At 37.8% G+C, this 144,179-nt stretch overlaps 2 protein-coding genes across 3 annotated transcripts in view; both read right to left on the reverse strand.

Moving 5' to 3' along the window:
- Positions 1-30,342, reverse strand: part of LOC120514340 — a 36,594-nt gene extending 6,252 nt beyond the window's left edge. Inside the window, exons 1-4 of the mRNA XM_039734661.1 lie at positions 30,172-30,342; positions 29,151-29,257; positions 15,661-15,824; positions 8,702-10,973 (exon numbers count right to left, since the gene is read on the reverse strand). Coding sequence (XP_039590595.1) covers positions 8,702-10,973; positions 15,661-15,681 — 2,293 coding nt within the window. The 5' untranslated portion in view covers positions 15,682-15,824; positions 29,151-29,257; positions 30,172-30,342. The remainder of the gene's footprint in view (positions 1-8,701; positions 10,974-15,660; positions 15,825-29,150; positions 29,258-30,171) is intronic.
- Positions 30,343-59,053: 28,711 nt separating this feature from the next.
- On the reverse strand, positions 59,054-119,169 carry LOC120514809 (palmdelphin-like). 2 transcript variants are annotated; one of them, XM_039735375.1, is made up of 10 exons: positions 118,827-119,169; positions 118,300-118,365; positions 88,410-88,461; positions 82,274-82,354; positions 81,952-82,082; positions 81,290-81,404; positions 80,457-80,481; positions 79,150-79,278; positions 77,723-78,826; positions 59,054-59,913 (listed from the first exon to the last, which is right to left on the reverse strand). In XM_039735375.1, exons 3-10 carry the CDS (start codon positions 88,452-88,454, stop codon positions 59,879-59,881), a joined length of 1,665 nt encoding a protein of 554 aa, XP_039591309.1. In that variant the 5' UTR covers positions 88,455-88,461; positions 118,300-118,365; positions 118,827-119,169; the 3' UTR covers positions 59,054-59,878. The 2 variants fall into 2 exon arrangements, with proteins under 2 accessions (XP_039591309.1, XP_039591310.1); XM_039735376.1 differs by lacking the exon at positions 118,300-118,365.
- Positions 119,170-144,179: the final 25,010 nt, after the last annotated feature.

The raw sequence follows: 144,179 nt of genomic DNA on the forward strand, positions 1-144,179 counted from the left end.
GCTGACTTCCTTAATTTTGTGAGCCCACTGTTTCCAATAAAAGGTCAGTCAATCAGCTCTTGTTTTATAAAGTACCCTTCATAGAGCACTCAACAGCAAGACGCCTTATACAGAAAACATAAGCACAATTCAGAGTAAAAGCGTAACGAGAGGGAATGACACCCAGCAGCACTGGACGCAGGTCAAGCATCACCCCGGCATGAGACGTCCAGGGGCTTCATTAATAAAACTTTGAGCGACTTCCATGTGAAAATGCGCAAACGCCAAAATAAGGAAAATAATTGTATTTCTAAAACCTGTCGCATGCACGTCTCCGAGTATTCACCTTTTCTAAACCACCGTATTCTTAACTTTCAGTTGATGAACGCGCCTCAAACAATTTCCAGCCTAGAACCATATATGAACCATGTTAATCAAACTCATGGATATGCAATCACGATAATCCCCCTGTGGAAACTGCCTTATCGCATGCTGTAGTGCGAGACAGAAGTTCTCATCTGTAAAATGTAAAAGAAGTTTTATTTATTGTCAGAAACATGTGCAAATACATTAAATGACAACATATTATTGCTGCTGTAAATGCCATGAGCTCCAGCCACACTATGCCTGCCATAAAAGAAAAAGGTCAGATGTCTGTAGACCAGTGCTTCCCGATTGGGGGTGGGTGCGAGCAACTGTTGCTGGGGGTGCCAGAATCCGTCAAGGAAGAAAAATGAAAAACATTATTTGTACAAAATCTTAATTTATCTATCCACTCCTAAATAATTAAATGGGCAGACTATTTCGTATCAGTGCAATACGCTGCTTGTTAAAACGGATGACTTCCGCTCTTACGTGCACTTAGTGCTGCGTGGGTATTATGAACTATCGTATCTGTTCAAGTTCTATTTAAATTTTAAATATAAGTAAGTTTTATTTAGTCGACAGAAATATCTTTGGTAGGAATGTAAGTTGAATTTTCTGGTCATCATTGTTTTTCTTCACCATAGAAATTTAAAGACTAAATTCAACTTACATTCCTACCAAAGATATTTCTGTCGACAAAATAGAACCTACTTATATCCAAATAGAACTTGAAAAGATATATTTTTTTCTGACCGCACATTTTAGATCGACTTGACGCGCACTACATCGAGCCCGCGTGCTGTTGTGCTGTCGCCTGCCTGCCTCAATAAGTCACCGTCGCTTCGCTCTTACTTTTTTTTCATTTAATCATGGCTAGTCGCGAAAAAATTAGAAAATGGAATTAGGATTACACTGAGTATGGCTTTACCAAAACAATTATTGATGGCAAATAAAGTATCCATTATTCATAAAGCTTCAATTGGTGATCTGTTTTTCTGCGTTAACCTCATATTTTTCATACTTCTTCTCAAACCAAGGGGGTGTGAAACCGGCCTCGTCCATCACAGGGGGTGCGAGGGTAAAATGAATCGGGAAGCGCTGCTGTAGACGTAGCGGATCGATATAGTCACCGGCAGTGTTCATGTAACGGGAGGAGGAAAACATCTCTATGGTATGTGATTTTGCTCTGAGAAAAACATCTGTAATTGGAAATGCCATTTTATACCTCATTATGCAGGACAGTCATGACAATTGCCAGTCTTATTTTGGCATCAGGTGACTTGTATGTTAATAAAATGTCACTGCTGACAGTATTGCTTCTTTCTCACTCTGTGCCCTTATTGCAATATAAATGTATTAAAGCTCTGATTACGTTAACCGGACAGTGGTGCAAATTGCTATCATATGTGATGTAATGACATGTTATAATGTATGTGCTCACACGGCATAGGAAAACTGGATGTACAGTAGTGCCTCCTCTGGCCCATAATGGCTTATAGCACAGTGTGTAAGACGAAATGAAGCTCTCCTGGGATATTCCCTACCTGTCGGCCAGTTGTCTGAGAAGTGACGATTGGTAGTCTAAAGTGACAAAAAAAGTTCTACAGTAGAAAATACACAGTATTGGTGCTATTAAAAGGTAACTAAAATATTCCTATCATATGCATCACTTTTGAGGTGTCATACGTTTGTCATGAGAATGCACTTTATAATAATATCTCAGAGATATGACTTATTATGCGTGCGAGAGTTCATTTAGCTGGTTTTGCTTAATTTCCCTACTTGATCAAGGGTGTTGTTAGAAATAAGCACATTAGAATATCAGCTCAGGTTGGACTGTTTGGAGACAAAGCCAGACAGGGGAGATTGCGTTGGTTTGGTTTGGACATGTGCAGAGGTGAGATGCTGAGTATATTAGAAGGATGTTAAGGATGGAGCCGCCAGGCAAGACGAAGGCCCAAGAGGAGGTTTATGGATGTGGTCAGAAAACACATGCAGGTGGTGGGCATAGAGGACAAGAGGATATGGAAAAAGATGATCAGCTGTGACGACCCTTAACGGGAGCAGCCGAGTGAAGACGAAGATGATCAAGGGCATCGTCATTTTGCAGTTTCTCCCGAAATGTTGTGTACACATGGGTCACATTTGCCGTCAATATACGCACGTTCCACCATCACATTTCCCGATATTTGCTTATGAAATTGCGTACGCATATTTTGAGCCTCTTTTTGCGCTTGCGCAAGCTTTGTAAATGAGACCCCAAGCATGTAGCTACTTTTCTGTAGCACATCTGCAATTTAGCAGCACCTTATGTAAGACACACCAGCAACATGACATATCTAAATAAAATAAAATATGATGCAAATGGAGGTTTTCGTAGCTGGATCTGACATCAGGGTGATTTGGGAGCTGTTGTGGAAAACACTTCACAGTAAAAAAAGAAGAGCCTAGTGCAGTTCTTCCCAGACTCGGTCCTGGGGACCCACTGTGGCTGCAGGATGGATAGATGGATAGATAGATAGTTATAACTGATAGATAGATAGATAGAAAGGCACTATAACTGATAGATAGATAATCTCTGCAACTTCTTTTCCAACTTGGGCAATCCTTTCGAAATGTTCTCCCTGCAGGATAACTTCTGAATCCCAATCATCATTAAACCTCATATATTCTGTTTTCTTCCTATTTATTGTCAACTATCTATCTTCCAAAGCCCTTCTCCTTTCTTCCAACTTCCTCTCCACATCCTCTTTTCTGGTACTACACACAAAACACAGTGTCATCATCAACCAGCATGAATCAGTGGGATTGGTCTTTTATTCCATGACTCAACACATCCATAACCAAATCAAAGAGATAAGGACTCCAACACTGCTTTGAACCTGAGTCCTCACTCCCACATGCATATCCTGGTATTCAATGTAACAGACTAAAGAACAATAAAGCAAGGTGTAGTTAACGTGAAGTTTTTTTCCTACTTCTATCCCTGTACCTGATTTATTATTTACATATGTCATTTCTGTAATGTGCGAGTATATGCGTGTGCTGAGTGAGAGTGAGTTTAGTGTGGGGTATTGAGCTTCATCACTCTGGAGGTTGTGGGGGGTCTTAATCCAGACTTGGAGGTTGTCAAGTGAAAAGACTTCCTGTTGAAATACATTTAGAAAAGGGCTATAAACATTAAGGTGAAAAGTAAATGTGGCAGCAAATACCGTATATACTCGCGGATAAGTTCTCCCACGAATAAGTCAGGACTTGATTTCACTGCATATATTCTGGTATTTTATAATGTTGGTCATATAAGTTGAATGTGGAAAACTCACGCTGTTGGGATTATGATATGCTAATGCCCACCTAAGAGAGTAATCACGGAGCACACTGCCTTTTTCTCTATGTGGGTGCGGCAATACGCTGTATCAGCGCATACTTCTAACCTCTCTCTCTATTGTGCCTATATATGTGACCACATAGTAATACCCAATCTATTTTGAAGCAACGTTTGCACTAATTTGTTTTTTGTATCTCACACCTTCATACATCTTGTAAGAGCATCCCTTATTTACAATGGAGAGTTAGATCAGAAGAAAATATGAAGCTGGTTTTAAACGTCGTTGAAGTGGCAAAATAAATTGGTAATTGCACTGCTGCAACAAAATTCAATGTGTCTGAGAAACTGAAGCGAGATTGGAGGAGGAAAAAAGATATAAAAAAAAATTAAGTGTATTTTTGAACGGGCATATAAGTCGGGGTCTGATTTTATGATCGATTTTTCTGGTTTCAAGACCCGACTTATAATACGTGAGTATATACGGTAATGAAGAGTCACTGCTTAACAGTGAACACCAAGAATTTCAGCTAAACTGCAATGTAGAAGATGCCAAGATCTGGATGGACACACCACCTTTATAAAAGCCCCAAAACGTTCTCTGCCCACATTACAGTTCAGCTTATATTTTCACAGCCGGCATCTGAAATGATTTGTTTGGAAACTGTGGTTGGACTTCTGAGGGCCTAATTCTGAAGTGTCGTGGTGTACATTTCCTGTCTAACTCCTTATTATCAGGTAATTTTGTCTTGTTCAGATCTGAAAGAGTCATAAAACTGAAAAAAACCTTAACTTCCAGCCTTATAATAAACTTACAATAAAGTGATGCTCAACTTTTTACAACTAAATATTATACTCGGAAAAATTTGTCTGCATGGAGTTATCGCTGTCCAATGTTTCCAGGACTCTTATCCCAATCTGTATTGAATTTTAACTCCCCCACCAGACTGCCTGGATTATTTTTCTCTGGGAATGTTTTTCCTCTTACATGCCAAAGACTTGGATGTTGTTTTAGCTGGTGATGCTGAACTAGCCAAATGTGCAGCAGTATGCCCTGTCAAAGACTAGCACTCTGAGCACTGAGAGTTTCTGAGATGACTTCCAACCCCCCATCACTGGACTGGATTAAGTGGATTTGAAAATGGATGGATTACTGAATATCTGCCAACATGCTCCTTTTGTGGCACCTTCTCGCAGGTAAAATAACTCTGATTGTGAGGACAGGCACAGAACACAAAAAGGGCTCCTTTTTCTTAGATGATCAAGTACTTTTATGTTAAAATTCTTCATGTCGGAGAACACTTTTACAGCCTCAGTGTAAACCAATCTAAACCAAGTGAATTATCCTGCATTATGTCTGTTATGTGACTGAACTACAATAATATTCACATATGCTCTTCTTCGAAAGGTCTCAATTTAATGAAACAGCTGCTATGTTGCTGAGATATAAAAGTCCTGCAAATTAGTCTGACCTTGTACAGTGTTCTCTTTGGTAATGGCCGTGAGCTAAAATAGATATGGCCTTTGAAAAGAAGTGAGATAGAAGAGGAAGGAAAGCTCAAAGCCTCACTTCATTTACACTGCCTCTTTGTTTGCATTTCCTTTGTCTATTCTTTTTTTTATATAAGCACCGCATCTGTGTGGGTTTCCTCCGGGTGCTCCAGTTTCCTTCCATAGAGACATGCAGGTTGGGTGAAGTGGCGATGGTAAATTGGCCCAAGTGTGTGCTTGGTGTGTGTGTGTGTGCCCGGAGATGGACCCTGTCCAGATACCTTGCACCCTGTGCTTGCTGCGATAAGCGCCATAAGCGCCAGCAGACCCCCGTAACCTTGCTCAGGACAAAGCGGGTTAGAAGATGACTGACTTAAGCAGTTTTATCACATCCACAAAACTTCTATTGACTGAAATATGCAGGGAGTCATGAATTTTTTATATAAAATGATCCATGTGATACTTTATCTATGAATATAATCATACAAGCAATAGGAATCCTTTACAAATTATTTATGTTAATGCTATTCACAGGCAGCCATCAAATAATTTGAATGTCTTTTATGCCCAGTTGCACATGGGTGCTTGGGGAGCACTTAAACAGCATTACTGAGGTAATAATACAGGGCAGGGATGACAGTGAGCACTAAATACCTCTTCTCTCTTCCCCACAGAACACAGGACAAGTCCTGGGATGGGCCGTAATGTCACTTCTGGTATGCTTCTGGAGCATCCATCCCTTATATTCCCATTTGGCCAGGTCTAGAGTGACCAACGTCATCTTCCAAAGAGATACACGCTGAACTCCAAGGCCAAGGTCCATCAGTGTCTGATAGCACCCTCCATCCCTTCTTGAGTGACAGTGTGCTCAATTGAGGCCCCCCAAATTTACTAAAATGCATATTTACAAGCTTCTGAGAGAATGTCTTTTGGACAGATGAGACAAAACCGGCACTTTTTGGCAGGTCACTATGTCCATATATATAATACTCTTTAAAAAACACGCTTATATTAAGTTAAAAAGTGTACTAAAAAGTAAAAAATAAGTCTCTCATACATCACTCGTACATACATACATCAATTAACATTCAAAAACACTTCTTACAATCTTAGCAAAAGCGCCCACACTTTTATTTTAGGAGTGATATATGAGAGACATATATTTTACTTTTTAGTACACTTTTTAACTTAATATAAGCATAGTTTTTAAAAAGTATTTTTTATACATATATTATTTTCAACTTTTTAGTCTTGGGTTTGTTTTAGTATAAATTTTGTAATCAATATCTTAACACTTCAATATTTCTATCCATTTCTAGCGCCATCTATTGGTGAAATCTTATATTTCATATGAAAATGTAATTTCTTGATTAACATGGATTCATTGATCACTTAGTGAAACTGATTATTGATTCATGTATTGTCATCGGAAGTGAGTAAGTGTGCAAAATTTTAAGTCATTTGGACAATAGAAAGTGGGTTAAATATCAATTACAAGATTTGTATCAGACAACAAACAGGTGAAGTTAAAATACTGTAAGCGTAGTAATAATAATAATGCCTTACAGTAACTACTGTAAAACTTTGAGGAAACTCAGTTATGTTTTGGGGCTGCTTTGCTGTATCTGGCACATGGTGCCTTGAGCCTGTGCAGGGAACAATAAAATCTCTAAACTATCAAGACATTAAGGAGAGAAACGTACTGCCCAGTGCAAAAAGGTTCAGTCTCAGTCACAATTTATGAATTTTCCAAAAGGAAACAAACCCAAAACACCCAGCTAAAAGTACACAAAAATGGCCAAGAACAAAACCTTGAACTTTTCTGAAGGGGCCTTCTATGAGCCCTCATTTGAATCCTATTTAATATCTATGGAAAGAACTGAAACATGCAGTCTGAAGAAGGTCCCCTTCAAACCTGACGCAGCTGCAGCAGTTTGCTCAGGAAGAGTGGGCCAGACTACCTGTTGGCAGGTGCAAATGTCTCATTGAGAGCTCCAGGAATCCCTTATTTGCAGTGATTGCCTCTAAAGGTTGTGCAACAAAATATAAGATTAAGGGTCCCATCACTTTCGTCCATGCCATTTTTCATTTGTGTTATTACTTGAAATATTCTGTTGAATCAAAACTCCAAAAGCAAAGTCAGTGATGGGTGCCTATTATCTTTGTTAGATTCTAATTATTCGAGTAACAATTGTGGTTTCTTCTTTACCAACAAATTTGTCCATGTACTTTGTCAGCTGTCAAATAACTACATGCAGTAACTACTAAGTCTTAATTTTCTCCAAAAGGGACACATCAGAGCAATGAAAGCGTTCATCCGTCCAATTCACACCGACTCTGACCCAGTAGCTTCAGAAATTTAAGGCCATGATACATTACACCCTGCCCCTGATCTTTTTCTTGATCATACATTACATTAATAGTGGTAAGACCCTGACCTTTATGTTAATCAGATATAATTTAGCCTGTGATTAATGTTACACCAAAACTTTATATAAGAAGAACTCCAAGGGGGCACACCCCTTGCTCTTCAATGATATATATTGGCAAGATGCACACAAAACTCCCAGCCCTGCCCCAACTTTCCCCCGCTGTCTTGAAACAAGGAGAAAAGTTAAAAATCACAGAGTGAGCCAAGACCCTGATATCTGCAAATCCTAGAAACACCCTTCTCCATCTCCATTTTGTATTTAAACGCAAGCAGTAGTCTTCATAGATTTCAAACAATCTTTCGCAGTAATTTATCACCATTTCATCATTCACGTTTTAAGGTAAAGTGCATTGCTGCTGATTTTATTTTTCTTTTGAGTCTGTATTTTCTGTTTAGTAAGTGACCTAAGCTTCTTGATTACAATAATTCTATTCCTTCCATAGTGTGTTTATCTTACATTAACATTTATACATGTCTTAAATATCTATGAATCTATAAAGGAAGTTGAAAGTGTGAGGAAGTCAAACATACAACCATATTAGGTTTTGTATGAGCACAGATTATTAATAGTAATACAAAATATCATTTAGTTAAGTAAAGAATAAGAAAATTGTAGTAGTGTGTATTCTTTATTTCTTCACTGTTTATGGGAACTGAGTGTTAAAAAGAAGATTAATTTGGGTACTCACAACAGCTCCATTTCAACTGAAATATATCCACTCCATCAAAATTTCAGACCCACCCCCCTACATATTTTTCAATGGCACCAGCCCAGAGGGCAGGTTTTTTAATCCTAGTAAATGAATCACTGCCTATAATAAACAACAAGTACCCATAACTCAGGTGCCTGGCGCACTGAATGGCTGTACATTTTGTGCCACCATCATAAGCAAGCAGCACCTTTGTGTTAAAGATCCTCCATAAATAATCCCAGTCCTGTGACTGATCCACAATGAAATGCAATTTAGTGAATAGACAGTAATGCCAAAATCCTGAGTACTGAGTCTGCCATAATGTGGAAACCCAATGAAAAGGACTTATCTCATTTGAGGGTCAGAGCCTGTACCTGGAACATCAGGTTATTGAGCAGTAACCTTCAACGTGCTTACCTGTTTTGTCCAGAGACACGATATCCAGTGTGTTAGGAGACACTAAAATGGTGCTGTATGATGACCTGTCTTGAGCATAGAGACTAGCCCGTTGCCTCTGCAGTTCCTCCTCTCTTTGTTTGGCTATTTTAATCTCTTGGTCAACTAAAGATAGCGAACTTCTGGATTTGAGTTTGAAGAATGGATTACTCTGGAAGGTACTGCTGCAGCTTTCCTGGGATAAAGAGTTGATAGAAAACTCAGATGCGCTGCGTATAATCAAATTAGATGTTTCCAAGATGATAACATTAGCTGTCTCTGGGGGCCACTCCCTTTGTTTTTCACACTTTTGGGGAACCATTAGTTCCTTCATGCTGTTCCTTGGGGATTTCAGAAAGGTATCCTGTTCCAAAATAATAACATTATCAGCAGATATCTCGTGATAGAAAGGAGCTTTTGGAATGGTGTCAGTCTTTTCTGCTGACACTGTGCTAATCTCTTGCAAATTACAGTTTTGGTTTTGTCCTCTGGCAGATTCCTTTATCTCCCCAGTTTCCTGGACCTTTACTCGTTCACACTTGATCAGAGCTCGTGCTTTAAGTGTAAGCTCCTCTTCCGTATTGGGTAGCATCACTGGATGATGAGAGACCAGCTTATGGGTTCCTCTTACATTGCCACATCCCTGAGGAAAATTTGAATGTTTTGCTTTAAATTCTGCATAGTCACTCATTGGTGTGGATTTCAAGATGGTCCTTTCATGTCTCAAGATCTCTTCTTGCTCTAAGGCTTCACGCATTTCTTTATTAATGGGAGTTTCTCTGCAAGATGTTGGCGACACTGCCCCTCTGCTGAAGGTCAAACTGCTATATAATCTTCCAGTGCTATGAACACAGTTTAGCTGTAGATTTGTAAGGTCAGCTGGGGGTGAGTCGGATTCTTTATTTTGAGATCTGAAGCACAAACAATCTGTTGAATAAGGACTGAAGTGGATATGGTGCTGGTCATTTAAGCTTACATGCTCAATGGATGTCTCTATAGCCGCAGTTTTGCAGTCCCTTCTAAGTTCCTCCACTTGTGATTTGCAAGGCTGGTGTTTTGCTGCAAAGGCTTTTAGGTTTGGACCTTTCTGGGGTGCAATACCGGCACGATTGCTGCTCTGGGTTTTTGTGAGCTGCTCCATCAAGAGCCACTGTTTTCGTGCAAATTGAAAGTCAACATGTTTAGTGTCAACATTTGCATTTGTGGACTCTTCAATAACACAGTAATCTTTGGGGATCTTCTTGCAAGGGTTCCGCATCGTTTTTGATGGTGTAGGGTGGTGATCGTCCAACACTGCAGAAAATTTGTCTGTTGCATTGATTTGTTCCCCTACCAGAGAATCTTGATGGGACGTATGCACTTGTAGAACATGGAGGGCATTTTCATTTTTATCATTCAATGGACCATGGGGGTTGGGATGTGCTTCACCTATATCTCTCTGGTCATTTTTGGTATCACTTTCACTGATGCCTTCTTTATGTTGATGAGCTTTAATTATGTTCTTGTGAGAGTCAAACACATTTTCATTTTTCAATAGAAATGTACTGTTTGGTGTTACTCCCACTTGAAAAGCTAATCTTTCACTTTGCACAACTTCACACAAATTAGTCTTTGACGCATCCCTCCTGGATGTATTTGATGGTTGCTGCTTTTCAGTGTCACATCTCATTTTGGATTCTTCAGTCACAATGTGGATAGCAGTTATTACACAATCACTGTCTTCCACAGGTTGGCAGGTTTCAGTAACCTGAACAATTAATGGTGGAGCTGCTGATGCAGGATGAGTTTCATAAATGCTTTCAGCACTGGAGATGCTAGCTGACTCTGAAGAGGACACAGAGTCATTTTCCTGAACCTCATCTAAATCCAACTCTGCATAAAAAGCTGCTTCTTCCAGGGTCACTTCTGTCAATTCTTTAGTTGTACTCTCATGGCCTTCGGGTGTGTACACCACAGTGTGAGAAGCTTTGTTGAGGGCATCTTTGTTAATATCTGAGTTTTTCTTTTCTCCTTTGCGCAGCTCAGTGTGGTAATGATCTTGTTGGCTTTCCTCCAGTATGCAATTACCTTCTGGGCTTCCAGCATCTACAGGATCCGGGTGTTCATCCAGCTCTGTTGTCCCACTGAATGCTTGGTTGGTTTCCATGGCAACTGTGTCAGGGAAATATTTTTGTTCTTGTTCTTTTAGCAGGCTGGCACTGGCTGCTTGCTTTACTTCATTTCTAGAATTCTGATCTGTTCCAAAGACTCGGCTCTAAAGACAAATAAATTAGAAAATTACAAAAAAGTCAGGTAATATAGTACCTTACATTGTGTATGTTCAGTAATTTGCTTGCTCCACATATATCTCAGATCCATGTTTCAAAACCTTAAATCATAAATATTTACTTTTTAGTAACACTATGTAATGTGCAGGTTTTATTGTTCACTGACAAGCTGTAAAATTAACTATTTTAAAACATGCTGTTTATAGCAAACATGCTGGCATTATTAATGTGGATTACCACACTGTCTTCCAAAATATGGATCCCACTCACAAGGAAGCTTGAGCTCTGCTTGAGGCAACAACCATAATGTCTCCCATTTCACTAGTCTTGTGCACTTTAATTTAACCATCATTCGTGGCTTAGGTTCCTTTTTGAGGGTTTCTGTATACAGTAGTAGTTGAAGTAGTCATATTGTCATACCAAGTGCAGTGAAATTCTTATTTACATATCCAACCAATATGCAACACATTGCCACTCCCAAGCTCCATGATAAACAAGAATGATGTGGACCAATTTCTTTGTGCCTTTAGACCTTATTAAAAAAGTGCTGTATTCCTCCTGAAAAGCATTTAAATGAAAAGCAGCTGTACCATGTGCACCTTCACACCTTTGATATGTCATCGAGTAAATCAAAGTATGAAAAGAGATCAAATGTTGTGTTTATTCTACAAAGATATTCTAAAATGGCCAAGACACATTTGTTGATACCCCTAAAAAAGATCACAAAAAATGTGATTAGGGTGATTTTTTAGACTAGCTGTTTTCTTTAAATCCCACAAGTCTCCAATCATGAAATCAGCCATTCAGCCTATTTAAATGGAGAAAGGTAGCCACCCTGAAGTTCGGTGAACATGGACCAAAGATAGCAAAGGAGAGAGTTGTCTAAGGAGTTCAGAAAGAAAATTATTGACAAGCAATTTGAAGACAAAGCACTACAAGACCATCTCCAAGAAGCCTGATGTTTCTGTGACAATTGCAAATATTATTGGGAAGTTTAAGATCCATGGGACTGTAGTCAGTGTTCCTGGATGTGGTCCCAAGAGAAAAATCAACCCCAGAATAGTGAGTGAGAGCCAATCTTAGAAAGTTAAAGCTTTAAGTTAAATTCATATTAGTGTCTGCTTAGTTATAGTCATAGACCATGGTATAGCTTTTAACCCCCTGTAAGTTAATATGTGATAGAACTTTCTTGCTATACTTTAGCAAGAAAGTTCTATCTCATATTAACTTATAGGGGGTACAAGGCTATACCATTACCTATGACTAAGCAGGCACTAATATGAATTTAACTTAAAGCATTAATTTCTAAGATTGGCTCTTACAGTGAGAATGGTAGACAAAACGTTAAAAGACAACTTCCAAAGAGATACAAGGTGAACTCCAAGGTTGAGGTCCATCAGTGTCTGATCACACCATCCTTCACTTTTTGAGTGACAGTGGGCTCAATGGAAGAAGACCCAGGGGGACCCCACATACAAAAGTCAGACTAGAATTTGCTAAAATGAATACTGATAAGATACACAGTGCATCTGGGCCATTGTCCTTTGGACATAGGAGGCAAAACTGAAGCTTTTTGGCAAGTCACATCAGCTCTATTTCCACAAATGAAAAAAAGAAGCTTTTTAATAAAAAAAGAACACTATACTGTACCTACTGTGAAACTTGGAGGAGGCTCAGTAATGTTTTGGGGCTGCTTTGCTGCATCTGGCCTGTGGTGCCTTTAGTCTGTGCAGGTAACAATGAAATCTCAAAACTATCAATTAAGGAGAGAAACGTACTGCCCAGAGACAGAACGATCTGTCTCAGTCGCAAGTCATACATCTTCCAACAGGATACGGATGATCCAGAATGGCCTTCTATGAGACCTGAGAATGCCATCAACATCTATGGAAAGAACTGAAACATGCAGTCTGGAGAAGCTACCATTCAAACCTGATGCAGGAAAAGCAGTTTGCTCAGGAAGAGTGGACCAAACTATCTGTTGACAGGTGCAGAACTCTCATTGAGAGCTCTAGGAATCGTTTGTTTGCGGTGATTGCAAACTCTAAAGTTGTGCAGCAAAATATTAATTTAAATGTCCCATCACTCTTGAGCAAGTCATATTCAGTTGTGTTATTATTCGAAAAATTCTGCGAAATCAAAACTCTGATACAATCTGATTTTTGTTGAATATGGAATAAACAGTAATATGTGCCAAAAACTTTGTCAGTTTCAAGGTATTCTAGTGACAATTGTAGGTTCTTCTTTTTTCATGGAGGAGTACCAACAAGTTTGTCCATGTCTGTACAAGGGTGGGGGTCAAGAATTCCCAGAATTGTTAAATCTTTATTATTCAAATTAGTCAACACTCCCTTTAGATGCAATACAATTTTCCCTGTGATTCTTCCATTCCTAGAAACATTTCTTTAGCTCTCTTTTGTTACCAAGTCTAGTACTTCCGGAGACTTTCCCGTATTTCTAACATAGTAGCAAATCGTCTTCCTTCAGTCTCAGTTTTAATTTCGGGAACAAAAACATATCACAGGGAGCGTGATCTAGTCAATGCAGGTTGTGCAAAGCAGCAACCACAACATTTTTGGTCAAAAACTTTTTGACTGACAACGCGGTGTATGCAGGTTGGCTGCCATGGAACAGCATCGTGTGCAGGAGATCTGTCACAGTGCAAAAATGAAACTTTGCGTGTGGCACTGCTCTGGTCACTTTTTACCAGTACTTTTGGGCAGAACTGTGTAATGTCACGGACTACCAGTGCATGCAAAGGGGAACTTTCTATTAACAATTTCTAATAGAGAACAACGTGATCATTGTCGACTTAATGTTCGATATCACCTGACGTGCTTTTTTGCGGAAGTCACGCACACAACTGTAGAGTAAATGTGAGAAATGCACAACTCGATCAACTCGGCACAATTCAGCTTGGCCGACTGATTAACAAAATTGTAGACAAGCAAAACCTACCGGCATAGATGATAATATGTAGAAAAAAATCTGAAATCTTTAATGTATGGCTACTTAACAGATTTAGAAACCCGAGAATCAGCTTCCGTCATTGTACGCAGCGAGAGTCCTTTTAAAATAATTCATTATTGGTGTTTTGCAAATCTGTTATCTATTTATCGATGTTTGTGGAAATTGTTACGGATCTAAATAAATAAATAAAGGTTCTTTCTGGAACCTTCATATGGATGAGTCTTTTGGGAACCAAAAATGTTTCCTCTCTGTCATCACTGTGAAGGACCGCTCTGGCACCTTCATCTTTAAGAGTGGCACAGATATCTCATAGTGCTGGGGATATTGGTTCATAGATAGATTAAGAGAAATGAAATTATTTGTTACTTGATCTACAAAAAAAGTGAAAAAAATAAAAATTTTTTCATGAAAATAAAAAGCAAAGAAAAAAAAAACATTAAATTTGTATCACTTCCCCCCAAATAAAATTAAAAGGCAAACATGCAATTTCTGGCTCAGCAAGTTATGTTTATGTTTTATACGATTGACTAACGTGAAAGGTTACACAACTTAAACAATTCAGGTACCTTTATTTTCTCCAAATTATCCAACTTATAGCTCCAAGTTTGTGATGTGTTTACTTGGAATTTCCAACTCAGAAACTTGAAATATATACAGTATGATAGCGTGTGAATGCAGCATAAGGCTTCACAGAATTTCAAGAAAACTATGTTGATTCAGCAGAAATGAGTGTGCCATTTGATCAGTATCTACTTAGCAACTGGTTCTTGTGCCCGTTGCTGCCCATTGGTTTCAGCTCCCTGCAAATCTATTAGTGGAATGCATGGCTTCAATAAATGGATGGGCAGCGTTTGTCATATTACTCACTGTAAAATCGAGATTTATACCATGAGGTTTAGAAAAAAATGAGACAAGTGAACTTGCTGATTCCCAAAAAAATCCAACAGTTTAAGAGCGTGTCAATGAATCCATAAAAAAGTATGCCTACCACTTTTTCACTCCTCACAAATTTGTTTTCTAGGTTACTGAAAAATGGTGGCCTATGAAAATGTATGTTTCATTTTTCATGTTTACCACATTTATACCTAAATGTGTCAATTAAGTGCACAAAAACTCTATCAGGGTAGTATGTTGGTTAGTGTTGCTGCTTCACAGATGCAGTGTCCTGAGATTGAATCATCTGACTTGCCATTTTGAGTTGATCATGTCTGCATGTTCTTCCTGTGTCCCTCTTCTGTTGCCTCCACAAGCTCCAGTTTTCTTTCCACATCTAACAGACATGTAGGTTAAGTTAACTGGTGACTCTAAATTGGTCACAATGTGAGTGAGTTTGTGTGCCCTGTGAAAGACTGGCACCGTCTCCATTGTTGCTTCTTATGCAGCATCCAGTACTACTAGGACAGCCTGTGGCCTTGTAGCTCTGAATTGGTGGGATGGTTAGTGACAGTTCGTCCAGTGGCACAGTCTACTTAGTCCATTATTGCCTTTAGGGGTTGCTAAGGCTAATCCTGACAGCATCAGATTCAAGGTAAAGAGTGTCCATTTTGCAAACTCACTTTAATGGGAACTAATGGTGTCACACATGTGCGAGTAGGAGGAAGCTCAGTAGACCAAATGAAGGTAATTACCCGCCAGGTCAGGGGGTGGCAGGGTGCACTAATCCCATTTCTGTTATCTCTGCAGGCCAGATATGGGAACACCTACCAAACACACCATTAATGGCATCACTTCCAGTTCTGGGCACAGATGATGTTACTTCCAGCTCCGGGTCACGGGCGACGTCACTTCCAGTTTTGGCCTTTAAAGCCACCATCATCCAACATCCCGACAGTTCAGTTCATCAGGACTCAAACCATTTCACATGAGTGCTAAAAAAAACCCCATTGCAGCCAGGGACAATATATGGGTGGCTGCCCCAAACCTTTTTGTGCATGTCAAGGCTGTTCATTTCACAATGGTTATATGCAATATTCATTTCATCTGAATTTTTTTTGTGTCACACTCTTCACACGTTCTAAGGTAAAATGCAAGTATAAATTTTTGAAATTACTACATAAGAATTAGCACACATAAATGGTATAAATTTGTTAAAACACACAGAAAACAAAGTAACTACTGATAAGCATACACAGAAACCAACAAAATCTGTCCATTAATTAATTGCTGAACTATGGCCAGTTGATAACAGAAGAAAGGAAAACAATAACAGCAGTCAGCAGCATCCATGGAGACAATAAACCTCCGGGAGGTCCATGATTATTTGTATGAGAGAAAGTCAAAGACTAAGTCAGGCACAGTTCTAGAGACTTCGGCCAACTGGCCGCCCACTCCTACCTGGGCGTTCTATAGTACAGTCTGTCCTCAGCCAACCAATCTGATGAGAGGATCTCTCCATCCGTTGACTTCAAAGCCCCCAGTATATCTGATGACTTTTCTATGAACAGGAGAGCTCGAGTTTGACAGTAGAGCAGTGGCACCAAGTGCCATCATATATGCTAACTACAGTATACTATAGTTTTTCCACCACAAGGTTTTAGGTAACTTCGCATAGAAACAGGAATAAGATGTACATCAGGTAACTGATCTGTGCTTCTATTTGTTAAAATGAGCTTTTGTATTTAAATAGATTATTTTATTTATCATGGTGCATAGAGACATGTTTAATGGTGGCTGGACATGCAAGTAGGAATTTCACTGGACTCGTCATAGTCCTTTGGCCGCTGGCTGGTCTGACAGTCTGTTGCAGAACACTTTCACACCAGAACAATTTTGTGTTGTCTATTAACTTGTACAGCTCCAGGAGGGAACCCAGGGACCAGGATTGAACTCTGAAAATGTGAAACACCATCATCTACCACTTAGCCAACATCCCGGCTATGCAACACGTTTCCATAAAACAAGAACATGTTTTTTTATAAAGCCTTTGCACACACAGAGAAAAAAAAATGATGAACAGGAGCTTCTTTATTGAACCTTATCAGATGGTGAGATCTTTTGGTTTTGAAGCTAGCCTCCAAGTTTGGAAAAGTAAAGAGAACTCAGATTTTCAGTAAAAAGCTATAAGGTGTTTAACAAAAATGGAGGGTTAGGGTTAAATTCTGTTGCACGAAAAAAGCCCATAGATGACATGAACTGGAAAAAAAAAAAACGCAGCTTGAATACCAGTGAAGCACAAAATGTTTGAAACAAAGAGAGCAAAGCTGAGTCACCTCCAATTAAAATTAACAGAACGAGAATCAAATTCCGTTTCTCTGCTTCATTGTTGAGTAAGAAGACAGTAAGGGTGTTAATAAGCAAATGGCCAAATTCCTTGCTCTCTGAGCTCTGAATTGGCAGGCTGCTATTCTTTGTATGTCTTTTCAGAAATGTAACTGTACTTAGCCCTTTGTTAAACTATTTTTGGTCACATTTGTATCCTGATAAATGATGTGCCATGTCCCCCTGCATTCACGCACTTTTAACTAGAGAGTAAAAAATGTAAAATGCCTGAGTGGTAGACAAAAAAAAATGGCCGGGACATACATCTTTGAAGAAAAACTAGAAGAAGTGGCATATAAGTGAAATATTATCACAGTAAACATCATATAATGTAGTATGACCTACCAGCTACAAAACTGGACTGAAAATATGAGAGCTTCCAATACGGCCTCATTGCATTACCCTGAGGAAGTCACTGGCCAGCTTAACTGTAGGAATATGGAGAAGAAATATTTGGATAAGATAATCTTCTAATGTAAATGACTGTCACTGACTTTAAAAGAGTTTTACTTTAACTTTATCATCCAAGAGATGGAATTTCATTTGGCTTGCGTCAGTGACATTGAAAGTTGAAGAGAGAGAGAGAGATTTTAATGCAGATTTCTGCGGAGCAGTTGAATTGAGAGCATCTGAATGGCTCTGTGCCAAGATCATGCATGGTTATTTGTGTAATAATCTGGTTAAGGAGGTGTCAGATGATTTATACATGCCCTTCACCCATTGCATGGCTGCACTCGGGTCCTAATCTGGATTCTGAGTTGGTTTGTGGTGGGTGTGGCAATGCACTGTATCAGTGCGTGCTCCTAACTTCCTCCTTCTCCTTAATTTATGAAGAGATATGAATCTTTAATACACTCAATTTAATATAGCAATCAATCCTGTGACCCTATAATGAGCCGTGTCTTTTTAGTTTATCTGTCCGACACCAACACTGGGCTGAAGGCAGGAATCAGCTGTAGCTGGTGTGCCATACACACCTTCATGTTCACTAATGTTGGACCACGTTGGAACCATTAATCAACCTAAATGACGCATCTTAGGATGTGGGGAGGGTATGTGAATGCTAACACTCAAAGCAAAATCAGATTGAAGTATAAACTGTACACAGAGAGGAGCCGGTCTGGAGCCTAGGAATCCAGAGCAGTCAGGCACTAGCACTGTGTCCCCTAACCTTGAAATGATCAAGCAGAACTGGCTAAGAATGTGATGTCAAAATAAATATGTTTTCAAAAATACTAGCCCCCTAAGCAGTGGTTTAATCTCTACGAAAACCACTATACAGAACAGCTGATGAATGAACAAGGAATTATTAGAAAACTGGAACAAAGGAGTGATTTACTGACTAATAACAAGGTAGTGGTTTGCCTGAGGTCAGCACCCACAAAAAGTAGTTCTACTTGAACTTGTTATATAGCATTGAATGAGTGAATTTAATTTGGCTTTTTTTGACATTGGTCAACAGAAAAAGAGGCTGTACTGACAAATTGAAAACTACTACAAATATAAAACACAAAATAATCAATCACATAATCAAGTTTTCACTCTCATTAAATTGACACACCTAAATGTTCACTGAGGCAGCTGCCTGGTTTCCAAATGATTTTAGTGTAAATGCACCTTATTTGTAAGGTCCAACTTGTGGTGAGTCACCATGGTGACCCAGTGCCACTCAAAGCCCATTTGGAGCTCTAGGCAGGGGGAAGGAGATTGAGCCCCTCTGTGTTCATAGCATGTAGTCAGTTTTGGGCTTTGACAAAGTTATCCCCCTCAGTGTCTGGAGCATGTACCCCTTCAGTTACATAATTGTGGTTTATACAATATTACTAGACTTAGTTGACCAGGTTAGCTCCCCTTGGTATTTAGGTCGTGCACCCCTTCAGTTACATGTTTGGCACCCCTCCGTGTACATAATGAAGGTTTACAGAGTGTGTACCCCTCAACATTTTTAAACAGCACCCTGAATGTATTGACAGGATCAGGATGTAACCACCATTTCAATTGTTTTGATGAGGGTGGCCTGTGGCGTCCCTGGCAAGATGCCCATGTTGCCCATACCTTCACTGTGGTGGCCTAACCTACACAATGCAGACAAAAACAACTCTGCCAGCAACTCTGTGAAAAAATAATCGAAAAGTACAAGTTAGAAGATGGACAAAATAAAATATATCCAAGTCACTGAATATCTCCTAGAGTCCAGTTAAATCAATTATTAAGAGAAAGAGTATGGCACAAGTGGAAATCTGCCTACAGCAGGCCATCCACAAAAACTGAGTGATCATGCAAATGGAAGATTAGTGACAGAGGTGCCACCAAGAGACCTCCGATAACTCTGAAGAGGTTTCAAGCTACTGTTATTAAGATTGGAGAGACAAACTGTCACTCAGCTGCTTCACCAGGGCAGCTTTATGGGAGAGTGACAAAGAGAAATACGTTTAAAAACTGCAACTACTGTAGAGTCTCTAAACTCAGCTGGAAGAAGCATCTATGGTCTGAAGAGACTAAAATTGAGCTTTTTGACCATCAAACTAAATTCCAGGTTTGTCAAACCCTGCATATTATCACCCACAATGAAGTGTGAGGACATCATGCTGTGAGGATGCTCCTCTGCAACAGCCTTGTGAGGTCAGAGGTTAAAATGAATGTGGCAAAATACCAAGAAATCCTGGAGGAAACCGGTTTGCAGCCTGCAAAAAGACTGCACCTTGGGAAAACAGAACAACAACCCCAAGTCAAGCCATAACTACACAGGAATAGTTTAAAAACAACAGTGCTTATGTTGTGGAGTAGCAAATTGAGAGTACAGATCTCAACCCAATCTCTGTGTCTGGACTTGAAAAAGGCTGTTCACTCACAATCCCCATGGAACCTGACAGAGCTTGAGCGGTTTTAGAAGGAAGAATGACAAGAAAGAAAATTTACTAAAGAGACAACTGTCACAATGACAATACAGACAACACTGCATATGTAAAAAAAGAAGAAATAAAAAAGCCACTGACCACTTCTTTTGGACATGCTTTATCTTATTACTACCTGCGCAGCCATCCATCCAACCAGCTCTCTGTCCATCGGTTTTTGTGCCTCTTCACTTCATTATACTTGCTGGATTCTGTCTAAGTAGCAACGGGCACAAAACATGTACTATCATTGACATGAACACCCGACTATTGCATGACATACCCACAATTTACAGATACCAATTAACCTCATGCCGACAGGTTAAGAGGTGCAAACCACACATGACTGGAGAATTCAGGATTGGAACTTCAGAGCATGGAGCTGCGTGGTGGTAACATCAAACAATGTGCTGCCCTACTGTATTACAGTACATACATACTAAAAAGTAAAATGGTAATATTTAAAAAAGCCTGGAAAAAAAGTCACCCAATTATGACCTTAAATGAAGTGTCCCTCATGGACCTATTAGAACAATACACTTAAAATGTCCAACCTATGTCACAATAGAAAATAATAACAAACTAATCCTAAGAGAAGAAATCATTAACGCTAGAGCTGTGAATAGTTTAAGTGATACCCAAAATGACGAGTCTGATTTGCAGAAGGGACCATCTCCATCACCATCCTTGTTAAACGTACTGTCACATTTTACCCTTGCAGGCTGGTTCTGGGCTATGTCTACAGTCAACTCTGTTTATGTGACTTGACACTTAATGATCCAAATGTCACATGTTCCAAAAAATGCTTTTAATGCTCAAGGTCAGATTCAGCGTTCTGGCAAAGCTTTTTAATTAGTCTGCCAAATAAAGAACACTCACGTTTAGCACAATGTGCTCCTGCCATGATTTGACTTATACATGACTGTTGAAAATCAGTAATGACCTCCCTCACATTAGTTACAGCATTCATTCGAATAATAGTTAAGGTCTGTACAGTCATAAACTAAAGCAAGCTTTCCATACATCATCTTTCCAAGCATCTCAGAAATAAAGGCTTGAATGCCCACACAAGATGATAAAGCCACCCATCTAACCATTTCATTTTTTGCACCCACTCTTTCCATTACAGTATTCAAATGATGATCAATTTAGAAAATAGACCTTTCAATGATATTACCAGAAAATCAATAAAGCCATCTAACTAATGCCAGTTGTATTTCTAGATAGGACATGAAATATTTCACAGTGTTATTAGTACTTTACATTATTACTCATTTTATAATTCCTGTTCATTTTCTCCATACACTTAGACACACATAAATATTCAGTCTTCATCGCATAATATAGAACTCTTGCAATTATTCTTATATACACGTTTTGTATTTGACAAAATGTGCAATAAAATCCATCCATGTTTCAGGACCCTGAAGTCTATTATAGGAATGTAGGAATTAAGAGCATACAATGGCAGCATTGGACACAAGGCAGTAGTGAACCCTGGACAGCATAAGAGTCAAAGACAGAGGAGCATCACAGCTCAGGGCCAGTGTTGAGTCACTAACCTAATAAACATTTTGTCTGGAAATAAATGGAAAACTCAAACGATACAGGGAAAACATGCTAAATCCATACAGTCACTAGAAATCAAGCCCTCATTCCTTTGACTGTAAAACAGCAGCACTATACCATTGTGCTACCATGCCACACAATAAACTCTTTTAGCTCATTCATCTGTTTTATCTATTGCAGCAGTACAGAGGCCTCATGTATAAACGGTGCATACGCACAGAAATATTGCATAAGAACTTTTCCATGTTCAAATCGTGATGTATAAAACCTACACTTGGCGTAAAGCCACGCACTTCTCCACGGTACCTCATACCTTGTTGTACGCAAGTTCTCCGCTCGGTTTTGCAGACTGGCGGCACCCAGAGTCAAAGCAGTGCTACTGTTCCTGTGTGGTTATTCCTTATTTTCCTGATACGGCTTTATAAATACACTGAAACTAACCGCATATTGTTTATTAGTGTAATGCATCTGATTGTAATTAACTTGTAACAATATAATGGTCCAGGGAATAGCCATAGTATTCCAAATACCATAACTGCTTTAGCGTTGTTACTCTCACTGCACCTTCTTCTTCTTCTTCTATGAGCTCCTCCCGTTAGGAGTTGCCACAGCAGATCATCTTTTTCCATATTACTCTCACTGCACCACTCGGAGTATTTATATCACTGTATCTGAGTGTGAATCACAGCAGCAGCTGATCGGAAAGAGAATTATCGGTATACAGCTTCAAGGACATGCTACCTCAGCCACGGCAAAACGTTTCAAAGCCTTTCCTGTACGGACCTCGCTGTTCAGAAACAGTTTCATCCCAAGAACTTTAAACGCACTCATTCAAGTGTTCCTTGTAGAACTGTTTGTACTTATAAGTACAATCACCCACTGTAAACTTGCACTACAGTTATAATATTGCACAACCTGAGCCACTTTATAAAGCACGTATTTACATATGATGACAATATCATTTTTAAGATGAAATGCAGCAAAATATGTTTATTATATTATACAGATAAAACTTTAACTTCATTTAAATAATCTATATTCTTCACTGGGACTGTCGTGAAGGATAGAATAATTAAACATGTACTAAGAAGATATTTCAATGTTCCTTAAACGTTTTGAAGAATCGGCGCTCTAAGCTTACAGATGGCTTAACGTCTATTACAGAGCTGATTGTGTGGCGATCGGTTACTTGGAGAAAGAAAAACAAGGACTGCAGGGGCGGCTACGCCAATATATATTGAATATAAAACAGAAAGACAAAATAACAACAAAGCTAAAAGCAGCGACAAATTTCGGCAAAAGTTAAATGCTTGTGTCATGAGCACGAGGTGGCTATGCAGTGTCCGCAACGGATGTGCCCATCCACCGTGCATAAGCTACCTTATTGACATTGGCGGGTGAAGGAGCCACCGATTCTTTCTCTGCCCAGGGCCGCCACAAGCCTAGAGCCGCCCCTGAGTACTGCTGCAATAAATTATTTCATCGAAGGTAGCACACAATCACTGCGCCGTGAAGCCCATGTTTAATAACGTGCTTTAACTCCTATCATCATGAAAATTATATCACGTATACATCTCAGTATTTTAGTTATTCAGAGAGCTGTAATATCACGAATGTAATGGATTCTGTGTCCAGTTGGAGGAAGAGAGCCGGTTTAAGAAGCAAGTAGTGATTCACACACATAGAGCACATAGAAGATCACATACAAAACAAAGCATTTAACGTGCTACTTTAATTACGATGTGATTTGAGAAACTGGTTAATTAAATGATTTTAAGATGAAGTTTATGATGTTCTACTTTAATGACAAAATAAACTACATGATTAAAGTGGAAATGTCGAGATTGAAGTTGACATTTCGTGCTTTTTCCACACTGTGTGCCTTTTTTTTCTCTGTACCCTAATAAGCTTTCATATGACACTCAGACAGTGGGCTACAACTCGCCTTTTCACGGTGACTTTGATATGTGACTTCTTTTTTATTTCCGGCACTGTGCCATTTTGTAAACGTGAGCTTTCAAGTTTCTCCAACACGCTATGTCACTCGATCAACTTCCTTTTGTTGATTATACCACGGTTTAATTAAACAAATAGTATGTTTCTCCTTTGCCTCCACTTGGTATTCGCTGAAATTCTTATATTTTCCCCCGTGCTTTTCCCATTGACTTTTCACAGAAGGCTGAGCTTAAGGGCGATTTATATTGATTTGCATATTCAAAGAGGCGTAATTCTGGGAGGAGTTGGGGCATTACATAAAGCGCGTGCACGAGCGTTAGTTTTCACGCTGATCGGGATTTACAGTACAGTCCAAAAGTTTGGACACACCTCCTCATTCAATGCGTTTTCTTTATTTTCATGACTACCTGTTGAAGCTCATCGAGAGAATGCCAAGAGTGTGCAAAGCAGTAATCAGAGCAAAGGGTGGCTATTTTGAAGAAGCTAGAATATAAAACATGTTTTCAGTTATTTCACCTTTTTTTGTTAAGTACATAACTCCACGTGTTCATTCATAGTTTTGATGCCTTCAGTGAGAATCTACCAATGTAAATGGTCATGAAAATAAAGAAAACACATTGAATGAGGAGGTGTGTCCAAACTTTTGGCCTGTACTGTATGTAGCGGAAGAACGTGGAAGTTGGAGTACGCACAGATTCCTGCATCTGGATTTTTCTGTGCGTAAGCACATTTCGGCTTTTGTGCTTACTTATAGGTTACTATATAAATTCAGATTAATTTACTAAATCATGGTCAGATTGTCGAAATTCATTAGACTATTTCAGGGTTCACAGCAACAGCTCTTCTCAGTTGCCTAGAAGATTTTTCCAAGCCATCATTGTATGTTGTCAGTTCTAAAGACAGTAAAGTAAAACAGCAAACATTTTTGGACAATGGTGAGCTATTTCTCATTGTATGTACATCGGCCTCAAGTGGACTTTTTTTGCAAAACACTAGACACAGTGATCATTTGATAACACCAAAGTCACCTGAAAGTGTCAAGTCAAGGAAATCATCACTGCCTCAGCTGCTATGATCCTTTCCTACTAGTCTTGCAACTGATGACACACTTGTTGCAAATCTGTCTGTAAACCAATCAACATAAGCTATAACGCATTAAACGGGATAGGTGGTGTGGTTTGTTTGTTAATGTAAAATGGAACAAGACAGACAACCGTGCCCAATACGACAGAGAGAATGGGAAGGACAAAGGGGACGAGGAAGAGGAGTACCTGCTGGAAGAAGTGACCCTAGAATGCGACATTAGAACCGTTGTCTCTGATGTAATTAGAGAAACTATTGTAGACCATGTGATAAATCATGGTCTCTCGATGATTTGAGGGTGCAGCCAAATGTTCCATGCCACAGTTACCAGGGCACAGAGGTTCACACATTACTCGTTATTCAGCCATATCAGACAATGGTCCTGTAGTATACATCCCAACAGTTGGGTTAAATGTACAGATTTCTACCGGTTGCTGAAGGGAGTCAGGATGCTAGGGTCAATGGCCCACATTATGTAGTCATATATGACAATGTCCCATTCCATCACTCGTCTGCAATGATGGAGTGGTTTAGGGTTCATCCACACATGTCCATTAAATTCCTTCCTCCATATTCACCATTCCTCAATCCAAATAAAAATTTTTTGTCTGCCTGGAGATGGAAGGTTTATGACCATTATCCCTACAACAGAATGCCTCTGTTGGATGCTATAACTGAAGTTTGTATAACAATCGCAGCATCCGACTGCCAGAGCTGGATCAGACATGCTGGAAGGTGTTTCCCACATTGCATTGAAAAAATATTTTACATGACGTGGATGAAAACATGAGGCACAATATCCAGGATAGGATCAATCAGGTACAGTCAATGATTTTGATTCTGATTTTTAAGTAAAGGACAAACTTTTTTTCCAAATTACACCCTGACTCTATCATACAGTTAGAAATGTTTGCTTTCTTGCTCATTATCAGGTTTATGTTTGAGTTTTCCTGTACCTGTATAATGCCCAATACAATAATATTTCTGTTCAATGAATATTCGTCTTCTCTTTTTTGCATTTCACTTTGTTGGACCATCTTTGTGTATGCATGTGTTTACTCAGTGATATTTATGGTGGATTACAACAAATGTATGAGACAAGAGTTGTGCTATAAAACTTGCTATGGTTTTTGTTCTGCCTCAGTGAGATGTGGGGTTAGTGTTCTGCTTGTGAATATCCAGTGAATGCTTGGACATGGTACTGTTATAATGTTACATGCTACTGTTTCAGTGGATTAGGCAGTTTTGCAGCCATTATTTCTTATTTTGATTGAAGCAGTGAGTGTTGCAGTTAAAACAAAGTTTTGCAAAATGCTTTATTGTTTTGCAGGTTTTGTTGATTGTTAAAAGAATATGGTTACTATTTCCACTGCTATCGTAAAGCACCTACAAAAACAATAACTTGCTGGTCACTAAACAGCAGACATTTTACACTTTTTCCTTTTCAAACTGCTGTTGAAAGTCACTTTACTTTTGAGGTTACTTGTGATACCCTAGTCAATAAATGATGGCTCCTTTGTTTTATTGAAACATAATTGATCACTGGTGCCAAAGTTTCAATGTTTTACTGTCCAACCTGGAAAATAACAGCATCTTGGGAATTTCCATATCATATTACCATCTATGCACCATCTTAGGTCAGTAACCCCTTAAAGTCTGTTTTAAACTATTATTTCAATATGTTACATGTATTATGGCAGACATTTTGAGGTAAGGTTGTTATACTCACTAATTGTGTTGACTTGCTGTATGATGATCATATACAGTTAATAATTTTACTGTAATCTGTAAATGTGACGATAATCTCATCGATCTAAAATTTGTGGTGTGTCCTTTGCTTGGTTAGAGCTATAAATGCAAATAGGTTTTGAAAAAGAATAAAAGAGAGATGCATAGAAATGTTAATTTCATTGACTCGTTTCACTCTATTTATCCTAGTGGGGGGCATAGAAGCAACACACTGGCCTGGGATCATCAGGCCTCCCTATCCTCAGCAACTATTTCCAACCCCTTTCTGATAACTCCCAGATGGTTCTCAGTTACCTTAGAGAGATATATATAATTACTGAAAAAATGTCCTGGGTCTGCCCCTCTGTCTTCTCCTTGGGTGTATCTTAACTATGGGCCCAAACCACCTCAACTGGCTTCTGGACTAGTAGTGGCTCTACTCCTAAGTCCTTTTGCATCACCAAACATCTTAATTGAGTTTAAACCCAGTGACCCTCCACCGGAACCCAATTTCAACTGTTCCGAAATCATAATCTCCTTCTTTTAGTTATTGTCAACAGCTGATGACCGTGGATGAGAAGGAAAATGTAGCCTTGTAAATTGATAGCTTCATCTGTAGACTTCATGAATATCCTGATCAGGTACAGGGAGAATCACTCAAAAGAGGCTCAGAATATTTTGTAATAACTCTCGCTAGGATGAAGCAATTTGAACAAAACAACGTGCAATGTGCTCCTCGGCACATGGAGCTTCGAACAAGCCGGGATGCCCCTGCGTTGATGTGATGAGGTAGGCAGTGGACAGTCGTTGTGATGTTTAACCTCTGTTTGCAACTTCTGGGTGCATACCACCCGTACCCCTACTGAGTCACTCGACTTCTCAGCTAGGTGGTGGTGTATGGTATTGAGCAGCGTGTCTTCGTGGTACAAACCTATTGGGTCATCAATTCGTTTAAGCGATGTCAGAATTAAATGAATGATCGCGAGTTAACAGAATGTTACTTCCAGCAAGATGGAGCAACATGTCACACATCGGCAGAAATTGAGTACTTCTTCGGCAACAAGGTAAGCAACAAGGTAATTTCAAAGGGGCTTTGGCCACCACAGATGCCGGATCTGACACCACCAAACTTCTTCCTTTGGGGTATGCTCAAAGGAAAAGTCTATCGGAACAAGCCTCACACTGTGGAAGATTTGAAGGAAAACATCCAACGTGAAATTGCTGCTATTCCCCACCAAGACGCTTGCCGATGCGTTCAGGAACATGGAGCACTGCGTTAAAAGGTGTCTGGCAGAAAACGGAAACCACTTCCAGCATTGCATGTAATGCAATCGATTACACATACGCCAAGGTATATAGCGAATTTTTTGGTTCAGATTTCTTCATCCTAATGGGAGTTACAACAGAATATTCAGGGTTTCTTTCGAGTGAATCTCCCTGTACAATGTTTTTAAAACTGATGACCAACACATTATTCAAGCTTGCTATTACCTCTTCCTTCACTCTTGAACAAGAACACAAAGTACAGTACTTGAACTCCACCACTTGCTTCAGCTTGTCCAAAGACAACAAAGCTCATTTTGATCCCAGTTGCATTACAGTTCCAGCACACATCAGAGATTACGTTAGGATGAGGCCAAGAAGACAACATCACTTGCAAACTGCGGAGATGTAATGCTTAGATTCACAAACCTTGGCTGTACTTTGATATATCCTGTCCATGGAAATAATGAACAGGATTGGAGACAATATGTTCATTGGCATTACATAAATAAATACAACTCTTGTATCCAAATACAGGGGGCAAATGGCATGAATGGTAAATCTGTTAAAATTGTATTTCAGCACTGGCCTTCTGAACTGAACTCTGCCTTGCTTTACTATACTGCACTTTCTCTTGTTTCAAATGATTTTCCTAAGTGAAGTCTGCATCTGCCCCGTGTTTCTGTGTAGGTTTTCCAGTTCTCTCCCACATCCCACAGATGCTCATATCTGGTCGACTGCCAGTTCTTAACTGGCCTTGCATGAGAGTGTGCGGGTGGTTACAAGTGGGTGTTTCACACTATGGCAAGCCATTTTAACACATAATACCTTGTGTTTATTGCTATTTTAGACATCTGCAAATACATTTTCACTGTAGAGCTAACTGCAATTATATTAAACTAGTTAGAACTGTAATTGCAGACATATATAATTTAATTTGGATTAGTGAAAATTGAGCTTTTTGCCAATACCCTACAATGGAGCTGACAATTGCAGGTACAATATTTGTAATTCCATTTGAGAAAACTTGAATTACAGCTATTTATTACCATACTGCAGCCATTCAAAATTAGAATTAGAGATCTTTATACTGAATTAATAATGTCTAAAATGTAATTATAGATAACTAAAATTCAATATGAACTAGTCAAAATTAATACAAGATATCTGAAATTCTGATTGTAACTGATCAAAATGTAATTATAGAGAAGTCTAATCACACATATGACCAGTGAAAATGTAACAACACATTCAAGCAGAAAGCTTTGTATGTATATATCTAGAATTCTCATTTTGACTATTCAGTTACTGATGCCTCACTTTTGAATTATGGCTTAATAAAATGATATTCTAGATCTCTAAAATGTAATTTTGCCTCAACAGAATGGAATTTTGACTTGTCAAAGTGAGGCATCAGATGTGAAAATGGTTGGCCATACTCACACGGTGTCCGAGGGCTCACTGCATACTACATATCAGGCAATGCTTCGTTCTTCTTCCTATTTTTATTCCGATTATCCGTTTGATTCTCTGTTCTATTCTTGTTTGCTCTGTAAAGATCATGATAATGATGCTGTTTATTTTGCATGTAACCTCAAAATTAAATTGAAACCTACTTTTAAATAAGTAATTATACACACCTAGGATATATTTAAAGTTTAATATTTAAACTGCCAGTTCCGAGCGCCCCAAAAAGTGCCTTCAGATATGTTATCCATTTTTGTGGCTGTTGATTTTAATCAGCAGCACCAAAAGAGTGTATAGAATGTGCGTTCAATCGCCATGGAGACGAGGGACACATTTCCAAGGCAGCTAAACTGATTACACTGAGAACATTAACATTCCTTTTCTTTAGCGACTAATATTCATTCTGGAGTTTTTACTGGGTTTATCGGTGGTTCATCAATACATATTCTGATGCACGTGCAGTTTTAAAGAAAGAAAGAAAGAACAGTATTATAATTCGTCAACAAATTGGTACGAACTTGCAAAAATGATCCACAGAAACTTATTTTTGATGCAAATTAGGCTTACTGCTCCCATCACACTAAAAAGACCCTCACCATTGAAAACAGAGCTTCAAAACTTCTACGTAGCTAATTCTGCTTTTTGTACAAGCGTCAGTCGCGGTCTTCATGTAAAGAAAACTAGACAAAGTGAACCGAATCCTTTCCAAAACATCTGAAACCCTGATGGCACATCTGTAGCTGCCACCAAAGTCAAAGTGAGTTCCCACCTTACTTAACTGATGGACCGAGTGATTTTCACTCGGCGTTCCAAAACTTAATCTCACAGATACGACATAAATAAAAGACAGAGTGGGTCTTTAAAAAGGAACAAAGTCTTTCCTGACTGTTCAGACAAACATCAAGTGTACACTTTGATAAATGACACAAAACACTTGGAGTACAGTAAACACTTTTCAGAAAACAAAACGATGTCAAGTCACACAAGACATTTGTACCTGCGCGCACTGGATGTTTTGTATGATTCGCTCTTCTGCAGCCCTCTTTAGTGAGAGCTAGGACTGAATTCAGTGTTCCCAGCTGGATTCATCACGAAAACACCGCGGCTGAGCCTCTAATGATTTATCCGGTGCTCGGTCAAACGAGCTCAGTCACACAGCCGCCCCCCTAGCTGCCCCTTCACGCGCACGCGCAACTCTCTCAAAACACGAGCCCGCTTTGATGCGCACCCCCGTGGATATGAATTAGATAAGTGAAGCGGGTGAGAAGAGGGACGTGCACGTAATACCAGCCATCAACGTGTCCTGATACATTTTGCGAACTTGACTTTTAAAATCAGCCCTTAGAAAATTTAACTTGAAATATGGGAAATGATGAAAGCTTAAGGTGTCGCGATAACGCAGTGGTTGGAATGCAAGATGGGGGCGCATCTTTAAACCATATGTCTGTGTGGATTATCCATTTGCTTTTCCTCCCGCATCACAAATATCTGTGTTAGGTTATATGGGAACTCTAATGCGGATCTGCATGAAACAGTGTATGTGGTGAATGAGTGAGTATGCCCCGCAACTTACTGGCGTCCCGTCCAGGAAAGTTCGTGACTGTTCTGGTACAGGAGCCACTGCACTGGATTATGGGAGGCTAGCAGAAGCTTCCACATGCTGCTTTTCCATAAACCCCAAAGTACCATTTATTTTCCATTTGTTTTTTTACTTTAATTACTTCAGTGTCTATAAGTTCTTGGATTTTTTTCTTCCTCCTTTACCTGCCCAAGAATGCTGATCATCTTACCTACACACAGGAGTACCTATAGGGTTCTAGCCTTGACAGCACTTGGGCAAGCTCTGCCATATGTAAGAGTAGCAACTGTTTATCAGGCTGAGTTAAAATGACAACTAAAAACGAACACACACACCCACAGACACACAAGGACACACACACACACACACAAAACCACATTAACAGGTCAAGATATTTCATACATTGCTTGTATCAATATCTGTATTTGCATTCTCACCCACAAAGCAGACATAAAGTACATAACAGCTGTTCAATTTTTTTTTTCACTGGTTAATATTGCCAAGAACGTTTCTACCATCTTATTTTATGTTTGCCTCTATACTGCACTTTGTCATAGACCTAACTTTCTAGGTCACATTTTTTATTATTCTTTGGCTGACACCATTATCCAAGGCAACTTACAACATCTGAAAGATGCAAATGGTTACATTTTGTTCGGTCAGGCTCACACTGTGTCAGTAATAGGACTTGAACCCAAAAACTCAGCATTTGAGGGCCAAAACCTTAACCACTATGCCACACATGACTTGATGTGTTTCTGTTTAGTCTTGAAGAATTCCTGCTGCTCTTTCCAAAAAAAAAAACCAGAAGTGTTAAACAAGTTAAAACAATCCACACCACCAAAAGCAGAGAAACAGAGTCTTTAAAAAATGGTTAACAGAATAACGATGCTCTGAGTGCAGGCTTCCCTTCTACATGACCACAATGGCCAAAGCCAGTCAGTGACTGATTTGTAATTCTCTTCAGATTCACACAGGTACCATATCTATCTATCTATCTATCTATCTATCTATCTATCTATATAGGAAGCAACTGCAAGCTTCACAGGAACCTTTGTAAAAATTTCAAAGTAACCATGACAAGTTTATGGCAAGCCCTCATTCTTAGTCACCGGTGTTATTAAGATGTCATGCGGTGGTGAGGGAGGGGTAACTAAATGCTAAAAATCTTTATTGTTTCGTATTTTTCTTTGCATAGGCACTGACCACCTCTCACCTACACATAGCCACATACTTGTTCTCAATATCAGCATACTGATAATAGAAAATATACTGCAATGTACTAATTTCAAATTAGAAATCAGCTTAGTATGCATCTATGGTAAGCTGTTTAAACATGAATCCATCTTTTGCTATCAAAATTCAAATATGATATTCTACTTTATTGCATTTGGTGCAGACATACAGAATTTAATATTACCTTTTTTGGGGGAATTTAAGTCTCTCTAAATTTGATATGAATATTTTACATTTTAATATTGGCATCTTCAAATTTGATATCAGAATTTAAACTTGATGTTTCAAGTTCAGGTTTACTTTCATGATAAGATTCTTACTAGCATGTAGACCACAGACAGTGACAGTAACATAATAGTAAAAACACAGTGAATGCATCACCATACGTTAAATCGAAGTTCAGGCAAAAGACAGAAGAACACACCATGCAATGTCACTATTACAGGATTTCGAGTTCAGCCTTATGATCTGAGGATAAAAATGGCTTCGGAATCTAGTGGTCCTGTATTGTTTGTCAAAATTAAAGAATTTACAATTTCATATCAAGCAAACCTTTGAAGCTTGCAGGCTGTACATATTCTATCCTGATATCAAACTTGACATTGCGCATACTGTATCAAACTGAAAACATTTGAATTTTTTATGTTGAAAAATAAATATTAAACAGTGAGATGCATTTCTATACATATAACTTTGAAGTATCTGCTCATGCATGTTTGGTCACGAAGATATTGTTTGATCATAGCTGCAATGTGCATTCTTGGTTATAGAAAAAGCTAGTCTGAAACAAGAAGAATTCAACAATCTCCTTATGTTTCCTCACTCTAAGGAAATTAAGACATCTCATGTCTAATCCAAATTTCAGCATACAGTACACCTGGGACTGACCCACTGCACAGTATAATACAGAAAAAAGCATCGGAAAGCATTCTGTCCAGGAGCTATATATACTGTCAGTCAGTCATTGTTCAACCCACTATATCCTAACACAGGGTCACGGGGGTCTACTGGAGCCAATCGCAGCTAGAACAGGACACAAGGCAGGAACAAACCCTGGGCAGGGCGCCAGCCCACCGCAGGGCATATAAATACTATATATATATATATATATACAGTGCATCCGGAAAGTATTCACAGCACATCACTTTTCCACATTTTGTTATGTTACAGCCTTATTCCAAAATGGATTAAATTCATTTTTCCTCAGAATTCTACATACAACACCCATAATGACAACATGAAAAAGTTTACTTGAGGTTTTGCAAATTTATTAAAAATAAAAAAACTGAGAAATCACATGTACATAAGTATTCACAGCCTTTGCTCAATACTTTGTCGATGCACCTTTGGCAGCAATTACAGCCTCAAGTCTTTCTGAATATGATGCCACAAGCTTGGCACACCTATCCTTGGCCAGTTTACCCATTCCTCTTTGCAGCACCTCTCAAGCTCCATCAGGTTGGATGGGAAGCGTCAGTGCACAGCCATTTTAAGGTCTCTCAGAGATGTTCAATCAGATTCAAGTCTGGGCTCTGGCTGGGCCACTCAAGGACATTCACAGTGTTGTCCTGAAGCCACTCCTTTGATATCTTGGCTGTGTGCTTAGGGTCGTTGTCCTGCTGAAAGATAAACCGTCGCCCCAGTCTGAGGTCAAGAGCGCTCTGGAGCAGGTTTTCGTCCAGGATGTCTCTGTACATTGCTGCAGTCATCTTTCCCTTTATCCTGACTAGTCTCCCAGTTCCTGCTGCTGAAAAACATCCTCACAGCATGATGCTGCCACCACCATGCTTCACCGTAGGGATGGTATTGGCCTGGTGATGAGCAGTGCCTGGTTTCTCAAACGTGACGCCTGGCATTCACACCAAAGAGTTCAATCTTTGTCTCATCAGACCAGAGAATTTTGTTTCTCATGGTCTGAGAGTCCTTCAGGTGCCTTTTGGCAAACTCCAGGCGGGCTGCCATGTGCCTTTTACTAAGGAGTGGCTTCCGTCTGGCCACCCTACCATACAGGCCTGATTGGTGGATTGCTGCAGAGATGGTTGTCCTTCTGGAAGGTTCTCCTCTCTACACAGAGGACCTCTGGAGCTCTGACAGAGTGACCATTGGGTTCTTGGTCACCTCCTGACTAAGGCCTTTCTCCCCGATCGCTCAGTTTAGATGGCGGCCAGCTCTAGGAAGAGTCCTGGTGGTTTTGAACTTCCATTTACGGATGATGGAGGCCACTGTGCTCATTGGGACCTTCAAAGCAGCAGAATTTTTCTGTAACCTTCCCCAGATTTGTGCCTCGAGACAATCCTGTCTCGGAGGTCTACAGACAATTCCTTTGACTTCATGCTTGGTTTGTGCTCTGACATGAACTGTCAACTGTGGGACCTTATATAGACAGGTGTGTGCCTTTCCAAATCATGTCCAATCAACTGAATTTACCACAGGTGGACTCCAATTAAGCTGCAGAAACATCTCAAGGTTGATCAGGGATACAGGATGCACCTGAGCTTAATTTTGAGCTTCATGGCAAAGGCTATGAATACTTATGTACATGTGCTTTCTCAGTTTTTTATTTTTAATAAATTTGCAAAACTCTCAAATAAACTTTTTTCACGTTGTCATTATGGGGTGTTGTGTGTAGAATTCTGAGGAAAAAAATGAATTTACTCCATTTTGGAATAAGGCCGTAACATAACAAAATGTGGAAAACGTGATGCGCTGTGAATACTTTCCGGATGCACTGTAAATTGGCAAAGTGTGGGTAAAAGTGCTCTGTGGTGAAATGGTTCATTTTCCAGAGTTAGTTCCTGTCACACACCTGTACTGCTGCAATAGATAAAACAGATGAATGAGCTAAAAGAGTTTATTGTGTGGCATGGTAGCACAATGGTATAGTGCTGCTGGTTTACAACCAAAGGAATGAGGGCTTGATTTCTAGTGACTGTATGGATTTAGCATGTTTTCCCTGTATCCTTTGATTTTTCCATTTATATCCAGACAAAATGTTTGTGTGTGTGTGTGTGTAAGTAAATATAAATAGCAATCACTTACTTAAATAGCCAGCTGCTCTAAGTAAATAGTCAAGAGTTTTCTCCTTCACCTGCCACCCTTTAAATGAGAAAAAAACTGAGCTCCACGAACATACCTTTTGTCAATATTATTGGCTTCATAAAAATTATTTATGAGCACTTTGACATCTCTTCAGTTTTTATGTCTGGGGCCTCAAGATCAATCGGTAGAAGAAATCTCCTTATATGATATACCGTTTGATGCGTCTTGATGTCTTGTTATGCACGATATAAAACTTTTTGGAGTTCCTCCCAATATTATCTAGACCCAAATAATCTTCATTTGTAGGACATTTCTGAACCATATTTTGGGCAGGAAATTACACTCTTATAATAAAAATATACCAATTGATGTCTGCAGTAAAAATGATCAGAAGAATTTGAAGTTATGCCTGCCACATCCACTGACCTCAGGGTTCATCAACTAATGGGATACAAGGGGTCATTAAAGTTACTCCTTTTCACAAAACTTTGAAAAAATGGGGGTCAGTAATATAGGCACATGAAGTGTTTTTTATACAATTATTTTTGATACTTCTTTACTGGTGGTCCTAGCCTTCTCCGAGCCACTTCCAGAAGGTTAAAAATAACAAATTTCAAACCTAAGAATGTGGGGTATTGTTTTAGAATATTTCAAGGTTAGTGATTACAGATATGTTATTTTTGATCCTTTACTACAGATCTAGCTCACTATGGACCTCTATCAAAAGGGGAAAAATAATACATTTCAATTACAATTGAGAATATTTAGACTTTAAATGTTTAAAAAGAAGTACACATTTTAATACTGTATTTCAGATATTTGACTTAACTATTCTTGTATATTATATACTTATACCTCATGAAGTAAATTATTACATTTCTTATGAACAACCTGAATTACAGCAACTTCTGGGGTTCTTCAGGGGTGTGTTCTGCTCCTACTCTGTTCAATGCTTGTATGGACTGAGTGTTGGGCAAGGTCATGGGGTCCAGCGGCTGTGGGGCATCTGTTGGTGAAAAAAGATTCACAGATCTTGACTTTGCTGACGATGCTGTGATCTTCGTAGAGTCAATGGAGGCTCTGATCAGGGCACTCGAGAGACTGAGTGAGGAGTCTGAGTGTCTGGGCTTGCGAGTGTCCTGACTAAAAACCAAGATCCAGGCCTTTAATGACCTCTTGGGCACAATAATCAGCAGTGTGTCTGTCTGCGGAGAGAGTGGCAACCTTGTTGAGAGGTTTACTTACCTTGGCAGTGACATTCATGTCTCTAGTGACTCTTCCTATGAAGTCAGTAGACGGATTGGGAGAGCATGGGGGGTCATGAAGTCGCTGGAAAAGGGTGTGTGGCGCTCCCGATATGTATGCAAAAGGACGAAGGTCCAAGTCTTTAGAGTCCTGGTGCCTCCTGTCTTACTATATGGTTGTGAGACATGAACGCTATCCAGTGACCTGAGACGAAGACAGCACTCCTTTGGTACTGTGCCTGTCTGGAAAATCCAGGGTACCATTGGTTTTGACTTTGTGTCGATTGAGCAGTTGCTCATGGAGTCCTGAATGAGGCACATTACCTGCATTGTGAGGGAGCATCAATTACAACACTACAGCCATGTGACGCGTTTCCCCAAGGGTTATCCGGCTCATAAGATCCTCATTATTGGGGACCTGAGTGGCTGAACCAGGCCAAGGAGTCACCCACGTAACACCTGGCTGTGGCAGATAGAGGGTCATTTCCGGAGGGTAGGACTAGACCGCGTGTCTGCCTGGGGGTTTGCAAACTGGAATCCCGAGTTGTTTCGTTGTGCAGTGTGTGCGGCAACACACCGTACCAGTGCATGCTCCCCAACTTGACTTGACTTGACTATCTGGTGCTTATCTCTTCAGAGAGTCATCAAGTCAGCACAAAAAATTACCAACACCGTTACCTTCACTAGAGGACACATACAGAACTTGATGTTTATGAAGGGCCCATAAAATCATTAGGGACCCATCTCAACCAGGCCACCACCTCGCCACACTGCTGCCTTCTAGAAGGTGTTATAGTTCTATTAAGACACACATTTCCAGACTTCTGAAAAGATTCTAGTCGAGCCCTATTAGAAAACTACATTTGGTTATATAACTGCTCATCTATCATCAATGGGAGAAACATACAACATCTCAGAGATGTGTTAATCACTGTGACTACTCCACTCTTTACTAATTATATCTTCCACCTTCAATGTTTTATAGTTTTTATTATTTTATTGGTTTATATTAATGCATGTGTGTAGTTTAAAATGTAGAGCATATGTTAAATCTGTTGAACATTCTGTTTTTGTTAAATAAATTGTATGTAATATTTAGGGGAGACACTAAAATTTTGTTATGCGTCTGTGCAATGACAATAAAAGACATTCTATTCTAATCTATGTTTACTCTGAAGCAAAAGTCAATTTTCTTATACATTTTAATTTCGATCTCATGCTCCATTATTCCCTCACTTGTGAACAAGACCCCGAGATACTTGAACTCATCCACTTGGGGCAGGATCTCGCTACCAACCCTGAGAGGGCACTCCACCCTTTTCCGGCTGAGGAACATGGTCTCAGATTTGAAGGTGCTGATTCTCATCCCAGCCACTTCACACTCAGCTGCGAACCGATTCAGATTCAGTGATGCGGGCTCTGCATCGGTCTGTCGTGGTGAAAAAGGAGCTGAGCCATAAGGCAAAAAGGCAAAGCTCTCAATTTACCAGTCGATCTGTTCCTACCCTCACCTATGGTCATGAGCTATGGGTAGTGACCGAAAGAACAAGATCGCGAATACAAGCTGCTGAAATGAGTTTCCTCCGCAGGGTGTCTAGGCTTTCCCTTAAAGATAGGGTGAGAAGCTCAGTCATCCGGGAGGGGCTCAGAGTAGAGCATAGAGAGGAGTCAGATGAGGTGGATCAGGCATCTGATCAGGATGCCTCCTCGACGCCTCCCTGGTGAGGTGTTCCAGGCACGTCCAACCGGGAGAGGACCCCAGGGAAGACCCAGGACACACTGGAGGGACTATGTCTCCCGGCTGGGAACACCTTGGGATTCTCCCGGAAGAGCTAGAAGAAGTGGCTGGGGAGAGGGAAGTCTGGGCATCTCTGCTCAAGCTGCTGCCCCTGCGACCTGACCTCAGATAAGCGGAAGAGGATGGATGGATTTTACTTTTTTGTCTCCTATAATACAATTTTATTTCCTACCAGGGCCACCATTTGAAGTTTGTTGCTAAGATGTAATATCCCGTTATTGGGTTGTGGTTCCTAAAAGTCATGCATCATAACATCACTAATGTAATGCTTTAAAAGCCAGCTCAATATGTCATTTGCCATGACGATTGCCCTTTTGATTTCAAAATAATGGTGTTTTGTTTATAAGAATTTTATTTGGTTGATGATTTTCCTTAAGATGAAAAGATTGATTGACTTCCTGGTAACGATCCCTGCTCATCTCCAGATCTCTTTATGCACCCTAGTAGATTGCTACGACTATTTCTTCTTAAATATAGCCCATGTAAAGGCTATTACTGCACTGTATTCCTTATAAAAGTTCAATAGATAACACTAACATTCTTTTCCATAATGCATCACTGAAGATAAAAGTTAGAATATACTGAAAAATCAGTTCTCCTTATTTATAAAAGTGTATATGATTTAATCTGTTACATATCATCCATCACCTGTAAGACTGCTATCTGCATGTAGATAGTTATAAAAAATATAACAGCAATGTGTGGGAAAGGAGAAAAGCACAATAAAGATTTGAAACACACATTTGATCACTACCAAAAACAGCTACAGATAATTCATAATATTTTATCAGCATTGAATACATATTTTCTTAGTAATTTACATACATGCATTCACCATTTGCATTCAATAATATTCACAATTTTTTTTAAGCCTTCGTTAACTACAAAGATACACACCTACTGTGTCAGTTATTTAGAGTATATGCTGATGATGACAGGTAGGCTACATTATTAGATAAAATCTATTTTCTAAAAAATAGTTTGTTTTTCTTAAACAAATCATTTATTCATACTGGCTCAATAATTAAACGTGATGTAAAATAAACAACTATCCTTCAGAAACACAATACTGACATACAGAGCACTGCTTCTTCATTACTGTCTTTGTCTACACATAAAATAAGTCATTCATTGCAGCCACTTTTCTCCAAATTCAGAACCTGCTGCTCAGGGTAACCCTAAAATAAATAGTAATTACAGTGAAACATGTCTTATGTTATTTTTAAAATCAAATATGGCCACTCTCTGACTTCATGTCATAGTTTCTATTCACCACAGCCTTTAATCTAGTAGCTCAATTTATACATTACTTTTTTTAGATGTAAAATAAAATTAGAATGAAAGTTACAAATTACATTATTAACCAAAAAAATCTAAAATAAAATCATGAATTTTTTGAACCCCTTCATACCATTCTGGAGTTGTGGGGGTACTGAGCTTCTCCCAACATCAAGAGGCTCAAGCAGGAAATAACCCTGGCTAGGATGCCACTCCACAACATGGCACAGCCAGGCAGGATCTGGCCACCTCCACCTAAAGACTACATGAAACTGCCTGTTCCAATCCAGGGGTCCGAAGTTCCAGGGCCCTTCCTGACAGTAATAGGAGCCAACCTTTAATTGGGATGCCCGCCCATCCAAGAGAATCAAAATATTCACTCGTGAACTTTCCAAACCTTTCAGTTCTAATGCAGGATAAGGGTGGTCCAGAAGCCCATCCAACAGCACTGGTAGGAAGGAAGGGACCATTCCTGGATGGGATGGCAGGCTACTGTAGAAATGCAAGCAGTAATTTGCCAAAATGAACTTAATTGTCATGCAAAATTAAAGTTTAAAATTTGATAATGTTTCTAAATGTACCCAGCTATTATTTGAGCCCTCTTATTAAGTGTCTGGTGATGTGAAGCCGTTTTCCATGTTTCACTAAACAAACATCCTGGAAAATAAAAGTTTCTCAAGACCTTGAACTGGCTAAGTGGGTGCAGGAAGCAGATGGATGGATAGATATTATTATTTTTTTACATGTCATGATTTTGGTGCCTACTTGTTTCATGCATTTGAGGCATTGACTGAAGTGTCTATTCACTTTTTCTTTCAGCCCACTTATCCAGAGCAGGGTCCTAAGGACCTTGAGCCAACTTGTCACAACTCCTGGAAGCATTCAAGGTTACCTGATAGCTCTGCTTAACAAACCAAACAGCACAGATTTTCTTCTGACATATCAGTATTTTGGTGCTCTTTTATCAGCAGCCATGACTCAATTATTCTCATTCTAATGTCAAACTCAAAAGATCTGTTGCTTTCTCTAACAAACATGTGTATGATTATTAAGATTCATTGCAAATATTAAATTACGGAAAAAAAACCTTTTTGGATTCATCTATTAAAAATAATCAAGAAAGAATAAACAAATTCTATCACCCACCAGCATCCTCATATAAAACTGCCAAAATGAAATCATTGTTGTGCCACCTTCTGCTATTTGTGAAGCTGAAGCAGGCTTTAGTATAAATACAGCAGTGCTATTGCATCTATCGATTAACTGAGGATGCATCTGCTGAGCTTGAAAGGATGAGACAGGTATTGGCATGCTGGGCTCGCTCAGTGGGCTTCAGTGGCAAACAGACAGTAATCTCAGTTGTGCCCTGAAGCTCTCAACATGGCATTTTGTGTTTAAGCCCTGGTAGCATGGCTCGGAGGATGAAAACACTTTTTCAGTCCTCTGGGCAGGAGAGATTTCAGTAATTCCATTCAGAGCACTTTACATTTTCTCTCACGATGGCACTGTGCTCTTTTTGCTCTCAGCTGATACAAATCCAAGGTCAAAGACTGGCTGTCTCCCAATATGTTAGTCTAGCTCTTAAACGGCATGAAAGTGATAATTAGCAAAGAGCGAACAGCGAAACGCATAATTTACCCATTCTTAATGCAAGTGTAACATTTCATCTTGTGCACGTTAAATCAAAGTATCATGGGGTTTAAAGCGGCTGCCATTAACGCATTCACATTAGCTAGATCTCAGCCTCACAACATAAGACACAGATGTGAAAAATGGAAAATCCTCTTATTGCAGATATTAAAGTGATGGAATGCTAAAAACACAGCAGCATAGGCTGAATTCAGCAGTAAATAAAAGCAATATTCCGACTAAAACAAACAGGCTTGTTGTTAAAATGGTGATGGGAAACATTGCTGCAGTGCTATTTACACTTCTGGCAATAGGGGAATGGTGAGAATATTTTCTTGGCTTTTTATCTAACTGGTGAATGGCAGGTACAGTGGAAAGGGAAAGGAGCTATAAGCGGTTAGTATCTGCAGACTGCCTCTGTGGGATTCAACCATTAAATCACTGAATTGTAATTTTTTGCACCTGATTTGGGTAATATTTCATAACATACCAACATGGAAGTGCATCAAGGAAAACACTGACGTGATTAATACAGAGGAACTTGGACAGAATACAAGCATGGGCAGATGAAATTTAATGTAAGTACAGTATATATAAAGCATTTCATGTAGGAAGTAATCATCTTAGATTTGAATTCACAATCGGAGATCTGAACCTTGAAAGTACCCCTTATGAGAAGGATTTAGGAGTCGTAGTGGACGCGACACTTCCAGACAGAGTTCAGAAGGATCTAAGAAGGCTGTTAGGTTATACAGCACAATGTGTAGAGTAGGCCTACAAGTCAAAGGAGGTTCTGCTCAAGCTTTGCAATGCACTAGTTAGACCTCATCTGGAGTTCTGTGTGCAGTTTTGGTTTCCAGGATGTATAAAAGACCCAGTAGCACTAGAGAAAGTCAGAGACGAGCGACTAGGCTGATTCCAGGACTGCAGGGGATGCGTTATGAGGAGAAACTGAAGGAGTTCATCCATTTCATTTTAAGAAAACTGTCATTAAGAGGGGAAATAACTGGAAGTTTTTTTGTTTAAGTTATGAGAGTTATGAGAGTACAGTGGATCCTAGCTGTTGCTTTAAAATGAGTTCAACAACAACACGGGAGTACTGTTAAAACTGACTTTAGCAAGTTTCTCTTCACACTGAGAACTGTAGGCACATGGAATAAATTAAGAAACAGTGTGGTAGAGAGTTGAAAGTTAGGGACCTTCAAAACTCAACTTGATGTTATTTTAAAAGAATTAGAAGGACAGATCGGCAAGCTTTATTGGGTTAAATGGCATGTTCTTGTCAAAAATGTTCTCATGTTCTAATACTATAAAACCATATATCACGCCATCTATGAAGATGCCCGACAGTGTTCACAGATGTCTAGCTAAACTACTGACTGCAGTGGTATAGCAGTTAAACGCTGGAGTGGCCAGTCTTCCACATGGCGGCAGGGCCGGTGCAAGTCAGTGTTAGGAACTGTTTTCAAAAATTGTTTTTCTCATTCTTCTTTGATTTTAGATTTCTGCTTTGAATATAATAGCACATTTTTGGTTGCAAATTTCATTTCTTGCATTTGGTTTGGAATACTTCTTAAAGTAGTTGAAATTAAATTCAATTGTTTTTTTCAGCTCCATTTTATTGCTTTTCTTGGATGCTGCCATTTTGTAGATTCTTTGTTTGTTATTTCTTGGTTGGCTCCCCTTCTACATGATAACTGGAAGTCATTGGGTCAACTCTATAATAGTCAACGCCACTCATTTCTGGGTCTGTTGACATTGTGCATTTTCCTTGAGACTTTTGTTTGTTTGTAGATTTCTAGTAAAAGAATTTGACTTTGTGTTTCACACTCCCTTTAGTGAACTTTGGGAAGTCTTTCTGAGGACATTTAATCTCCTGATTTTTTGTTTTTTTGCCAGCTTATTTTTGTAGCAGGGAAGTTTTAAAAAGAAGATGGGCTCTGCTTTATCTGCAGGTCAGATGAACAGATAGCTCTCTGGTCTGGTGTTCTTTTTCAGAAAAACATTTTCTGCCTGTTTTTCAATCTGTGGCAAAACAGTAAGTGTGAAAAATTTCCCGTGGCAATCAGGGGATCAAATTATTTGTCCAGTGTTGATTAAACTTTGAAATCTAACTCTGATACTAATGCATATACAGCTAGATATACAGAATGTTAACTCTTAGGAAAGCATAACCTTAAGGAATACTCCACCCAATAACAAATTTTAAATGTATGTTGTTAGTGATGGTCAAGGACATTTTTTAATCTCATATTTTAATATAAAATGAAACAAAAAAAATATATGCTTCAATAGAAGTTGAAGTCATCCTCACTAAACATATGAAAGGGTTCCAAGTTGTGGGCTAATTTAATTTTAACAAAGGACTCGATCTGGAAATATTTAAGGGGAAAATGCTTGTGTTTTGCACATTTTATGTATATGAATGACTTTACATGAAATATGCAAAACAAGTAACATGAGATTTAAATCATGGACATTTAGATGTTGTTTTCTGGTTCTATTGTTGGCTACTGTCCATTTTCATTGAAGCATAAATTTTATTACCTTCGTTTTGTATAAAACATAAAATAAAAATGTTTTCTCATCCATCACTAGAAAGTACTTGGGGTAAATAACATTTAAAAATCTTTTGGTGGAGTATTCCTTTAGGTAGTTGAATTTCATCATAAACAGATAAACAATCTGCAAACAAAAGTAATGCCTCCTTATACTTCTGACCAGCATCAGGCAGCAAAGACAATTTTCTTGAAACGTTTGTGTAAGAGAGCGCAGAAGCCGCCAACTCACTCTCTGTATCACGGCTGGTGCATCAGTATCATAATGTTCAGTTGAAATGTCTTCACTTGGTGCATTCGGATTGTCCTGCTTGATTTTTTTGCACACACCCACAAGCACACCTATAACATGGAGGCCAACTTGTAATCACCAATTACACAGAATAGTCGGATGGTAGAAGTAGCCTTGTGACATTCACAGAGTACAATGAAATTCTTATCTGCATGCCCAACCAACATGCAGCACTTCAACACTCTCTAGTGCCATGATAAAAAAGAATGTATTAGAATAGGTAACTTCGTTTTATTTAATAAAAAACACAAATCACAGTATTGATCCTTGTGGATGTGAGAGGAAATTCTGAGTACCCAGAAGCAAACCTTTAAAGACTCTGAAGGGGTGACAGCTGGATGTAAGAGTCAAACCTTAGACCCTGAATTCATGATGCACTTTCACTGACCACCAACCACTGTGCTACCCTTCATTGAAAGAGAAGTTAGCAGAAATTTTTTCTGGTATTCCAGTTTTTCTCCTGCATCATAGTGATATGTGTTTAGGCCCAATAAGAATTCTGAATTAACTATGTCTTAGTGCATGTGGTTGTGTAGATGAGATTATCTTATGGTGTGCCATCCCCTGATACACCCCATCCAGAATAAGTTCCCAGTTTATATCTAATGTTGCTGGGATGAGACTTCGGTCCCTATAACCCTGAACTACTGTAGATTCATTCAGAACAATAATGGAAGAATGGAAGGATAGATGGATGGATGGGTGAATGGATGGATGGATGTTTGAATATAGCAAAATTAGTCAGGTTCTGGTTATTCCAACATAGTCCTGTGCATTTGCTGATTCAAATTTTTTGTTGACGTTAAGAAGAAACATTTAATAAGAGCCTACACCATAGTACAGCAGTAAGATGTCATTAACCATATTGGTGGCAGAGTGCTGAGTGTTCCTGAAACACAGCTCTAGAATTTGTGGTTCCAGTTTGGCCTCAATTACTTCATCCATGTAGAGTCTAAACATGCCCTTAAAATGTCTGTGTGACTTCTTCTCTCATACTAATTCCAAAGGGTTTTGTAACCCTAACCCCTGAATCTAATCTGGTCTTATGTGAGTGAATGTGCTGCCATCCATCTTTTTCATGATTATATGTTGGATAGAAAGTTAATCAGATTAAGGAACCTGTGGAAGGAGACAACAATGAGCACAAGAGAGGAGCCAGTACTGGACCAGGTGCTAGTCTATCACAAAGCACACTGTACAGACACAATACTACTATGACTACTTCTCACACACACACAACCACACACAATTGAGCCATCTTATAGTCACCAATTAATGCAACATGTATGTCTTTCTAATGTGGAATGAAAATCAGAGTACCTAGTGAAAAACACAGAGAAATTCACAAAGAGACTAAGGCAACCTCCTGGAGCCACGTGCCATGCTAAGCTGGAAGCACATTAATATTTATTAAGTATCTTTAAGAAAAGGCTAAAGGACAGAAATGGTTTGAATATCAGGTAAACAGCAAAACACAAGGCAAGAATCAAAGTCAAAAGTTTAGAAGGTGAAAGGTCAGCTGCAAGAGATGATAAGGTAAGCAAAAAGTTTTTTAAATAAAAGGTTTTTATGAATCTGTGAACTCAGATAGAGAAGTGAGATAAAGATGACCTTTTTACTTCATCATATCTTCAGCAACGTGTCACAACCTCTGAGGACTAACAATGCGAGAGCAATCCTACCGACACAAGTCCAAAATGACAACAACAAACGCGGCAGTGAAAATGGCTCACATATAGTGTGGATTCAAAAAGTATGGTAACACTTTAGTTTAGGTATTGCAAAAATGCATCTAATTACGCATTTACTTGTATGTAACAAGACCTTAACAAAGGCTTCTTCTGGTCTTCATGAGTGTTATAAATCATTAGCAGACAGGTTATTCATCTCAGTGCAGTGTGGTGTATTGACATACTGGTAAAATGTCTTGTAAATATGAAGGATTCACAGGTCTTAAACTGAATATATAATATCAAGAGAAATGTGTCTCAGTGAAGCCACCTCAGACCACTCTAAAGTAACGTTTTCTTAGTAGGTCACATTACAGAGGTTAATAAACACTTTACTGATGCTTTGTAAGTATTATGAAGTTAAGGTCTTGTTACATATCAGTAAATGAGTAATAGATGCATTTTTGCAGAAAGCTGACATCAAAATTGAATTCCCTGGGTCAAGAAACCACCAATAAGTATCCATTTATGTAGGAAAAGAACTTAGAAAGACATAAAAGAAAAACAATTAAGAAGACCAGATTCCCAACACCATGAATCAGCAGTACACCATCATGACTATAACTGCAGGAAAAAAAATTGCTATTGTTACATTAAATCACGTAGGTTAGTCACATAATTTGATCATGATTAAACGATTAGTTGTTGTTACAAATATTCAAATTTTTGGTTCACCGAGTGAAATCGCAATCACAGGTCATGCATTGTGCAATATAACATTTACTTCTTAGTAACACACTTCACTCTCAGTGTGTTTATATTCATATACTTTGCCCCCGGCTTGCTTCGCTCGCCAACCCCCCGGCCTGTGCTACACGCCAGCCACTTCACATCTCTGCCGCTCGTGTATGTGGATTTCACTTTCAGCAAGCAACAAATCTTTTAATTTTCGTGGATACGCCTCTTCATTGGGAAAAAACACTACTTTTCCCTGATGGCAACAAGAATTTGACGATGTACAAGTCTCTGACTTAAAGTTTAAATCCGAACAATACAGTATCTGAATACTTCTGTCATATTACCTATGTCCATATATTCGATCTCTTTTCGCTATTCCATTATTTCACCGAGTAATAATTTCCATTTGTTTGCTCTAATGCGATTTTTACTTTCATTTTTTTTGTGACTTTCAAATTTTATTACTTCCATTATCTCTAACCTGCTCTGCATGTGTATTGCACCAACGTTTTTGAACCTCTTTACAACCTTCTTTAACTTTTATTTCCGGCCCTGGGCAAGGTTAAATCTCTTGGGACAAAGTCTCGTCTTGTGGGACATGAAATTATCTCTCTGAAAAAGTCACATTTCATCCCAGGCTAAAAAGTCTCATCTCAACCCAGGATTGTTTTATATAATAGAGAGATACTGTACATACTGTATATACATACATATAAAGTTCAACAATTAATAAATGGACAGATGTTGTTGGATTCCATTTAGCTGTTTAAACAAATCGTCTTTTTGTGTTCTCATTATGTAATGTATTTGCATTTAATCTGAGAACTGAATTGAATATATATACAGAGTGTGTTTATATTTTATATACACTCACCTAAAGAATTATTAGGAACACCTGTTCAATTTCTCATTAATGCAATTATCTAATCAACCAATCACATGGCAGTTGCTTCAATGCATTTAGGGGTGTGGTCCTGATCAAGACAATCTCCTGAACTCCAAACTGAATGTCAGAATGGGAAAGAAAGGTGATTTAAGCAATTTTGAGCGTGGCATGGTTGTTGGTGCCAGACAGGCCGGTCTGAGTATTTCACAATCTGCTCGGTTACTGGGATTTTCATGCACAACCATTTCTAGGGTTTACAAAGAATGGTGTGAAAAGGGAAAAACATCAGTATCGCGGCAGTCCTGTGGGCGAAAATGCCTTGTTGATGCTAGAGGTCAAAGGAGAATGGGCCGACTGATTCAAGCTGATAGAAGAGCAACTTTGACTGAAATAACCACTCGTTACAACGAGGTATGCAGCAAAGCATTTGTGAAGCCACAACACGCACAACCTTGAGGCGGATGGGCTACAACAGCAGAAGACCCCACCGGTACCACTCATCTCCACTACAAATAGGAAAAAGAGGCTACAATTTGCACAAGCTCACCAAAATTGGACAGTTGAAGACTGGAAAAATGTTGCCTGGTCTGATGAGTCTCGATTTCTGTTGAGACATTCAAATGGTAGAGTCAGAATTTGGCGTAAACAGAATGAGAACATGGATCCATCATGCCTTGTTACCACTGTGCAGGCTGGTGGTGGTGGTGTAATGGTGTGGGGATGTTTTCTTGGCACACTTTAGGCCCCTTAGTGCCAATTGGGCATCGTTTAAATGCCACGGGCTACCTGAGCATTGTTTCTGACCATGTCCATCCCTTCATGACCACCATGTACCCATCCTCTGATGGCTACTTCCAGCAGGATAATGCACCATGTCACAAAGCTCGAATCATTTCAAATTGGTTTCTTGAACATGACAATGAGTTCACTGTACTAAAATGGCCCCACAGTCACCAGATCTCAACCCAATAGAGCATCTTTGGGATGTGGTGGAGCAGGAGCTTCGTGCCCTGGATGTGCATCCCACAAATCTCCATCAACTGCAAGATGCTATCCTATCAATATGGGCCAACATTTCTAAAGAATGCTTTCAGCACCTTGTTTAATGGAAATGAATGATATATGTCTATAATTATAATTTATATGTTCTTTATCATATATTTTGGGGTTATCTATCAGGCAAGATGGTATTTAATGAAATTAACAATGTTGAGAGTCTGCAGAAATTTCTAGTGCTGATTAAATTAAGGACATTCCAGTCCAATTTGGGTTTAGTGATATAAATTTTATTAATCATTCTTTTTTTTTAAACAGCACTTTTTTTTACTATACACAACAACAAAATAACAGTTGCCTTGGGATCAAACAATGCATTGTAAATACAACACACGTCCAGGCTGATCTGCAAGCTATGATGGGTTTGCAGGACATCCACGCTTGACATCTGCCTTCATCGTGTGCTGCCAGGGTAAGACCTGCTTCTGGGACCCTGTAATAAAAACTCAAGAGAGAAAAAGGCTTAGCGTTTATGTCTTATGAGCACTAGATGGCGCAAATGTTCTAGCAAAGATTGGGGGGTTTTCTTGATAAGGAAAAACAAATTTTGCAGTTTCACAAAATTTACAGTAGTAGGGTGTTGTACCGTGTTAGCCATTATAAATGTAGTGAAAAGTCACGCAAAATGACACCTTTTCTTGGCTAACTAAAAAGATTAGAATATGCAAGCTTTCCAGGCAACTCGGGTCCCTTTTCAGGCAAGATGAGTTGCCTCGAAAGCTGCATATTATAATCTTTGTTAGCCAAGAAAAAATGTCATTCTTGACTTTCACTAAAATTATATTTACACTACTGATACATTTTCACATGATTATTAACAACTGGGGGCTGTTTATAACTAAAAGATATTTTTGGCACCACAACTAAAATGTGGAAGTATTTTCAATATTACAGTTTTTATTTTGTCATAAAGGATATGTGCAGAATTAAAAGGCAGCACTGCTGTTGGCCAGTGAGTGTGTCCTGTGCTGCACTGCCCTCTCCTGTCTAGTGTGTAAGTTCGCCAGATCAGGCCCCCACAATGCTGAATCGATTACACATAGTCAGTAAATGGACACACGGATGAAAAAAAAAAAAATGCATCTTTTGCAAGATTTCATTGTTTTGTTCCAAAATCAGAAATTCAGAATGAATTCTTCCTGCATAAGAGCAAAGCCAGATATAAACAGGGTTACATCTCATTTTTAAAGCTGAAATTTCTCCCATTTTTTTTTTTTTTGTAGTTTGATACTTGCTTTAGTCATTAATCAATTCACAAATTATGGACACACTCTTCATTTTATATAAAACTGGTCCTGCGACTAAAAAATATATTTCATGGAAAAAGTATTACAGTTATTACTAAACAGGAGGTATAGTCTACCTTTATATATTTTTTTTGTTTGTTTGAAATTTTCCTCAGTTATCTTTTGTGACTATTCCTTGCTTTTTATTACTGGGGTGATCTGTAGCTCTCTGTCATCCAAACTAGAACAAGAAGATAAGATGGATGGATGAATATATAACTGGAGTGCTCACTTTCTGTTTGTTCAGAGAACTTACTAATTGAACTGCTGCCTAAATGTCAATGTAATTGTGAAAACCTATTTCACATTTTGTTACAGATAATATTCTATACTATAAATAACAACTGCCATAAATTTAAGTAATTATATTCATTATTATAAAAACCATACATTGTTCTAATTGGAGTTGTGAATTGTTTGCCACTGCTGCCTTGTCATTCCAGAGTCCTTAGTTCAAATGCTGGCCTCAGCTTTCATTTCAAGGCGTCCTTGTGAGTTTGCCTTTTACTGAACTTGATGCCATCTTCAGGCACCACTTGCTGTTAATGCTGGCAAAATAAGCAGTTTAAGAGAATGAAGAGATGAACCAGAAGAGAGGGATGAGACCCAAAATCAACACACACTCACACACACACACATATCTGTATGTAAAGTCACCAGTGATCTAATGTGAATTTTTAACTATTTTGAGAAAAACAAAAAAAAAAAAACCCAGAATGTATCAATATATGCACTTTCATTTAACATTTATAGACATGTGAGTGGTTGTCTTTATTAGAAGAAAGGCACAAGCACAACAATAAAAAACAGTGATGTAATATTTCCTACCTCTAAATGTTGAAATTGTCCTTGGAGTCCAGCATTTCAGTGATCAAACCACAATACCTTTGGGAAGAGGGTTAAAACTGTGAAGTCTTTTAAATTAACTTGACAACTGAAGATAGTCAGGGGACAACACAAGGTTTCTTCTTCTAATGTCTGCTTTCCCTGGTTTCTCTTTTACTGTAATCTAGACCTGAAAAAACACACAGGAAATGCAAAATGCTGGAATTTTTTTTAAATAAAAGGCTTGAGGAAAAAAAAATGAGAGAAAGAGGGTGCAAGTCCCACTTATTTCATCGTCAATCCACTGAGAAATTATTCTGAGAGTGAGAATTTGTTGGCCTGTATGTGGTAGACTGGAAGTCCACCACTGTTTTATCCTCTGCTGATAGATAGATAGATAGATAGATAGATAGATAGATAGATAGATAGATAGATAGATAGATAGATAGATAGATAGATAGATAAGAAAGGCACTATATAATAGATAGATAGATACAGTGTGGTGTGAAAAACTATTTGCCCCTTCCTGATTTCTTATTCTTTTGCATGTTTGTCACACAAAATGTTTCTGATCATCAAACACATTTAACCATTAGTCAAATATAACACAAGTAAACACAAAATGCAGTTTTTAAATGATGGTTTTATTATTTAGGGAGAAAAAATCCAAACCTACATGGCCCTGTGTGAAAAGTAATTGCCCCTGAACCTAATAACTGGTTGGGCCACCCTTAGCAGCAATAACTGCAATCAAGCGTTTGCGATAACTTGCAATGAGTCTTTACAGCGCTCTGGAGGAATTTTGGCCCACTCATCTTTGCAGAATTGTTGTAACTCAGCTTTATTTCAGGGTTTTCTAGCATGAACCGCCTTTTTAAGGTCATGCCATAGCATCTCAATTGGATTCAGGTCAGGACTTTGACTAGGCCACTCCAAAGTCTTCATTTTGTTTTCTTCAGCCATTCAGAGGTGGATTTGCTGGTGTGTTTTGGGTCATTGTCCTGTTGCAGCACCCAAGATCGCTTCATCTTGAGTTGACGAACAGATGGGCGGACATTCTCCTTCAGGATTTTTTGGTAGACAGTAGAATTCATGGTTCCATCTATCACAGCAAGCCTTCCAGGTCATGAAGCAGCAAAACAACCCCAGACCATCACACTACCACCACCATATTTTACTGTTGGTATGATGTTCTTTTTCTGAAATGCTGTGTTCCTTTTACGCCAGATGTAACGGGACATTTGCCTTCCAAAAAGTTCAACTTTTGTCTCATCAGTCCACAAGGTATTTTCCCAAAAGTCTTGGCAATCATTGAGATGTTTCTTAGCAAAATTGAGACGAGCCCTAATGTTCTTTTTGCTTAACAGTGGTTTGCGTCTTGGAAATCTGCCATGCAGGCCGTTTTGCCCAGTCTCTTTCTTATGGTGGAGTCGTGAACACTGACCTTAATTGAGGCAAGTGAGGCCTGCAGTTCTTTAGACGTTGTCCTGGGGTCTTTGTGACCTCTCGGATGAGTCGTCTCTGCGCTCTTGGGGTAATTTTGGTCGGCCGGCCACTCCTGGGAAGGTTCACCACTGTTCCATGTTTTTGCCATTTGTGGATAATGGCTCTCACTGAGGTTCGCTGGAGTCCCAAAGCTTTAGAAATGGCTTTATAACCTTTACCAGACTGATAGATCTCAATTACTTCTGTTCTCATTTGTTCCTGAATTTCTTTGGATCTCGGCGGTGGGTTGGCACCCTGCCCAGGATTGGTTCCTGCCTTGTGCCCTGTGTTGGCTGGGATTGGCTCCGGCAGACCCCGTGACCCTGTATTCGGATTCAGCGGGTTAGACAATGGATGGATGGATTTCTTTGGATCTTGGCATGATGTCTAGCTTTTGAGGTGCTTTTGGTCTACTTCTCTGTGTCAGGCAGCTCCTATTTAAGTGATTTCTTGATTGAAACAGGTGTGGCAGTAATCAGGCCTGGGGGTGGCTACGGAAATTGAACTCAGGTGTGATACACCACAGTTAGGTTATTTTTAACAAGGGGGCAATTACTTTTTCACACAGGGCCATGTAGGTTTGGATTTTTTCTCCTAAATAATAAAACCATCATTTAAAACTGCATTTTGTGTTAACTTGTGTTATATTTGACTAATGGTTAAATGTGTTTGATGATCAGAAACATTTTGTGTGACAAACATGCAAAAGAATAAGAAATCAGGAAGGGGGCAAATAGTTTTTCACACCACTGTAGATAGATAGATAGATAGATAGATAGATATTAAAGGCACTATATAATAGATAGATAGATAGATACATAAGAAAGGCACTATATAATAGATAGATAGATAGATAGATAGATAGATAGATAGATAGATATTTTATTTTAAAATGACCTTTATTATGAACATTAACAATATCGCAGTCATAAGACAAACAGCCCCAATATTCAAGATAAACAAAAGGTATATCTCAGACAACCACCACTGCCCCCCTTTACTCTCCTCCTACTCCGCACATTAATTAGAGCATATTGTTGAAGCCCACCAATACTTTTCTTTCCCAGTTGATCACCAGTTCGCCCCCTCCACAGCACACAGTACCTGTCGTGTCCCCCACATGTCGCTGAACATTTCTAAATTGTTTGTTAGTTTATGGTACATGAATTCAAGTTTCAGTTGACTTTTAATTAAAACTTTGAACAGCAGCAGAGCGTCGGTCCCCATTAAGTTTTTCTCTTTATTCCTCCTTGTTTTTAGGATTGCGAACTTGGCCTGTCCTAAGAGGAAATTCCCAAGAACAGACTTATTCCTATTTTTTTGATTATAGTTAATACCAAAGATAAAGTTAATTTTTGAGAGACCAAAACCAAAACCACTAAGAATAAAATCCAAGAACATGAACAACGACCTCAGCCATTCACAGTGTATGAACAGATAGATAGATAGATAAGAAAGGCACTATATAATAGATAGATAGATAGAAAGATATATAGATAGATAGATAAGAAAGGCACTATATAATAGATAGATAGATAGATAGATAAGAAAGGCACTATATAATAGATAGATAGATAGATAGATAGATAAGAAAGGCACTATTTAATAGATAGACAGATAGATATGAAAGGCACTATATAAATTTGAAATCAAAATTGTCACAGAAGACAGAGGAGAGGCAGTTATAGACATGTCAATAAGTTAAACTAATGAGAGAAAATGTATTTACTTATTTTGCACAACATCTGGGGAGAGGTTTATAAAACTTGCGTACGTTCAAAAAGAGGTTTGAAATGCAACTTTCCACGAATATGTTGGGATTTATAAAAGTAAACTTGACAGGAGAGCTTGAGTTTATTTACGAAGATTTCTGTATTACTTTAGTACTAGGGTGTTGTTCCGTGTTAAGCCATTATGAATGTAGAGAAAAGCCAAGCAAAATGACACCTTTTACTGGCTAAATAAAAAAATTACTTTAAAAAGTGACTTAGTAACACTACTCGTGACTCACAAATAAAATAACTAAATATGTTAAATAATTGTTAATCATTAAATTTAACGTGCTATAAATAGTGGCACACTTTTGTGACACTTCTTCTTCTTTTGTATGAAAAACTGCACATTTCTACGATGGTCCCGGATTACAAGGGACAGGAAATTAAAACAAGTTCCTAAGACGTGACAAACAAAGGTAAGGTGGGCAGAATTTGTTATTAAATCCTAAACCCACGACTGGTTTAGGTGGGGCTGCGGCTCAAATCTTCCCCTTCAGATTTGGGAGCCTCTTAAATCCGACCCCGTAGATAATGTAACCGGATGAGCTGGCAGATGAGGACAAATCACACTGAGCGAGGGAATGGTGAAAAAGGTGTTCAGTGCTTTTATTAAAAACACTCAAACAAAACAGTGTCCAAAGTGCAGTGCTTCAAGAAATCCATAAATAATCAATAAAAACAGGTAAAAGAAGTAGTAGTTAAAAATCAATAAATAATCCTTTAAAACAAGGTTAAAATCCGACAGGCTGGAAGCAGTTCCTTTTTAAACACCCGGTGCCTTCTTCATTTAACTGGTGGCTCTCCTGCTTATCCCAACGTGCTTTGCAACAGGGGCGTCGCCGTACCTGCAGCTGCAGTAAACCTTCCACCAGGTCTGTTTGCATTCCGTCCCCTGGCTACATACAGCTGTCGTCACGGACTGAGACTCGGGTTTCCTGCGATTGGCAGGGTGCTGACAGTGGGGCTGAGCCTGCCAAGTCTCCCTGACTCCTGTGGCAAGCTGTTAAGCTTCTTTGTCAGTCAGGATCCTTGAAATGCGGCAGCAGGAGCAAACACTTCCAACTGCCTCCTCGAGTGTTGGCCACAAACTCCTTCCGAGGTTGTACTCCCAACTTTCTGTTTCTGAGCAGCAAGGTTCTTCTTCTGCTGTCTTTCCCTCCGCACTCGTGCTGCTCCGGTTTTATGTGGGGATGTTGCACAGGTGTAGTGATCAGCAGCTCCTGGCATCGAATACAGACACAGTTGATCCCACACCTGTGTACTTCAATGCACAAATGCCCGCGCCTGCATCACGCCCGAGAACCACTCCTACCATGCTCCCTCCACGACTGCAGCAATTTTTTTATTTAAAAGGGCACTCAGCCACGGGCCTCCCTTTACGACATTGGTTCAGGAGATCCAGCCCCTCTTAAAATTCCATCCTTGGCTGCACACCTCATCTTACGGTTATTAAAGTGCCACTTCAATATAATGTTCAACCAAAAACATACATGTAGAAAATGTAGAATTAATTAAAACTGTCCAAAATATATACTGTATATGCAGTAAAGGTTAGAATGGAAAGTTTTTACTTAAATACAGCAGATCTTTTTTTTTATTAGTAACACTTGTATTTTTAGTTCAATAAAATAAGTATTGCCTTATGTTACTCGTCACTTCTCAGGATTACAAACCAAAGTGCAGTCAGTCCAAGCACAGGTATGAGTCACTTGCTGCCTACACAAAGCTCAAAATCTCATGTCCTATAGCCTATTTCTGGTCTGATTGTTTGAAGCAATATGGTGTGTTCAGTACTGCTTGAAAACTACACAAATGGTTATCTGCAAAGGGAACAAGATGTTAAAGACCAGCAGGATGTGTTTTGCCCCTGATGATGACTGGCTTATGTGCCAATTAAGGTTTCCAAGAGCCATTCTCTTAGAACTATGTGCTAAGCTGGACTTGATGTTGGCATGTTTTAACAACAGTTGTCTTTCAGATGACAGACGCCAACCAAAAGGAACTGGGCAAGAGGTCAGGAATATCTCAGCCAAGCTTCAGCTCCATCATTCTCGCTGAGCTGGAAGCCACAAACCAACTGATTAGGTGCTACAGTATATTCAGTTTTCGTATGGTTTGGTTGTACATGTCAACATCAAAGGTACTTTGCAACAATATTTGGATATCCTAATGCATTTGTGGCAATTGGCAGTAACCATGCCACGTGTGCTTCAAAACAAGTCATCCAACTGAAGTTAAGCATGTTCAAGTCTGGTCAGTATTTGGATGGGAGATGATCTAGGAAAAGCCAGGGTTGCTGCTGGTACAGGTGTTGGTGAGGTCAGCAAGGTGTGCTTACCCTGTGGGCTGTATGTGGATTCCAATGCCCCAGAGCATTGATGTGGACACTGTACTGTAAATATGGCATTGTCCTTTGGATCAGACTTAAAACAGAGGTTCTGACACTCTATGGTCATTAAAGACCAACGGGCATCTTTCGAAAAGACAAAGGTATATGCTGATGTCCTGGCTAAATTGCCCATCATGGCCTCTTCCATTATACCCCCTAATCATCTTATGGCTACCTCTCTCATCCCTTCACCAGCTAATAGCTAATGTGTGGTGAGCATACAGGTGCAATAATGACTGCTGTCACATCATCCAGGTTGGTGCTGCGCATTGGCGGTGGTTGAAGTGGTTCCTCTCTTTCTATGTAAAGCATTTTGAGAAGTGAGAAAAGCACTATATAAACATATTTAATTACTATTATAGTTGGCTGCACTCATATTGCAATAAGTAAAAATAAAGCTGCTTTTGTTAACTTTAGGCAGTTGCATTCCATTAACACACAAGTCATCAGCAATGCCGAGAGTGACAACAACATGGCTCAGTGGCCTGTAGGTCAAAACATGATTCATTTCTTTTGAAGCCAAGTAGCATGAAAATAGGACTTGCTGATGATGCTGGCCTGTTGGTAAGGAAACTGGTTGAAACCTCAGCCTTTCATATGGCCTGAAGAGTCACGTCACTACATGTGCCAGGTGATGGTGACTACCCATTCAGATGCTGCCACCTTATGGCACAGAGGAGAGGCACTACAATGCTGTGCAGATCATAGAAGTGATGGAGGTTGTGTCTGGATGTGTCAGGTGGGAAGCTGCTCTATCAGCCACTGAATGTCTGCTGCATTGTGATTGCATATGGAGGAGGTTGATTAGCACAGTCCATATAAGGTTGTTTCAGGGTGGAGGCCGAGCCCATTCTCATTTGAATCATTTACAAGATGATTGTGATTTATAAAGGTACTAGGGTGTTCCCCCCTGCTCGCTTTGCTCACCAACCCCCGGCCTGTGCTAGGCACCAGCCACTTCGCATCTCTGCTGCTTGCGTTGTGAAGCGGGGAGCTGAACGCACCCCAAGGAGAGGCGGTCGCTCCTCCGAAATACCCTTTTAAACTGTGATACAATGGAAAACAAATACAGCTTATTTTTTACCTCCTCTTTGCTCGATCAGCAGCTGGCTTGCTGCTGCTGCCGTGCCGCGTGATCTGCATCTCACACTGCATTTTGAACATTTAAAAGCCTGTACAGCAGCTGTCCTACTCTTTGTCTTTTATTTCTGGCCCCGGGCATGGTTAAATCTCTTGGCACAAAATCTTGTCTTGCGGAATGCAAGTTCTTCATATTTTTTAGTATATAATTTAAAAACAGAATAAGAATCTGAAAATCTAACAACATCAAAGTTTGATAAATTCTTAAAAGAATGATACCAAACAAATATATGTAGGTTTTAAAATAAGCCTGATTTAAAGCGTGACAAAAAAGTCATATAAAATCGTTGTACAAAATCGTTGCACTTTTAGGCTTAGGATTTTATATATACAGAGTAGAAATTGCATTAAATGTGCATACGGCAGGTTTTATAAACTTGATTTTTCTTTTTTGCTGTACATATTTTCCTGTTTATTTTTTTTTTTGGTGTAAAAAAAAAAAGCTTGACTCCATGCAAAGTTTAATAAATGATACCTCTGGTGTTAATGTAGAAACACTATTATTCAGGAGGCAGGTTTTAATAATAAGCAGTCAAAAATGTGTAGAATAAGTGGGACACATCACAGTTAACTGTTGAAATGTGGAGTTTTGAAAGATGTAAGAAGAGGAGAGACATTGGCCAAAGTAAGATAAAATGTCTGCAACCTACATAATGCTTAAACAAGTATTGAGATTAACTCAAATGATAATAGATGAGAGATCAAAGTAACTATACTAAAGAAGTGTTGGAAAAGAACAACAAGCAAAAGGAAGATGAGACAAGGAAGAATAACCTGATGACTTCAAAGGAAGGTGATCAAGAAGGAGACAAAAGCAAAACAAGCAGGTTGTTTTTCATAATCCACACGTGAAGTCATCCAGTTGTATGCTCACAATGTCCAAAACACGTGTATTTTTTACTAAAATTTTGCTAAATAAGACTTCTGGAAAAGGCTCCTGTGAACTAAAACAGAACGCACTGAGATACAAGCGAGGATTTGAACTTGAACTGAACAGTGTCATCTCCAGGCAGAGAAGTAGCTTCAGTGACAGACTTTTGTCACTGTCCTGCTCCACCGACAGACTGAGGAGATCGTTCCTCCCCACACTATCGACTCTTCAATTCCACCCAGGGAGTAAATGCTAACATTACTCAGTTATTGTCTGCTTTTTTATTTTTATTTTTTCATTTTTTCATTTTTATTACTATTTAATTTAATATTGTTTCTTTGTATCAGTATACTGCTGCTGGATTATGTGAATTTCCCTTGGGATTAATAAAGTATCTATCTATCTATCTATCTATCTATCTAACTAAACACCGCTCCTCCATCAATCCTCAGATACAAGTCCAGTCCAGCAACGGCTTACTCGTTGACTGACACCGTGTTTCATGTGATATGGACAGTGCAAAGTTCACAGAAAGACATCTACAACTAAGGATTAAAATTAAAAACGTAATGAGTCAAAACGTTATCAGGAGAAGAATATGTCTCAGACTTTCAATAAGAAGGTCAATTCACCAGTGCAGAGTCACAGCCTGTTGCTAAATAATTCCAAGGTACTGCCGCTGAGGATCTGAATATAAACGTAATGCTAGGAAGCAGGTCTGCAAATCAAATGCTAATTTAGAGCATTTTTTCCAGAAAAGATTTACTGAATAATATTTTAGTAAAAAAATGTGTTTGGGAAACTGGATAATTTAAGATGTGGATTATGTGACAATGTGACATGCTTTCAGGAACATTTTGATACTTTTTGCTGTTGTTCAATGTCGGTTGACTTACTGTATATCAGAAATTGTTTTACCTCTGTTCTGAACAAAAATGCGAGAGTAAAAAATTTTGTCGGCCACTACTTGACTACACGGGATAAGCAATACATAAAAACAATACATTTTTGGATGGAATATTTCATTAAATGGGTTTGACAATGGTTGTTTGTTAAATATTAACACAAATACACAGACTGATACTATGTTATAATATGAAACTGATTCAATAGAAGCAAGCAATACTTTACTATGTGCACACATTACAATTTGACAAGTACATACTAAAATAAATACAGCATTTTAACAAAAATGGAATATTGTCTATTTGTCATTCTGGATGCTACAACTTTCTTCCTGTTAGCACAAAAACACTAATACTTGGCATAATTATTTTTTTGCTTTCAGAAACATCCTTAAATCAATATGATAATTTGCTTGAATTGCCAGCACTCATTCTACAAAAGGTGATTTAGTTTATATGATTATTTTGAAATTCAATGTGTAGAAAAATATTACCATTTGAATATTTTCTAACACGCTGACCTTGTGCTTTCTTTTTATCAGCCTTGACTAAATTTATTTATGATATTGAATATCTGACACAGTAAAATAAACCTTAAAAACAGGCAATTTAATCTAAGCTTATGATTTTACAATATATTGCATTAGTATGTAAGCTGTTTTTACCTAAATGTCTAATACATTGAAAATATGTAAGAATAAATCACAGTGTTAGAAGTGGCCTGAAATTTATACATTTGACCAAAAGCTGCTGCATACTGTGACTACAAAACATAACAATATAATTAAATTTTATAGCTACAGGCAATTAAGAAATTACCTAACCATTTTAATTATTAAGAAAAATAAACAGACTAAGTTAAATAGATGATACAATATCTATCAACTGTGCCACTTTCAATAACCATCATTTGCAATATTCTCTGAAGTTTAGTGTGATTATGCCAGGATTTGCTTAATTAATTAAAATTTTGCATTTCTTTATCTTCATGGGAATCTTCAAGGAATCCAAGGAAGGAATCACCTTTATTTGCAAAGTTTCAGCATTTTCATTTCCAATTCTGTTAAAAAAAGAAAATAAAAATATATCAGTGATTAGTATCATAAATATGTTTATTACATAATATCATCAATCTACTTATAGTACATAAATATTTGGACAGAGACAACTTTTTTCTAATTTTGGTTCTGTACATTACCACAATGAATTTTAAATGAAACAACTCAGATGCAGATGAAGTTCAGACTTTCAGCTTTAATTCAGTGGGGTGAACAAAAGATTGCATAAAATGTGAGGCAACTAAAGCATTTTTAACACAATCCCTTAATTTCACAGGCTCAAAAGTAATTGGACAAATTAAATAACTGGATATAAAATGTTCATTTCTAATACTTGGTTGAAAACCCTTTGCTGGCAATGACAGCCTGAAGTCGTGAACTCATGGACATCACCAGATGCTGGGTTTCCTCCTTTTTAATGCTCTGCCAGGCCTTTACTGCAGCGGCTTTCAGTTGCTGTTTGTTTGTGGGCCTTTCTGTCTGAAGTTTAGTCTTCAACAAGTGAAATGCATGCTCAATTGGGTTAAGATCAGGTGACTGACTTGGCCATTCAAGAATTTTCCACTTCTTTGCTTTAATAAACTCCTGGGTTGCTTTGGCTGTATGTTTTGGGTCATTGTCCATCTGTATCATGAAACGCCACCCAATCAATTTGACTGCATTTAGCTGGAGTATGTCTCTGAACACCTCAGAATTCATTCGGCTGCTTCTGTCCTGTGTCACATCATCAATAAACACTAGTGTCCCAGTGCCACTGGCAGCCATGCACGCCAAGCCATCACACTGCCTCCACCGTGTTTTACAGATGATGTGGTATGCTTTGGATAATGAGCTGTTCCACGCCTTCTCCATACTTTTTCTTGCCATCATTCTGGTAGAGGTTGATCTTGGTTTCATCTGTCCAAAGAATGTTTTTCCAGAACTGTGCTGGCTTTTTAGATGTTCTTTAGCAAAGTCCAATCTAGCCTTTCTATTCTTGAGGCTTATGAGTGGCTTGCACCTTGCAGTGCACCCTCTGTATTTACTTTCATGCAGTCTTCTCTTTATGGTAGACTTGGATATCGATATGCCTACCCCTGGAGAGTGTTGTTCACTTGGTTGGCTGTTGTGAAGGGGTTTCTCTTCACCATGGAAATGATTCTGCGATCATCCACCACTGTTGTCTTCTGTGGACGTCCAGGTCTTTTGTGTTGCTGAGTTCACCAGTGCTTGCTTTCTTTCTCAGGATGTACCAAACTGTAGATTTTGCCACTCGTAATATTGTAGCAATTTCTCGGATGGGTTTTTCTGTTTTGCAGCTTAAGGATGGCTTCTTTAACCAGCATGGAGAGCTCCTTTGACCGCATGTTGTCTGTTCAAACCAAAATCTTCCACATGCAAGCACCACACCTCAAATCAACTCCAGGCCTTTTATCTGCTTAATTGATAATGACATAACGACGGACTTGCCCACACCTGCCCATGAAATAGCCTTTGAGTCAATTGTCCAATTACTTTTGAGACCCTGAAAAGAAGGGATTGTGTTAAAAAAATACTTTAGTTGCCTCACATTTTATGCAATCTTTTTGTTCAATCCACTGAATTAAAGCTGAAAGTCTGCACTTCAACTGCATCTGAGTTGTTTCATTTAAAATTCATTGCAGTAATGTACAGAACCAAAATTAGAAAAAAGTTGTCCCTGTCCAAATATTTATGGACCTAACTGTATGTACCCTTCTGAATGACAGCATTGATCTACTCAGAACTCAGACATAGATGGGAAATTGCAAGCTTAAAAACTACCTGAAACAAGAATTATATTAAGCATCATAAACTATGATTGGCATTGCCTGTACTTTGAATGATTTAACTGACATACAGATTGGCCGAATATAAACACAATATTTCAGTAGCTAAGAACACTGTAGCAGAGCTAACTGTCTAAACATGAATCAATGTGTGCACTTTTCCTTCCTTCCACCATTGTGACATGTAGCAGGAAGTTAAAGCAAATGACATAAAAAGGTCTTACCTTTTGTAGTCTGACCACTGGTGAGCAAATTGAAGCATAATGCAAGTGAGTAATACATAAACAAGTTTTAATTACAGAAGGATCAAATGAACAGCAAGAGTGGGGGCAGACTTTCTTATGAAATTGAAATATTACAAAGTTAACACAAGAAGATAGCAAAGAACAGATCATTATGCTTATTTCCTCTATGGAAAAAGAAGGAGAAAACACGGAAATCCTTTGACAATAATTTTGTAATGAGGACACCTAATTTGACTTTACTCTGAGGTGAAATGTGACAAATGAGCATGCTTGCTTTACCAAAGATAGCTGAATATAGTGCAGACAGGCAGAAAGCAAATGGAGGTCAGGAAAACTCATGAAATGTTATACCCCTAAGGCTAGGCAGACAGAACAGGTCAAAAGAAAAAGATACAGTGCAAGAACAAAAGAGTGTAGCAGGTGTTACAAAGAGCACACGGAGTACACTGGTCCGCCTAACAAGCGCAGTGCTGTAAAAAGTGTGGGAGAATTTGTATTGTGGCTGTTTGGAAAGTGACAGGAGACAACGTCGAAGCAGGTTGTTTTTTAATTGATTGAGAGTCGCGGTGAAGATGTGTCCTGAGTAGACCTAATGGTAAAAGAACAAAAATCCTCAGCTCACTGTACTGCACAATAGGCACAGTGTGTTATAAACTATAATAAAGCGCTGCTACAGAAAAAAAGAAAAAGGCCTCGCCTATTAATGCGTCTGTGTACTTTATATAATAATAGCTTTTGCAGATATTTTTTCTGTGACAAATGTTTACTGTGCACAAAGTTTACAAGTTCTTTGGATTGCACCCATCTTGTACCTAAAAAATTAACACAATAATGCTTTCAATTTCTCAGCATTGTCAGACAAATTTATATATTCAAAATTATTAGAAAATAATCTGTCAAACGCTTAATGCATTTAAAGTTAAGTAAATGTTTTAATTACCTGATGCAAATTATCTATACTAATAAAAGGCAAAGCCCTCACTGACTGACTGACTGACTGACTCACTCACTCACTGACTCATCACTAATTCTCCAAGTTCCCGTGTAGGTGAAATTTGGCAGGCTCATTCCTTACAGCTTCCTTACAAAAGTTGGGCAGGTTTCATTTCAAAATTCTACGCGTAATGGTCATAACTGGAAGCTATTTTTCTCCATTTACTGTAATGGAGTTGAGCTTGAAAGCCGTGGGGGCGGAGTTTCGTGTGACATCATCACGCCTCCCACGTAATCACGTGAACTGACTGTCAACGCAGTGCGTAGAAAACCAGGAAGAGCTCCAAAAAGCGCTGAAGAAAACATGCATTATATAATTGAGAAGGCAGAGAAACAATAAGAAGCGGCGAGTGACATATACAACCATATTCATGAGTGCTGCTACTTGAAACAAAGCAAGGTGTAAACCTAAAGTTTAAATTAAGTTCATAGACAGGCTGCGGCTGGTGTTTGTCATGCCCACGGTAATGCAGGATACAAGTTGAATGAGAGGACGAGGATATAAACGCGAGTTTTGATCACTTTGTAACTAAGTTAAAATTGCAGGTGAAGGGCTGTGCTTATGCAAATTCTGAGAGACTGTGTTTGTGGGGGATTGACAGTTAAGGCGGGTGGGGGAGTCACGTCATCATCTCCCCTCCCATTCACCTCATTTTGCTCTGAGCTGAGCTCCGCAGCTAACGCACGCAGTGTTACGGAAGCGACTTTGTGATGCTGCCACCAGATACTCACAGAAAAATCCACAAGTTAATACACACGCTGTCTCTACAGTTTCTCCACACTGAATCCTCCAGGCACTACTTACAAAAGGTTACATTGACAATCGTGTTACGTTATTTTTAAAATGTTTCCTTTTCTTAGCACAAGCACAGCTGAGAAGCTTCGATGCATGTGCTCCATAACGCGTTAAAAAATCACGCATTTAATCACACTTTGCAATACAAGCAAAGGGGAACTTCTGTCAATGCATGATTTCCTGGTACACCGATTACATTGATCAGCGCTTCCCGATTCATTTTACCCTCACACCACCTTGGTTTGAGAAGAAGTATGAAAAAAATATGAGGTTAACACAGAAAAACAGATCACCAATTGAAGCTTTATGAATAATCGATTCGCCATCAATAATTGTTTTGGTAAAGCCATACTCAGTGTAATCCTCCTTCCATTTTAAAATTTTTCCGCCACTAGCCATGATTAAATGAACGGTAAAAAGTAAGGGCAAGCGAGGGTGACTTATTCAGGCAGGCAGGCGACAGCTCAATAGCTCGAATTTGGATATAAGTAGGTTCTATTTAGTCGCCAGAAATATCTTTGTTAGGAATGGAAGTTGAATTTAATCTTTAAATTTCTATGGTAAAGAAAAAGTTATGCAATGATGACTAAATTTAACTATATAAAGTCAAAAGTTTTATATATAAAGTCATTCCGAATATATAAAGTCAAACCTTGATTATATAAAGTCACTGTCGGAATAAATAAAGTCAAAACTTGAATATATAAAGTCTTTCCCAAATATATAAAGTCAAAACCTGAGTATATAAAGACGGCGTTGGAATATTTCTGAATATATAAAGTAAGCGCTGGAATATATAAAGTCAAAACTTAAATATATAAAGTCAGCGTCGGCATATATAAAGTCAGCGCTTTATATATTCTGACGCTGACTTTATATATTCAAGTTTTCACTTTATATATTCCAGCTGACTTTATATATTCAGAAAAAGTTTTGACTTTATGTATACTGATGCTGACTTTATATATTAACAAAATCAATGTATTTGCCTGTTTGGCACCATAGTATATGTGTGTGTGTATATATGTACATGTATATATATATATATATGTCAGCAACACTCATGACAATGACAAAACAATTACATTGTCAATCATGTTATATTATTAAAATGTTTCCTCTTTTTGGCACCCCATGGTATACAGTATATATATATATATATATAGATATAGATATAGATATATATATATATATGAGAACAACACTCATATCAATGACAAAACAATTACATTAACAATCATGTTATGTTATTTTTAAAATTTTTCCTTTTCTTTTCATAACTTCTTTAACATACTACTTCTGCTGGTATTCTGCTAGTAGTTTATACTTACATGCAGTATATTTATTCTGTATATCACCTAAAGGCATTGACATAAAATACCCACATAATACTGTTGAATTCTCTTACTATTGACATTTTACTATCAACTTTTATTATTATTGTTACTGACCTTATTATGAATCAGGATCAGAAAATCAGTGAAAGTCACACCAGGCCTATGCTGAACCTTCTTATTTCATCTTTTTATTCTCTGTGAAGTACCTTTTCAAATGGGGCTCTGTTGTCATTCAGCTGTCTGAACTGGGCTGGGACTGAATGTTGTGATTAATGGATTGTTTCAGTTATTGATTTATTGATTAATAAAATAACATTGGGAGGTGGACTTTTTAGTTACAGGGCCCCAGAGCTGTGTAATGATCTGCCCGCTAAAAGAAGAGATGACCTTTCAGTCTTTTAAATCCAGGCTGAAGACTCACTACTTTAGTCTGGCATAGCCTGACTAGAGCTGCTGATTAGCTGTGCATACTGCATATCTGTTTATTAGTCTTTTCTATAGAAATAAAAGTAATACAGTATTTATAAACATTTACTAACCATCCTCTGTTCTAATAATAATAATAATAATAATTAATAATAAAATAATAAATAATAACAATAATTAATAATCTCCAATAAATCTCCTTCTCATCACAGTATTTTGATGAGACACCTGGTGCCACTGCCCTACTGCCTATGGAAAAGTCATCTCAAGGAAAAGAGCATTGGAATCATTGGACTGAAAGGGTCTCTCATCTGATTGGATGACCTGGCAGTCTCCAGTATAGAATGCATAGGAGTGGCTGGGTGGTCAGTTGGCTGACATCTCTAGGACCGCGACTGCGCCTGACTTTGTCTTTGACATATTTCCTCTCCTACTTTGTCAACTGGCCATTGTTCGTCAATTAATAAATGCACAGATATTTTTGGTTTCCATTGTTAATCAGTTTCTAATTTACCTGTGTGATATTTAAGCCCATCACTTATGTGTACAGGAAGTTTTGAAGATTTGGAGGATTAAGTTTAGCTCGGAGGACACCAGCACCTCCATTCTGAGAATATGAACACCTGGTGCTCCGGGAATATGCCTAAGGGGCTCAGTGACAGTGCTATACAAAAATAATTTGTATTGTATGTGAGCCCTTACTATTCATCTTCTAATTGGGGTTTTGTTCTGCAATTTAATTTTGTTCTTTAAATAAATAGAAAATGAATGAATATCAGCGTTCACAAAATAAACAATGATCAAACTGATTTGGAACTGCTGCCCAAATTAATCATTAAGCCTTGTTACTCAATAATGCCAATTTGAAGTACTTATTTGTTTAACTCCAGTTTGACATTTTTGAAAACAATTTTTCATAAAATTTCAAAAAATGAATTGTTGTACATTGAAGTGTTTCCATTATTGTCTTGGTGATTTTTTTTTCTAAATTTTAACCATGTGATCTCGCCGCTCTGAGTCTAGCATCATACTTCTTGTCATATAAACATTGAAATGCTCCACTGTTATGACATTTAGAAGGTGTCTAATATGTTAATGGAAAACATCAAGAACACATATCTGTTTTAGTTACATTTAGGATATATTAATATATACATACACAGATACAATGAAATTTACAGTAAATAAGAGATTAAAGCATCTGATGTGAGTTGTTCCACTTTGCATATCTCTATGAATGTTTGATGAATAAAGACTGATGCAGGAGACACAAATTGTTATCAAGAACAAAACATGACAGTTGGTGCACAGCCAAAAGTTTTATTTTTGTGTTATACACGACAAATTGAATCTAAGATGAAAAGTAGAGAGATCAGCATTGTGGTGTAGTTCCTGATTTCCCTGGGGGTCTGTGTTCAAAGAAGCATAAGTTCAAATCTCTAGGAGCGTAAATTTGTTTACATTACAGTGCATTAGTGTTACTATTAGCCCAGAGATGTACATACTAAATTGAATGACAAGTCAAAATCGAGTGGGTGCTGTAAACTATGTCACTGACAAAGAAGGTAAACAAAACTACCACAGGAAATGCTGCCAAACTACAGTCTTCTTTTGCCACTTTCAAAGATGGAAGCTAGTATATAATTGTATGTTTATGTATTATCTTATGTGATGGACAACCAGGGATCTTGCCCGGATGGAACGCCCTTTGTAGGAGAAGACAGGGGGAAATTGCATACTGCCAGGAATACCTCCCCTGTGACACGAGAGGGCAGCCCCCTTGGTTTACATTGGGGCCACGGAATGGTAGCTTAGAAGCTCAACTCAGTGCGGGTCCGTGGACACCGCCAGGGGGCACCTGGACTGCTCCAGAGTCTGGACATGTAGCACTTCTGCCACACCCGGAAGTGCTACCGGATGTTAATCAAGGGGCACCTGGAGCACTTCCGGGTGCACTATAAAGGAGGCCTTCGGAAACGAAGAGGTCTGAGCAGAAGGAATGAGTACTGTTGGAGCACTGTGTTGTGTGCAGGACTTGATAAATAAAACAAGTGTGTTTTGGACATACGGTGTTTGTCTGTGCAAGGGGCCCGTCTTCTACACTTAATAAGCAGTTAAACAAATGAGGCATACTTTTAAATTCTTTTATTAAACAAACAAAAATATATATAATGTTGCATGGATGGACCAGTCTAATATTTAAATGTAGGTACAAGTAAAACACACAGGCCAGAGCCAGCGCCTAGCAAACTCAAGAAAAGCATGTATTGGCAGTGGAAAGGCCACTTCAACGGTGTGGCAAACCCTATCATCCTACTAGATGTACAGGAAAAGTTTTTATTAGGACAGCTGAAACTTTGCTGAGCATATCTAATGTTCCCCTAGGATAATAATGGGCCACTTATTCAGGAGTTGGATGATCATTGAGCCACACTGCTTACTCAAAACAACAGGTTAAAGCCTCTTTAAGGTTACAGAACAATCAGGGGTGGATGGATGATACATGATGGCAAAGAGGCCTCTAGGCAAGTATGCCTGTTGACACCATGGAAGTGACACATTTCCTGTGCATCTCAATGCATCACAAATTTGTACTGGGGTCTGGCCTGCTTTTCCTAGACTTATGACAACAAATGCATTGGTAAGACTGTCTGTATCCCTTAAATGTTATTTCTTTCAAATAATTAGAATGATATGAAAAGACCAAGATAGTGGAGTAGCAGTTATTTGTAAAATTTTGTTTATAAGCAGCTACTAAACATAAAGAAGGCATATTTGCTGCTTCAAAACATATATTACATTAATTGAAAAGTCATTCTGGAGGGGAGCTTGTATGTTCTCTCTTTTTTAATATGTGCACTTTTTAAAAGTACTGTACATCTTAAAAGATGTTCCTGTTAAGCAACTCATTATTCTACTTCAGTCTAACTAAACGTTAAATAATATGTATTTTTTTAACTGGAAAGAGTGGCAATTTGAACATAAATGGATTAAGCAGGTTTCATTAATGTTATGGTAACAATCAAACACCAAGTCTGGAAGAGCACCACACTTTAAAGAAAGATGATGCCTGGAGACAGGTTCAGTAACAGAAATAAAATGATTAAGAAGCATCACTGTAAGCTCCTGTGTAGAGAAGATCCACAAATAAGGAGGACCTTGTTCAGAGACATGAAGAGAAGTGAAAGAAAAGTCTTGAATAAACACACAAAGGGACAAAAGAGAACTCAAGGTGTATAATTTCAGTAGGTCAGTACTGGTGTGGTGGATGCTAAGGAGTCTACAGAAAATGAAGACTGTGGAAGAACAAGAAATCTCAAGAAAGAATTTACTAATCAGGGGCATCTTATTACTGAGATCCAGTCTTGAAGCACACAAAGCATTTACAATTGACAGAGCCGACTATACCTCCTTAGAAGGCTGGCGTCCTTCAATATCTGCAATAAGATGCTGCAGATGCTCTATCAGAGAGTTGTGACGAGTGCCCTCTTCTACACGGTGGTGTGCTGTGGAGGCAGCATAAAGAAGAGGGACGCCTCACGCCTGGACAAACTGGTGAGGAAGGCAGGCTCTATTGTAGGCATGGAGCTGGACAGTTTGACATCTATGGAGGAGCGATGGGCGCTGAGCAGGCTCCTGCCAATAATGTAGAATCTACTGCATCCACTGAACAGTATCATCTCCAGACAGAGGAGCAGCTTCAGCAACAGACTGCTGTCACTGTCCTGCTCCACTGACAGACTGAGGAGATCGTTCCTTCCCCACACTGTGCGACTCTTCATTTCCACCCATGGGGTTTAAACAGTAACACTACACAAGATTATAGACAGTTATACCTACCTCACACTCTCCACCTTGCAGTTTTTAACTTGCACTGTGCTTTTATTGCTCTTTAACTAATATTGTTTTTATCAGTATGCCGCTGCTGGAGTATGTGAATTTCCCCTTGGGGATTAATAAAGTATCTATCTATCTATTAGAAACGATGTTTCAAAAATATACAATTCACCATTCAGGCCCTGATGTAATTAATGATCTTTATACTGTGGATGGATGGACAGCATTTATATTTTCTAAAGGTTTGAAGTTTATGTAAAGCTTATCTTCCTTTTATTCAGCATGGATATGTTTGTCAAGTATTGTTTATTTTTGTTAGAAAGTTTTTGGACTATTGCTCAGTTTGGAGGACTCAGACAGCATCTCTGCAATATATAAAATCATTTTACAGTCCATCCCTTTCAAAGATCCAAGAGGACAATGGGAAAAAGATCTGTCACTCAACATATCAGAAAAGGAGTGGAAGGTAGCAATGCAGAGAATTTACTCAAGCTCCATTTGCGCAAAGCATACAATTATTCAACTTAAAATTATATATCGAGCACATCTGTCTCGCTTAAAACTGTCCAAAATGTTTCCAGGGCAAGATCCAACTTGTGAACGCTGCAATCAAGTCCCAGCCTCACTGGGTCACATGTTTTGGGCCTGCACCAAATTAACACAATACTGGACAAAAAATGTAAGTACCTTTCAGACAGCCTGGGCGTCACAATCCCTCCTAACCCATTAACAGCTGTGTTTGGTGTTCTTCTAGATGGATTTAAAGTGGAGAAGGACAAACAAACTGTGATTGCCTTTACTACACTATTGGCACACAGACTTATTTTGCTAAACTGGAAGAATCCTAACTCTCCTCTTTTAAGTCAGTGGGTAACTGATGTTATATACTATTTGAAATTGGAAAAAATCAAATTCTCAGTTAGAGGATCTGTGCAGAACTTTTTCAAAACCTGGCAGGATCTAATCAATAATATTTTAGAATAAGATCTTAAAGCACTGAGGAAATAATTCTGCTCGCATTTTTTTGTCTGCCTATTAAACTCATCAATTTATGTATTTTGACCAGCTTTAAGTTCTACTCTGATGGCCATGCTCTCTTTCTCAGGGGTGGGGGTTGAGTTGTTTTGTTTTCAATCCTATTTTTTGTAAAAATTGATCTATCTGTATTGAATGATTATAATAAAATCAATAAAAAAGAAAGCTTTTGGACAAGGTGCTTCTTCTAATAACTTGTTAACCATATAATATTGAAAACAGTAAAAAAAAATGCAAAAAATTGCAGAATTTGTTTATATTAATAAGAACTCTGCATTGCAAGCAATGAAAGTATCTGAAATGTTTTGTACAGTTGTGTATATAGTTAATGTCATGTTAGGTGGTGCTTTGATGGTGGTGTGGTATAGCACAGCCTTTCAAAATGTATCTTAAATCATATTCCCAGCTGTTAAGATAACCTTCAAGATAATTAGGTTATACTGTATCTACGTTTTAGGTTATTAAGCATGGCCTCATATTAAAAAAGACAGAGCATTTGCTTTAGAGACCACAGAGTGGCACAGGTATCACAGGGTCTGGCATGTACAGTAGCGTTTCTTTACAGTCAATCTGAACTAAATAGTTTCTGTAATGTTGGTAGGAAATTTGCAGCTCATGTAGTTTGTTAAATTATTAAAAGAATGATTGTTGTTAAAAATACTGTATTAGCTATCAGCACTGCATATTCTCTTATTCTGCCTGCATATTATGGCTATCTATAGAAACACTGTATAAAATCTAGGTTAAAAATTCAGAAGGATTTGAAAATTAAAGCATCTTATAAATTCCATGCATGTGTTCCAGCATTTAACTAAAATGATCTTGTCATTTAGCACACAAGTTGAAGCATTCACAGAAATGTAAAAATGCAAAAAATGGAATTAAGCTATCTATGATAGAGTAATCCTTAAAAACTAATCAGCACCTGGAAACCACTAAGCTTCTAAATTTATTACACCGTTCACAAAATCCTGTTTTAGGAATTTGGAAATGATTATTCACAAACATCTATGATTCATTTATGAAATTCCAAAACAAGCACATAGTTATTCTTTCATATTTGGAATGAAATTGTGCATTTATCTTACTAATGTGGATCGTGAGCAATTTTCAACAATGAAGAATCAATTCTCTTGTGTCTCCCTATTTTCCTTACTGCATTTTAAAAAGCTTAAAAAGACGTGGCAGATATTATGTAGAGGGGTAAGTAACATAACACTAAAGCTACTTTGCTTTAAACCTTATGATTATATCTACTGTGCTCTATGTGACGAGGACTGGTTTATATGTTTAAATATAAATCTTCTTCACATTTTATACCTTGTACTTCAAAATAAATATAGCTCAAGATAATTAAATAACGGAACATTAAGCACTGTTTCTAAATTTTATTAAAGAACTTATTTTCTCATATGTGAATGGTAATCCCAATGAAGCTTTTATTACTCATATTGCTTTTGTGTCATGTTTTAAATTATGTTAAAAAGTCCAAGTTAGACACTGCTATGGTTATATGGCCTAATCCTCAATTTTAAAATTACTTAAACTGTACATCTCGACAGAGTTGCAGGCATAAAGAAATCATAAAGCTATGATCAGCTTCTAAGACATGTGAAAGTCTTAAAATGAAAACAAAATACCAAACCATAAATGAAACCTTGACAGTGAAGTGATGCATCTCAGACTGCAGTGACTATTAGTAGCAGAAAATGCATTTAGACTGTGGCGGGCAGCTGGAGACCTTGCTCGTCCGGAGCGCCCATATGATGGAAGGACCAGGGGAGAGGACATATCCAGGGCAATACCCAGAACACAAAAGGGCAACCCCCCTAGATTACATTGGAGCTTAGAAGCTCAGCCCTGCTGGGGCCCGTGGCCACCACAAGGGGGCGCCTGGACAGTTCCAGAGCCCTGGACTGCAGCACTTCCGCTACAACTGGTTGTGCTGATGGCAGAGGATCGGAGAGGACCTGGAGCACTTCTGGGTCCACTATAAAAGAGGTCACCTCACTCCGTTTGAGGAGCCAGAGTCAGGAGGAGGAAGATAAAGCTTGCTGGGAGAGGAGTGGAGGCAGCACAGAAGAGAAAGGGAGAGAGAAAGAGAGAGAGAGAGGAGGGACTGAGAAGTATTGTGTGTCACTATGCCTGTCTGTGTGCAGGTTTAGGGAGCTGTACTGCCCCGATATACCACAATACAAACATTTCAAAAGCAGCTAATGGTAGCTAGACACAAACTTAGGGGCACATGGCTGCAAGTTCAAGAAGAGAAACTGTAGCTAAAAGACAGAAGGAGATATTAAAGAAGAGGAGAGTATTTAATTAAACGTGATCACAGAAATGCAGTTCACACAAATGCAAAAATGCCAGTGATAGAAAGAGACTGTACACAAGGGTGAGCTCAAAATCTGCATGAAGTGTTTATCAGAAGATGCTAAGTCAACATACATGAAAACTGTAAGAAAGACCCAGTGAGCTTCTAATACTGTAGGAGACATTTAACCTCCAGGAGCTTGTTGAGTATATTACTAAACTATCCATTGATATAATCTTTCTTTAACACACACACAATACTCTGTATATCACAGAATTATCTATTAAGTACATCTTTTATTCTTACTGATTGCTCAGATAAACACAAATTAATTCAGCTACTGTAATTACTTAGACAAGAGCTAGAGAGTTAGATACTTCTGTTTTGTCTGTATAATTTATTGTGCTTTGGGGTGGAAAATAAAATAAAATGAAAAGCAAGAAATGATAGAATAAAGACCATTTTCTTCAGTATTCAAAGATTAAAATGTAATCATGTTTTAGTTCAGTTTTCGATTACATTATTTAATATAATTAAAACAAGTATTTTATGTACAGTACTCTAACAGTACATGTACTTGCATTCTATCACTAATGTTATTTTTTAATATGACTCATTGTTATAAAAATATTTATTACACAAAAATGTGATATGTCTCTCTTTAATACAGTGAACAAAAATTTGAGTTTCCAAACAGGTAAATAAGTTTCCAATTTAAGTTTCCAAACAAGTAAATAAGTTCTTAAGCACACCAGTAGGAAGTTAGAATAATGTTTTTTGCTTTGATTTATTAGTTAAATTACTGAAATAGGTGACAACTGCAGGAATTGCAGTGGGAGGTTTATGTCTTAAAACAACTCACAATGAGTTTTAGAAGGAAGGCATGTCATACTTTAGGGCTGTAGTTGTTAACATATCGCCACTCCTCAGTTGCAGGAGTTGTCACCTTAAGTGAAGAAGAAGATATTAAAGAAGAGGAAAGAGAGAATTTAATTAATTTAATTTCCTAAGGGAATTATACCACATAACTGTATGACAAGAGAGTTTCTGAGTTTTCACAATGATTCCATGCCATGTATTGTCTCTGCAATTAACACAAGGTTACAGTTATTTTGATATCCAGTTGATGAAAAGAAAAGCCAAGCAAAATGACACGTTTTATTAGCTAACTAAAAAGATTACAATATGCAGGCTTTCGAGGCAACTCAGGCCCTGATTACATCTTGCCTGAAGAAGGGGCCTGAGTTGCCTCGAAAGCCTGCATATTGTAATCTTTTTAGTTAGCCAATAAAACGTGTCATTTTTCTTGGCTTTTCTCTACATTCATAATGGCTAACATGGTAAAACACCCTAGTACTACAGTTGATATAAATAATGCCATAATATGCACAGGAGCACCACATAAAAGTAAACAAATAAGCATCATAGATAATTTGGTTGCATTGTACCTTATGTGCTGGATATATGTATTGTAGTTCTCAGTATAGATAAGTGTATAATTAGATTTCTTGTCTGTGTAGTAGATATAATGGGGAAAATGTTTATTTGTTTTGTTTGCTGTTTCAAAATACTTGCAATTAATTACATACCGAATTGTCAGATGACCAGAAAACCATAACATCATTATCTTCAATTCAGTAACTCAATTTCTGCCTCAAAGACACACAATAAATGTCAAAAAACATATTAACATTATGCCAATAACCAGAATAAAGTCATTAACCCAGGCCAACATATGGTATATCACAGGCACAAGTAAGTTGTCTCACTGAGTTCAGCTATTTTTAAATCTGGTCCATTAACATAACACATGTAGAATAAAGGTGGTTACAACCAGGATTGTAGGGTCAACATCAGTGGGGATACATATGCTAGCAGTATCAGTAGCACAGTTTTTGTGTAAAAAAATGCCATGGTCTCACTCCTCTGCAAGCAAGATCACTACACTAAAGCCCTGAGCAAAAGGCAGTTGTGCGTAAAGAGGACATAACTTTTACTTAATACTGTGTCAGGCACATTTATTTTGTGTACTTGTGCACCTGAAATATTTAATTACAATTATGCTAATTATCGTAACTAGATGTTTGGTTACCAATTTGAAGAGACGCATACTGGGTAGAGTACTGAACCGATTTTCCTGAATGTAATTATAAAATCCTGACCTTCTTTTCAGTTAAGTCTCTGAATTTGACCCATTATTAATGAAACCTACCATTCAGTAACTTAACACTAAATGATTAAAAATACAAAGGAATAAATCAGCAAGGCAGTAGTATTACTGCCAGTAGTATTAGGCCGGGTTTATACTTCAGGCGACGTGATGTGTGTACCTGCAGACGCAAGTGCTGCACAAGCTGTGTATTGTTTATACTTGCATGCGTACTTTATGTAAATCTGGAGGATTCCACCAGATGGCAGTGTGAGATATCATCACAGCGACAAAACAACATCAGGCTTTGTTGTGAATTGCCTGAAACATTCATTAAATTCCCAGGACACCTTGCCACAATATCTCTGAAAAGGGTGGATGTTTAATGACTACTTCTATCAATCCAAGGACACGGCCATTTCAGCTAGCATCGGGCACGAGGCAGAAACAATCCCTGGGCAGGGTATCAGCTTATCGCAAGGTATATATAAGCATACACACTAGTACACTACACTAGTGTCATTTTAGCATCACCAAATCCCCAAACCTGCATGTCCTTGGAAGGTAACCGTAGCACACTGTGGAAACTTATCAGGAAAACATGCAAACTCCAGGCAGGGAACAGCAGGGACGTGACTCCTAGCGAGGCAGCAGCACTACAGCTCTGCCACAGTGCCACACTCACAAGTGTAATTATTAACAGTATCAATTATTTAAATGGAGCTGACGATTTATCTGTAAAATGTAACATACATACTTTAACACATTTCATCATGAAAGTGATACCAAGTATAAATTTAAGGATTCTAAATGTGCAGAGAGCTGAAACATCATAAATTTAATGTGTTTAGTGTGGAATTCGCTGCCTGCCATATGCTTCTGTACATTCTGATGCTGCTACAAGGTTGCAAAAAAAACTTTTACAATGTATCGCGACATTACGATGGGGCATATGCAACACTTGTATTACCTATGTGAGAAACAGATGAAGAAAAGCACCACAAATACATTTGTATGTCAGCATTTAAGTTTGATGATTTGCTTCACCACATCAAACCATTCATCAAATATCAAAGCACACCCATTGATCCTGTAGGAACGCCGAAGTGGCTTGCAGTCACATATTGATACTAAACAAAGTCACATTCCAACACTGCGACACTCCTACTTTTTGCTGGTACTGCCATGATGTGTTCATGTACGCGTTTTAAGCGTGAACTTTAAACTGGTCTTAAATGTGACCAGCCTAAGAAGACACTACCAGTGCTTGTAACTCACTGCTTTTAATAACTGCAACTTTCATTTATCTGAAACAATATGAACTTGATAATTCAAGCCTTTTCAAAATGCAAAGTGTCTTCAGAAAGTACTTCTACTCTCTAGATTTCTGATAATCAACAAGTTCAAATGAAAATGTATTTTTACAGGATTATTTGAAACTTTTTATCACATATATCACCAATGTCAAAGTGGAAAGACAATTCTAGAGAAAAAATGTAATTTATAGTAAAAAATAGAATATCTTCAATGAATAGTAGAAACCATGAGTGCAATCACAACAACCCAGTTTATTTGTAAGTCTAGGGTAAAATTTGAATATAGTCCACCAAGTCATGATTTCAGGAGAAACACACCCTTCTATATAATGTCTGACATTTAACAGTATATGTGAAAATAGAAAATACAATAAATATCATGCTGATTTCAGTACAACTTTAACAATAATAGTTATTTACATTTGTATAGTGCTTTTCTCACTACTCAAAGAGCTTTACATAGAGAGCCACTTCAACAACCATCACCCATGTGCAGCATCCACCTGGATGATGCGATGGCAGCCAGTTTTCCACAAGTACTATCACTGCAGATTAGAGTATTGGGTGGTGAAAGGGTGACAGACTGTGATCGGTGTTCTAGGAGGGTCACAATATTTTTCTATAGCAGGTAAAGCTACAGCTAATCCTACAGTTAGAGAATGGAAATATTACGAAACCACCAATTATCCTCCCTTAGAATTTGACTGAACAAAAAGGTTCATAACCTTGATGGACTACTACATCAAGCATAAAGGCAAAACAAAACTGGTGTGGTTTCAAAAAAAGACAGTATAAGTGTTCCTGATAAAGCCATCCAAGCTCAGTCTTGAATTTAGCAACTTCTTGGCTTCTTTGACATAGTTTGATCAAATTTGCAAGCTAATACTACTTCTAGAATGGTAAAAATGACTAAATTCAATCTTTGATACTCAAAACAACATAACTCAGTGAACTGAAATCTCACAAAAATATTTGTCTTTACATTGTTTAGTTTGTTGTGTGAATTGAAGGAATACATTTTAATATATAAAAATATGGTCAGTAATACAACAAAATCGAATTTGATATACATGGAAGCATACTATTTCATGAAGGCAATTTAAATAAGATATTTTATTACATTATATACATTTACTATCTAAAAATTCAAAATGAAAAATAAAACATTTTTAATGAAAGCGTTTTGCAAGGAACAGAACACAGAATAACCAAATGTTTTATTATCAATTAATCTTGAAACATTAGTGGAAAGGCAATACAATTTAAAGGATAGTTATTACTTAAAAAATCAGAAAGTACATCATGCAAAGAAAGTTAACAGAATAAAGAAAGAATGAGTAAAGCATAAAGACTGAAACATATTTATATTACACAAATATTTAAAAAAACTTCTAAAAGGAAAGTTAAAAACAGTGTTAATTACTGAAGTTGGGAAACTGTATTGAGAAAAAGGGAAAAACAGGATGTGTAAGTACAGTAAGTGAACTTAGAAATACAGGCACAAAAGCAGACATTTAACTAAAGATGTATTAAATAATTCACATAAGAGAACAGCAACATGCTTTATTCTTCTTAATACCTGTCATTGATGGGTCATCTGTGCTATCCTTGGCCATCTGTCCACTCAAACTGTGGTGGGGTCCATGACAGAGAGGTAATTTTTGCTCATTCACTGGAATTACATTTTTCTGATGTGATTGGTTGTTCATGTTCCAATTTATTTCTGAAGTTGTTTGATGGTGATTACTTTTTGGGTTTATGCCAGGCTTGTATATTTTGCTGAGCTGGCCTTCAGGATGATAAGAAAGTTGCACTTCACCTTCAATGTCATCATAGTCATCCCCAATAACAACAAGTTCAGCTCGAATTGCTCCCTCAAATCCCACCTCCTTATTAAGGTCTGTTTCATCATTTACATTCTGGTAGCCCATGAATATCATTGTGACAGGTTCTTCACAATCAAAGGTGGAAGAAGTATGGAGAATGTTGCATTCTGTACCTTTATTGACTAAGGATGACTGTCCATTATTATAATGTGAATTGACAAACAGAGCAGCATGGTGGTTTTCTCTTTGCCCATGGTAAGAAAACAATGTTGGTTCAAGACTGTCCTCAACACAGGGTTTGTCATCATTTATAAGAATATTTTCATTGTTGTGAATCACCTGAGACTCGTGTTCTTCATGTTCATGTGTTGAATAATGATTTAAAGCCTGCCCATATGGAATACTGTAAGAATGCTCAAAATCATCTTGCAAATGAATGCTATCATTACAGTGCAGTTCTGATTTAACAGGTGTATACATGTTCTTTTCTACTATTCCATAGGATGCAAGTGGACTGTTTGACTCAGACCTGACATGCTCCTTGTTCTGCTTTTTGGGATTGGAAGATCTATTATATGAGCTTGAAAACACTGGTTCATGGTATTCTAAGGCAAATTGTGATTTTTTTTCAGTAGCTGCCCTTAAAAGCTCCTCTACCTCTGCTGGTGTCAGTTCTTGCACTCCATTATCAGTAATTTCTCCATCACAGGAAATAGCATAAACTGATTTTCTTCCATCATCGTACACTTTAATTCCTTTCTCTTGAAATGCATCTGCTTTAACAGTTGATGCTGACAGAACTTGGCTTTCTCCTGTTTTCATGTCTTTTTCAACATTGATTTCCATTGCAAATAAAGCTAAAAAAGTAAATGCACATTTTAGAAAGCTACTCAAATAACAATCCATTCACCTTCTCCACTTGTATATTACATTACTTAGTTGTGGCAGAGCACACAGGATGCTCAAAGATAGGACTAGAATTTTGAGCTACATCTGAACAGCAATCTAAAGTCAGAGAACACAGTGTTTTCAAATAACCATTTCAGACAGCTGGATATTTTCCACTTATTTACAGCATAATAACAGGATATATTAATTATAACTGAAATAAAAAATAAAAAAACGAAACAAAAACCTTACTATGTACATTTAAGATTAATCTAAGATATTAATCTTATACCTCTTTTGGCTTGTTCATTATTTTCCATTGCTACTTTTGGCAATTTCTTCAAGGCTGAAGGACGGTAGGATTTTGGCAGATCTGGGATCTCAGAATAAACATATTCAGTTGGTTGTGAAACTATAATATCTGAAGAAAATAACAAAAACAGTGTAAATTTGTCACTGCTTTTAAAAAGTCAATGCCCATTCACCCCATGAAATGTTAATCAAACATATAATGTATTCATGTTCAGTAATTATGGTTTTACAAATTAGTAACATTAATTAATATTTGTAACATTAGAAATTATTTATTAAGATTATTTGAGTGTAAATAAATATAATTACTTTTCAAAATAATTAGAATAAAACTATTTTAGCAAATAAATACAATTATTTCAAATAAATATTACAGTTTAATGATGTCTTTTTTATAGCAATGAATAATAATTATAGCAGTTCAATCTCTCAGGGCAAACTAAAAAAATAAAGCTACACCAAGATATTTTGTGCATTTTAGCACGATGCTCTTTATCTGCTGTGTTGCAGCGCATTATTGAATGACTGCATTGTGGGCGTAAATGATGCAAAACTGTACTGCACAGAAGCTGAAGCATACTTATCAATGCTATCCATCCATCCATCCATTATCCAACCCGCTATATCCTAACTACAGGGTCATGGGGGTCTGCCGGAGCCAATCCCAGCCAACACAGGGTGCAAGACAGGAAACAAACCCCAGGCAGTGCGCCAGCCCACCACAGGGCACACATACACATACCAAGGACAATTTAGAATCGCCAGTGCACCTAACCTGCATGTCTTTGGACTATGGGAGGAAACCCATACAAACACGGGGAGAACATAAAAACTCCACAAGGGAGGACCCGGGAAGCGAACCCGAGTCTCCTAACGTGAGGCGGCAGTGCTACCCACTGCGCCACCGTGCCGCCCTCAATGCTATGCATATTTAGCTTAAATATTTTTATTAACTATTCTTTAAAACTAAATTTTACTTATACTCAAATACTTTAAATCACCTTCACCCGAATCAATGATTTTTTCAGAAAGACAAGAAATGCTTTAATTGGTTTTGTCAATTCAGCAAAAGCCATAGATATATAGTTTGCATATACACTTTAAAATACCAGTCTTAATTCCTGTCTTAATATGCAGAAATACTTCAACTATGATCCAAGGAGTAACTCCCATATGCCATGAGATATTCCAGTTGTGAACATTAAATATAAGTAACAGTTTTAAATAAGTCAAATATTTTAACTAAATCATTAAAAATCAACATAAATACTATTAATTTTATTTTACCTTGTTTCACATCATCATTTGCATTCTGTGTAAAATAAAAGCAAAACAAAGCTGAATATTAAACAAGAAGAAATCTACAGTAGATACTCTTCCACAAGATTTACAATTTGACATTTGATTTGATGTCTCTTACTATAAGGAAAGTAAAAAGGATGCAATATTTTTTTATTTGATAAAATGTAATGAAAATAATCACATTTATGTCAAATAATGACATTTCATGTCAGAATAATTGAGATTTATGTAGAATATACATAATCCAGCATTACTCTGAAATTTCTGATTTAAAAATAAAAACATTATTGTAAGTTGTAGCAGTAAGGTTTTTAAATTTCATTTAAAGACCATCATTTCTCAAACTTGATTCTTGCAGATTTTTATTTTTTAATTGCTATTAAACTTTTGACTACTGAATAAATATTATATAAGATTAAAATAATGAACAAAGATTACATAAGGTAGCAGATAAATAACCAGTATTTTTTTAAGAGTTGATAAATTTACTAACATACACTTGTAAAGAAATGTACATGAACCCTTTGGAATTACCTGCATTGATTACTAATAAAATGTGGTTTGATGTTCATCTAAGTCTCAATTATAGACAAAGACAATCCAGATAAACTAATAATACACCAACAGTTTTATTGTTCAAATCTTTATTGAGTACATTGAGTAACCATTCACATTACTAGCTGGAAAAAGTAAGTGAACCCTTGATTTATTAACTCGTTGCTCCTCTTTCAGCAGCAACAGCATCCACCAAATGTTTTTTGCATTTCTTCTGTATTTCAAGATACAGTACTTAACAAGCAAAACATAGTAGTTACTACCTTTATGATATCCTTAGCAGATTTCTCTACTTCTTTTAACTTTTTCAAAATTAATTCCTCATTAGTGGATATTTGTATTTCTTGATTTTCTAGGTTTTTAATTTCTTGTTCCATCCTGTAGAACAAAGCATTTCTAGATGATTAACATGCCATACATTTAAATAAATCCAAAAAAGTTTAATAAGTTTATGACCCTTGCATGTCATTTCTATTTTTTTAATGTTCATAAAAAACATATTATTCAGAAAAGGAATAGTAGTGTGTCAGTTGTTAAAAGATTGTTAAAAGATTGTATTTGGTGGTTCACCATTGGCCATTAAGAACTACTTTTCACCATCACTTGTTTTGTCCATTTGCTTCCCAATACTGAAAAACATTAAAAAAGCTCAAACAAAATAGCATACTGCATTAAACAATACGGGCTACAAAGTCATGTAGACAAAACTGTGCAAATCTCTCACGATGACAGCACAGAAATTATTAGAGCAAGGTAATATATGAAGCAGAAATAAATGAAAATCGTGAATCATAGTTAAAATTTATACTAAGCCATCCTGTAATATTGAAGTGAAGTATAAAATGAAACATATGAGGTACACACAGATAAAAAGTCTGTAAAAATGTCCCTAAACATCTTAGATTACACTACCATTATAAATTACCTGAGAATATTTGTTTGTAAGAGCTCAGCTTGATTTTGTTCCTCATGAGTTTGTTTTCTAATGGTCTCTTGCTCCTGAGTATTCTGGATGCTTAAGCCATCCATTAGCCATTTTTCTCTTAAGATCTTTTTCTGGTCAGAGAAATCCAAAAAATAATGAAGATGAATGCATTTATATAACAAAAAATAAGTGTTCATACTATTTGACTAATTAGACAATGATGAATGGAATTTCTAAGGTGGTTGAAAGATTTAAAAAGTGTTTTTTTTATAACAGAACACTTCATATGAATGGTGTAAGAACATTTTTACAACCAACAAACCTTTAGGTACTGAAGCTTAAATTTCTCTTCCTCAATTTCTGCTCTTTTTCTGACAATTTCCTCTTGGATTCTCCTTTTATCCTGCAAAGTATATAAAAAAATTAAAACAGCTGCAGTTTATTATTCACACGTTGAGCCTTCTGATTATTTGTTTACTTTATATTTATTAGAAAAACTAAATGTCAGCCCTAAATACCAGACAATTAAATATGTGTCAAAATATACATAGAGCAGCCACAACATTAAAACCACCTGCCTAATATTGTGCAGATCCTCCTCATGCCTGTGAAGGTGTCCTGTGGTATCTGGCACCAAGATATTAGCAGCAGATTCTTTAAGTCCTGTAAGTTGTCAGGTGGAGCCTCCATGATTAGACTTGTTTTTCCAGCACATTCCACAGATGCTCAATTGGATTGAGATCTGGGGAATTTGGAGGCCAAGTCAACACCTTGAACTCATTGTCATGTCCCTCAAATCATTGCCAAACAAGTTTCCAAACTATCCATCCTGAAAGTGGTCACTGCCATCAATAAATATTGGTGCCATGAAGGGGTGTACATGTACTGCAACCTTTAGGTAGGTGGCATATGTCAAAGTAATATACACATGACTGTCAGGACCCAAGGTTTCCCAGTAGAACATTGCCCAGAGCATCACACTGCCTCTGCCGGATTGCCTACTTCCCATATTGCTGCCTGTTGGCATCTCTTCCCCTGGTAAATGATACACATGACTCCGGCCTTCCACATGAGCTAAAAGACACCTTGATTCAACAGACCAGGCCACCTTCTTCCATTATTCCATCATGCAGCTCTGATGCTCCTATGCTCATTGTACAGTGGGTGCTTTTAGCAGTTAACTGGGGTCAGCATAGGCACTCTGATGAATCTGTAGCTACACAGCCCCATACACAGCAAGCTGAAATGCACTGTGTGTGATGTCATCTTTCTCTCATGGCCAGGATTAAGTTTTTCATCAATTTGTGCTACAGAGGCTCTTCTGTGTGATCAGACCAGACACTAACACGAAGTGTTCGAGTCAAGAGACTCTACTAGGACTCCTACTAGAATCTATCTATCTATCTATCTATCTATCTATCTATCTATCTATCTATCTATCTATCTATCTATCTATCTAAGAACACTGCTAGCTGTAAAACCTAAATAATTTAGCATCTTTCCTTTTTGTACTATGGGTTGGAAACAGTGGCACTGACCAAAAAGCAGGACACAGAGCTGGAGGTGGCAGAGTTAAAGATTTTAAGATTTGTATTGGGTGTGACAAGAATGGACAGGATTAGAAATGAATACATTAGAGGGTCAGCTCAGATTGGACAGTTTGGAGACAAAGTCAGAGAGGCGAGACTGTGTTGGTTTGTAAATCTGCAAAAGAGAGATGCTGGGTATATTGGGAAAAAGATGCTATGATGGAGAAGTATAGAGAAGGCCAATAGGAATTGCATTGCATCTTTGTGTACCTGTAGAAACATATAACAGGGTGCCTCGAGAGGAGTTGTGGTATTGTATGAGGAAGTCAGGAGTGACAAAGAAGTAGGTAAGAGTTGTACAGGATATGTACGAAGGAAGTGTGACAGTGGTGAGGTCTGCTGTAGGAGTGATGGATACATTCAACATGGAAGTGAGATTACATCAGGAATTGGCTCTGAGCCCTATCTTATTTGCAATGGTGATGGACAGGTTGACAGACAAGATTAGACAGGAGCAAGGGGAAAACAGGAAGACCTAAGAGAAGGTTTATGGATGTGATGAGAGAGGACATACGGGTGATGGGGGTAACAGAGCAAGGTGCAGAGGACAGGAAGATATGGAAAAAGATGATCTACTGTGGCAACTCCTAATGGGAGCAGTTGAAAGAAGAAGAAATACCATTAGTTAGCTACTCTGGTATACTTCCTTGAAGTCCTGAAAAGCAAACTGGACTGGACTGAACATTTTTTTAATTTCAGCAGACCTACATATTATTAGTCAATACTGTGCTTCATTAAAATTAATATCACTGTCTGTTCAGTTTGTGACTGGCCTATTGTTTCACTAGGTGTTTCCTATGATAATAGAATAATTAATTGAAGACATTCTGACTTAAGTTAAAGGGGAGGGCAAGAATAAATGTATTTGAAGGAACAATAGTATGCAAAGAAAAGGAATAACCAAAGTAAAAACTAATTCATGAACAAGTTAAATCCTGCTGTACTTTGGTATTTAACCAAAAAACAAAAAGATGTAATATAGTATTTATGAGTGGTCTTGCATTTTGTTAATCTATATACTTAGTATATAATGCAAAGTTGACTCACTCAAGAAGTTACAAACGCACTATTTTTTATTTAGTTACAAAGCTTAAATATGTGAGGATAGTATATCTAGGCCAGTAGGTATCTGCTAAGAAAGTACATTTCAAGATGTTTTAAATTTTTTCATTATTTGTCAGTAATAAAGTTGTAGTGAGTCGGGTACTCTTAGGTAGAGTGTCATTTTTTCGCCCAAACTGTGATTGCATGGAGAAATGGGGCATGCCAATATATAAGGCTGCACAAAGAAATGGAGCTGGTAGAGAGTGAAGAAGGGCAACTGCCGTGCACAGAAAAAAGAGAAGAGATGACGATCTGCGTGGAAAATGACATGTAAAGTGGACGAAGAAGAATTAGGCAAAGCTCAAAGAAGACATGGTTGGCATGTGGCCTTCTTGGGTACATGCAATACTCCCTATTCTGTAGCCTTTTTCTTACTTCCCATGATGCTGTATATAACACATTCAAATTCAAGCTGGATTGAATAGTCCTACGCTCTTATATGCATAAACTTCAAAGAATGGGGAATTTTTGCAATATTGTGGAGAATTATGAAGTCCCTTGCAGTTCATACCATGATTTGCTGTTATGCTACAGTTCACATAGCAGAAACAGGAAACTGATATTATGGCATACCAGACCACTTCAAGCCATGGGTACAACACAATCCAGGACTGATGGTATGTCTTGGCCAATTTAAACACTTGCAAAACTCAGTAACAGGGTCTACCACAGACAGAGTATATAGGAGGTAGACACTGTATATACTGTAGTTCATGATATTATTCCTTTTCATCTGTTCTTATCTGTACAGTGCTTAAAACATTTGGTTTATTACATGGTCCATGAAAACTTTCAGCCTGTAAAAGTCAATGCTGTATGTAATAAGTTAAAAGAAACCATGATTCAGTGTACAGTATATTGTATTTGATCAAAAATTTCCAAAACTTTATAATGGTACAAGATTACAAGCAAAAGTGTTTCATTCAAATTTGACTAAAGATACCATTTTTATAGAATCTGCCACAGGGTGAAGTTATGTTTATACCTAAAATTCCTATTATTCCTACTTAGTAATATTACCTGTTTGATTTCAAAAGAATACATTTTTCTCCAAGTTACAAGGAAAAGCAAGAATTGATCTATGGGAAAGATGTTCGTCTCATGAGCAATTGTATGTAGCATGTTCAGGAGCAAGGTGGTCCAGTGCACTAATACTATTAGCTCCCGAGCCAAAAAAATGAATAAATAAATAACATACAGAAAAGTACTCAGTGTCTTACACAGTACCACTGCTATAACTGAGAACCACAGTCCTTGGAAATTTCCAGAGCAAGTCCTTGGAAATTTCCAGAGCAAAGCCGGGTAACATGTTATGGTTCCTCTATCAAAATACTGCAACCTGGAAATATGAAAATACTGTTCCTGTATTTGCACAATCTAATCTACAAATAAAGAATTTAAACTTTTTGACATACTCTTCTTTCATGACAAAATTGTTAATCAACAGGACTCTCTGTTGGCCCTGCTAAACACGCACATTTTTGAAAGAAATATAACTTCAAGCACCATTCTGTATAATACCAAAGGGCAATTTTTTACTTGTGGCAGCTATCAGGAGTGCAATTTGAACCACAATTTTGTAACATCACCTGAATAAGGTATTGTACTTCTTTAGTAGCGTGTAAGGTAACAATCACTATGTTAGGAAGCACCCTAGACCAAAAGACTAGAGAGGAAGAGAAAGAGTTAGCATGTGCTAATCACAGAAGATTATGTTAGTGTGTCCTTTCACTTACTGGCCATCTTAAACAAAATTATTTAGAGAATGCAACAGGTAAAAATTCTAAAATGAGACACTAGTTAGTGGCTTTGGTAATAATGTCCATTTGCATTAGGTTTGGGAATTTCACAAATGCTAACATTTTTATTCCTCATAACATCACAGCCAATGATAAACATAACATTCACTTAGATAGCAGTATTTGTATTATCACTGTGAAAGAGTGCAAACTAGCGTATTTGAATGTCTAGCTAGCTGTTAATGAAAGCCAAAAGGAAAAATGAATTTAACAACTTTTAGTAAGTAGCAGGATATATGACCTGTGAAGTGAATATAAGTAGTGGGATCCTGTGTGAGCAACAGGAACACTGCCAACATATAATTGGAGAATTCAGGAGACTGGTTCAAGTAAGTTGGAAACTAATATTAAAATTTGTTTTGAGCTGCCAGAGCCACTAGAAGGCGGTATATGTTAGTCTTCCAAGTATACTCAAAAGAACAGTTAGTCTGGTCTTTGCCAGTACACTTTGGTGACAGGAATGTGTAGGAACACGGTGCTGCAATGGTTCCAGGGCACTGTGAAGTCACCTGAGACCCTGGAAGTAACTGGGTGAGCAGGAAATGATCAGATTTCAGGACTTAAAAACCTCTTCCAGCCAAATGAAATATGATATTGGAGTCGGGTGTGGAGTGGTGGCAACATCTCAATTTGCAGAGAGGAAGGAAAGGTAGTGGATATGAACTTATGAAGGAATGCTTTGGGCATCATCATCATTATTGCCAACACCAGTTTAACAACTGTTTTCCAGGTTTATGCAAGTTAGCTGATTGTCTCAAAACAATTTTCCTCCAGTCTAAGAACTCTCTGGCCTTCCATGAGATGAAACCCATTCTTTTCATACCATATGATACCATCTCCAACCACATCTTCTTCTCACTCCCTCTTGGCCTCCTCAGCTAAACATTTATTACCTCCACACCAAGTATTTTTGTTAATTCTGCATTCTCCTTCCTCTCACTCCATAACACTCCAGAAACCATCCTGATTGTGATGATATTTATTATGGAAAGTGGATAAGCCACCCTATGTGACTAGCTATGGACCCTACAATTGTTTAAGTAGGCCCAGAGAGACACTAGTCTTTGTTATTTTGTGCTATTGCTATACACCTTCTGTGAGACCTATTCCAGTACATTTGAATTTTTGTTAATATTTCATTTGGGAGATCGGGAGATCATAAAGTTAATAACTTGATTAATTTACTTTTATAAATATGATGCATTATAAAAACAATGTCATGCTATAGTATAAAAGTGTACACAATAAATATACACTTCTTATTCTATTATATGGCAAAACAGAAAAGCAAATAAATATTTAAACACATTGTTCATACATGTTCTCTGCAATGCTGCATGACATATTTTTGAAAGGTATGCTTGTCATTCCTGACTAGACTGTTATGTCCTTTGTTTTCTATTCATAGCCATTTGAGAATACCAGCATAATATGAGCTCAATGAAAACTGATACTGTTATTCTATAGATCAATAAAGGTACTTCGCCATCAAATCTAAGCTTAAAATGTATACAGTTGAAGATTAAAAAATTAAAACAAATGACTGAGATGTTGATCACAATATTTACACAGAAATTGCTCTAGTAGTTTAACTTAAGTTATCTCTAGAAAGTGATGCAGACCTGCAATAGCGACCTTCACACTAGCATTTGGAATAAACATGGCCACACTCTGCTTTAACCTTGGAGCTGTAGGAAACATTTAAGTTTGTCAGACTTCAAATAGTTTCCTTTATATTATAGGTAGATTTACTTCAAAGCAGACCAAGATGAAAGATATAGTTAAGAGCCATAGTTTATAAACAGTTCAAAGATTTTAAAAGAAAAATCATAATTATCTTATTACACTTCTGCTGAATTACAACTTTAAGTGTACAATTTATAGATAGTCTTGACTAAATATTGTAATTTTTATCTTAGAAGGTCCAGATAAAACTGTATACAAACAACTTAAAAAGTTGACTTACTGTTATTGCATGGAGCCGCTCTTTTAATAATTCTTCCTCTTCCATTGTGGTACTGAAACAAAAGCAGAAAAAAATATAAATGTGGCAGCAATAATAAAAGAAAGAAAACTGAAGACTAGGTATACAGGAGACAGAATAGAAGATGCTGGCCTGGATCAGACAGTGAAAAGTGTGAAGTGTCTCTCGGACACTCAAAAGATTCAATCAGCCAGTCTGGGACAGGCCCATGTGACAAAAAGTATGAAACGAGGCAGGCTCAGATGGCTGGCATTACAGACATGTTTTAATGACACATCACATGTCCAATTTAAACAGCTTATGCTTGAAGATATGGACAGTGTTATGGAATCAATGTTTTGTTATATTAGATTTTTTTATTTCACAGTAAAACACAAGGAAACTTACAGAGCTTCTGTTTAATCTGTCACCTGTTCCAGCTCCAGTTTATACAATGACCTCAGTTGAAGATTAGTAAATGCAAATGTGCAAAGCATGTTAATTGGATAAGTGAGACATATTTGTCTGCTTACACACAGGACACCCTGAGCAGTTGTTTCACCGCAAATACTGATCCAGCCACCTTTTCATTTCTGAACCTGAATAATCCAGTTTTGGGCTGCGGTCCGGTATTTAACAGATTTGTCAGAAAACATTCCTTATTCAGAGACAGGTTTAACTAAATTACTATTGATAAGGGTGACCAGAATATTCAAACAGACATGGCAACAAGATACAACCGATTGTTGGTAAAGCATTTCCTAAAAACATCAAGCTAATTAAAGTGACATGAAACTTGCTTTGACTTAATAATACTGAATGCAGTAAATCATAATTATAAACATGGAGTACAAGAAGGATGGTCATTTTTGAATGTACAGTATTATACATAAACCCTTTTATTACCACTTTCAGTTAACAGTTGAGAATAAAAACAAGAAGTCCTCAATTAAAGAAACACCATATCTAGCATAATTCCAACTGATAATCTGTTTTAATAATAAACACTGCTGATTGATGTGTCAGCTCCCTGATTTTGAACAAATGGATAACAGTATGCCACCCTATGTGCATTCTACCTTTGAAAAATAAAAAAGATTATAGAATAGGAAATTATGTCATTTCTAAAAATGAAACAACTTCTTGTCCCTTAGAATGCTGAAAAACTCTCTGCAGTTGCACATACTAAGCTGAATATAATTAATAGACCTTTATTAATTACCACTGTCATTAATGCATTTGATTATTAAAATAATCAAAATTGTATCCATTTTGATCAGTTATATTTTATACAATGCAACCTGTATGAGAAATTTCAGTTTGGCTTTCACCTTAGCCACAACACAGGAAAAAAACTTAATTGATGTTGTAAATGATATTTTAATATCCTTCAGTCCTTCACAAATACTAAACTGTAATTAGGTAATACTAAAGATGGCATTTCTTTATTCTTTATTTATGGGGAGGTAGCAAGGTATTACAGTTTTTTTGGCATGTGTGTCTTACATAGGTCAGATTATCTCAGGCGTGAGTTACCACAGCTATGCTGATGACACACAGCTGTACTTATCTATAGCACCTGAAGATTCACTAACACAATGTCTTACTGGTATTTCTGAATGGATGAATTATTTTCTCAAACACTGTGGCAATAATGGATTCAGTGAGGTTATCAGAAATAAACTTGATGCACTAGGATTAAAAGTTAAGTCACCGTTGACTGTAATCTGAATTTTATCCATATTCATTTAGGACAGCATTTTTCACTTAAGAAACATAGCTAAAGTTAGACCTCTTATATCATTGAAAGATGCGGAGAAATTAATTCACGCTTTTGTTTTCAGTCGACTAGATTACTGTACTCCTCTCAGGACTACCCAAAAAGACATAAATCATTTCAGTGCAGAATGCAGCTGCTAGCTAACTGGGAAAAGAAAATCCGAACACATTTCTCCAGTTTTGATGTCACTACACTGGTTGCCCACAGGATTGACTTTAAAATACTTATGGTTTATAAAGCCTTAAATAATCTCGCTCCATCTTATATATCGGAATTGTTATATTCCAAATGTTAGATCTTCAAATGAGTGTCTCCTTATAATTCCAAAAGCTAAACTTAAGTGGTGAGGCGGCCTTCTGCTACGCACCCAATCTGGAATAGCCTGCCAATAGGAATTCAGGCAAATACAGTAGAGCACTTTAAAAACTGCTGAAAACACATTACTTTATGGCCTTTTATAACTTCACTTTAACTTAATACTGATATGTATGTTCAATTCTTCATAATAATTATTCACAGTGGCTCCAAAATCCATACTGACCCCTACTCTCTTCTGTTTCTTTTTCTGATGATGCACCAACATTGATGGACTGAAAGCCAGAAGTCTACGTGACCATCATCATCAGGTCCTTCCATGAAAACCCTAAATACAAAGAGGACTGTTTGATTTATGTTAGGTAGATTGCCCAGAGGGGAGTCTCTTGGTCTGGAACCCCTACAGATCTTATTTTTTCTCCAGCCTTTGGAGTTTTTTTGTTTTTCTGTCCACCCTGGCCATCGGACCTTACTCTTATTCTATGTTAATTAATGTTGACTTATGTTTATCTTATCTATTTCTCTATTCATTTTGTAAAGCACTTTGAGCTACATTTTTTGTATGAATATGTGCTATATAAATAAATGTTGATTGATTGATTGATTGATTGATTATAATTTTTCTTATTAAATTTTAACCGTTTTTTTAATGTATGAACACGTTTGGGGGGATTTTAATGGTTTTGGGAGATATCAGCACAGTGCTTCAAAAAATAACATAACATTAATGATATGATTATTGTAGACTGTCTGATTTATCTTACCATGTGCACATACTAAATTTATTCACTTACAGTTTCTGCATTATTTGAAAAATAAACACTACTTAAAACCAATACTAAAAAATCAAACAGTATTATGGCATTACCATGTGAATTACTAAATACCAAGATAATTCAGGTAATCTTCATTTACACAAACTCTTTAAAACTGGCTTAATAACAGTGCACTTTTCAAATCAGGTTTGTAAGAAAGTCTCTTTGTCAGATTTAAGACCTGTTGTTGAGAGATCCGCATACAGAGGCTGGATAATACAATTTACTTAAGAGGAATATTTAATAGACAAGTCAAATTAATTCAGTTTTCAGAAGTCACAAACTGCTCATTTTTCAAGTCTTCCCCTTATTCTTTGATTTGTCACATCATTAAGGCTGTATTTGTAAAAAAAATATATGGTGATGATGATTATGATAATTATTATTATTAAATCAATTTAAGGTCCTAATCTGGGATCCTGAGGTGGTTCGACAGTGTATGCTCACAACCACATACTTATTTAGTTGACCTCAATACAATCCTGCAGTAAAAATTATTAAAATAAAATGTCATAAAATGCCACACATCTCTGGTAGGGATCAGGTAGCACTGTAAACATGAACATTGCATGAAAATAGTGCAAATTGGGCAAGGGACACTGATTGAGAAGCCACAAACATCTCGTCAATTGTCAGTTGAGATGGAATGCTTACCCTTCAAAACATTTCTATATTATTATAGAACACAAAGTTACTAACTGTAATGGGATTTCAAGAATATACACTGTAACAAATTACAGTAGAGAAATATTAGATTAACACAAACCTTTATATTACCGATCTATACATACCTACTGTATATTACCCACAACAATGGTGCTGTAGCAGTGATTTAGTTCTCACTTTCCGGTAGCAAATTTTATTAGCTGTGCAAATTTACGTAACTGAAGTATCAAAATGAAATAGTGTAAAACAGTTAAAACTGTCCCAAATAACGACTGTATATTTTGAGTGTATATTCACTGCAGCTTATAACTGCCAATGGCTGCATTGGAACTAAAGCATTTGTTTGTGCATTTTGTTGAGAAAGCCCAGATTCTAACAAGAATAAAGTAACCAGACTCTCTTATCATGTCGAACAGTTTACGGTTTATCACTAGACCTTTCAGAGGAGGCCAACAGGTTCCTTCCAACACTGTAAATTTGTTAAACCTCAAATCGTTAATATAAAAGCATATTTTCATAAAACCCATCCCTTTACATTTTGTTGCACAGATCATTATGGTGTAAAAAGATGATATCAAGGTAGATTAGTATCCTCACTGGGAATTAATTCATTCAACCCAGCTTTAGCAAAATGAAATGAGGGAGAAATCAGCACTACAACTTATGATCAATTAAAGATAATCCAAGTTACTGCACAATGATAAGACATATGCAAAAGAGACATTTCCAGTTTCAGAAGAGACACACAACTGTCTACCTGTGCCCTCTTTCTGTACTTGCACCTCTGTTCCATTACACAACTCTCACTTGTACCCCAAATCAAACGACACGCTATTGTGGAAAAAGAATTATATGAGGAAGTCTATCCTGTTTCATAACTTTTGTAAGAGGTGATTTATGGTTATTTACAGATAATGTTGCTCTCTTAGCATCATAAAAGTGTGATTGCCAGTGTGGACTGGAATAATTAGCAGCTTAGTATGATGTGGTTAACATGAGGAACAGCTACTTCAACCTGAAGCTCTAAAATCTGTAAGAAAAGCATGTATTTATTACAGTTATGGGGAAACCTGGCTGCACTAAGTGAATGAATACAATTTACCTCCGGGTCTTGTTCACAAGCTAGGGTAGATGCAATGACAGACACAGAGGTAACCATTTTCTAACATTACAACACATTACAATTAAGAAGAAGGAGTTAAGTAATCAGATAAAGCTTTCAGTTTACCCATCTGTCTGTTATTTCTGTACTGGCCTATGATCAAGAGCTCTGGGTAGTGACCAAAAGAATGAGATCATAACTGCAAAATGCGGAAATAAGGTTACTGGGCTCACACTCTGTGAAACAATGAGAAGCTCCACAATGTGGGAAAAGCTAGAAATATAAAAACTGCTGTTCCGGAGCTCTACGGTCAGCAGTATGATGTAGTGGTTAAGGCACTGAACTTTAAACTACAATGCTGCTTTCTCAACTGCTGACTGTCTCATTCTGTAACCATTAGCAAGTCATTTAATCTGCCTTTACTGTAAAAAAATATCTGTAAATAGCTGAAAGGTAACTTGATATTAAAAAACACTTTGAATTAAGACATCATCCAAATACCCAAATATAAAACAAACAAACAATAATAATAATAATAATAATGAAGAGAAGTTAGTTGTTGTGGTTTTAATATTATTGCCACATATGGTAATAGAGACCTGGATAATAAAAACCTTAACTTACAACATAGAGCACTTCTGTTTCCAATTCAGATTCATATTGTTATTGTTATTGGTATCATATTACTTGGCGAGTTCAAAAGCACACGAAGCCCTAAAGATGTTTAAAAATATCTATTTGAGGGGGAAACCATCAAAATCTGACTAGTAAAAAAAAGGGTTTGTTTTCCAAAAATGCCCCGAGGTACAAAAGAAAGCTCAGTGGAGCACAAAAGGCAAAGGAGTTGCTTATAACTCTTAGGCAATCCAAAGTAAATCAATCTCCCAATAAATTAATCCAATGGCATAATCAAAAAACTGAAAAAAAAATATCAAAATTCTAGAAATCACAAAATCACAAAGAAACACTCACCAACACCCAGGCACTTTTGAATGAGCAGCAAGGGACTATGGGTTACCCTCGCTTATAAAGGGCTTATGGCAGTCCCTTGTGGTGAAGGGCAGATTGGAAACCACCCACAAAACACATGGTACATAGGACAAGATGCTCAAACATTAAAAAACTACATAATTAACAATGTTAACATAGATAAAAGAATCAAAAATAAACAAGACAGACATAAAAATGGCATTTGAACTCCAGCCAGTGGATGACCCCTTCCTGAAATAGAACACATTTCCTTAGTGATGAACGAAATAGCATTTTTACTCGAGATACAGTTTTATGAAATTGCCCCTAAACTCAATTTGCATGCAATTTTGAAACTCACTAAAATGAGATCTTGTGGATTTTTAAAGTTTTTTGAGTAGGAAGTAATAAATAATGTCCCCTAAGGCTTATTCTGCAGCTTAAAATGTCTGCCTCCTTCTTTGGTTCCCCATCATTTCCACCCTAATGTTCCCCAGCTCCTTCCATGAGGTTCCATGTGCTGTCACCTGCCTCCTGCATGGTTTGCATACACATTCTTGCCACTGGGAAAAAGGTTGCAGTTGAGATGAAAATGTGCAAACTGTGCTAATGGCATGAATGCCACTGTAAATTCAAATTTGTGTGAATAATTACGCTCATCACTATATATCAGACCTGAACTCCATTTAGGGCACTGCAAAAATGTATAGGACAATTCTTTTATTTATTAGTCTTTAGGAAAATAAGAAAATGTATACACCCACTGCATGACCTTCTAAAATTATTTGACACATAAGGTTTAACCAACATCTGGTATAAATTGATTATTTTAAATATTAATGTTGAGAAATGCATTAAGCTCTTCTTTGTATTTAATCATTTTTTCTCAACCTAAAGTAGCTAAAACATTCCTGCAGAATACTCTTTTAAATTATTTTGCTTGTAAATGATTTTGTCACAGTAATTACACAGCAGTATAGTTTGCTAATGTTCATTTGAATACTTCAGATGTCCTTAGTATGACCAGCTGTCTGACCATATGCTTCAAATGACTTCCTACCAGTGCAATTTAAGCTGTCAAGATATACAATATTCAGGATATTAGCCAACTACAACTGTTTAATTTTGAGAGAATTTGCCTGCTTAATTAAAATATGTTGTAGTTAAAAACACTATACACTCACATGACACAACAAACTATTAAAAAGACTAATAATGGACAGGATTTGCCGTATACTGTGCTGGGGTCTGCTCATATCTTGCCGTCTCCCATTCTGTACGTGTGTGAATAGCGCTTACTTTAAACCTTGTCCTCACAGCATGCATGCAAATGCAGGAATGCCTAGCTATTAGGGTGACAAGATTTACGCTTTCAAAGAAGAGGACCGGAGAGGGATATAGTCAAAACTTGAGTCAAGCCTTCATGTGAAATGAATCTTTATTATTTTTTTTAATCAAACAATTCAATCTTTTTAAACATCTATCTATCCATCCGTTATCCAACCTGCTATATCCTAACTACAGGGTCACGGGGTCTGCTGGAGCCAATGCCAGCCAACACAGGGTGCAAGACAGGAAACAAACCCCGGGCAGGGCGCCAGCCCACTGCAGCTTCCATAATTAAAATATAGCCCTATTTTAATATTAACGTTTTTATAGCACAACAGATTTCACCATCTGAGCTAAAATGAAATTAGCTGCATCATAACTCTGGAGAAGTCAATGTTTTAATGGAACATTTTGAAACATAACGAAATATGCTTCACCAAACAGTCTGTCATTTATACTGACAATCTCTTTCCCTTAAAAGCAGTTTTGTAATTTGAAGAGTGAACATGAGCTTTACGTCACATGTGTCAGCGCTACAGATCATACATACAGCTTCCCACTTGTGTTTTGTTTTTTTTAACTGTTGGCAAATATACACATTCCTTTGGACATGTGTCTTTCTCTAGTCTTCCTACTTGTTAACTAAGTCAAACTGCCATATGTTCATTTTTTTAAACAATTTATTCTGAACGCAAGTTATGTCACATGTGCTTTCAAAACATATACCTGTCATACCTGGAATTGACTAAATATGTAGGTCAATTGTTTATTTATACATTTTGATTAACAATCAAGACAAAATCTCAGTTAATTTTTTGGATTTTATAAATACCAGCCAGACAACTATTTTAGCTGATCTGTCTGTCTATTTAGTAACTTTTTGAAAACCATAGGAATAGGTCTACTCTGATTGTATTGTGAAAAAGTAAAAAGCAGTCATGGACAAATTTACTCACATCTGTATGATTTCCTTTATCTCCTTATAGATACTCATGTTTTAAGAATCCACTCAGGCTGTGTGACTAATTCAACTGCCTTTTGGTGAGGGAAACAGGAATGCAGTTGTAAGCAGGAGAAAGCGGGTAGGAGCAGGTAGAGATGAGACAGAGTTTTGTGGGTAGGGGAAAGGTGCGGAATTGAAAAATGAGTACAGTGTAGACTCTCTACTATATACTAAAACCTACAAAGCAGAACGATATTATACTTTACACACTGTTCACAATATTAATCAAAACAGGAATTATGCAACGCATGTGACCCAATGAAATAAATTAGGCCTCCTTTAACAACCCTGGTATTAACATTTCTTTTGTATCTGGATTGCATCCACCTTAATAAAAGGGCAAGTGTCTGCATGTCTGTCTGTGTGTCCGTCCAGTTGCTATGTCTCTGCTATCTAACAGATGGCCCATCACAGACATTAGCATTTCTTTTAAGAATCCTATACTATTCATCATAAATATTATCACTGCTATTACGAATCCTGGTGCACCACAAACATTAGGACTGCTTTTATAAATCCTGTAACAAATGGTACGTAACAGAGACATAGCAATGGGATAATCACACTGCACTAAAAGCGTTAACACCGAGGTCTACATCGATTACTTAGATTTCCACCTGGCTTAGATGAGAAGCACCAGGTTTAAAACTGTGGCACTAGTGTCCACATTATGTTCAAACAGAGATCCAATGCCACTTTATCAACATAAAATTCAAATGAGATTCCATTTCCAAGTTTTGTATAAAACAGAAATACATTTGCATTTACAGCGTGTTAAATGTGGTATTTATCCAAATTTGACAACATGACAATCTGTTCACAAATGCCTTTACAATTGGTTTTTAATGTGTAAAGTGCAAATCGATCATGATTGGAACACCAAATACAAATACCAAGTCTAATTAAGGCCTCTTGCTCACACCATGGTGATTTATTTTTAAAACAACCAAAAAAAATTAAATCACTTCAGAATTGTAATGAGTGTTAATCTAGTAAGGCATTTGCATATTTAATGTTTTTTGTTTCTTTTCTTATAATGAATATTTATTTTTGAATGCTAGCACTGCGAGGATTTTAAAAACATTAGTGATTAAAGAAACATGGAGTATCACACTCTCATGACGCTAAACTAGATTAAGTTGGTTTGATAATGGATGGAGAAACCCCGTAGTATATATTAAATCTGGCTTAAGGACTGTATCTTTTTAATGTCCCAGCTTGTTAAACTCATCTCAAGAAGGCTACATCATGTTTAACCTTAGATGGCATTTTAATTCCAGACATGGCGAGACTTTCAACTGTTATGTCCAGATGATATAATAATCTATAAAGACAGATCAAAATCAATGGCTGAACATATGGCCTAGCTTAACCACTTCAGATCCATTCAAAACATGCATTATTAATGAAGCAGAAACAAAAAATATATCCCACATAAGTTTCATTAATTCATAACAAACATCCTTCAACCCTAACACAAATATATAAACCATGGATTTCTAATAAAAGAATATACACAAATACTGCAAAAGCATAGTATAATCTTCTAAAAAAACAAAAACTTCACCTTTATTCCTTAAGTGTAAATTTATAAAACATACTTGCGGTACAAAGAAGACAAGACTCACATGTATGTCTTAAATATATTCTAAAATGCATTTATTGTAAAACTCAATTTTCAAACATGCTTATTTTACACGATTCCAACAAGACTGGACTTAAGACAGGAATCAATCCTGGAAAGGATGACAGCCATTCTGCAGAGTACAGTTACATACAGTATATTCATTCACTCTCGCTCATACTGGTTCCATTTAAAATTGTAAACTATTATAGTAGGCATATTTTTGAGCTCTGGGAGGGAAAAAACAGAATCTAGAGAACAACACATGCAGATATAGGGAAAAGGAAAAACACAATACAGGCTGTGACTATGTTGGGATTTAAACCCAGAATACTGAATATGTGAGTCAGCAGAACTGTTATAATTATGCCCTGCTGTGAATGTACAGTCAGACATTTATTGTAAATATTGTTGTATACTTATTACATATGACTGTTAGGGCTGTTAGTAAATGATATGTGTCTGTTTTTGTACAATGTACTGCTTTGCCACTCTGTGTTAAATAGTTCTGCACCTGTAAAACTTGCATCAAATACACTTCTGCCTTAAAGCATAAATATATGACATAAGTATTAAAGAAACAGAGCAAGCAGCACTCAGTTTTGGACTGTGTACAGTTGTTGGTTGCACTGCAGAACAAACTGTAACAAGAACAGAAAAATGAGACTATCTTCGCCCAGCCTTGATCGGCATTAGGTTCTAAGAATCCTAAGACAATTAATTAATAAAGTGGAAGGACATATTATTATTATTATTATTATTATTATTATAGCATCTTAATTATACTACATTCAGATCTTCATTTTTTAAAGTATTTGTGAAGGGTACCAAGGTCTTATGGTTTGTCTCAAAGGTTGTAAAATAAATAACCTGTTTCAGATGGAACATATCTCCATTGTGTATTTGTAAGCACTGAGGTAACATATGCTACTGTCTTCAATTGCTGCCCATATTGCTACCTGACATTGATTTAGTCCAATTTAGTGCACTTCTATTTTCAAGTATTGAGATCAAATTTACAAGTATAACATCGTTAGTGCAAAACATAAAATGATACATAAAAAAATTATGCACACATATGCAAGCACATTGTCAAGGACAGCCTGTATGGGGTGTCGAAGGTGGCTGGGTGTGGTCACCAATCAGCCACCTACTTAAGGAGCCGCAGCCCTGTAATCAAGGCTGGAGTCGGGTGAGGAGGAGGACAAAGTCGTGGCAGAGGAGACGAGGAGAGGCCCGAGTGTTTGTGTGTGGACTGTGACTTTTGACTTTGGGGAGACTGGGGGGTTGGTGGCGGTGCACTTTTGTAATATAGTTGTAAATAAACATGGGTGATGATTAAAACGGTATCCATCTGTGTGTGTCCGGGCCGCTATACTTCACAGTGGCGTAGCCGGCAGGATGCTCCACCTGGGTCGAGGTGGGGACCTGCATTCCAGAAATATTCTAAGGCCCGGCGCAACAGGGGAGCCCACCCATGTGCCGCAGGGGTGGTGTGCACCCAACCCCGCAGCAACAAAGTGCTGTATGGACCATTGGGGGTCGGTTGAAGGACTTTGGGACTAAGGGGCGGCCCACCGACGCGGAGCCCAGGACAGGGGCTGCCAAGAAGGTGAAACTGGGGCTGTGGAAGTCGCAGCAGAGAGATGCTCTCCAGTGAGAGAGGAGAGCGAGAAGGCCAGCCAGAAATTCCTCCTCAATACAGGCACAGGATTGGACAGTGTGTCCTGTTCTCTTGCCAGCAGTTGGTCAAAGGCAAGAGCAGGGAATGTCCGTCCCGTGCACCCAGGAATCCCGAGTGGGCTGCAGGGAAAGGCCCATAGAGAGCAGTCGGTCGGTGGAACCACTCACAAGGTAAGCCCACCGCCGGCTGCTTCTCTCCTTGGCGGCTGTGTTACAGGAGCTGCAAGAAGAACTGCGCCTTGTGCTGTCGCCGCCGGCCGAGCGATGTGCCCTCCGGGCAGAGACACTGCTGTCAGGAGGGACGGCAGTGGCGTCAGATCGAGAGCCGCAGGCAAGTGAGGATTGGCGCACTGCGGGAGCTCCTGGACGGAGAGGCACAGCGGGGAAGGTGAGTGAGACCGACCCCGTAACGCTCCGGACGCCAGCGGGGCCGGGTCTGCGCTCTTACAATGAGCAGATCCAAGCCGCCGCGGCGTCCCAAAGTAGGCGGAGGAAGCGGCTTGGGGAAGCCAGTTCCTCCGACATGGAGGCAGAGGAAAACCCCGCAGCGTGGGAGGTGGACACATTGCCTGAGCTCACGGGTGGTACCCTGGCAGGGACCACCGACTTACCGCACGAGGAAGCCGAATGGGGGAGCAACAGAGAGCCGATTGGAGCGGAGATTGTTGGCCCAGCTGCAAGGACAAGCCAAGGGGCTGTGTCAGGGCAACGTCCCCGCCCCTTGTTTTTCTGTTTTCTTTAGAGGCTCGGGCCCTACCCTGCAATGTGTCGGCTTGGCGCCGAGGCGTCTTCGTCCTCGTGGAATGGTCCGCTGGTACCGGGAGGTCCCAGCTAGCGGGGGAGTACTGTCACAGGTGGCTGGGTGTGGTCACCAATCAGCCACCTACTTAAGGAGCCGCCGCCCTGTAATCAAGGCTGGAGTCGGGTGAGGAGGAGGACAAGGTCATGGCAGAGGAGGCAAGGAGAAGCCCGAGTGTTTGTGTGTGGACTGTGACTTTTGACTTTGTGGAGACTGGAGGGTTGGTGGTGGTGCACTTTTGTAATATAGTTGTAAATAAACGTGGGTGATGATTAAAACGGTGTCCGTCTGTGTGTGTCTGGGCCGCTATACTTCACAGGGGATACACTCCAGGGATTTTCTTCTGCTTGGAAAAGTTTAAGAGCCCAGCATTTAGCCCCTCCTGCCACGCTGATACAGCAGTAGGGTGCAGCTGTGCACTAGCCACAAGCCGGGCATTTGGCCCTTTAATGAGATAGGTACATGCCTCCTCATGTGCCAAGGATGACATGGAACTACTTGCCATGCAACTGGGCGATACCCCTCATGTCTCTTGGGCATCCTTCAAAAGGACCTCTTGTTCTACAGGCATGCATGAAGAGTCACTTGTGGAAAAGAGCCAATGGCTCACATGGACTGGGTTGGAGTGGAGCTCAAAGAGATCAACGATAAAGCAAGGCTTAAAGGACAAGGTAGGATTAGGACGGTTATGCAGCCTTAATTAAGACAGTGGATAGCTAATTTTTACACATGCCACGGTTAACAAATTCTTTGAGGAAGAAGCTCCTTAATAATGAAGCTAGCATAAAGTGCTATGGCACTGTGTAGCCACCCTACATGGAACAGACCTTGTCTCTCGCTCATACAGAGTATACTGTTAAACATAAAGTTATTATAAATGAGTGATTAGTTATTTCATATGTACTGTATGAGTTTACCCAGTATGCCACAAAAGCTTAAAGTGATATCTTTAGAAACTAAAATGCATATTATAAAGGATTGTAGAATCTGGAAAAAAGAAAGGTTATCTAGTAGAATCATTGGGGTTAGCACACAGTCATGAAAACAGAAAGTGAAGAGCGTGAAAGTGAGCATGAATACAGAGGACTTACAAGATGTTTTTCCTCTACTAACATCCATTGGCCTGGCATCATGGACACTGGTAAGTTTCTTTGAGGATCCTGGCAGAATCAGGTCATACACGTTAGGTATATTGAGGAGCATTGTGTTGCCTCTGAGCCAGCAACATACTGTAAATATGCAGGGAGCTGCTGTAGAATGATCCATAAGGAGCAATAATACTTGTGTTCCACTACAAAGAACTATATAACTATATAAAAACTCCAAAAACTTGATTTTAGTGAGTTTTGTGTTTTTCAGTTGAGCAACCTCAACAAACTGTATGCAAAAACCCTGCTGCGGTTTAGCTCATCTCTGCAGCTCTGTTCAAACACTATAATCTTAGCCTTCTTAGATAGTGAAACAATGGTACACACCACACTTACAAAGGGAGTTCTGCTAAATAAATGATGGTTAGAAAAGTAAGAGTTATTATTATTATTATTACAGCAATTTCTGCAGAGTATACAAACTTAAACAAAAAAAAAATATTTAAGGATCACAATAATAAAATAGCAGATTGTAGTGTAGTGAAAACATATCCGGTAACTGTTCTATAATATAACATTTTATTTTTTACATTGGTGCTTTCTTCAGAAACCTCGATTAGAATTTGACCTTTTTTCCTTAGATTCATTAATTAGATGATTTGCTTAGATCAATATTTAAATACATATATGCACAAATAAATAAACAACAATTGTTTGCATGTAATATAAAATAATTTGCTTTCAGTGATGATAATTTAAAAATGTATTAAAATAATTGAAGTAAAAATGTAACTTGACATGAAACTAATGGAATGAATTATTAGAATTTTTACAGACAAGATCAAACCTAATTTTGAAAACAGAGACACCAACTGCTACAGACAGAAATAATTCCATGTCTACAGACTGAAACAGATGCACATGGAGTCAGTTTTTCCCCACGATGATATTAGTCCCTTAATGTAATTCCCTGGTAGCTGTCTGTGTCCATACTCAGAAAACAAGTTGGCTGAAGAGGAGTTGTTAAAATGCTCCACAGGGTGACAACAGTTACTTGATGCACAATGCAAAAAGTTCAGTTAGGTGCATGTTCAGTACTTGTAATCGGCCTTCCCTAATCTAATTGTACACAGTTCTAAGTATAAATCTCTTTAGGCATCTGTTCAACTATAGAAGACACTAATAATATTAAGAAATGATTTGCTAATACATTGTCTCTGTTATATGTGGGATTATTTAAATACAGAAATAAGGTGAAAGAAACAGGTTCTTAAAATAACTTCTATACATTCAATGATTTGTTTTTCTTTAGCAAAATGTCTTTATAGGGCTAAGGGTTTCCACCATACAGTTCCAGATTATTGAGTTTGAATCCATGCCTGAGTGCTTCCTAGTGAAGTTTGTGCATTCTCTCTATCTGTCTCTATGTTGGTCTGCCTCTAATATCATAAAGAACTATGTTTTAGATTAATTTAGGTCTCTAAATTGCTCCTTTATAAATAAGTGTAGGTGTGAATTTGCTATGCAATAGATTCATCCTTTGCCCAGAACTGATTCTTGCTTTACATCCAATGCTGCCAAGAGAGGTTCTGGCCTCCCAGAACCATGTGCTGGATAACTGTATTAGAAAATGGATGGATGAATGGAAGGTTCTTTTAAAAATATTTTACAGGGTTGCAGTAGGAGCATATTGCCTGTTCTGGCAGTACAAGGCAGAATCAGCCATATGGGGTGCTTGTCCTTAAACTGTTTTTCATCTCTAAGTGAACTGTTTATTGAGAAATGTGACTGAACCATTTTTTTTACAAAATTGTTCAGTTTCTAGCCCGGTCACATGCCCATATACATTTTCTGTAACTGCTCAAATTTCTGTCACATCCCAGAATGTGCTTCCCAGGTTAACTGGAAGCTGCAAACGGGCACAGTGCAAGTACAGCCAGGTAAGGTACCAATATATGTGATTGGAATTCAGAAGAAGTAGGGACAAAATTAAATATTTAAGTGAAAAACACCCATGGCAGTGGGTGCTAGACTATATTACGATCAAAAACTTGCAAGGGTTTTCACACTGGCAATGATATTTCTATATAAATGCAGGGCAATGTTGCCTCCAGCTACCGTGCTTTCTAACAAGCATAATGGAATCTCTCTCTTGGTTGATTCTTCTTTTATTTTTCTGCTCTGGATGTCTATTGCTAAAACACAGATTGCTTCCCATTATGATTCTGACAGTGCTGTACTTCCCCTCTCTCCATCTGTTGAATACTATTCCAAGGTCAGATTCCTTTTTTTAAAAAGAATACATCAAATACACTCTAATTATCTAGGGAAGGCTGGGTGGGGGTCTTTACCTGATTTAGAATTAAAACATTGGCTGTATGTTGTGTATTCAATATGGAGTTGGATTGACCCTGCCACTAACCTGCAATCCTGCCTCCCAAATTAAATGTAATTGGGTCTCCCCCCATTCTCTCTTTTTTTACATTTACATCCCTGATATGGAAGTCACAATGCCTCAATTTTTGTCCCTCTTGTTTTCAATGACTTGGGACTTGGCATCAGGTTTGGAGACACATGGGCCTTTGTCTGGGTTGGCACACTTGCACTCCAAGCTTTTACAACTGACATTTTCAAAATGGTGAATGTGCTATTACTGCATCAGCATACTTGGAGATATTACTGATAGCTCAGTGTTTAAAACATTCCTATCACCAAGGTCCAGGTTCTCTAATTGCCCTCTTTAATCTCTTTCAGCTTCAGCTAAGGACAATACTTAAAACTTTCGAATACAAGATAGCTTCTCCCTTCGCTTCCTCATAAATATCCCACTCTTTTTTAAAAGCCCTAATCACTAACATGTTCAGTTTACATGTGTGCATGCCGAACATGCTAAACTATGGGACTGACTTCTGTTATCAATTCTGATCTCCAAATGCCAATTGTTCTTTCCTCCACAAATGTCCTCCAATGCCGTCCCTCTGACTATCTTTAAATCTTGCTCTCATCCTGTATCTTTCTTTTACTAGACCTCTGTGCTCTTCTTCTCAAATCTATTCAAAACAGGGTTTTGAAAATTCTTGTTGGACCTCTGTGCTCTTCTTCTCATCTATTCAAAGCATGTGGCCAAGACGACACTGTCATCTTGCTGGAATTCCCCTAATCCACATCCTTCAAATTTCTATAGGTCCACTGCCTACAACCAGATCCTCTCTTAAATTCTCTGTGTCACATATAAATGGCTCATCTATGTCCAATATTTTAAAAACTAACTACCTGTTTTAAAGATAGTTGGGAGATGGGATGACAATGAATTTTGACATGGGCATGTTTTAATATTTTCAGCCTTAGTTCTGGACTTTTAGTCTCTGGCTGGTTGGTCAGAGTGCTGCCACTCTCATTGCTACTGTTGTCATTATTTCACTTTTTTCTTTACCTTTTCTCACAGGACTATGTTCGTGGGTTCTGCTTTATGTTTCAAAATCACTTGCAATCTTTCATTTCTGGTATTTGTTAAATAGAAGAAAGCTTGTTTACAAAAAAAGAGAATCAACAACCACCCAAAAACCAGTCAGATGATTTCCTGTGAATAGTAAATGGTAATGATAAAACGGGGCTGATGGAGATTGACACAACTTACACAGAGTAACAGACTGAACACAGCCAGTCAATTATCAGCCAAGTATAAGAATAGGTCCAAAAGATACAAATCAAAATGCATGGCTTGTTACACCTTGTCACAGGCAGACAATTCATGACCTAATCGAATTCCTCTCTTGTCGGTGAAGACACAGACATTCATTAACAGTGGACTAAAGATCACAAACACTTCGGGACAGGAAAAACATTGCCTGGTCTTACATATCATGGTTTTTGTTGATTCACTCTGAAGAGAGGGTTAGGATATGCCAGAAATGCCATAACTGCTTAAATTAATTCCGCCAGGTGTCTTGTTTGAAATGAAGGCTGATGATGGCAGTGTAAATGTTTATATGGCTCTATGTTTAAATTCCACAGAATATCTGGATAATAATGGCATTCTCATCAAGGCAGCTTTCATTTCTAACAAACGACCATTTTCACCTGAATTATAATTCTTGGACAAAGCTAAAAAGTTGATGAATTATTCCAAGAAAAGGACAATGAATTTAACTTAATGTAGTGTGTTTCTCACTTAACAGATCTCAATCCAATATAAACTTAGTTTAATAAGGTAAAACAAGTCATACAAAATAGAAATGCACTCCTCTAATATATTGTAATTATGAGAAACAGTTGAGTTGAGTCAAATTCCAGTTCCATTGGATTTTGTCTGGCTTTTTCTCTTTACAAAGACACCAAAATTGATGTAATCAAACAGATGGCAAAGAGCAAACTTTGTGCTGCCTACTAATAACAAACATCAGAAAGCCAGGCAAACTTCTATATGATTGCTGAAAAGCATTAGCATGCAGTCATTAATCAATTTTTCTTTATCCTGGCTATGCTCCCTTGTACCACCTGAGGCCAGAAGATGTAATGTCACTGCCTTTCTCATTTTTATATATAACAGTGGGCACAGCAAGTAGAACAACAGAACAAATTAATATACTAAATGGGTACTTATAGTGATCAGTGAGTGCTTTCTGAACACTTTTATTTAATAAACAGATGACTTAATTCAAAGCAACTTACAAAAATTAGTGTACACAAAATGCCGTATGTGAGTAATTTTTAGGAAAGTACATTGTTAACAAATAATACAGATCAAAATTTAAAACAGAGCACAAGAAGCTTTGGCTACAATAAGTCCCAAAAAGACTAAATGAAAACTAACAGTCTTAAAAAATTACTGTCATAATGGATTGTTAATAAGGCCTGTATCTGTCAAACCCTGCAGTCTGAGATGTTAAGTCCTGTGGGAGTAACATGTGGGAATTTGTATCCTTAAAAATGTTTTTTTTTTGTTTTCATTTTCAGTTGTTGTATACATTAAATAGCTGTAGTAAGAATTAATTGTTAATTACAAGTCACTATTGCAGGTAATATTTGTCAACAATTCAGACACTAAAATGGTGTGAAACACAGTGTTGTTTGAGTCAGAGAAAATGCAGGTCACCAAAGCTGAAAAACCTCCTAAAATGATGATTTAAAGTCACACCAAATGCACTTCAGAAGAGGTCATCCACTTGAAACTAAGCATGTTTGGGCCTGGCCAGTACTTGGATGGGAGACCATCTAGGAAAGCCTAGGCTGCAGCAGGAAGAGGTGTTGGTGAAGCCAGCAGGAGGCACTAACTCTGTGGTCTGAATGTGGATCCCTATGCCTCAATGAATTGATGGGGGCACTGTACTGTAAAAATGGCAATATCCTTCGGATGAGACATAAAAATTGAGGTCCTGGCTCTCTGTGATCATAACTGAATAGGGTTTATACCCATGTCCAGGCTAAGTTACCCACCATGGCCATGTAATCATCCTCTGTCTATAATTCTGTAATCTCTCTCACCACTTCACCACCTAACAGCTAATATGTGGCAAACATACTGGCGCCAAATGGCTGCCTTTGCATCATCCAGATGGATGCTACACATGTATGGTGGTTGAAGTGGCTCCTCAATCACTTAAACACCATGAGTAGTGAGAAAAGTGCTATATAAAAGTAAATTATTATTATTATAAAACAAAAGGGAAATCATAAATATGTCAGTCATTGTCTGTTGTTGTTGATAAGAAAGAAAACCAGCTACCACTTCATTGGAGTAATTAATGTTTACAAGTTTTAACACCACATGCTCAAGACTGAACAGGAGCAGGAGAGAACTAATGCCTTTTAGGGTGCAGTAATTTTGTTAAAAAACACACACACACCTGCAAAATCCTCTAGTTAATAAAATGTAGATCTAGGAGGGAGTGGGATTAAAAAAAAAGAAGCAATCCTAAAATACTTTAAAGGAATTTATTTTCAAGAATCTTTTAGTGATGATACAGGAAAACCAGTCAAAAAAAGAAAAAAAGATCTGGGGCATCACTTAATCATACTGCACACTTACATACTGTATGCAGATTGTCACGTTCACTTACACAAAACACATGTGTCAGGGGAAAAGTTGCTGAAAAGTGTAAGGAAAATAGGAGTACATGAAGAAAAATGCAAATACACACACAAAACACTGAGAGGATTAGCAAAATCCGCACACACAATACCCAGGTATGGTATCAAACCTAGGACTCTGGACCTGTAAGGCCCTATGACACTCACTTACAAAATCAACCTAAACATAATAGTATCATAGTTGTGAACTTTTAAAGTGTCTTAGAATAGAAATCACTGCAAAAGATTATATATATACTGTATATATATATACAGTGGTGTGAAAAACTATTTGCCCCCTTCCTGATTTCTTATTCTTTTGCATGTTTGTCACACAAAATGTTTCTGATCATCAAACACATTTAACCATTAGTCAAATATAACACAAGTAAACACAAAATGCAGTTTTTAAATGATGGTTTTTATTATTTAGGGAGAAAAAATCCAAACCTACATGGCCCTGTGTGAAAAAGTAATTGCCCCCTGAACCTAATAACTGGTTGGGCCACCCTTAGCAGCAATAACTGCAATCAAGCGCTTATGATAACTTGCAATGAGTCTTTTACAGCGCTTTGAAGGAATTTTGGCCCACTCATCTTTGCAGAATTGTTGTAATTCAGCTTTATTTGAGGGTTTTCTAGCATGAACCGCCTTTTTAAGGTCATGCCATAACATCTCAATTGGATTCAGGTCAGGACTTTGACTAGGCCACTCCAAAGTCTTCATTTTGTTTTTCTTCAGCCATTCAGAGGTGGATTTGCTGGTGTGTTTTGGGTCATTGTCCTGTTGCAGCACCCAAGATCGCTTCAGCTTGAGTTGACGAACAGATGGTCGGACATTCTCCTTCAGGATTTTTTGGTAGACAGTAGAATTCATGGTTCCATCTATCACAGCAAGCCTTCCAGGTCCTGAAGCAGCAAAACAACCCCAGAACATCACACTACCACCACCATATTTTACTGTTGGTATGATGTTCTTTTCTGAAATGCTGTGTTCCTTTTACGCCAGATGTAACGGGACATTTGCCTTCCAAAAAGTTCAACTTTTCATCAGTCCACAAGGTATTTTCCCAAAAGTCTTGGCAATCATTGAGATGTTTCTTAGCAAAATTGAGACGAGCCCTAATGTTCTTTTACTTAACAGTGGTTTTGCCTTGAAATCTGCCATGCAGGCCGTTCTTGCCCAGTCTCTTTCTTATGGTGGAGTCGTGAACACTGACCTTAATTGAGGCAAGTCAGGCCTGCAGTTCTTTAGACATTGTCCTGGGGTCTTTTGTGACCTCTCGGATGAGTCGCCTCTGCGCTCTTGGGGTAATTTTGGTCGGCCGGCCACTCCTGGGAAGGTTCACCACTGTTCCATGTTTTTGCCATTTGTGGATAATGGCTCTCACTGTGGTTCGCTGGAGTCCCAAAGCTTTAGAAATGGCTTTATAGCCTTTACCAGACTGATAGATCTCAATTACTTCTGTTCTCATTTGTTCCTGAATTTCTTTGGATCTTGGCATGATGTTAGCTTTTGAGGTGCTTTTGGTCTACTTCTCTGTGTCAGGCAGCTCGTACTTAAGTGATTTCTTGATTGAAACAGGTGTGGCAGTAATCAGGCCTGGGGGTGGCTACGGAAATTGAACTCAGGTGTGATACACCACAGTTAGGTTATTTTTAACAAGGGGCAATTACTTTTCACACAGGGCCATGTAGGTTTGGATTTTTTTTTCTCCCTAAATAATAAAAACCATCATTTAAAAACTGCATTTTGTGTTTACTTGTGTTATATTTGACTAATGGTTAAATGTGTTTGAAATCAGGAAGGGGGCAAATAGTTTTTCACAACACTATATATATATATATATATATAGTGTATCCGGAAAGTATTCACAACGCATCACGTTTTCTACATTTTGTTATGTTACAGCCTTATTCCAAAATGGATTAAATTCATTTTTATCCTCAGAATTCTACACACAACACCCCATAATGACAACGTGAAAAAAGTTTACTTGAGATTTTTGCAAATTTATTATAAATAAAAAAAATGAGAAAGCACATGTACATAAGTAGTCACAGCCTTTGCCATGAAGCTCCAAATTAAGCTCAGGTGCATCCTGTTTCCCCTGATCATCCTTGAGATTTTTCTGCAGCTTAATTGGAATCCACCTGTGGTAAATTCAGTTGATTGGACACGATTTGAAAAGGCACACACCTGTCTATAGAAGGTCCCACAGTTGACAGTTCATGTCAGAGCACAAACCAAGAATGAAGTCAAAGGAATTGTCTGTAGACCTCAGAGACAGGATTGTCTCAAGGTACAAATCTGGGGAAGGTTACAGAAACATTTCTGCTGCTTTGAAGGTCCCAATGAGCACAGTGGCCTCCATCATCCGTAAGTGGAAGAAGTTTGAAACCACCAGGACTCTTCCTGGAGCTGGCCGGCCATCTAAACTGAGCGATCGGGGGAGAAGGGCCTTAGTCAGGGAGGTGACCAAGAACCCGATGGTCACTCTGTCAGAGCTCCAGAGGTCCTCTGTGGAGAGAGGAGAACCTTCCAGAAGGACAACCATCTCTGCAGCAATCCACCAATCAGGCCTGTATGGTAGAGTGGCCAGACGGAAGCCACTCCTTAGTAAAAGGCACATGGCAGCCCACCTGGAGTTTGCCAAAAGGCACCTGAAGGACTCTCAGACCATGAGAAACAAAATTCTCTGGTCTGATGAGACAAAGATTGAACTCTTTGGTGTGAATGTCAGGCGTCACGTTTGGAGGAAACCAGGCAGCGCTCATCACCAGGCCAATACCATCCCTACAGTGAAGCATGGTGGTGGCAGCATCATGCTGTGGGGATAGAACTGGGAGACTAGTCAGGATAAAGTGAAAGATGACTGCAGCAATGTACAGAGACATCCTGGATGAAAACTTGCTCCAGAGCGCTCTTGACCTCAGACTGGTATGATGGTTCATCTTTCAGCAGGACAACGACCCTAAACACACAGCCAAGATATCAAAGGAGTGGCTTCAGGACAACTCTGTGAATGTCCTTGAGTGGCCCAGCCAGAGCCCAGACTTGAATTCCATTGAACATCTCTGGAGAGATCTTAAAATGGCTGTGCACCGATGTTTCCCATCCAACCTGATGGAGCTTGCAAAGAGGAATGGGCGAAACTAGCCAAGGATAGGTGTGCCAAGCTTGTGGCATCATGCTGTAATTGCTGCCAAAGGTGCATCGACAAAGTATTGAGCAAAGGCTGTGAATACTTATGTACAGTACATGGGATCTCAGTTTTTTTATTTTTAATAAATTTGCAAAAACCTCAAGTAAACTTTTTCACATTGTCATTATGGGGTGTTGTGTGTAGAATTCTGAGGAAAAAAATTAATTTAATCCATTTTGGAATAAGGCTGTAACATAACAAAATGTGGAAAAAGTGATGCGCTGTGAATACTTTCCGGATGCACTGTATATATATATATATATATATATATATATATATATATATATATATATATATATATATATATATATATATATATATATATATATATATACACTAATAAAAGGCAAAGCCCTCTCTGACTCACTCACTCACTTACTCATCACTAATTCTCCAACTTTCCGTGTAGGTAGAAGGCTGACATTTGGCAGGCTTATTCCTTACAGGTTACTTACAAAAGTTACGCAGGTTTCATTTTTCGAAATTCTACATGTGATGGTCATAACTGGAACCTATTTTTCTCCATATACTGTAATGGACTTTAGCTTGATGGCCGTGGGGGGCAGAGCTGCATGTCACATCATCACACTTCCCACGTAATCACGTGAACTGACTGTGAACGCAGTACGTAGAAAAGAAGGAAGAGCTCCAAAAGAGTGCTGAAAAACGCATACAAGCTTATTCATAAGTGCAGCTACTGCGGAAACAAAGCACGGTGTAAACCGTAAGTTTAAATTAAGTTTATGGACACACTCCCGCTGCCGTTTGTCATGCCTTCATCGAATACTTTATTCGCAAGATACAAGTTTAATGAGAAAACACGAGGTATAAACAAGACTTTGGATCACTTGGTAATGGAGTTAAAATTGCTGTAGCGAGAAACTTTTAAGTGCCGGGTCTTAGCTAACATTAAATAAAGCCGTGGACATCGCAGCATCACACAAGAGAGCAGCTCACGTGAACTGACTGAACGCAGTACGAGTGATCACTTCCATGCATCAAACCTGTTTAAAAAACGCATTACACAATTGACAAGGTAGGAAAAGAATATGCTCCGAGTTGAGCTCCACAGCTAACGCAGTCTTATGAAGCAACTTCACGCTGCCACCAAATACTCACAGAAAAATCCACAAGTTAATACACACGCTGTCTCTAGAGTTTCTCCACACTCAATGTATTCCTCGCACCCCCGTTATACCCTCTGATCTCCCATTTCAATTCAGATGCCTCCAATTTCCAGTAAGGCTCTGCTTCGTGATGACAAGTAATAAGTCTCAGGGACAGGCCCTACAAAACGATGCCATTGATTTCAGGCAAGATTGCTTTTCTCCTGGACAACTATTTGTTGCATTCTCAAGAGTGAGCTCACGCAGCTTCGTCATATTACAACCGGAGTGCTGAACTGACAACGTGCTATATAAAGAGAACTATAACAACCATAATAAACAAACAATAAAACATTGGAGAACCCGTGGATTAAATAAAAAGGCAGTTTCCTTGGGGAAGCAAGGAAAAAGGATGGCCTTATATGTTGTTCGTTTATAAAACAGCGGAAAAGCTGTGTAAAGGCTGCTTCACAAAAAACCAGCGGAGCGCCTTATATGAGCAGGCAGTCAGCTAAAGAAGGGAATCAATAAATATCTATAATCGTAATAAACGAACAAAAAATAGCGTACAAGCCGCGGATTAAATAAAAGAAATGGGTACCTGAACAGTAAAGTAAGTCTCAGATAGCTACACAATAACTATAAGAATCGTAATAAATGAACTATAAAACAGTACAGAATCGCAAAGCAAGGAGAAACGACGGCCTTATATGGTGTTCGTTTATAAAGCAGCGGAGAAGCTGTGTGAAAGCAGCTACACAAAAAAACAGCAGATCGCCATACTCTGAATGTATTCCTCGCATCACCGTTATACCCTCTGATCTCCCATTTCAATTCAAATGCCTCCAATTTCCAGTAAGGCTCTGCTTCGCGATGACAATTAATAAGTCTCAGGGACAGACCCTACAAAAGGTTGCCATTGATTTGAGGTAACATTGCTTTTCTACTAGACAAAACTATACGTTGCACTCTCAAAAGTAAGCTCAGTGCACAGCTTGGTAATATCACAACCGGAGTGCTGAACTGACAACGTGGTATACAAAGAGATCCTTCACAGATAGTTATTGGTATATTTTCCCTCAGTTTAAAAAGGTTTTCTTTTCTTCTTAATAAAAATTTAAAAGCAGTACTTCGTTGCTGCGAAGCGCGGGGATTTTGCTATATACACTATATATACGTAGATATATATATATATATATGTATGTATGTATGTATGTATGTATGTGTATATATATATGTGGATATGTATATATATGTAGATCTATATATATATATGTTTATATATGTGCTTGTTAGTATATATATATATGTGTGTGTGCTGTATGTATGTATGTATATGTATATATATATATGTATGTGTATGTGTGTATATATATGTATATTTATCTGTATGTATGTATGTGTATATGTGTGTGTGTGTATGTGTGTATATGCATGTGTTGTGAACTTGAACCCGGACACAAGCAGACAGACATCGTTGGTTCCACCACACACTCATTTATTTACAATATTTACAAATAACTGTGCCTAAACCCCAGTGCCTCTTGCACCGATTTCCCCAACTGTCCAGGCCTTACAAGTTCAATGCCTTCCTGGCCGCCTCCCGTCCTCTCTCTCTCTCTCTTTCTCAGCTCCGTCCTCTTCCACCCGACTCTCGCCACTGACTGGAGGGAGGCGGCCCCTTTTATGGGAACCCGGATGGGCTCCAGCTGCTCCCCGGCACTCCTCCGCAGACACGCCCTTGTGTGGCGGAAGTGCCGGGCTCCCGGGGTAATCAGGCACTGGGGCGCCGCCTGGCGGTGGCCACGGGTCTCTACAGGGCTGGGCTTCCAAGCCCTCTACCCGAGGCCTCCAGCATAACCAGGACGGACGCCCCCTCTCGGTCTGGAGGAGGCACAAGCCCTCCTCTGGTCCTCCTGGGCGTCCCGGCCGGGCTCCAGCCCTGGCCGGGGACCACACGGGATATACCAGCATCGGGGCGCCGCCTGGCAGTGGCTACGGGTCCCTACAGGGCTGGGCTTCCAAGCCCTTTACCCGAGGCCCCCAACATAACCAGGACGGACGCCCCCTCGCTGTCTGGAGGAGGCACAAGCCCTCCTCTCGTCCTCTTGGTGCGTCCCAGCCGGGCTCCAGCCCCAGCCGGGGACCACAGTGTATATACTGTATATGTTGATATGTGAATATATATATGTAGATGTGTATATGTATATATATATATAGATATGTGTATGTGTAGATATGTGTATATGTAGATATGTATAATATGTTTATATGTGTGTGTGTCTATGTGTATATATATATATTGACAGCAACACTCATAACAGTGACAAAACAATTACATTGACAATCATGTTACGTTATTTTTAAAATGTTTCCTTTTCTTTTTCATAACTTCTTTAACACACTAAACCTACATGGCCCTGGGTATTTTGCTAGTATATATATATACAGTATATAATAGAATGTCTGTCTATATGTTCCCTATACCACACTCTCCCACTGACCTGGACCAGATTTTGCATATTTGCTCTTTAAAACTACACAGACATAACAGACTACAGCACTTTGGAACCGAAAATTGTGGCCTTGGGGGTCCCAGTATCTTTTTTTTCCTGCATGCTACAGTTTACACACCGGTGCCACCTGCTGGCTTACAGCAAGTGAAACATACAAACAGACTGAAGCCAGAGTAGCACACAACCGCATACTGCTTTTATCTAATGTAATATAAAAATGAGTGTCATGCATTTTGATTAGGCCACTCCAAAGTCTTCATTTTGTTTTTCTTCAGCCATTCAGAGGTGGATTTGCTGGTGTGTTTTGGGTCATTGTCCTGTTGCAGCACCCAAGATCGCTTCAGCTTGAGTTGACGAACAGATGGCGGACATTCTCCTTCAGGATTTTTGGTAGACAGTAGAATTCATGGTTCCATCTATCACAGCAAGCCTTCCAGGTCCTGAAGCAGCAAAACAACCCCAGACCATCACACTACCACACTACCACCACCATATTTTACTGTTGGTATGATGTTCTTTTTCTGAAATGCTGTGTTCCTTTTACGCCAGATGTAACGGACATTTGCCTTCCAAAAGTTCAACTTTTGTCTCATCAGTCCACAAGGTATTTTCCCAAAAGTCTTGGCAATCATTGAGATGTTTCTTAGCAAAATTGAGACGAGCCCTAATGTTCTTTTTGCTTAACAGTGGTTTGCGTCTTGGAAATCTGCCATGCAGGCCGTTTTGCCCAGTCTCTTTCTTATGGTGGAGTCGTGAACACTGACCTTAATTGAGGCAAGTGAGGCCTGCAGTTCTTTAGACGTTGTCCTGGGGTCTTTAGTGACCTCTCGGATGAGTCGTCTCTGCGCTCTTGGGGTAATTTTGGTCGGCCGGCCACTCCTGGGAAGGTTCACCACTGTTCCATGTTTTTGCCATTTGTGGATAATGGCTCTCACTGTGGTTCGCTGGAGTCCCAAAGCTTTAGAAATGGCTTTATAACCTTTACCAGACTGATAGATCTCAATTACTTCTGTTCTCATTTGTTCCTGAATTTCTTTGGATCTTGGCATGATGTCTAGCTTTTGAGGTGCTTTTGGTCTACTTCTCTGTGTCAGGCAGCTCCTATTTAAGTGATTTCTTGATTGAAACAGGTGTGGCAGTAATCAGGCCTGGGGTGGCTACGGAAATTGAACTCAGGTGTGATACACCACAGTTAGGTTATTTTTAACAAGGGGCAATTACTTTTTCACACAGGGCCATGTAGGTTTGGATTTTTTCTCCTAAATAATAAAACCATCATTTAAAAACTGCATTTTGTGTTTACTTGTGTTATATTTGACTAATGGTTAAATGTGTTTGATGATCAGAAACATTTTGTGTTAATAAGAAATCAGGAAGGGGCAAATAGTTTTTCACACCACTGTATATGTGTGTGTACTGTATGTATGTATGTATATGTATATATATATGTATGTGTATGTGTGTATATGTATATTTATCTGTATGTATGTATGTGTATATGTGTGTGTGTGTGTGTGTATGTGTGTATATGTATATATGTATATATGTAGATATGTATATATGTATATGTTTATATGTGTGTGTGTCTATGTGTATATATATATATATATATATGACAGCAACACTCATAGCAGAGACAAAACAATTACATTGACAATCATGTTACGTTATTTTTAAAATGTTTCCTTTTCTTTTCATAACTTCTTTAACACTACTTCTCCGCGCGAGCGTGGGTATTTTGCTAGTATATATATATATATATATATATATATATATATATATAATAGAATGTCTGTCTATATGTTCCCTATACCACACTCTCCCACTGACCTGGACCAGATTTTGCATATTTGCTCTTTAAAACTACACAGACATAACAGACTACAGCACTTTGGAACCGAAAATTGTGGCCTTGGGGGTCCCAGTATCTTTTTTTTCCTGCATGCTACAGTTTACACACCGGTGCCACCTGCTGGCTTACAGCAAGTGAAACATACAAACAGACTGAAGCCAGAGTAGCACACAAAATGAGCAAAGCTTAACATTTCTTACCTGGGCAACACCGCATACTGCTTTTATCTAATGTAATATAAAAATGAGTGTCATGCATTTTTGTAGGGGATGTTGGATGTTGTTAGATCGAGAGTGGAAGTGCAACGCAACACAAAGGTGGATCAAAGGGTTGATTTTTCACTTCTTTTTAGTCAGCTTTTATTCATGATTTAAGCACTAAAAACTCATACCCTCAAACTAATCCAATCAGAATCAAAGGAAAATGCACTCGGCTCATGACAGCAGAGACATTTATAGAAAGGCAGTTTGGATGACAGAGGAGCCAGGTAGCAATAGCTTGATTTTCATAACCCATTTTACAAATATACCTGGGCAATGCTGAGTACTTCGGCCAGTATAAAAAAAGCAAGTTAAAAAGAAATTGCATAATAGAATGGTAATTCAAAAATTCAGACTTATTGTTAGTGTAACTTTATTTACTAAGCATTAGTTATAAATGTGAAGAAATAGTAAATAGTTTTAATCGTAAACAATTCACAATTTTGTGGCCAAAAGTGTACTTTTTAACAGCAAATTATTGAAAATATATGTTTTGTGAAATAGGAGGCTAATGCAACAGCTATTGCTTCAAAATATTATGAGATCTTTACATTTTAAATGTAAATTTGTAATATTTGTAACAAGGATTCACTTTTTCAGCCTAATGTACAAGAGCCCCTAAGGTTAAAGGAGCTACTGAAAATGGCAAGACAATTAAACTTAAGGTTCACCAAGCAAATAACAAACTAAATAAAATATATGATGAAAATATTTAAACTTGTAAATTATGCACTGGGACATACAATGTAATTATTTATAGTGATAAAGCATGGACTATAACAATTAATTCAAATATAAAAAAGTTACCTTAACCTCAGACCCAGCATCAGAGTAAGCAGATTTAGAAAAGTAGCTGATATTACCTTAAAGATGTCATATTTAAATTACAAACCATACACATCTGATTTTCTTATAGGTTACATTTTCTCCTAATGCTGAGGCTCTTTTGTGTTTGTATTAAATGTGTTTTGAGCAACTTCATATGAAATTCACCATTTTGCTCTCTATTGAAATTGTCAGTGTTCATATTTTGTTTGATCACACTTGTTACAGCAATACAGTATTTGGCAGTTTATTGATTATTGTCAATTTCACACAGTTTGCGACAAATTGGAAATTTCTTTTCACAAGTCACATATTTTTGGAATTGCATTGAGTTGCAACATTACTCCTGAGCATTCGAACTCTGGATACAACTTTTAGTGATGTGGAATGAACATCTGTACAAAAACTAATTTCTAATACTGCCTAAAAATATTAGAAGGTACAGTCATCTCAGAGGAAAGTGGATTCCATCGAGTGAAAATTGTTTTATAAGTTAAGATTGTGATAGTGCATTTTAAAATCTCTTTTAAAGTATTTTCCAAAAACTGGACAGTGAGTGCAGAAGGAACACGGAGACATACTAAAAATGGGTGTGCTCTAAAACCCACTTAATCCAGTTAAAGGTTTCCAGTTAGAATAATAAAAATGCTGACCCTTTATCAAGGTGATTTGTAATACGATGGCAAAACAAAGATCATGATCTGGCCACTTTTCTCATCTCACAATACTGTAACTTCATAAGTTACCCGAGTTCAGTCTTCTTAAAGGAATACATAAGTGTAAACGGTCCCATTGATCACACAGACAGAAACAAGTTCCACTACACAATGTTCAACGAGTAAACGTCGTCTGCACGCCGAATACATAAACCCCACTCACTGACTTACCTCTGAAAAGGGAAATGTGCATTTAGCGGCGACAAGCACTCGAAGCACGTCTGACAGCGGTCACATCTGTTGACAGAATGAGTATTAGAGACTTGCGGCAGTCAGACCAAGAGCCAAAATAGAAGCGAGATTAAAGGCATTAAAAGATTATCAGAACACCGAAGAGGGCACAGTGTGTTCATCTTAAGAGACAAGAATGAAGCGCGTGTTAAACAAGGCAGATAGATCAGATATGGGGAGAACTGACAAGAAGAAGCGGACAAGTGCTGCGCATATTACAAATGTCCTTTATTTTCTGGGAAATGGCCCCTTAACTCACCTGTATCTTTAAATATACACCAAAAACGCAGACAAAAACCCATCCTTAAAAGCAGGCGCTAGATTTAGGGTATAGGATTGTCACAGAAGTTTATCAAAACTAACTTGGAAACATGTTATATAAACTAGTGAATATTAAAACCATTTCGTGTAAATATTAGGTAACTATGACTGAGCCCTCGCCACCGGGAAAAAAGTCTAAAACTTACCGGCAGGGAGTCCGGTCGTAACAGAAACAGCCACACGGTAGACAATTTGACGCCACCCCGCGCACTCCCGACGCCGCGCGCTCCGGCGGTGTTTGTCTGCCCACAGCCGCCTGCGTGGCCCCCCAGTGGCTCCGTCTCTACAGCTATAACTGTAACTGCGCACTTTCTGACTCTGACACTTTCTCGTTTCAATTAGTTTACAGAAAACGTAAAAACTCCTGACTAGTCGCTTCTTCTTCTGCTGCGCGGTGTATTTCCAGCTGTCGCCCCCTTTGACAGACGCAGACAGAAGTGTCAAAAATTGCTCTTCCTTGCAGAACTGTGCGTGTCTTCACTATCCCCCCATAATGGGACTAAGCCTATGCAAAGTCGGTAAGTTACCTGCTTCTGAGCAGCGACTGTTGCAACACTTGTTATCTAAAGCCTTTTCTTAGTTCAGCTGCCGAGCACTATATTTTTATGAGTTTGCCTGCACGTAGAGGCCCCATTTATATGCATTACTTAGTGAAAAGAATTCCACTAAATGCATTTTTTCTAATCCCCTTCTAAAATCGTTTGGAACAGAACTTTTAATGATGGTAGATGCTAAGCATATGCAGCATCAAAAGGCTTGACAGTGCGAAAAGAGGATAAATTAATTTCAGTACTAACTAACTCTGGACTTATTGGAGGCAATAGAAGAAAAGTCTAGAGGCCATAATGGAAAATGCTGCCCATTCCCCTCTATGATGTGTTATCCTGGACCACATTTAACTACAAGCTTATTACGCCATTTAGTTTTAAGAAGCTCTGGGCAAGCACTTTTTCTTTACAGACATCTGACAATATAATAGAATCTCCCACTGTGTCCAGGTTCATGCTAACCAGTTATAACATATACATTGGGATAGGGACTCTGTACTTTAATGTATACTGGATATATTTGGTGTGTAGTTCTTAAACTTGTGTATTGGTTTGTACTTTGTTCTACCATTTTTTTTTACTGTTTTGGTGTACCTTATGTTTTACATTGTTGTGAAATGTGAATTCTGCTTGAGGATTGTCTGAATTGTGAAGTGCACTTTCAACAGTGAACATCATTCAAGGCACTTTAAGCTTATAGAGCTGTAATATAGTTGCTTGTATATATACAGTATATATATATATATATATATATATATATATATATATATATATATATTAACATTTAGAGCACAGGCATTTTGAGTAACTTACTGATGGTCGTTAAATGAGTCGATGGTAAGGACTTACCAGGAAACATTGTGCTTAGAAGTCTAATGCCTTCTTGTTTCAAATATGCTTTATATAGTACAGGGTTTCAAGGAAGTACTTATCAAAGTGCAACAGGTGCAGTGCAGAAGCCAACCTTGAAAGGGACACTAATTCTTCACAGGGCACATTCTGTCTTTTGACTGTAAGAAGAAACCATTGAATGTGGTAAGAAAATTGACATTTATTTTCTTAGCAGATGCTTTTATCCAAAGCGACATACAAAAGAGGTCAACATAATCGAGTAAACACCAGTCTGGGAAACTGTTTGGAAACAAGTATTACAGTACAAGTTACAAATTAATCATCACAATTGAAGAGCTCAGAACAAAATACAAGCTAGTTACAGCTCATGTCAGTTAGACAGAAATTTACTAAGCGAGAGAGTCTTCAGGCACTTCTTAAACACATTGAGGAAGTCAGACGTTCGAATGGAGGTGGGTAGCTCTTTTATCCAGCTAGGAGCTACACATTAAAGCAATCAGGACTGAGATTTGATACCACACAGAGGTAGCATCAACAGACACTGTTCGTCAGCAGACTTGAGTGGCCAAGAAGGAGCATAGGACCTCAAAAGTGTCTCCATATGTATGGGTGTTGACCCATTGACTACTTTGTAATCAAGCATCAAGGATTTGAACTTATTAGTGTCACAAGAGTGAGCCAATGTGTTAAGCTGAAAAGAGACGTGACATGTGCCTGCCTCGGCTGGTTGAACACCACTGCGTTTTGAATCAGCAGCTTGGTGATAAATGCTGGTAGTCCTACCGGCATAGAGTTGCAGTAATACAAACTCCACTCAGAGGATACACCAGGCAAGGATCAAACTGGATCCAATTGATGTCAGACAGCAATGGTAAATACTGCATGATTGTTTTTGTAATAACAATGATTAAAAAACACCTTTCATGGTGAATGCTATTATAATGATCTATAGAAGACTATTATAATTAAGAACAACCTTAGAAAAAATCCAGTGTATCCCAAAATGTATATATTGTAAGAATAATGCTGAACTGTTTTAATGTTATTGAAAGCACATAAATAATTCTGAAATAAAAACATACAATTCAGTTTTCATTACAGTTCAGTAATGTAACAATTGTAACAATTTTTATGCTCTTTATTCACCTTTTTAAAAGTTATTGAATGTTCATTCACCTACTCACCTCTTCATCCATTTTTTCTGTAATAGGGTTTCACTAACCTGGACCCGGCCATAGCACTTTTAAGCCCTGATCAGGATTAATAACTGTAGATCTGATAAAGATATTTAATTTTTAAAATTTTTCTTTAGGGCACTTAACTATAGTAATGTAAGTAAAGTATTCAATGCTGTTAAGTGCAATCAGAGACATATTGTCCAAATGAGGAAAGCTTAAGGTGTAGGTCGAACTCCGGTCCTGGAGGGCCGCAGTGGCTGCAGGTTTTCATTCTAACCATCTTCTTCATTAGTGACCAGTTTTTGCTGCTAATTAACTTCTTTTGCTTTAGTTTTAATTAACTTGACTCAGGCCCTTAGTTGTCTCTTTTTTTAATTAGCAGCCAAACAATAATGAGACACAAAACGAGCCGCCACATGACCAGCTCACCTGTGCCCGTCACACAATATCTGAAAATAAAGAAAAGTGAAGGTCTCAGTAAGGTTGATCTCTCAGGTCACCAAAACATTTTGACGAACAGAAAATCAACAGTTTTGGAAATGTCTGCTGTGGCAGAATGAGAGCAGCAACAGGCCTCAAAATTAAATAACGGGCTTAATTAACAATAAGAATCAGCTTCTCATTAATAGATTGGTTAGAGTGAAATTGGTCGGAGTTTGAAATCCCAGTTTAGCTGCTCATCTGTTGACTCGTTTCACGTTTCATTTCTGTTTGGCTTCCATTTCATGAAGAAATGAATCAATTCAGAGGACTGAATCCTTAAAAACAGGGCTATTACAATGAAGGGAAAAGGAGTTAATTAGCAGTGAAAACTGGTCACTGATTAAGAAAAGGGTCAGAATGAAAACCTGCAGCCACTGCAGCCCTCCAGATCTGGAGTTTGACACCTCTGGTGTAGACAGTCTTCATTTAAGTGGCCTCCTTGTGAACATCTGTCAAAACTCAAGGTGCCTAATTATTTGTGACGTTTTTAGGAAACTATAAAACAACATCTTGGGGCCTGGAAGCTCGTCTCACCTCAGGTCAAGTCAATGCTCTAAACTTCACCACCAGAAAGACATTAATTTAAGTTTATAGTGCCATTTCTGTTTTAGGAAAACAATTTTACTTCTTACATCAAAAATCTGTCTTAATTATGACTCATGGGCAAAATATTATTACAGGGAGATACTGAAAATTATATGATGTCAAATTTAATTTCCAAATAATGCATAGACAAAGTCAGTTGAATTTAGACTTCTGTATTTTCCAGGCTTAACTTCCTCATTCTACAGCTTTATTTGCTTCATTAACTGCTTAAGTGGCTGAGGTAATTAACAGGCCACCAATTTCAGTATGAGAAATTAAAAAAAATATATAGCTACCCGACAATTATCCATAGGTAAAGGACAGAGGTGAAGATGCCTTCAAGTTCTAAGATCATGTTTAATTTAAAGTCTTTATTTTTGCCATACCTCTGCCAGTATTGGTACTGGCTCAACATGAGCAGCAAGTAAGAAGATGGATGGGTGCATGGATCATAATGCTTGTCAATATCTGATAAATTATTCTTGTTGCTTTCATGTTTTCCCATTTCCTTGCATTTCTACCTTTCTCTGAGGACTTTGTCCACTACTCTTTAGAGCTTAAAGAACTGGTCAGACTTTAATGGTGTTGTAAGTGAACCCAACTTACAGCCCCAGATGTTTAATATATTTAAGTAAGCAGTTTATTGTTTCAGGTAATTGGCAAATTCTACATATACTGTAGATATTGAGCTATTTGTAAAACTGTGGACAAAAAGATATTTGTTTACAAAAACATTTAAGAAAGTACCACTTCATGTGGATTTTTGAGTTAGCTCCAGGTATTCAAGTTAATCTAGGCAAGACCAGTTACAGCCTGTGTGGAGGAAGAATATTTGAATCCTGCTTCTGTTTACCTCCTAGGCTGTTACAATTGATACAGAGATTACCATAAACCCAGGTTAATCATTACATCTTGCACTTTACCTAGTGTACCTTTAAAATAGTTCCACTTCTGTCTGGTATGATGTAAATAATTTACAACCCTGAAACTTCAAATAGATTGATCATTTGGCTTATATTCTGTCATCACTACCAATTTGCAACTAGTATATATATACTATGTTACACCAAATGTAAATTCCACTACTAAATGATTTTATTCAAAATAAATAAAAGACCCATATTACATTGCATATACAAGAAACCGTAAAAACATAAATCACCACCAATATACCACTAGTAAATACTGTATAGTAAATTACAGCAAATGAAAAGTCCATTATTAAATGATTCTATTTAAAATCAATGAAAGACACAAATTGCATTCCAGATAAAAAATATAAATTATCAAGTGTTTTTACTTTTTTTTTTTTTGTATCCTTTAAATTAAAAGAGTACACTGAATTAATTTTGGTAAATGTCAGCATTTGAAAACTCACTTTAGTTTGGTGACATTTATGCCATAAGCATGCATTATACACTATATCAAAAATATAAAGCTTATTTCTTATCAGATTGACAGCTTTGTTTAATTTTAGTTTTAAAATGGTTATATGTTAATAATTGGTTTTGTAATCATTGAATGTAATGTTTTAATTTAGTTTGGCGAAAAAGCCTCTTGGGTGAGGATGTAATCTGGTCACAGGCTGAAGTTACTGAAAACTGTGATAAAGGAGGAGCAAAAACAATGGAATAAAAATACATTTGACGTGGGTTTTACCAAATTTATCTCATGAACGTCACCACCATGTCAAGACTATAGTCTTCTCTTTCAGGGCAGGTTGAATAAAGTGACTTACTCAGTCATTCTGTTTGAGCTGTTTGCTAGATGTCTGTTTCTGAGTCTTTTGGGTGTATAACATTTTCTAATTTGATTTATTGATCTTTTTAAATTTGCATTTGAGGGGTTTTGTTACCAAACTTCCTCCTCTCTAATTGTGTCCAGGGCTTTTGTTTTAATCATCTTTACAAACTCATTATCATGTCATCTTCCCCTTTAAATATACATTACAATATACTTTATGTCAGTATTTCAAATGCTGCTAATCTTTTGCACTTTTTATTTTTCAGTATCCACAAATTGCTTGCTAGAGTTAAAATACATCAGACTTTCTTTAAATCAATACCTATCAAAATTTAGTCATTGACTGGTATTTATAGTTGTGAATTACATTTAACAAGAGTATATAAAATAGACCCATTTAAACTCACAAGGGGGGATTTTTCTTCTTCTTTTAGAGCTTCTTTTGTAGTATGTGCCAGCTGGAGCCTTTACAGTTGATTACTAGGAGTCCATTAAATAATAATAACAAACAAGTTACAAAGGCTTGGATACAACACTCTCCAGCCCCTGTGAATGTGGACTGGATTAAGCTGGTTTCAAAACAAATGAATCTCTTGAAGATATTGTATTTCTTTCTGAAACTCAGAAAGTACATTTTTGCTTGTTTTGTATTTAGAGTTATCTTTAACTTGAAAAAGTAAATGTAACACAAGGGTGGGAAAAATAGCATGAGGATGTAAAAACAAAACCCTACTGCCTCTTTTGGCTTCATTACACAAGCTTTTACATTCTTTCTACTCAGTGGGGTGATTGGTCTGACAGTGCTTTGTCCAGTTCAACCTCCAAGTAATGCTATATTGGTAATAAAGTTCTACTTCAAGACTTCCAAAGTCTCGCTACTTTTGTGACCACTTGTCTCTGATACTAACTATTCCACATAACAGGATACATGTACATTACTACAATCATGGGTTCCAGTTACAATAAAATTCGAAATCAGAATCTGCTCTTAAACATGGATCCCATAAACATGGATCCTCCCTTTCCTAGATGTATGAGTTATGTAGCACCCCCTATAATGACAAATTTGCTCTAACACCTTTGAAATACAGTTTGTCCAAGAACTGTGCCCTTGTTCTCCTATTTTCTGCATCTTTCTACCATAGCAATGCTTTGACCACCCAAAAGGTAATATTAAATACTAAACATTACAGTATATATTAAAGGAATATTCCACCAAGGCAAGGCACTTGACCAGTAAGAAGGATGGGTGGGGAGTTGAAGATGTGAGTCTTCAGTTGAAAAGCTGTAATTCAGCTGGATGCAATTTTTCATGGACAGTTTAATTTTATTTCTTGTTGTTCAGTGTTTACCTCCATTGAAACCAATTTGTATCAGAAACATGCTCACCATAAAACATGAGATTAACATTTTTTCTTTGCCATCACTACAAATAATGCAAGCTAAGTAAAAGATAAAAAAATACCATTTTGGCATGTAGAATTCCTTTAATGCTGAAGACTTTCTTTTGAATGGTTTATGTGCCACATTATATTTTTATTCTGGGAGAAGATTAAGTCTGTCATTCAACCTTTATTTTATATAGTACCATCACAGTGGACTTTGTAGAAAACATTTGATTAATTTACAGTATGAAACTACCAAATTCAAGAATAGAATAAAATTAATTCTCTTGATAAAGACAAGTATTTTCAATCATAAGATACCTTTAAGATGCAATCAAAAATTTAACTGATACCTGAGATACTGTAGCCTAGTAAAATATAGACAAGGTGAGATTTCAAATTTAATTTAAATGCTACAGTCATTTGACTCTCACAAGCAGGCCTAAGAAAAGAGTTTTAAGGAGCAGAACTGACAAAACTAAATGCAACATCCTTCAAGAAATGTAGTTATATGTTTGAAAATCATGAAGACTGGCCTTACATAAATCTCAGGTCTTGTCAATCCAGTTCAGGATCACAGGGTGCCCGAGCCTATGTTGGCATCACAGGGTGAAAGATACGAAACCAGCTTAAACTCGGGGCTAGTCCATCACAGGGCCCAATCAGGTGGGCTCAGTGTAGAATCATCTCTTAGCCAAAAATGCATGCATTTGAGGATGTAATGGGACAAGTAAAATATCTGCAGGAAAGCCTGTGCCACATGGGGAGAGCATGCCAGCTCCACACGTACAACAATCATATGCATGATTAGAACCAGGATTATGTAATGTACTATACACATTCCATCTTTTCTATAATTGAAGTCTTTATGTTTTTTTTGCTTTTTCCTTGTATTAGTTTCACCCCACTATAACAGTGGGGTCCAAGAAAATTGCATTTCAAGAGCCTGAATAGTACAATGATTTAGGGAAGAAAAGTCAGTCAGGCTTAGAGAATGTGTATCAGAAAAAATAGGAGTGAAAAGGTTAAAAAGAAAAACAAACATCCAGATGTGGTCTGTGTTTTTTTTTTTTCAACTTATAGACCCTATTCATGACCAGACCCAAAATAAAGTAGTTAGTAAGTGTATGGAAACATTTTTTTAGAATCATTGATGTTTCCATTAATATATATAAATATGTTAGTTCCTTTTATATGCTATTGATGGGATTTTCAACAAGTAACTGCTTTTTAGCATAATTAAGAACCTTGTGTCTTATATTTTATGTATTTTTTGCGTTTTTTGACAAAGATAACCTTGAACGGTATCCATCTTTTTTATATTATAAGCTATTTAATTAATAGTTTGTGAAAATTTAAGTTTTACTGTATTGTAAATGTATGAATGTATGGCATTTATTCAAATGAAGATACTAGAAAGACACAAATTATTTAGTTTGATCTTTAACCAGAGTTACAATTAGATGTTCACAATGCGAAAGTACTGTTTCATACAAAAGCAGCCTTACTCACTTTAGTGAAATCAGTAACCTTGCTTTATATTTCTCTTGTCTGTGTGACCGCTGTCTACAGTATGAGCTCACATGTACAGAATGCTGATTCAAATTGCAGCACAAATAAAAATACCCTTGCAAATCAACTATGGCACAGGTTGCAGGGTACAGCCAAATGTCCAGCATTCCACCTACATGAGACGACTGCATAGGGACAGTTAAAAATACAAGTCTTACCGTTGTGCAACATTCTCACCTTGACTCCATAGGACATCTAACAGCAGATTTTATTCAGTTGCTCCTGTCACTGTATTTCTTTTGTGCTTTCTAGATTTTTTGCATGAGTGCAAACACTAATAACACATTACCCAGAATCAATAATAACAGCTCTTTCAAAGGCTTTTCTCATGTATTATGATTTGGCTGACAATAGGCTTCTATGGCAAAGGCACCAATAGGATTGCATAGGGCAGAGCACAGTTGTGCCAGAAACCTGTGCAAGATTGCCACTTTCCTCAGAATGGCAAGAATATGATACACCTGCACATCTGAGAAAGAGATGTTATACTCCATAGGACGCCGGTGACCCAGTTACTGACTGAACTGCCTGACTCTTTTCTTTTATGAACTGTGGGACCAAGATGGAAATGCCACTGGTGGCAAGATATCCTGGCCACTAATCAGCACAAAGTTTCAGAAGCAATGTTTGTCATCGTACTATGCCATAGATAGATAGTACTATTGTCATCCCAAACTGAAATTTAGCTTTTTACAGAGTCTGAAAATTATTTTAACAAACATCAATAACAACCCTCTTCCAAAACACAAGAAATAAAAAAAAGAAAACAAAAAACTGATGTCTTTATTTATAATTTAGGCAAACCTAAAGATAAGAGAAGTCACACAGAGGCATTGTAAAAGTGTATTGCTGTAGGTATGAAAGAGCTCCAGTAACATTTCATGATATGCTTTGGACCCACATATGATGCATCTCTCTCTCTAACCAACATATTATGAAGAAGCATCCTTAAAGCACACAATGCTAGTGTGTCATAGAAAGGATGTGCAACATTGTTCATAATGGCCATCAGTTTTGCCTTTGTTCTTTCCCCTGCTACTACCTCCACAAGACTAGAGCAATATATATTACTCTACCAAGATAAAACAATTGCTGTAGGTATGAAAGAGCTCCATAACTAAGTATGCCTTCTTAATTAAACTGTTGAATCAGTGGGCCACTCTTAAAGTGATATTGCCAGCACAAGATATTAGAGGAAATTGTGGGATGCTTTGTAGTTTTGGCCCCTTGAGGCCAATAGAAGTTGTAGCAGCAGCAAAAAAGAGCACTAGCTTGGTGGCCTTAGAGCAAATGGAAATCCACCCCGACCCTGGTAGTTGTCTGTAAGTTAGGTTGCTGGACACTAGTTGCATTAAATTTTCAGGTGGTGAGTAGGTAAACACTAAACTGGCATCAGTGAGAGAGACCAGGATCTGGACAGAGTAAGAAGAAAGAGAAAGGAAAGTGTTTATAGGAGCGGTAATTGGGAAAGAAAGCCTGCCTGATGTCACAGATGAAGTTGTGCCATTTATAACTTGAGTGCTGTTACATTCAAAAGGGAATGGCAGTTTTTCTATGGCTCTCTATTTTCGTAATACAGAGGTTGCTGGTTCATGACTCAGGACCAGCAATTACTTACTTGATTGGAATGTCTGAATTAGGCAATTACTCGTAGTACCCTGGAGTCTGTATTGAATGGCAAGCAGTTTGGCATTTTAGTTACATTCAAGAGAATGTGGATGTGGTTAACCAAGGGCCATCTATCAATGGGCAATGTTACTTGGTATCAAGGAGAGTGAAATTGACTTTGGGGATGATGATGTGGAAGTAAATATCAGAATGTGCTGTACATGTTCACTTCCTGTCAGAAATCATAGGTTACAATGTTATTTGTTCTTTGAAATATACATTACTTTTGTGTTTTCCTTCGCCCTTGTTAAAACTTTTGTTTTGTAGTTATGCCTTTATATTATATTTTGGTGGCTTACTATAGCTTGATAACCTCCATGATGAAAGATGCAGATGACTGTGTTGGTAATAGATGAAGAAACACCCAGATTTGCAGAAATCACTCCCAAACAGAACATCCTGTCTCAATTGTGTTAAAATCTGTGGCTCAAGGATTTCACTTCACATCCAAATATATTGACAGGTGTCATTCACATTACAAATTACTACCTTTGTGGGAGAATGCTTGGAGCTGCAGTATGTATGAGATATGAATAATGACAAGTGCTTGTGGTTTGGGTTCTCTCAAGCAGAGACATAATGGTGGAATGCTTTTTAAATTTGAGCAGTGTATCCTTGGCATTTTTGCCTTGACATCAACTCCAACAACAACAACAACAACATTTATTTATATAGCACATTTTCATACAAAAATGTAGCTCAAAGTGCTTTACAAAATGAAGAAAATAAAAATAGAAGACACAACCATAAAAAATAAACATACGTCAACATTAATTAACATAGAATAAGTAAGGTCCGATGGCCAGGGTGGACAGAAAAACAAAAAAAAACTCCAAAGGCTGGAGAAAAAAAATAAAATCTGTAGGGATTCCAGACCAAGAGACCACCCAGTCCCCTCTGGGCAAACTCCAGTATATTTGATAATGCTACCTTTACTTAGTGTAGACATCAGCTTCCATCATCTAATTCTGCAACATCCAGTTTATTTTGTTATTATTAAGCAGCATTGAATAAAGATCAATCATACTATGTTGTAGGTAATCTGTGTGAAAAATTGCTTGGCCTAAAATTACACAACAAAAAATATCGTTAGTTATGTAATTTTATTTGTTACATTTTTAAAGTATCCCTGATGACGTTTCTGTTCTAGAAATAATGTATTTTCGCGGTGGTAAGAGTAAGGACACATTATTTTGGATAACAGTTAATGGATAGACGGCTGGATGATTGGCAGGTATCAATAAATGCGTGTTCACCGTGACATCAGTAAATGACGATTAAAAAGCATTACCTCACCTCTTTAATAGTCCTTACTCACTTCCTCTATGGTGAATATCATGACAATGCACTTTTTTTTTTTTTTTTTAAATTTTATTAATTTTATTGCAATCATTCCATACAAATCAATCAATTTTTACAAAAAGTAGGATTGAGACCAAGTCGACCCCCACCCCTGAGAGAGAGAGCATGGCCAACGGAGTAAAAATGAAGGCTTGTAAACATACCTAAATTAATGAGTTTGATAAGCCAATAGAGATGTATGGAGAAGAAAAAGAAATACAGAAATAATTGCTTCCTTGCTTTCTTAAGTGCTTATTTTAAAATATTACTGATTAGATCCTGCCATGCTTTGAAAAAAATCTGTACAGATCCTCTAACTGAGTATATGATTTTTTCCAGTTTCAAATAGTATAAAACATCGGTTTCCCAGTGACTTAAAAGAGGAGAGTATGACAACGCACTTTGTATATGTACATTATGATATCAAATGCTTCCACATTTTCAGATGTTGTAAGATAGGTCAGATATCTTGATGCGGGTAACACAATCCGCATGTATGTGGCACTAGTGTACCAGTATTTCATCTTAACCACCACTCACATTTCACGCTATCACTATTATTAACCAATATTCAAATAAATGGACGCAATGCTATGCAGAAAATGTATAAATGATCCAAAAAATCACATAGAAAACTCTCAGTTGAAAAGTGCTAGGATTATTCAGATAATCACCTTTAGGTGATCACCTTTTGCACCTTTCAGGGCGGAGTGATGGTGCTGAGGCTAGGGATCTCCACTGTTAATCTGAAGGTTGCCGGTTCAAAACCCATAAATGCCAGAAGTGACTCCACTTCATTGGGTCCTTAACCTGCAATTTCTCTGTCCTGTGTATGACATTAACCTGCATGCAGCTCTGCAAGCAGGTCCTCCAACTTGCAGTGCAAACATGGGGGTTGGTGGCAAGATTGGTTGGCACTCTGGCCACTATAAAAAAACCTCACACTGTTCTATTCCATTCAAACTAATGTGGTGCCAAGGTGTTACCCGTTGCACTCTGATCCTAATTTTGGATCTTGACTTGGTTTGTTATGTGGTGGGTGTGGTAATGCACTGTATCAGTGCATGCTCCCAACCTCCTCTCTCTTTTGCAATTAATTTGAGTGTAATTTGTAAACTGTTGACTCTTCAATATAGTGCAGGTGCTGCTGTCGGGTTTCATCTTACCTTGCAGAAAGAGAAGGTCAATCAATAGCTCAGAAAAATAAGGTGCTAACAGATTTAAGAATCCATCAGACTCTCCACTTGACTGTTTTTACAAGAGTCATTACGCAGGAAAATGTCAGACACAGACATTGCCAATAAACTGGGGTTTACATAATAGCAGTCATGTATAATGATCTCTTGCTGAGATGTGCAACAGTAAGAAACGCTGTTGTGTTAGGATGTTATCAAATCATAATAAAAATATAAAGTGCTTGTATTCCTTACATTTTGTCCTAGTGTTATTTTGACTTTTAAAATCTAACTGTGAAAAACATCAGGTTTATTAGAGATCCTTGGCTAAAGTGGACACCCACTGATGTTTACGTGATAAAAATGCAGCTTTAAAGACATATCCTCTTTGTATTCTATGGCTAGTGAAAGAATTTTTATAGCATATTTTACATTAATACCAAAAGCTCATTTCACTACAGGATCCCTCTGCATGTTCTGGTAAGAGTCAGGGCAATAACAAGCTGACAAGTCCTAGGCCTAGCAAGATTTCCCACTTTTTTCAGAAAAATCCACTAAGAGATCAAATGTATGTTTTTTGTTTTGGGACTTATCAAAATAAAGTCAGAATTCCTAAGTTAAATTGCCACTATTTACCGATTTGTTTATTTCACACCATAAACTGGAACATTTCCAGTATGTAAAGGGCCTATGCCCATCCATATAAAAATTTATATTGCAGGTGTTTGACTAGAGGTCTCCTTCCTGATTGATATTTTTATTTTGTGTATTTACACCTAGTTTCCACATTAATACCTACGCCAGATAGAACTAGATGAGACACCTATTGACTTCCTAAACAGAATTACTTCTGAGATATGGATTTAAAAAATGTTGCTGACTCGATAACATAATGCAGTTTCTATAGAGTATTTTGGTGACACCAACATTAATAAGCATCTTGAACCATTCTAGCAAGATCTCATCCATTTCTTGGTTTTTCAGTTGTCTTTCTACATAAATGGATCCAACTAAAGTAGACTGTCTTTTATGAGAATGGTACACCCTTTAGGTTCAGAAGTTTGTCAAATATACCTTCCACCCATCAGTGCTATAAAACCTTGCCAAGCACAGCCTGGGCTAGGACAATGTTCTGCTTGATTTTCATGACTTATAAAATATTGTAGTCAGCATAACAACAGTGAAAGTTATATGTGTGATCTCACTGAACTCATCACCAAAAATGGCATTTAGTTCCTGCTGCTGCCACACTTCCTTGAGTACCTTTTAATCAAATCCAAAGACTCTCATTGCTAATGCTGAATGCAAGATTTCCCATTAATATTCATTACCAAATTTCCAAAGATAAATACAAAAGTATAACGGGCCTACCAGCTGGGAAAATGAATAGTTTCTTACATGGACAGGAGGTCAGAGTCGAACAGCAGATGGAGTGGTTCTCCCATACGCCAGGTGGCAGTTGTCCTTGTATGGGAACTCAGTCGGGTCACCCACAGTGGTGCTTAGGAGATGGATTCCAGATGTGTAGCCCTGTCAGGGTCCTTAGGGATTGAGAGCGGGCACTGCTGGGGGGGAACCTTTCTACTTTCTCCATGGCCTGGAAGAACTTCACGGATGCTATGGCATGACACCGGAAGTATTCCTGGGTCCAGCTTTAAAAGGAGCATGCTGCCACACTTGGTTGAGTCAGAGTTGGGAGGCAGCATGCAACACTCAACTGGTGGACGGAAGGAGGAAGACTCATTGATTTGTGTCTGATTGTTGGAAGAGGTCTGTGGAAAGGTGCTTTGGAAGGATTAAAAAAGTATTTTATTCATATATTGTGTGCTGTATTGCTGTGTCTGTGGTTTGGGGATGTCTGTTGCCCACTTGTGGTTACAATGTAAAAAAAATAAATATTCTTAAAATAATGAAAGGTAATTAATTGATGTTAATAGTTTGAAACATATGGTGAACTATTGTGAGTGACAACTGTCACTTTCTAGCTACTGCTGTAAACAGTAAACAACTGAGCAACAAGTGTGTGACAAATGAGCTGTGAAATCAACAAAGTTCCATTTCATCCCGCTTCCACACAGAACCAGCCTCATTCCCAAATGCTCCACTTAAATTGCATTCTATGCCACAACACTGAGCATTATGCTACCATATGTGCCACTAGATGGAAGCTACGTGCTGCACAATTTGGATGGAATGTGAACTGAGGCTGTGTCATATGGTCAAAAATCCACAAAATGTTTTTTATTTATATTATTAAGTCATTTGTCACTTCTGTGTTTGTTGTGAACATCAGTATGTTTTGTTTTTTGACAGTACCAGTGATGCCTTCTACAATACTTGAGCTACCTGTCATATGACTATTGTATGGTAAAATACTTAAACAAATATTGCAGCAAGCAGATTGCAACTGGTTTTTATTTCTTTCAATAATTGAAAACAATTACTATATGTCTGATTTTTCTTTATTCATTTTAATGGGCTGACATCATAAATTTTCAGATCCTTTTTAACATTGTTGATGCTCATTGTATCTGCTACAGCCAATTTATGCAAGTACAGTATCTGTTGTGACAGTAGTGGGTCCCGCAAATACTGCTTAACACCCTACTAGACAGACCAGGGTTCAGGACCTCTTTGGGCAGACCAAGGCAGCAGAGTTTAGTTTATTTTTCTGTTCATGTGTACTTTGTATACAGGAGCTTAAGGCACATTTCAAGATGCCCACAAAGGCACCATAGTTTTGCTCATTGTTAGAAAAATGCTGGCTAAAATGACCAAGCAATGGCCTTAAATAAGATAAATTAATTTACATAACACTTCATTTTTCGCCAATCAGAGAACAGGTAAATGGTATGACATTTAAATACATCTATGCCTCTACATTATCTAAAGGTCTTAAACGAGATAAATGGAGAACAGAAAAAGTTAAAATGTCATATAATCTCATTTGTGTATTGATTAGCTGATACAAATAATTCATAATGGCTTAGTTAAGACAGACAGGCATAGTCACAACATTTCACAAATTCAATTTATACACAAAAGATTTTGTCTAACACTTATATTTCATCCAGTTTGAATTGTGTAAATCTCTCCGCCCCAGAGGAGAAACATCAAATACATACAGTAGGGGTTCAGGACCTGTTTAGAGACTTCCATGGAGGTAGCAGAGTTTATTTTGTCTTTCTGCTTATTTGTACTTTGTGTATCTTTCCTCCTCACTGGATTAGACAGAGGGTCAAGACCTTTATACAGTAGCCCCCCACAGAGGCACCAGAATTTTCCTTTTCTGTTTATCTTTATATATAATACGCTACCATGGCTGTTCGTTTGTCTGTCCAGGATTTTAAATCACCTGTAGCTTGCAAACCATTTGACCTATTGACCTGAAATTTGGTACACATATACTACGTGACGTCTACTATCCGCTTCAGGGTGAAGATTGACGTCCAAGGTTATTCCTCTTTTTATTTTTATTTTATTTTATTGTAGCTCTCATCTCTACCACCTTTGCCGCCACTTCCCCTACCTCTTCATATCTTACATCAATCTTGAGGCAGATTGAAGGCTTAAGTGCCAGCTTAAGTGAAAAATTAAAGAAAACAAACTTAGCAATTGCAACACAAACACTGACTTAATTGGTTTTAACGTGAAAAGATACCGATGAAAGAAGAGAAAAAGTGGGCTGTTAGGGTGGAGAAAAGAAGAGCTGCTAAGGAAGCAGGAAGTGCATCAACCTCTGAGCAAATGAATGCTAAACGTACAGAGAAAGAAAGAGTATGAAAACTATGAATGCTCAAGTCAAGTGTATTCACTGCATGTTATCGTGCAGTGCGCCATTACTGGTTTAATACCAAAATGGTATTTTTATTACACAAATAATAACACAGGGAAGGTACATTGCATAATCCAGGTAAGAAAGACACAAGTTTCTAAATAATGTTCACTAATCATCATGGCACAGGAGAGTGGTGATGTGTTAAATTTTTGATTAGTACATGAAAGTAAAAATGTATCTGTACTCTGTACATAGGACAATACTGACAATGTAAATGCGTAAACTTATAAAACGGTGAGGGATAGCTTAAAAACAATGATTCTGAATTTTGCAGCAAGTCAAAATATATACATTTTTTTATAAAGTTTATTTAAAGACTTTATAATTTAGGTTCCAATTTTTAGTTTTTTCTTATTACTTAAGTCCTTTCATATTACAAGTTCAAAAACATCACAAATAGTCTGAAGTAAGTAAAAACTTCTCCAGCTTCCTGTATTGAACCAAATAAAGCACCTTTACTATTCTTTTCTTCCTATCAGATAATGTTAAAATCAAGATTATAATTTTACTGCATATACTTAATGAATTTATCCACCATAAAATGTTTATCAATATATGAATGAATGGTTCTATATTTATCACTCATGAAAGTGTGTGCTTTGAGCAATTATTTTCAAGCAGATAAAATACAGACTCACACACTCTTGTCAGGCATTGGGAAGTCTTTGTAGTGTAAACAGCATGGGGAAGGATTTCATCATGAGAACAGCAGTATAATTGTGTTGTCATGGCTACAAGTGTAAGCTGCAAACTTGAACATGATCCAGAGAAACAAAACTGATTAGAACTTCACACTATACTAAAACTACACAGTATTTTTACATGAAATGTTGAAATGCTATCATCCAAATAATTAGTGTACTAAAAAATTAAAATTTAAGGCAAGTTATACTGTATAAGGTTTGGGAACAAGCAGGTGACCAAACGAAATGAGAAAAGCAATGTAAGTGTATAGTCTAATATAAAAATGATTTACATTAATTCAACCTATTCATTTTTAAGTCTCTTTTTCAATAGGTTACACCATGTTGGTAGAGGAAGGGTCCATAAGGTGTCTAAAATAGCCTTGCTCCATTGACTATAAAATACAAGTGTGGGATGGCTCACACTCGTATCCATCATCAGGCCATTAAAACACATTCTTCTTGCTTTTTTTTACACTTCCCTCCCTCAGTTCTGACAGTGCTTCCTCTTTGAAGAAATGCCTTCTTTTCTTTCTTCCATTAAACCACAGAATGAAATACACTGGGGAAAAATGTCAAGTGGCTAAGCGGATCACAAACTGAATAATACCTTGTGAGGGAGTACTCTATATGTGACAGATTGCTATGAGCAAGAGGAGCATGAGAATGGCACAGTACAGGTCAGGGCCTATGTATGCCAGTCAGGCAATGAAGGATCTGCCACGGGCCAGAAAACCCACATGTGTGTTGAGTGCTCTGAAATGGTTACATGATAAGCAATCAGTATCGTGTAGTGGCTAAGGCATGAACCTGAAACCCCAAGGTTGCTTGTTTATTTTAGCCTTTCCACATTGTATGAACCTGACTTAGTTACTTAACATTAATATGCTTCAAATGTAAAAAATTTCTAAAGTATCCTGTTGTGTATTTTACCATAGTAAATGTATCAGCTAAACGTTAAACTTACCTTAATGCAATGCAATGCAATTTATTTTTTGTATAGCCCAAAATCACACAAGAAGTACCGCAATGGGCTTTAACAGGCCCTACCTCAAAAGGTGTGATGAAAATAAGACATCTTCCACAAAGGAAAAGAGCTGGGGACCATCCCAGTATAATGTCCAATACACAAAGAATGAAAAAAGGCAAAAATAAGTGATCAAAAAACTTTTTACAGCAGTTGATAAGTGGACATGACAAAGATGGCGTTTATATACAGTAACAAAATGCCGGGCAGAAATGATGTGGCAGGAGATAACATGACCGGCAGATGCAAGTGATATCATCAGAGGGTGCCAGAAGTGATGTAATATTGGAAGTGACGTCATCTTCGGGAGACTGGATGTGACGTCATTGAGTTGGAGCCAAATGCGGAAGTAACGTTTGGTGGCCATCTTGGAAGTATGGAAGGTGGGTTATTTTTCTTCTTTTTGTCTGACGATAAGGAGAAAGAGGTGTTAGTACCGCAAATCAGGGCTTGTTGACTGCCTTCTAAGCCCACGTGTGTGGCAAAGGATAATTGACTCTGTGTGTCCATCCACTTGCAAATGTTGAGAAAATTTTTAAAAATAGGAAAAACATGCAGAAGAAAGATAAAAAAAAAAAATAAAAAATGATAACAGAAATATACTTAATAAAGGTCTAAAAATAAAAAGTTGGTCTTATTGGCTCATTCTGTTTTCTGGCATTATACCCTGGCAACAGCAGTATGATAGTGAGTTTCTTGGACCTGCTCAGGCCATATGAACGAGGTTTATAGCTGTAATGCCAATGACTTATAACTTTGCATGGTGGGCAGTAGATGAGTGACCACCTTCACATTTTCCCAGCAAAATACTTCAACTATAAGAGTTGTCAGATTGACGAGTGACACCAAGAGGAAGGGAAGAAAACAGGCAGATCTATCCGAAAGAGGAAAAGGCCACTGTGAGAGAAATGGATTGCATGTGTATTATTATATCAGATCAAACAGACAATCCATGTATCAAATTAAAGGTGTGAGATATGCATTGATTACTTAGATTTCAACCTATCTTAGATGGATAGTATGGCTAGTTGTAAAAATAAGGTGGTAACACTTATTTTAGGTGCTGCAAAAATGAATTAATATGCTTGTACAGAACAAGAACCTAACAAAGGCCTTTTGTGGTCTTAATAGCACTTCAGTAAAATAGTATATCATTTCTGCAATATGGCCTACTAAAATAACTTAATTATAGGATGTTCAGAAATGGCTTCAAGGACAAATATTTCTCTTAATATACAGTAGCATACTTTATTATAAGACCCCTTCATATTTTGGACCAGCATATCAAAGGCTCTAAATATGCCACACTGCACATAAATGATTAACCACTACACTGATGTTTTGTAAGTGTTGTTAAGACCATAAGAAGCCTTTGATAAGGTATTATTACAAAACAGTATATGAGTAATAGATGCATTTTTGCAGCACATAAATCAAATTGTTGCCTGTAATGGTCTACAGCAAAGGATGTAGTGTTCAAACAATACTAGAGGGCTGGCGACCAGCAGCTGCTGAGGTTACATGATCCCGTCTCAATACAGGGAGGAGCAGGAAATACTAGTAATGGCAACAAAAATTAGACAGACATTCAGTTGGCAGAAGAAAGAGAGACTGGGGTCTACAAGAGAAAAGTACATGAATGGTGAGAAACAGAGCACTTTGGAATGATATTTTGATGGGTAAGTGGTTGAGGCACTTCATGGGATACACAGAGATTCAAGTCAGTCAAGCCCAGAGAGGTAGCACATTTTGTTGTTTTCTCTTTTGTGTATTATCCATTGTATACGTTTTGTCTATTAGAGAAATCATTTTATACCTCTTTGCCTCTTAATGATGTGGAGGACAGGTGGGCTCTTTCGTGGCATTCTTCTGCCAGCTGTAGCTCTTATCACATTCTGCTTAATGGTTACCACAGTATGCCTGTTCTGCTTGTGGCTATTGTCTAACATTGTTTTTTTTCCCCTAAACATTCTCCACAATATCTATACTGAGTTTTTGAAGTATATCCCAGGATTTGCCAAACTTATTAACTGAAATGAACTACAGTTTGCTTGGCAGACTGCAGTTTCTTTATCAGTGGTGTCCATTTTTTTCTGTTTTCAGTGAGGTGTTATTTTCAGCTGTGTGCATGTTAATATGCAGCTGTTGTCCTGGAACACTTTCTCCTGCAATGCTGTGATGCATGTTTAAAATTGACCTGTAATAGGAGAAAGGACAGAATAGAAAAGTTTGAAAGTTGGGGAGTCAGGTGGAAGGAAAGCAACCTGTGTTTAACAATCTTTATGGAGGATAGAGGCAAAAAGCGTAGTCTCGGTCTTGCAGTTTCACTGTATACAAAATCTTCAAGATCAAACTATACGTGAGAAGATATGCAACACAACTCCTGGTCCAGGCTTTGGTCTTGTCATATACAGTATAGACTACTGCAACTGTCTGTTGGCAGGACTACTGGCATGTGCTATCAAGACACTGCAGATGATTCGCAATCCCAGCCATGTCTAGTGTTCAACCATCCAAGGCAGACACATGTCACTTCTCTTTCTAGATCACTATGTATTAAGTTCAAATCCTTGATTTGCCCTAGACGAAAATCTGTTATGTTGCAATTGCTGTTGGCTACTTGTTTAAATTTTATTTACTCTGCAGATATATGGAATCTCTTCCTTTTTTTTGGTTCTTGGCCAACCCAGATTGGTCACTTAAACAATGGATTATAGGAAATTAGTTTTTGGCAGCCATGAAAATTATTGTTTGGGTTTTTTCACTTGTTCCTCATTCCCCTGTCATGAGTTAATATTTATCTTGGTTGCCATGTACAACAGAAAGGAGAGTTATTTCTCTTGTGGATAGGAGAGCAAGTACACGGTGACCATTATGTAAAATTTAGTTTACTTCTTTCAGAAGGCAGTTTGTTGTTTAATTTCTTTAAAAAGTATGAGTTTTGTGAGCACTACAATAACAGCATTGTCATTGTCTAATTTAGACAGCTTTAAATGGAACTCATTAACCTACAGAGCACCATAGCTGGCTGATTTATATGTAGGCCTACCCACTAACCTCCTTAAGCACTTGAAGAGAAATGTCATCGGGTTCTGGTGATTTGCTAGATTTTAGCTTATTTAATGTAAGCAGTACTTCTACCTCTACAATTCCCAAATTACTCAGTACCTCCTTAGTAGTATCTGTTGCAGCTTGGAGGTTATCTACTTCCTTACATGTGAAAACTTCAGAAAAAATGCATGTTTAGAGCACTTTCCATATTCCTGTATATGTTGCTGATCTCATTAACACAGCTAAGCAGTTTAGAAAATGGATGGAATCTCTCTCTTTTGACCTCATTTGCACATGCGCCTAAAAGCTAAAACTTTCTACTACTTGCTAAATAAAGGCCTATTGCTTGTTTATTTCATAGCTGCACATGTGTGCTATTTTATCCAAGATAGAAATATTCAGTGATGATGTGCTGGCTGACTGAAGAAATGTAAAATCACAAGGCCACCATTTTGATCATACATTTGACAGAAAATCAGCTGTGCTGCCTCTATGTCATTTAAAGAATCAAATCTTTGTATGATAATGGGTTTTTAAATTACTTTAGAATGATGCAAACAGTTAAAAGAGCAATGTATGGTAATGACATGAAGTTTTAGTGAAACAAACTTTAATTTCATCCACCAATCATCCTATTCTTCTTATGTGATATTTGCACATTGCCACACCATACCCCTCAGTTATGCAGTGATCACCTGAAGTTCATCTGACCTCAGTTGGAATTATTATTATTTAAGCAGGCTCTTCACACTTGCACAGTGATCTTTCACTGAGCAAATTTGCTCTGTGTTTGTTGTTATCATTCTGTGGTATCTTGTGTTTGTCACCTTTTTTAATTGCAATACGTTTGCCTAGTGATTATAGCATTATTTTTCACTGTTTTATTTTGGACCTTTGTCTGTTTTTGACTTGATGCTGTCCTACATCTTTGAACCTGTTCACTGTCTACTTAACTTGGTGACCTTTTGCTTGTTTTGCCCATGCCTTCTATTTCTCTGGCATATTTCCCAATACCCTCCTTCTTTTAAGAATGTTCAGAGCACAAGCCACTTTTGTTCTGCTATTTTTAGCTCAAATCTCCTATACTCCTGAACAAACTTCCTACAAAAGGATAATTAACTATTAGTGCCAAAGTAAAGGCGAAGACCTGTACCCAGTGACATGGGAGATAAAAAAAAAGATGAAAAACAATAGAATCTCAAACCTGAATTCTTCAACACTTCAAAGCCCACTTTATTCTGAGTACAGTTTTGCATGAAACTGCATCATGGCTAATGGGAAACATCAAAATGGAGCTGAATAAAATGTGTCTAATCAAGTTTAATATAGTATAGTAAAAAGACCAAAATCAGCCTTAGGAATGTTCAATAATTAAATATGTTTTATGGAATGAAGCATGTGTTTTAAAAGGTAATATGAACAATTGATGGTTAAGTGTCTTAGCTCAAAGTCACATGAATAGTCAGAAGTACGGATTTAACGTGCAACCTTGTCACTAATAGTTCAACTTCATAATCACTGCCTGATGCATGTAAACACTATAATGGATAGATTTAAATTGGTTCAGTGTGACTATGGGCGTGTTAATGTATGTGGTTTTTTGGGGACTGGTGTCTCATTGAGCATTAATTTCCTAATCTCCATAACCTGAATGGGATTTGATTGTAAATGGATTGTTCATCAAGTACATTTTATGCTGTTCCTCTTTAACTCATGCTTTTCTTTTTTTTTTCTCAATGAGAAGAGTTAGAGAAATAGTGACCTCACAGAGCCCAAGGATACTATAACCCACGTGTTGGTGTGAGGTTTATTTATTGCTGGGTGATCCATACAGCCCCATCATCCACTTTCTGATTTCAACATCTGCACATGAAGAATGACGTACAGTAAGTGAGGTACATTGCCAGTCAGGAGACATGCATATGTAAGTCTGAATCAAACAGTCATATACATTTGACCTTGAAAAGGGAAAATGGCTTATGAAAAGTGAAATGTCATTTTACTTGAGTTGTGGAAGGTTGAAACATGCAAACTAGATATAATCAGACTCATCTCTCTGTACAGAATTGTATCTTCTTCTTCTTCTTCTTCTTCTTTTGGCTTCTCCCGTTAGGGGTTGCCACAGCAGATCATCTTCTTCATATCTTTCTGTCCTCTGCATCTTGTTCTGTTACACTCATCACCTGCATGTCCTTTCTCACCACATCCATAAACCTCCTCTTAGGCCTTCCTCTTTTCCTCTTACCTGGTAGCTCTATCCTTAGCATCCTTTTCCCAATATACCCAGCATCTCTCCTCTGCACATGTCCAAATCAACACAATCTCGCCTCTCTGACTTTATCTTCAAACTGTCCAACTTGAGCTGACCCTCTAATGTACTCATTTCTAATCCTGTTCATCCTCATCACACCCAATGCAAATCTTAGCATCTGTAACTCTGCTACCTCCACCTCTGTCTCCTGCTTTCTGGTCAGTGCCACCGTCCCCAACCCATATAACATAGCTGGTCTCACTAACGTCCTGTAGACCTTCCCTTCCACAAATTACTCCTGACACTCTACTCCACCCATTCCAGAATTCTTTGTCTGTGGAGATCACTCTAATTTCAGATTTGTCATGCAGGACTGGCAGGTATAGGGTTCAATTACAGATGTCTGAATGAATGCCAAGCAATTGGAGTTTGTGTTGATGTATGAGATAGTGACCTCAGCAGGAACTCTAAGCTCACAGAGGAAACTGACTGTTGTCTGCCTTCATGCATCTAACAACTATTTAGAGTATTTTGGTTTCTTATGGTAGTTGGTTGCAGTGACCAAAAGTTGGACTCTGTAATCCAGTGTGAAACTTCAGTACCTACATGGAGAATGATAGAGAGAAGAAGAAAGAGGTGATTGGAAGAACAGCTGTCTTGTCTAAGTCTACTTAGTAAATTAAGAATTGTAGTGTGCAACTTATGGGCTGTTTATAACAAGCAAAAACTACTCATATGTTACCTAGTTGCCTGAACACTTTGGACGAGTTGTGAATTTTTGGTTTTGTACTTTCGTAATTTGATCATGACGTTAAGGGACTTTAGTAAAGAGATATCATGACCTATATAATGATCACTATTTGATGGTGAGTCAAGCAAATCGTGACAGTATTAGCCAAAATACATAGGAGATCCACACGAGTAATGAGGATATCCTAAAAATGTTTTTGATATAGATATAAGATAATAGGCCTCATTTCAAACAATCATGAGTCCTTATACAGACAAGAGGTAGAAATCTGACATTGAGGTGTAGCCATAATAATTTGGACATTAACATTAAAAAAAACTCAGGAGATGATCATAGATTTCAGGAAACAATCACCTGCTCACATATCACCTTTTATAAAAGGTTTAGCTGTTAGCATGACAGATGAGGAGATCATGGGTTCATGTCCCGAGTCCTCCCTCCGAGTAGAGCACTTTGAGTAGTGAGTAAAGTCTATATAAATGTAAAAAATTATGATGATGATGATAATTATTATTACTAATCATTTAATTTCTGGGCACTGTACTGTCACAAATCCTTAAATGGGGCAGTAACATCACATTTATTATTAAGGAAGCCCATCGAGAATGTTCTTTTTACATCAGCTGAGGAAATTCAATCTCCCACAAGCAATATTGGTCCAATTCTACACAGCCATCATTGATTCCATTCTAACCTCATCTATAACTCTCTGGTTTGGTGCTGCCTCCGGTCAGGCTAAGGCCAATCGGCTGGACATCATCAGAGCCTGTGAAAAGATTACACACACTATGATCTGTACCTGCACCATAATGACTAAAAAGGAAGACATTTAATAAGATGCAAAATTTCTAACTTGGCAGTCATAATCACAGTGAGGCATTATGCAGGCGTATTGCTGTTGGCATGATGTTGTTTACGGTGAATATATATTCTAGGCTGTTAGTAATTATCATTACAACCATTCAATTTATATCAACAGTAAATATCTTAGACTTTCAGTATAATTAGTTTTAGAAAACACCTTAACACTGAATTGAACACTTAGGTTTACATATTTAGCAGAATCTTATGTTTAAAGCAACCTAAACAGTATCTGTTTTTAAATGTGTAGAGTTGGGGACCTGCTGGGTTAAGTGGCTTTTTCAGGGTCAGGCAGTAAGTCTAAAGACCTGATTGTAACAAATTTAAGAGCGCACAAGCTTACTTGATCACACTCTCACTGAAAAGAAATAGGACCTCATTCAGTTAAGAAAAAGACTCTAGTAAAAGAGACAAATACGAAAGGTTACTCAGTAGGCCTTTGGTGCCAGAGTCATGATAATTGTGATGCCTGCACAATATTGAAAGTAAAAGTTTCAATAAACACAA

This window comes from Polypterus senegalus, chromosome 14 (genome assembly GCF_016835505.1).
Source record: "Polypterus senegalus isolate Bchr_013 chromosome 14, ASM1683550v1, whole genome shotgun sequence".
In the NCBI taxonomy this organism is placed as follows: Eukaryota; Metazoa; Chordata; class Cladistia; order Polypteriformes; family Polypteridae; genus Polypterus; species Polypterus senegalus.

Coding starts and splice junctions, on each gene's coding strand:
- LOC120514809 (XM_039735376.1), bottom strand. CDS start 88,454: ATGGAAGAGGAAGAATTATTAAAAGAGCGGCTCCATGCAATAACA. Junction 82,083..82,273: donor TTAAGCTTCAGTACCTAAAG/GTTTGTTGGTTG, acceptor TTCTCTGACCAG/AAAAAGATCTTAAGAGAAAA. Junction 78,827..79,149: donor TAATGAACAAGCCAAAAGAG/GTATAAGATTAA, acceptor TTACTTTTTTAG/CTTTATTTGCAATGGAAATC.